The sequence below is a fragment of the Argiope bruennichi genome, chromosome X2 (assembly GCF_947563725.1).
Source record: "Argiope bruennichi chromosome X2, qqArgBrue1.1, whole genome shotgun sequence".
In the NCBI taxonomy this organism is placed as follows: Eukaryota; Metazoa; Arthropoda; class Arachnida; order Araneae; family Araneidae; genus Argiope; species Argiope bruennichi.
This window is the reverse complement of record NC_079163.1, coordinates 26,467,657-26,611,835: the sequence shown is the minus strand read 5'-3', so window position 1 is coordinate 26,611,835 and position 144,179 is coordinate 26,467,657. Positions and strand designations below refer to the sequence as shown.

At 29.0% G+C, this 144,179-nt stretch overlaps 4 protein-coding genes across 7 annotated transcripts; all 4 read right to left on the bottom strand.

Moving 5' to 3' along the window:
- Positions 1–35,801: 35,801 nt before the first annotated feature.
- LOC129959664 (uncharacterized) lies at positions 35,802–36,395 on the bottom strand. Its single transcript, XM_056072553.1, has one exon. The coding sequence runs from the start codon at positions 36,393–36,395 to the stop codon at positions 35,802–35,804; it is 594 nt and encodes a 197-aa protein (XP_055928528.1).
- A 369-nt stretch (positions 36,396–36,764) lies between these two features.
- Positions 36,765–37,445, bottom strand: LOC129959663 (uncharacterized). Its single transcript, XM_056072552.1, has one exon. It carries the CDS (start codon positions 37,443–37,445, stop codon positions 36,765–36,767), a length of 681 nt encoding a protein of 226 aa, XP_055928527.1.
- A 12,194-nt stretch (positions 37,446–49,639) lies between these two features.
- LOC129960881 (MYND-type zinc finger-containing chromatin reader ZMYND8-like) lies at positions 49,640–65,369 on the bottom strand. The gene is made up of 3 exons (XM_056074592.1): positions 65,228–65,369; positions 54,380–54,442; positions 49,640–53,897 (listed from the first exon to the last, which is right to left on the bottom strand). The coding sequence occupies exon 3, from the start codon at positions 53,866–53,868 to the stop codon at positions 49,765–49,767; it is 4,104 nt and encodes a 1,367-aa protein (XP_055930567.1). The 5' UTR covers positions 53,869–53,897; positions 54,380–54,442; positions 65,228–65,369; the 3' UTR covers positions 49,640–49,764.
- Positions 65,370–93,857: 28,488 nt separating this feature from the next.
- On the bottom strand, positions 93,858–143,603 carry LOC129961054 (uncharacterized). Of its 4 annotated transcripts, XM_056074860.1 has the most exons (5): positions 143,470–143,603; positions 129,875–129,988; positions 115,218–115,398; positions 105,976–106,839; positions 93,858–103,859 (listed from the first exon to the last, which is right to left on the bottom strand). In XM_056074860.1, the coding sequence occupies exons 4-5, from the start codon at positions 106,815–106,817 to the stop codon at positions 103,364–103,366; spliced, it is 1,338 nt and encodes a 445-aa protein (XP_055930835.1). In that variant the 5' UTR covers positions 106,818–106,839; positions 115,218–115,398; positions 129,875–129,988; positions 143,470–143,603; the 3' UTR covers positions 93,858–103,363. The 4 variants fall into 4 exon arrangements, with proteins under 4 accessions (XP_055930835.1, XP_055930832.1, XP_055930833.1 ...); XM_056074857.1 differs by lacking the exon at positions 115,218–115,398; XM_056074858.1 differs by lacking the exons at positions 115,218–115,398; positions 143,470–143,603 and adding an exon at positions 140,157–140,311.
- Positions 143,604–144,179: the final 576 nt, after the last annotated feature.

Sequence of the window (144,179 nt, the reverse complement as noted above, 5' to 3'; positions counted from 1 at the left end):
TACTTTGAGTGTTCAAGGTCGGATAATTTATTACATTTTGCTTTCGCGTTTTGTCTAAGTTTATGGAAATGGAAGCACTAGTTCAGAGTCGAAAACCTATTAGAGCATCTTGTACGAGAATATGTAATGGAATTAAACTTGAAATAGATAAAGAAAACCCGGACGAAGAATTTGTAAGATCAAAATAGACAACTTTAGAATGTTTGTCGGAAGAACTTCGTTCTTATGATATTCAAATTTCAGATTCAGAATATTCTTCTGAAGAGCAGTTTAATAGTGAGACGGAAAGCGTTGAAGAATACAAAGAAAAATTAGATTTAATTAAAGTTAAAGTTGAAATGTTCTTTTCCAGCCAAATTGCACATTCCGTCGCCAGTGTGTTTCCAAACTTACACAAAAGAAAACTCAAGCTGCCTGAAATAGTATTAAAACAATTCGGTGGGGACATTAAGGATTTGTTGCCTTTTGGGGGCAATTCCAACGAATTCATGACGATAAAGTAATTCAGAACGAAGATAAATTTCACTACTTGATCTAAGCTACCATACCTGGTACTAGACCACGTGGCATTGTAAATAACTTCCCGGCACCCGCAGAAAATTATCACAAAGTAATAGAAAGCTTGAAAAATAGATTCGGACGGGAAGAGTTTTTAATGGAATTTTATATCCGAGAATTTTTAAGTCTGATTATTAAAAATGTAACTGAGCAAAGGAAGAAGTGCAGTGTGTCCGAGCTTTACGACAAATTAGAATCCTATTTGCGTTCGTTGGAATTAATTGGAATGACAAGCAACAAATACTCTGCTATGTTATTTCCACTCGTTGAATCGTGTATTCCTGAGGAGTTATTAAGAGTTTGACTGAGAAATCAGGCATCAATTACAGAAGAAAATACTTATTCCGAAAGATTAAAACAATTATTGTTATTTTTGAGAAATAAAGTTGAGGGAGAGCAGAGAATTTCTCTGTCAAAAGCTGAGTTTAAATTTCCTTTTGGTGCACGAAATGAAGTTAGAAGGGATAAAATATTCCAAAATGAAGATCCCGTGCCTACTGCGAATGAATTATTCTCAGGCCATAAGAAAACCTTTAACCATGGGGAAAAGAACTCTTGCATTTTTTGTGAGAAACAAGATGAAAGCCAAAATTGTTTTGTGGCTCAAAAAATGACGTTAAGTCAAAAAATGATGAAATTAAGAAGAGAAATGGATTTTTCATCTACCTAAAAATTGCACATAGGGCGAAGCAATGTATGTCAACTGTTCGATGCTTGATATGCTTAAGAAGACATTGGGCTGTAATGTGTCCAGACTTAAAAACATGTAAGAAGGAAGATGATGATAAAATTAAGGAGGAGGATGCACAAAAAGTATCTTTAGCAAGTACCAGTTTTAGTTATCAACATGAAGTGTATCTTTAAACTTTATTAGTGAATATCGAATTTAATAAAAGGCAGAAAACGGTAAGGGCACTCATTGACACTGAGTCAAAGTGTTCATATATATTAAAAGGAACGGCTGAAGAAATTGGGTGCCATTCAAATGGAACAGAAATTTGATTCATGATCTTTTTGGAGGAACCACAACAAAAGAGAAAAACCCACAAATGTTATAAAGTGTCTCTTAGTAGCCTATATGGCAATTATTGTAGAAGATTGAAGCTTTTGGAACATTTGAAGATTTGTGGACCAGTGACCAGTTTGCAGTCTCGACCATTTATAGAAGAAATGAAACAAAAAGGTGTCACTGTCTCTGATGTTGGAAGAAAAGATTTGAAAATAAAAGTCCTTATTGGAGCAGACGTCGCAGGTGCATTGTTGACGGGAAAAGTTACAAATTAGAAAACGGATTGGTTGCTGTGGAATCTTTGTTCGAATGGACAATTATGGGTAGAATAAATTATTATACTTCAGAAAGTAACGTGTCTATGTCCTCCCTGATAACGTCCATGTTGGTTCACAGTAGCGACATAGAAAACATGTGGAAATTAGAGGCATTGGGAATTACAGATTCCAAAGAAAACAGAAGTGATGCCGAATTACAAGAAGCAGTATGGGATCATTTTCATAAGACCCTAAAAAGGACAGAGGAAACATATGAAGTCTCTTTACCTTGGATTGATGAGAAAGACAAATTACCCTGTAATAGAGAAGTAGCGAAAAAAAAAGACTAATTTCCACGACAAAGAAACTCGTGTTTAAAGATAAAACAGAAGCTTACAATGCAGTGTTCGAAGAATGGGTTAAATGCGGAATAATCGAAGAAGTACCATAAGAGGAGAAAAGTGTGCACAACTATTACCTTCCACCCAGGCCGATATTCAAAGAGAACTCTTCAACATCCATAAGACCAGCTTTTGTGGATTCGTGTAAGCAGAAGGACGTTCTTTCCCTTAACGACTGTCTCGCAAAAGGCGAAAATTTAATTGAATTAATACCAAGGTTGCTGCTTGATTTTAGGCGAGAAAAAATAGGAATGGGGTCAATTCATGTGACGTAAAAGTCACATGTTATGTACTTCTTGCGCATGGCATTTAAGTTTAATCCGCACCGCTTTCGTCGATCAGTCTGCCATTAACGTTCTCCGCCAAGTATGAAGCGGATTTTTTGTTTACATTTGAAATTATAATTATTGAGGCATTTTCTTTCCTCTTATTACGTGTTAACAGAGGAAATACTGGTGTGCTGATGGATGCATTCTTTAATGTGAAACACAAGAGTGACTGTCATGATAAAATGTTTCCTTATTTTCCTTTCAACAATCCTGACTTGGGTTGATAGCTTTGGTATAGATTTTTTCAAGCCTTCGAAGTCGGTGATATGCTCCGATCATTTTGAAGAATTCATTCAGTGTGTTTCCATTTAATAAATATAGCTGTTCCAGTCATTTGTTAGAAAAACTCTTCGAAAAAAAAAGAAATCGGTAAGCGATTTGCCGTCAAAAACAATCAAACAAAATCGTGAGTGCATTTCTAATTTTACTTTATTCACATTTGATGAAATTTCTGATAATTTTGAATATGCTTAGAAGGTTTTAAAATGTTTACATGAATATTACATTGCATTTTTTTACAAAATCTTATTTTAATTTAATTAATGTAAGTAAACAAACTCCTGTTACAAAAATAACAACTGCTATAATGCTAAACTTAGGTGGAAATGAGTATTACTAGTTTTCTAATTATATTTGCAGATTTGTGATGGATTCAAAGTGAATTTATATCAAGCAACTTTTCTATTATTAAAAATGAAATGTCAATTGTTTATTGTATTTAAACTGAAATTGACTGTTATCATAATATCCTGTTATAACACTGTGCACCTAAGTGATTTCTGTTTTAATAAATAAAAGTCTATTCATGGAAAATCAATTTCCATATCAGCATTTATTATATAATTTTTATTCCCAACTTCATTGCTACATGCATGTTTCACTTTTTTTTTCTTTTTTCTTTTTCTATTTCTTCAACATATCAATTTTGAATTATAAAACTCTGTGAAAACATACAAGTGTTTCTTTCAACTTCTCTTTATATCCTATTTATATTCTCTCTCTCTCTCTGTATACAGGGTGTCTCATAAATATTGGGACAAACTTTAAGGGAGGTAGGGACATCACAAGGGTTCAGATTTGCATAGCAACCCGTGGTCCGAAACACCTTCATTCGGCGCTAGGTGGCGTTGTTCACAGTAACATATAAGGAAGCAGACCTGCAATTCCTCAGTCATTTGAGCTGCGATCGCCCTCAGATGTGTATTCTCGCCAGCCCATAAATGCACATTGTGGTAGTTGAACATCCCATCTCGCTTAAGTACGCTTCATATATCATTTAAACGTAGGATGGGAAATTCGCATCTTACAACATTGATCGAGATACCACCGTGCAAAACGTTCACGAGGTGGGTAATCTGCGGGGAGTAGTAACTGTACGCTTTGCAGATGGTATGGGTGTAAGCCTTCACGTTGCAAAACTCGATGAACACTATTCAGAGTTCATCGAAATGTCTTGGAGGAACGGCAGTAGCGACGGCTAGTACGCTGGCACTCGGATTCCTTCTAACTTTATTGAACACATTTTCTTCCATCCTGGGAGTTAAAGTCCCTTGTCGCCTGCCCTTACTATTTCTATTACCTCATAACGACCCATATTCACACAAAATGTGATACAAATTACTAAACATCTCTGCATCTCTCTGTGGGTACCTTTCCCGATACAACTTTTCAGCTGCTCTTGCAGCTCCTTCTGCCAATCCATAAATCAGGTGGATATCTAAAAGCTACGTGTTCGTAAAACGTTCCATACTCCTCTGAGGGCGATCGCAGCTCAAATGACTGAGGGATTGCAGGTCTGATTCCTTATATGCTACTGTGAAAAACGTCGCCAAGCGCCGAATGAAGGCGTTTAGGACCACGGGTTGCTATGCAAATCTGAATCCTTGTGATGTCCCCTACCTCCCCTTAAAGTTTGTCCCAATATTTATGGGACACCCTGTATATATATATATATATATATATATATATATATATATATATATATATATATATATATCATGAACTTATTCTTGTTTATTAAATTAACTGTATTGTATGTTTTTGTTTTATTTTATGATATTCATTCAATGTAATTTCAGCATTTAAAAAAATTTCATAAATTTTCTGCTTTAAAAGTATATTGCTCAACATTATGTTTTTTTTAGTGATAAAAAAAACTGTTCTTTAGTAGCTAGGATGTTTCTGTTGAATAAAATTGATTTCATCATTTACATTGACATTCTTGTCATACTCTGTTTATATTATTTTTAAGTGTCTAGAAAAATAAATGTTGATAAATAGTAAATAGTTTTTTTAGCTTTTTGAATTAGTGAGTACATTGAAACATACATTTGATCATATTTTTTCAAATAATTATCCCATATATTTTATCTCTCACTCTCTCTCTATATATATATATTTGTAATGTGTAAATAAAAATTATGAAAGCGTGATTTAGTTTGTTTTCCTTTAATGATTTCTACAAATTAAAATGAAATTATTTATTCATAAGTTGCATAGATTTAAAAAAGGTATCCATACCTTTCGCATTTCATAATTTGAAATTCTAGCATAATTTATTCAATATAGTATACTAATTTGAGTTCCATGTTCTTTCCTCTGAGCAAACTGAAAACATCAAAGTCTCAATATTTATAAAAGTAATTACATAAGAAAAAATATATAATAATTTTATTAGTAAGCTTTAAAATATTAACTTATCTATGAGTAATAATTATTTTTAAAAAGAACTAACTGGGGGAACTATATTCAAAAGATTCAACATTCAATAATATTTAAATAATATGAAAAAAAGAACATATGTAATTTTTCAAAAACAATGCCATAGTCATTTGCCAAAATGTATCCTTTGGATAAAAAGGGGGGGGGAGGATATGAGAAAGGAAAGGAAAAAGCGGCACCAAACGAATTTAAAAGCGATATTAATTAATCATGCAAAAATAATAATTCCATTGAAAATGCTAATTAAAATTTTAATATAAGGAATAAAATTATATAACTAAAAAAATTTGGAGAAAATAATTCAAAATAATATCTTTAAAAAAATCAGAAGTTTTTAATAATTGATCGGCTAGCGAAATATTGACTAAACAATGGAAGAAAGAAAACAACTATACCAAGATTTGAATTGCTTGCTTGTCTTATTGGAGCGAGATTGGCTTCATTCATTAAGAAGAACCTCAAGGTCGTAATTTCAAAAGAGTATTACTGGACCGACTCTTCGACAACACTCCTCTGGATAAAGAATGTAGAAGCTTGGGGAACTTTTGTGAATAACAGAGTTTCAGAAATTAGGAACCTGACCGACTTTAGAAATTGGCACCATATACCTGGTACAGAAAATCCAGCCGACATGCCATCAAGAGGATGCTCAGTGAATAAACTTATTGAATCCAGATGGTGGGAGGGGCCTCATTGGCTGGCATTGTCGGAAGAAGAATGACCTCATTCTGCGCCAATCGATGACAAAGTGGAGGCTAACAAAGAAAAACGTAGAGAAGTGATTACGTCATTAAACCATGTGATGATTTTTCTTTACGAGTCTTGAACTACTTTTCAAAATACACGAAAATAATAAGCATGATGGGTTGGATACACAGATTTATAGGAAATTGCCAGAAGACAAAAGAAGAAAGAGAAGACGGTGAGTTAAAGCTCAATGAGCTAAAAATAGCAGAGAAATCTATCGTAAAGATTATTCAACATGATTTATTTTCTTCAGAAGATATAAAGAAGCTGAAGTCACTTAGTGTGTTCAAAGATGAGGAAGACATTTTACGTGTTAAGACCAGATTAACTGAAAGAAAGGACCATCACAATTTTATTTTCCCCATATTGCTTTCGAAGAAGCATGCAGTTGTGGAGAAGTTGATACTTCATAAACATCTAGGTGCCTGTCTGTCTCTTTTCCGCTCCGAGGACCGTAGTGATACGACATTGACCTCGTTCCCACCAGCCGAGTGTAATTTATTTGGGCTTTTTTTCCATGAATAATAATTTGGTTTTCTCGGAATGAAAAGCTTAGATTATTTAATACGTCCATGCCGATGATTATTACGTTCCGCATTATTTCTAACACATACACATTAGTTGATATTACATATTCATCAATTAATATATCACAATAAAAAAAAACTGGAGGAGTAATGCTATCTCCACTTATACCAGTTAATTTCACATTATCAGTCGTTAAATTAGGTTTACCAATTTTCAAATAAAAATCATAATTAATGGTAATATCACTTCCAATATTAATTAATGCATCACAATTTACACCATTTATTTCAACATTTTTACTAAGCTTATTTACAGTTTTTGGAGAGTTACGAATATACACTTTATTAGAGAGAGACACTTTAAAATCTCTTTGCGGCCAGATACTGGCTTTGTGGCCAAAGCTACCACATTGGAAACATTTCAGTCCTTTGTTTTTAAACTTGCAATTAATTGATTTATGGCCAGCCTCATTGCAACGAAAACATTTATTATTACTCGTGTTATAGTAATTATCATCAACATAATTCTTTTGAGCACGAACGAACGGCAATAGTGAATTTCTTTCGTGATATCAAATTTACTTCTGTTTTCGGAAACACGCCAATTTCTGCTTGTTTCCGTTTTAAGGTGACTTCGTGCAGCTTCACATTCGTCCAGTTTATTAACCAAATCTTCTACTTTCTTTATTTTGGGCAAATCGTCGAGAAAATGATCGCGTACGTCATTTAGTATTTTAGTCATTAGCTGTCATTAGTCATTAGCTGATGGATCAGATTCGCGAGCAATTAAATTGACTATATCCAATGGTAATAACCCGAGTAAATAAGAAATCCAATTTTCTTTTCCAATGTTAGCCCTACTTATTTTTTTCTCAAATAACGAAAGGTAAACACTTATGTCTCCGCTATTATCATAATTCTTTAGCAATTTTAATATATCAGTCTTAGGCATATCTGATACAGTTAAAGTATTTTCTCTACTTTTTAATTCAAGATCTAACTTTTTCAAAGTATATTCACGCTCATTCTTTTCGGCTTCGGCTTTTTCAGCATCTAACTTTTCAGGCTCCTGAGTGATAGTTAAAAGTAAGTTTTTTACGAACTCTTCGTCATAGTCTTTCGACTCTGTTATCATTGTAACTAACTGTCGCACTTTGGCATCCTGTGATGCCGTTAGTTCTAATTCGTCTACTAAAGTTAGTAAGTCGCTCTTTCGTGCTCGTGTAAGAAATGCCATACTTGAGAATAAATAAAAATTGTACTCTCAATTTCTTCAACGTTGATCCACAGTGCGTCAGTCCACAAGGAGTTGGTATCCAAAAGGTTTATTGTAGCACGTCAAATTGCTCTACGTCAAATTTCACTCCTGTTTGGCTCTTCTTCCGTCTATGTACCGGTCTTCGTACAGATCACGGCAGAACCCCCATATTTGCAGGACTCAGGAATCACTACTATTTTAGAATCACGCACATTTAATTACATTTAGGACGGATAATTACATTAATATAAATGAAATGAACATTAAACAGATTTTGTCGAATACGTCGCAGGTTTAATTCACATGTTAATATCGCAGTCATTGCATGGCAATATTCGTCGTTTCGTCAGCTACATTCATCATCTCACAGCACTCGTCCAGACTTACGTCGCGTCTTACGTTCAGAGCAGAGGTGGCGGCAGCAATTTGCCGACGAGGGGGGGGGGCAAGTTATGTCCAACGGGGGGGGGGAGCAAGCAACTTTTCTCAAATTTAGCTTCCAGATATCACATAATAATCAATTTTACATTTTAAAAGTAATTAGCTTATATGATTAATAAAAACTAATTATAATAAGTAATTATTTGAACTGTTTATCAAATAATTGTATATATGCTTACAAATAATTTTGATATAGAGACAGTAATATTTTTTAACGGAAAGAAAGCAATAACGGAAATGTAGAATCTTGTGCATATATAGCACAACAAATAAGATATACCGTTTTGATAATGTATATAAATTTGCACATTATTATTAAAATCTCATGACAAAATAAAATAATTGCTGGAACAATAGAAAATAATTGATTTATTATTACACGTATATACATATACTATATTAATCATTAAAATATTTATCATTTTCATACTTTAATGCAATTGTATCCTACTGTTAGGATATAATTCATCAAAAATTTTGATTATCTTATTCAAATCAAGGTTTTGGGATCTTTTTTTATGAACTCCTAATATCATTAGGCCTTTTAGAGTTTTTTCTGCCATTGCAGTTCTCATGTAGTTTTTGACTATACGCATAGTACTGAAACTAATTTCGCACGTGCATGTTGAAATAGGAATAGTACAGGCAATTTTTAATAAGCGACTGAGTTCAAAGAAGGCTTCGGCAACGGTCGAAACGTATATTTGGAATTCCAGCAAACTAGCAGGTTTGTTGGAATTCTTTCGCTTCATAACCTTTTCCATATTTTTCAATTCAATCGACAAATCATCAATATTTGCTCCATACAGCTGAGCGAAAGCAAGGATGTCCTCCTCCTCTAGGAAATTAGGAGATCCAGGAACGAGAGCCCTCAAGCCTAATATGATAGACTTGTTGTCGTTGCTGAATCTGCGGTCTATTTCAGCCAAAATCTTATCTATAACAGTTATAATTGTCCTGTAAAAAATTATTAATATGTAATTGTGCATCTATTTACAAATCAGCATGTGAGCATATTTACAAAAGGAAAATACTAGCTGTCGAGTTTACAATCAATTTTTCACTGTATATTTTTTAATTTAATGTCATTTTTTAAAAAATTTAATGCATAACATAAAAGCAAAGCTAAACTTACCTGCAATATACATCATAATTGTTGACTTCTTTCTCTGCGGGGGATTCTACTAGGTAGTTTTTTAAATACGAGGGCAGTTTTTTATGTCTTTTTTCCTCTTCCTCAAGCTCCATTTCTTGGCAAACTAGTGTTGCTTGGTCCCACATTTTTTTTTAATGATGATTTTTCTCTCATTTTAATTAAATCATTTTTTAAAGTGTCCAAAAGAATTAAGGCTTCAGAATAATCTTGCTTAGGATCTTGAAGTAAATCAGAGGTCGTTTTTGATAGTTGAAATATTGTCCTCAATGCGAAGATCAATTTAATGAAGGATGGTTTAAATTGATATATTAACCCTCGTGCCTCCACTTTTCTATCCGAATTGTTAGAGCAACTATTACTTATTTTGTAAAGAAGTGCATAAATGCACTTAATTCTTTTGGAAACTATATTCAGCATAGAGGCTTGACATGCCCATCTTGTTTCTGAAATGGACTTTAGTTCCATTATTTTCATTTTATTAATATTTTGAATTTCTATCCATTGTGGATGAATGGTGCTACAACTTATAAAAGAATATAATTTTTGTAATATTGATATGCAGTCTGAAACACACTGGATTGATTGCACTACATCTACTATCACTAAATTTAATTTGTGGTTAAAGCAATGAATATAATTTGCTAAAGGAGCAAAATCTCTTTTTATCAGTGCATTCACTCCAGCATGTTTCCCAGAAACCACTGAAGTACCGTCATATGCTTGACCAACGCATTTTTGTAAGTTAATGTTGTTCATTTTAAAGACTTTAATTATTTTATTAGTTAAAGAATCGGCATTTAAGGAGCTTAATTCCTCCACAGGAAGAAATTCTTCGTAAATGCTATCGTTATATAAATAACGCACAGCAACGGATAACTGTTCTCTTTTCCCCAAATCTTTACATTCGTCTGCAAGAATTGAAAAATATTCTCCTTTTTTTACTTCATTTGAAATTTCCTTTTGCACCTCCTCTGCCATAATGCCCAACAGTGCTTTTTGTATTGAATGGTGAGTATACTTGCAATTGGATGGCCCATTCCTGATTTTTCGTGCAATGATATCGTCATGTTTTGCAACTAAAGCTAGCATACTTAAAAAATTTCCACCATGTGGCCCATAATCAATGACATCCTTTTTTATTGTTACGTCTGAGTGACGAAATTCATTAGATTCTCTAATGTCAATTTTTTGCTGTGCAATTAAAAGGAGAATTTCGCATAAAGTGCGCATATAATGCCTGTTTTCATTTACTATTGTTGCTTTCTCCTTACTTAATTGCATCAGTATATTCCCTTTATTTTGGGATTCCTTAAATAAGTTGCAGTTAACCACGGCTGTGCAATGGGAAGAACTTAATTGATGCTTGAGCAACCGGTTTTCTTTATTGTCCTTCTCGTAACATTTCTTCCAATGTCTAAAGCCATTGACTCGAAACGCATCATTGAATGGGTCATCAGCATTATCATGGAGAAAGCGCCTTCAATAATAGCAAAATACTGCATCCTTGGATACAGAATATTCGAGCCATTCATATTTATAAAATTTTTTTGTAAAATGACCGGAAGAATTTTCCATCCTTGTGCATGGGATATGATTCTAAATCTGGTCTTGTAGGCATGCCATTTCTAGTCCTTGAAATGTCACTCGGCCCAGGTGGTAAATATTTATTTTCTAGAACAGAAATTGAGTTCTGTTTGGCTCCAAGAATCTCTGTATCTTCACATTTAGAATCATTTGCTTGGCTATTTTCTTCATCGTCACTAGCCATTGAATCAGTATCGACATCTTTTACATCATGATCATTGGATAGATTTGAATTTCCATCAAAATCTTAAAAAAAAAGAAAAAAAAAACCTTTCATCAAAAAGTTTTTTAAAGTAAGTCACGTTGCATGTTCGTTAAAATAATATCTTTCGCTGTAAAAAAAAAAAAAAAAAAAAAAAAAAAAAAAAAAAAAAAAAGTGAAAAAAACTCTCATAGTTAGAAACTGCAATCACTAATTATTTGAATCCATCAGAATCTAGAGCATTAATTCGATCATGGTTCGATTTTAGAAAGTTTTTCATACATTTTTTTCTTTTATATTTTTTAGAAATTTTTTCGAATTTGTATTTGAGTTTTGAATAAAAGAATCTCGAAAGTTTTCAACAACATTTTTCAAATCAAACTAATTTTTAAACATAGAGATTTTCTGCACTTCTTTTGGAATGTTTCATCTGAATAGAAAATAGAACGGCAAATTCTTAGACATGAATAAATGTCTAATATATTCTTTAGGCGTGAATGGTGTCTAAATATAGTAAAATAGCTATATGTAATCTGATGAGACCGCTTACAGCGGTGCTTATCTCTAAATCTAGAAACATACAAGTTTTCTGAACTTGTTTTTTTATTGCCTCGAAAATATATGAATATATCAAAAAGTATCTAACATACAATAATTTGTCATGTCTAAAATTTTCTATAAATAATTCAAAAAGTATAAATTTCACAAAGAGTTTTCACAAAATAATAAAATGTTATAAATAATTACTTTGGTATTCAGAATCATTTTCGTTTTCATTTTTCTTTGTTGGGTTGTTTTCTCGAGTTTCACTGGTCGTTGAATCCGAAATAATTTCTTCTGATTCATAATTTTCAATTGCCATTTTTAAATTTTCATCAATATCTAGATGAAGAATAATATTTTAAGTTAAGAAAATCTAATAAGATAGAAAACGTCCAAAGGAACTCTCATGAAATAAAGAAAATATATATAAAATTATTCGCCTGTTTCATATTAAATATTCCTAAAAAGTGTCATAAATAAATTGTGGAAATAAAGTTCATATTTAGTTCAAAATTATGACATCTCGATATTTGATGTATGATTCATCATAGTCTTTAATAAAGTAGTTCAACTATTAAAGTTAAGAGCTTTTTTATATTTCATTTTTAGACGCTCCATGGAGTTTCATTTAAAATTTCGAAAAGTAAAAATCAAATTGATTAATATTAAATGAAGTTTATTTCTTCCCCCTTTTACTCAATAAAATTCTTCATCCTCTTATTTTTGATTTTTAATCAGATATCGATACTAATTTTTATCTCATTGTTAAAAATTTGCTGTTTTGGGATGTTTGTAAAAATTTTTGGAAGGGTGGTTTCAATTTCTTCTATTACCCATCAGAAAATTATCAATATTTGAGTCTATCCTTTATGGAATGCTTAAAATTTAATTACGCTGAGATCTAATTCTAGAAAAAATATGGTTATATTTCATTAGAGATTTTAATAATATATCGATCAATACACAAAATGTGGAAATAAATTTCCTTTAATTGCTTAATATGATCATGGAAATATTGATCGGACTTTAAGGAATACATATTTAACTTTTTTGAATTCAATACTAATTTGACAAAATTTTTTAATCATCTGGGTTTCTTTTTCATTTTATAAACTATCTCATTATCAAGAAAATTAAATGAATCAAAAAGTGCTTTAATAATTTATAAATATCTATTGTTGGATAATAATAGAATATCTAAAATAGTATTTAATGAAATGAAATAATTCAATCTAAAAATACATAAAATATTTCGCGAAAAGATTTTTAGAATACATGATTTATGAATTTTCTTTTCTTTTTCAAAATATAATTATACGAAAAGAATTAATGACTAAGAACAGATGTAGCAAGAGGAAACATAGAAAACGATAAATAATTTATCTACCTTTGACGGCGGCACCTTGAAGAGCATTGGAGCTTTTATCGTCTTCAAGCCGAGAAACTTTTGAGGATATAATTTCCCATGGATTTTTCCTTTTCTTCATTCCCACTTCTAAGACTGGAGCTATCCGATTTTGTTGCTCTAGTTCAGGATGTTTCACACTCGTGTGTCTTTTGGTGTAATCATTGTCAAAGCGTTTTTTACACAGAACGCATTCAACTTTGTATCGATTGCGCATGGCTAACATTTCTCGTTAAATGAATGAAATATATGCTGTTGTAATGCCAGCTGGCTATATAAAATGAACATGGAAACTAAATTCAAACAGCATTGTAATAAAAAAAAAACTTTAAGAAATCCAGAATATTTAATATAAAAATATTAGATATTTTCGGCAAAAATCAATACATTCAGCCAATACCGGATTAAGTCCTTTTGTGGACCCAAAAGTAAATAAAAAAATTATTTAAATAAATAATAAATAAAAATCATTTTAAATTATTAAATTCATTGCTATTAGGTTAAAATTATTCAATTAATATAATTACTTAATTATTGACTTACATATTCTTCAATAGGGTTTTTTTTAAGTTAAAAAATATAACAAACCGAAATGTCGAAAATATTTTATTTTAAATTCAATAGGTAAATGATGTCAAAAATAATTTCTTTAATTACAAAACACATTCTTTAATTACAAAAAAGCCTTATTTTGAAAAATTATAAAACAATTCATATTTTGCATTTCAATTTATGAACTATTACATGCAATTTCATTATGTAACTTTCTTTAATTTTTTGGTGCAAATTCTGTTAAAATTGTTTGGAAGTTTACTGGCCATAATAGCTAGAGAGTTCAGGTGATCTTGATTTCTTGATGGAAAGCTTTACAGTTATCAATTCAGGAAAGATTAAAAATTAAGTATTTAGTTAAAATCAACTACCCAAATTACCAAAGAGAAACTAATAAAAAAGCGTCAACATATTTTTGATTATATGTTTAATACTGAAAAATTTGTTAGATATATTTATAAATAAAGTAAAAGGCAGATATTTCAATACAAGGAATTTAAAGTAAGAAATTAAAGCTATTTCATGCAAAATTTTAAATAATATAACTGAAAAACATAGCATTTCATTTCAGTTTATAATTATTATTTGCATATTAACGTTCTATTCTGTTTTGTTAACTAAGCTATCTTTTTTAAAATAATCATTTTTAAAAGATTCACTGGAATTTAATATATTAGAAAAAGGAAGAACTGACATAAATCAAATACATAATGTTAAAATTATATACATATATAAATTCAACCCAATTATTTTTAAGACATTCAAATACAACAAATATTCTTTTCTTTTTTTATATGAACATCCACAAGGATTTATATTTGCAGAACTTTTTAGATATATTTAAAAGATAACATGTTTCTATGAATTAATAATTAATACAAGATTAAAGTAAAATAATAAGCAGGATTTTACTTACCTCCCACAACCCAGGTTTAGTTCTTCTATACAAGTTGTAGTATTTTCCGCGCAGTACTGTAACTTCTTCGATTGAAAGTAACTGTTTTGAAGAACGTTGTCTCGAGTCGAACCCTTGGTAACAGCTTGAGATATTTAGCCAATCGGAACTGAGGGGATCGAGTGATTTTACAACTGAATTTCCCTCGGCCATAAATTTATGAGGGTCAGGCTATTTTAGCCCCCTTTTTAACTGTGGAATGTCATCAAGCTACAAGAGCCTTGTAAATGTACCCAGTATACAAAAAAGAAATTGTTCTATTTGCCTTACAGTAGTGTACACAAGAAGAGGAAGCAGAAGAATTATCTTAAGAATTTATTCTAGAAAGGCGCACATTTTACTGAGGAGGAAGAAAACTCAGTAAACTATATTTTTGATGTTTATATTTTTCTATCGTTAAATATATACATTAAAGAGTATGAACATATCTGAATTGCAGAAGTATATATGTTTTTCCAACTTTGGAATAAATACCAAAGAAGCATAAAAGTTTGTCAGGGAATGATTAAAAAATATATGTAGTTTTTCAAAAAGATATCTTGCCTTCTTTTTTAAAGAAACATTTCTTATGAATCATGCAGAAGGCTATTTAAAATTCTGATGCTCACAAGAATCAAATTTGCATTTTTTTTAAAAAGAAAAAATGAAAAGGAACAACCGATTTTTTCCCCCAGAAACAAATAATTCGTATTCTTGCTATAGGAATATGACATTTCTTAAATTTCATGAAAGAACTTATGATCTGAATAATGTAATTATTGAAATGTTTATATAACATGTATCGATATAAAACGCGTATCTATATTTAAAAGAGCTAATACTTTAAGAATGAAAATATTTCTTTGTTTAAATGTAATTCACCAAACTAAATTGCTCGACAAGTTCCTTTATGAAGCTACATATCTCTTACAGGAAAAAGAAATTTAATAATTGAGATGAAAAGAATGAAAGAATCTAATTCTTTTTTTTTTAACCAAGCAGAACAAAAGGTTAAAATGTGCAAGTGTTAGGCTCCAATAATTTGTTTTTATATCTGTTCGTATTTGCTATTAAACTCATTCTTCAATTATTTACTTCTTAATTCTTTTTGTTAGAATTATGTTACATTTTTTTTTAAAAAGTTCTTGTAATATATAGAGAAAATTAATGAATTAATTCCCTTTAAGTCATTCAAAAATGACAATTTTAAAAAAGTACATTCTTAATTTTTAAATTTTATTTATGTGTTCTCTACTCGTCAAACGAAACTTGAAAACTGGCTATCTTCAAAAACTCGGTAAAACAATTACCCAGTATCTTGAGAGGATTAAAAATATAATCTTAATGTAAATACAGGTCACTGTAACGGTGTATATATGTTATAGATCTAAAGAACTGGCCCGAAATCAATCAAATCTTATATATGTATTATTTGAGAAAAGGAGAGAATACCTGTTAACTTTTATAAGCATGAAAGTTAATTAAATATTCAATTAATTAGAATACACCGAAATATTATCGCTTGTCTACAGTAACTTCGGAGCAAATTATTCTACAAGAAATGTATTTATACTATCTTAAAATTCAAACTTTTTCCTTTTCAATGATTCAATTTCATTTCCCTGTAATTTTTCTTTAATTTTTGCCAATTTTTTTTTTTTTTTTCAAATTTCAGAAACAATTAAGTAAATGCGGACGATTGTGAAATAAAGAATTTTATCGGCATTTTAAAAAAATAGTCTGGTTTAATTGACATTAAGATTTTAATTAAAAACATGAAACGCTAAAAGTATTATGTATATTATAATATTTTATAAAGAAAGAATTTTTTAAACTATTACTAACGAAGTATTTTGATTGCGAGCAATGTCGAATGTGTAAACTAGTAGTTTAATAAATGAATACAGACAGAAAACGAGAATAAACAGAAATCTACAAAACATTCTCAACCCCTCTACGTAAGTTCAAGGAAGTATATGTCTCTCCCTATTGTCCTTGAAAGAAGTTTCGGAAACGAACATCCTCTTCAATGAGACAAGTGGAACTGTTCTTCGAATTACTGTTGCAATTTCCCCACCCGCTTCTTTTATGATCACAGGGTACGTTCTTTATAGAAGGAAAATGTTGTGTGTGAGCTAACTAAACACGAACAAGATCTCACTGACCTGCAAGCACTCAAATCTGGGCACATAAAATAGGTTTTAATATTCTAAACGAATGTTGATTTTATTTAGAATATGTTCAAGAAGAAAGTCTCAAATGCACTACAAAAAAGACAAATAAAAAAATTCTTGCATACCCCTGAAATTGTAAGGGGCCTTAGGCAGTAGCCTACTCTACCTGTTCAATAATCTGGCCATGTAATCACCAACCTAAAAGAATTTTTAAATAAGGATTGTAACCAAACTATCGGCATTAAAATATCTTCCGAGCACGCGCACAGGAACCATATAAAATGTGGAATATATAATGGGATGCGATTTTTCTTTTAAGATGGGCAGAAAAAACTTTATAACTTTAATATCTTGTAAATATTAAAGTTCCTTCGTTTATAAATGTCACAAGATATATAAATTGTATGTGAAAAAAATGAACTATTTAACATGTAATTTATACATACGTGCATATTTAGATTAAAAAATGGCTACATTTTATTCAAAGGCAGTAAGATATTGAATTTGTGCTCCCTTATTTTTATTTTTAAGTAATCTTATCGCATATACAGTCAAATGTGCAAACGTCATCGGTGTCCGACAAAAAAAAAAAAAAAAAAACTTGCAAATGCGTTATCTTATACACTTTTTCGTTTTGTCGGCTTTTCTGCTGAATGTGATGCAAATTATAGGCTGAATATCCGACAATGAAATTAAATATCCGATTACCTATTTTAACATTCGCCGCTGATTTTTTAGTCGACCGACAAAGAATAGTCGGCAAAATGCGATGCTTTTCACCTCTTTGGTTATTATGCCAGATGTTGAACAAACTATGGGTTGAATATACGACAGTTCTATCTTATATTCGACAATCAGTCGACCTAACTTAGCATTGATTTCTTAATCGACTCACGGAGAATTGTCGGAAAATGCATTCACCAGTCGCCTTGTCGGCTATTTGTCGAACGTTGTCATTCTGCCAACTTAAATCATTTCTCGGATACTTCGATTGTTTATAATACACCAATTCTAAGTTGGGTTTTAAATTATTATATTCCTTAATTACAAACTCGCTACTCTTACGTTCCGAAGTAATAAAGACTTTTGCCGACGAAATTCTCAACTCTTGCCGACGGGGTCGCCCCCCCCCCACTGTCGCCGCCTCTGGTTCAGAGACCCGTCTGATCGGTAGTGGGACAGATGCGTACAGCTCATAAAAAAGCCAATAAATCACGCGTAGCTCTTTGAAAAAAGGGGTAGGGAGTAATTAGTCTGGGTTTGCTAAAACATATGTTATCTGTTGGCAAGAGTATTTGGCGAGAAAATGTATTGGTATTTTAACTAAATTTTGATGCTTAAGCACAGGGAAAAAACTTTTGTCTCTATGTGTATATGCTGGCTCTGTACACACCAGGCCGTCTGCCTATCAAATTTGGCAAATATATATTTTGGAGGGTAGGAAAGTGATTTTTTGAATTTTTAATTAGAATTTTAATTTATCAAAAAATAAGAGAAATATTTGATAACTTTGATAACTTTCTAAAAATTTACAGTAAAAAATAGTTTTTACTTCCAAATCACATAAATTCTCTGCATTATTCATTCAAAATCAAAGTATGCTAAATATAGTTCTCATGAAATGAAAATCAATAAACTTTAAAAAAATCCGAAATAGAAATTCCATTCTAAAAAAAAATACACCTGAACTTAACTATTACCATCACAAACGATTCCCATTGTTTTAAAATAAGTGGATCATTTAAATGCGCATTTCAGCTAATTAATAGCACATAAATCAATAACAGAATTTAACAGTGATAAATTTACTACTATTTGAAATTAAATCTGTTCAAAGCTTTTGAATTTCTGGAACTCAAATAAATAATTCAAATACACATGAAATAAATAATTTAAGAAGCCTGATATAATAAAAATACATCTTATCTTATATTTAAAAATCTAGTATTCTCTTTTATGTGAAAACTTTATCTTTTCGTACGTAAATATAAACGGAAGATCTTGACTATAAAACATACATGCTATCTAAGATCTGTATTCTTTTTACAGAATAAAATTAAGCAAAGACTGATAAACCAATAAAGTTAATGAATTTTTTAAAATTTTTAAGATAATTTACGTAAGACATAACAATATTTTTTGTATTAATATTTTTAAATGCACTGAATTGCATATTTTTTTCTTCCAAATATACGTGTGTTAAATTTAGTATGTCTACGTACAATGGTCTATATTTTAAATATAATGATAGACGCATATATATACATTCACTTTTATTCTTGGAAGAAAATCTTATTTTGTTAATTAAAACTTTTAGATTAAAGTCTGGATATTCCACACTTTAATTTTTGAATAATTTTAAACGAAAAATTTGGAGATATCTGTGAAATTTAAAATACATGCTTCTGTGTTAAAAGCCAATTTTTTCCACCCCCCATCCTTTGTGTGTGTGTGCGTATGTTATTAGGTAATTTGTTATTTAAGTTCCTAAAACAGTCCTTATTTTATTTTATGAATTAAAAATAAAAGTCAGGATATTTTAATGGAACATTACAACTGGAAATGGAATAATACTACGTAAGAAAGCATTTTTCACAATTTTTAAACTTACCCCGCATTTACTATTTATTTGATTTTTATAATATTGCAGTGTATTGAATACTATGATCTAAGAAATAATTTAAATTATTTTTTAGTACATAGTAGCATTAAAGAATTAATGCTCTGTGAAATATTCCTTCAAATCCAATACAAACTCACCAAACTTTTAGCCTATATTGAGAAAAAAAAATTATAACTGTTACATAAGTATTATAATGCAGTCTTTTTATTTAGCAATATACTAATAGGAAATTATTCATTTTATTTTAATTACAAGATTGCAAATTTCTATAATGGAAATACTATAATGGAATACTGAAGATTTAATCAAAGTTTCATGTATTATGAATGAAAGTAAATTACAGAAATAGAAGTGAATGTTCACTTAAATAGTTATGAAGAAATAAAACATCTCTTTAAAAACTTCTTTAATGTTACAGCAAGAGTTTCTTCTGCAATGCAGTAAAAGAAGTCTGACTTTATTTTTTTAAATAAAGAAACTAATGTTCTAAATTCATTTGCTCTTAAAATCTTATATGGATCTCGACTGGACTTCTGAAAACTATGGGCGCATTGTGAGATAACCAGACATTTGCCATAGCAAAATATCTGCAAATTGTGCATTGTTTTCACGAAAAAAAATCGCTTAAGAACGTCCGAATCAATGGGAAAATCGAAACATGCCCTTGAAGCCATTTCTATTAAATATAATTAAATTCCCATGAGATTTGAATCTACTATACAGGAGCTGTTATGTCAACAGTCCAAAAAAATTATTTAAATAATTCTAATCTCGAGGGAGGAGGGGACAAGATTTTTAAATAGGTAAAGTTGGCAATTGTCAAGGAACTCCTCAGCTCTTGATAATTTTTAATAGTTGTAGAAAGGTAAATAGTTTTATACTTTCATTTAATGAAAGTGGGCCGTGCAGTCAAATTTATTCAAGTTATAATCAAAATTATAAATTAATTTTGAGACTTTATTCTAGTAATATTCCTAATTATCATTTACTCGTTATGCTATTTTATAATTCTAAAAAATTTGAAGCTTTATAGTTTAAAGAAATATATTCCCTCCTTTTACAATATTGTTTAGAGTGTTATAGAAAGTTTTCTTTTGTTTTCGATATTTTGCTTAAAATTAATTTTACGTCTTGACAGTGCACTTTTTTTATTTGTTCAATACTGAAATGGACTTTTTAGAAAAGGACTTGCGACTTCAGTTTTCAAAATTTACTACTTAAAATTGCTGAATAAAAATTAAATTAAAACCAATAAAAAATTTGGAGGGGAAAAGGGGCTTCGAGATTTGCATTATCTCAGGGCCCCAGGAAGGTTTAAAACGGCCATGAATTCTTTTGAAATTAGAAATAATTACATTGTTTAAAATATGGACAAAAACGCATAGCTAATCAGTAAACATTTCAATAAAGGGGTAGATGTATATTGTTGAAGAGTATTTTACCAGAACTTCATTCAACACTATTTTTAATGACTTTTTGTATATATAAGAACGATCTTTAATGAAATTAAAGTTTCTGAAGAACATATACTACATTTATTAATGTAAAAATCCTTTTTCTTAATTTTGTTTTATATTTAACAGTAGATTTCGTTTATAGTTTAATGAATAGTGCAACTAGAAGAAAGTTAAATTTGAATTCAGCTAATATTTCCTATAAATTTTCGCAGGTACAAATGATCAGTTAGCAAAATATTAATATACTTCTGATTTAGTAAGCTGCTTACGCACCTTATACTTAAAATACTTTACGCACCTTATACTTAAAATATTTCATACATAAAATGCAAAGTCGTATAATGAACAAATAATTTTTCTGTATCAGAGTACAGATTTTTGAAAAAAATGTAACATTTAAATTAAATCTACGATGATAAACAGAAAAATTTAAATTTGAATGGCGTTCTACTCTGGAAACTGATTTTTTTAAAACAAATACAATTCCCTCCTTACAAATCCTTCCAATTCCACTAACCTCATTTAATTGTACTTTAAATTTAGGAAATAATTTTTAATTGCCTATATTTAAATAACGAACTTATTGAATTAAATAAACGAATCAAGAAGAAATAAATCAAAAATTAATGAAACGCAAACTCTTTCGTTTAATGCAAAACGTTATATTTATGTAAAGTAATGCATTTATATCTGAAATCTAGAAAAAATGATTATTATTTCGAAGTGGGTACACTATTTATATGAGCAGAAATATCATTCCCCAATGTTTTTATCTTACATTTTTAAATATATACATTGAAAAGCAATCCATCTTTCATAAAAAGCAAAGTGGAAATTACTCCTATAGTATTAAAGCGCATGAAATTATATTAATGAACGTATCGTTAAGTATTCGAAATTGTGTCAAACATCAGGCTAACTCTCGCCAAATATGACACTTTTAGATAACGTTTAAGATGTTGTAACCTCTTCTAGAACTGACCCTTATCAGTAACACAAACTCTCTGTAAACGAGACAACTGATTGACAGTTTTATGATTCGTACGCAAAGTGTATTGTACGCAAAAGTCATACAACCCAGACGATCTGTACTCCGTCTAACAAGCATCAACACCTGTTAGCAAGCAGATGGCGCTCGTCATCATGCGTTCGTCACTATATATATATATACACTGTTTTAATTTTTTTGGAAAATTTCGAAATTTTTGCATTAAATCTCTCAATCTTTTTAAAATACTCTCAATCAATAACAAATTCTCAGAACGAAATAGCTTTGTCTGTAATAGTTAAAGATTTGATAATAGTTAAAGTCTAGAATCAATAATGATTACAGAATTGACTTGGGATCAAACAAAGTCATTACTTTTACTTTTTTTTAGAGTAGCAGTGTCCATTATTATTAATTTCGTATTGAGAAGATATTAGTAAATTTCCAGACGAATTCCCCTTCCCCCTCCTCCGTTCCTTTTTTTTTTTTTTTTTTTTTTTTTTTTTTAGAAACGCAATTCTCAATAAAACATATTCAGAAAATTTAATATTTGGCTCATTAATTATGTTTCAGGTATACTGTTTTTTAAATCGCATTTGTATCATTTTAAATCATTACATCATACATTTTATTTTCGTTATGAAATATTTTTAAGACATTTTTATCACCTTTAAGTTTAGAATATATATATAAAACATTCCATTTGCACAAAATAATTTCCAAATATCTGATGAATCTATCGTATCATAAAAGAATGTCCAAGCCATTGTTTTGTTTTTAATCTCTCAAAATTTTTATTAAATAATATGTAAAACCTATTGCAACCTTTTTTTCCGTGCATTGTTGTATGAAAGAAATTTAATTTTTTCCCCTTCATTTCATTCATTTTGAATTTCTTTGTGAACATTACGAAGTAATAGAAATAATTCTTATGTTTAAAAATTTTTTTTTATCTCTGTTTAAACATATAAAAGGATCCAAAAATGAGAGAACGAGTAAATTTTATTGGTACAACAGCGCCTTTACATATATCATTGGTCGGAGGCGATTTCAGGTTTTAACAGATGTTCTTTGTGAGATTCTAAATCTCTTGAATGTGATTAATTAGCAATCATTGACATGTCGTTTCTTCATCTATCGGAACTCAGAAGGATTCCACATGAAGGATTGAACGGTCACGATTGAACTCGTTGGAAAACATTCAGCCAATGAGATAAACATTTGCCAGTAATAAATAAATAAATAATCCAATATTTACGCTTTTTATGATAGCCATCAAGAATGATTTAATTTATTTTGTGCTTAAGATATATATAAAAAAAATTAGCTTTTCTTAGTTAAAAAAAAATCTCTTTTTCCCTATCAATTTTTCTTATGAATCGTTTATTGATTATTACAATCTTTAAAACCTTTATATGTATAATATTTATATTACCGAAATAGTGTATTAATTTTACTGTTATATTTTTTTAATTCCTAAAAGTATATAGTATTGCGAGACACAAACACCGCATTTAGCTATGACTTTTACGATACCTATTTTTTATATGTTTTCTATGAAACCGGACTAAATATTTTACATTTTAAAACATGCAGAATTTATTCTAATATAAAAGAATGTTAATTTGAAGGTATTTTAGTTTTAATGATAAATATTTTATAACCAATGATTTTTATGATTTTTTAATATAGTTTACGTATTTTTCTTTTATTAAAATTTTCTCTGAAAAATAAAATACAATTACAATAAAAATAATGTGTAGATAATACAATCTAGAATATATATGATTGACTAATAAACGAGGCATTTTTTTTCTTTGCCAACCATGATATTGATGATACGTAAACAAAAGTATTGATATATACGTGATGCCAGAATTTAGATTTTCTGTTATACATTAAAAAGATTGACATTTGGATGAATTTCTGTGCATCATCCAAAATGTTTTTAAAATTCCATAAAGAGAAATTTATTATTAGGAATTTATTTAAAATATCCCTTTTATTTTTAAAAAATCTTTAAAAAAAAGCTATAAATCTGTTTTTAAAAACTTGGACAATCTTTCAGAGCAGCGGAATTCTCATGCTAACCAGTCACAGAAAATTTAATTATGCTAATATCAAATCGTTTCAATCATGGAAAAATAGTAATTATGGTGTTTATATCTATTTAGGGATATCGCATATGAAATTTATTTGAATATCTGCAGAAATTTGTTTTCTGTGGAGACTTGAGTGCGAAAGAAATCTTGTTTTCGTACAATGAGACAAGCCGCGCATTGCTTCCAGCAAAAGTCATTATCTTGCGATAGGATCGGAAGAGCTCGGATTATCACTCTTCGTGAAATAGAAAACTCTCCGCATGTGATCAATAGGCTCCACCGCCCGCCACAACTATTTGTCGAAGGTCTGTTCCAGGAACGTGCATCAACGTGTAAGGGACTTTGATTATGCATGATTGAATTCTTGTTTGAGAGCTTCCATTGGACAGATCGTATCGATTGTTACTTTCTATGATGATCCAAGACATGTAATCCAGTAATAATCTAATATCACCAGTAAGATCATGTCAAGGAATTGAATCACACCCCTCTTTGAAAAGTATTGATCACTGGTATTTGTGACTTCTTGATATTGGTTACGTAATAACCGCTCGTAAAATATTCGTCATCCCTACTGAAATCTTTTTTATCTTAATTATTTGTGTGAGCAGTTTTATGTAGCAAATTTCCATAATCTGACAAAACATTTTATTACTGATAATTAATATAATAATGATATTTAAGCTGATAATCAATAAAAGAGTTTGCTAAAATATTAATGAAAGACAATATTATTATATTTTGATCGAAATTATTTTCATAAGTTCGAATTAAATTTTGAAAACATAAAAATGAATAAATAATTTAAAATTCCCTCTTTGTTAAATAAATTTTAAATTACTTAAGGCGATAAAGGTTTCAATCAGCTCCAATAATGAATATTATCTTGTACTAAGTGTTCCATTCTTCTTTCTAGGCAGGTGATAGTTATAGGCATTTACCATGATCTTTCGTGGCGGAGCAAGAAAAGATTTTATTTCATTTTTTACACAGAAATCAATGAAAGGAGTTGCTTAAAGGGAAAAAAAAAAAAAAAAAAAGAAATGAGGCCCAAGTCAAAATATTCATATTACTTTCGTCTTTAGATAATATTAAAGAGTTATTTAGACCGTACGATATAATTTTCGATATTAATAAGTTCTGTATGGAGTGCGGTGTTCCTCAGGTATCGTTATAATCATTTAATTACGGTTCAAAATTCCTAGGTCCATATAAAAACAGACATAGGATAAATTCTAAACGGGATATCATTTTTACTAAATGAATATGAATCCCTTTTTGAATCGCGAAATTTTAATAATCCTGTTCTGGTGAAATCGATAATAGTAATCTCTGTGTCTTATCTTTCTTTGGAGAATTTCTGATTAAAAATTTATTGAAATTTTAAGAGGTTGATTCATCACTTACGGCAACATATATTTAAATTATTCAGTCTAAAATTTGGGATGCCAAGACACCTGGTTTAAACGTTGAGACCATTGTGAAACTGGGAAATTATTTCACATTTTCATATACTATTTAGTACCATTGGATTCAGGTTTGATTTTGTTGTATGAAATTAAATTAGTTTTGGCGAAAAAGAAACTAGAAAATTTTGCTATCCTTCTTGGGATTTGTACTTATAATTGAACATTCCCACATCTAATGAGTTAAATATCAGTTTGAATTGAAATCAATCAAAAATGCAATCATTATGAAATTGAATTAAAAATAATTTTTTTTCTGAACCAAACTATAGTCTGTGTAATTTCTGTAGGTGTTTCAAGGACATTCGTTTTCCCTAATATTCTCACTTTCTCCTTCTCCTTTGCCATGGTTTCGACAAAGCTTAATTATTAAGATTAATTATTAAGTTCATAAGAGTGAAAGCAGGTTTCATTCTGCACTGACATTAATATGTAACCGAGATTTCAAATATAATTAAAATTCAAATGTTATAACAACTGAGCATACTTTTCTTGATATACCAAATTAATAAACTTTACATTTACAAATAAGGTATATCCTAAAAAAGCAATACTTTCAGTCTTTAATTTTATAAAAAGGCTGAGAAAAGAATATACTGGAATGAGAAACATAATCAGTCTTAATAACACACAGAAATATTCGAATATTTGTTGCAAATATCTAATATTCTGTTGCAGCAGCAACAACCATAAAGAATGAAAAATACATATAGAAAGTGGCATAAAGCAAAAAACATTGATTTTATACGATAAATTCATGATTTGTTGTATCAAGATACATTTCTCGAATTCAAGAACAAAGGTCCAATTTATAATTCATGTTACTTTTTTCTGATCCTTTACATTAGAACAAATTTAAATATAAACACAAAGTGGTAATCAAATAAAAAAACTAGAAAATATGAAAGACCAACAAAGACAGAATACAAAAAACAGAAACGTTAAGTCAACGCACGTACTCTAATTTAAAATTAATGTTAATTATTTCTCATTGCTTACATAAGAAAACATTTAAAATTAACAAAGTTGTGATTAAACAAAAGATATCATAAAAAAGCCTAAGAGAACCAAAAATATATGGGCCGCATAAATGTGACCAGCAAATGAAATTGAAAAAGAAATATTAATGAAGTACCATTAACTAATATTGATGCCTATAAAGAGAAATAGTAACTATATATAAATAGTTGCTACAGTATTTGAAAAGAAATATTTCAGAAAAAAAACTTTTGCAGATAAATAAATTTTTAAAATTCAGTCAAAGCTTAGAAATATATACACATATATACATAAAAAAATTAATGGGATATTCAGAGGGTAACAGAACTAGCAAAAATAAAATAAAATAAAGAATAAAGTAAAAAAAAAAAAAAAGCTGGATATGGTACAAAATCAAAAGTAAATATCTTGTATCTTCGACACATTTTAACAGTTACTGAAATTTTTGAAAGTAAACAAAAATAATTGAAAAGAGAGAATGCATGGAATAATAACTTTTAACTTTAAAAAAAAGATGGGGGAAAGTATGACCGAATCAAGATTTTAAAATAAGAAAATTCAAGGCAGATACGATAGGGAAAACAAGCAGTCAGATTTAAAATCATTTAGCATTTTTACTGATAATTGTTTTAAGATCATAATTTTGACATTAAAAAGAAAACATTATTCAAGAATTACAATTTTTTCAAAAGAATTCCAAACATTATCATTACTTTTCTAAGAAGTTATTTTCCTTTGTATTTGACTCCTTGAAAGGCTCGTAATCTACATGAAATAAATTAATAACTATTTACAAATCATGTTTACTTTATTTTAGCAAAAATTAATATATATATATATATATATATATTGGTGAGCATTTAAAACTAACGTCGGAAATGAAATGAAAAAGTAGGGAAAATATGCATGCGTTCATATGGCATTCTGCAATCAAACAATTCCGTATTTCGATGACGCTTACGAAAGCGATTGGTCCTTCGCTACGTTAATCAAAATTCAGTCCAATATCGAAGAACTCATCTTTAAGTCCCCAACCTTAATGGCAAACGATTGCAACAATTTTGGCGAACGTACTCTATTTTGAAAGAAATATTAAGCAAATCCAATCTTAATATCACTGAGATATTACTAAGATAAAATATATAACTGTCATAAAGGCAACTGGAAATCTTAGCTAGAAATAAAAATAATTTGAAAATGTATACAAGTAATATTTTATTTTTTCATTTCGCTATCTTCAAATGAATATATTTTACCACTAATGTCTTACATTTTTTTTAAATCATCGCTTTGTACCATGTACATATGTTTAAATTTACTCATTATTTTTTTTATCTTCTTTTCTTTACGGGAAGAGTATGATGATACCGAGTAAGTTTGTGAATCCGATATTTTATATGGGAATCATTCTTTATATTCGATATTTCTTGTTCGTTCATTTTAGCATTTCTTGCGAAGACAAACTTCACAATAAATTGTTAGTGTTTATAAGAACTTTACATCTATGAAGAGTGATAACGACTTTTGTAGCCTTTTCCCATATTTCCCCATTTTAGACAAACCAGTAAGAATATGAGTGTATTCAGGTGTGTCTCCTTAGGTCTCGATTAAACATTTACAGGCCCTTAAGGTAATGTAAGTTTCTTTTGCTTTTTTTTTTTTTTTTTTTTTTTTTCAAATTTGAAATACCTGAAAAGTTAAGACCTTCCATATGAAATCGGGTAATTTTTATTATCTTTATTATTTTTGTGAACAGTTTTATGTAACAAATTATCATAATCTGACAAAACATTTTATTATGGGCCCTTTAAAGAGATGTTTTTAATATCTCTCATAAAAAATATTTTGTGAATGGTCCGAACAGAAAATTAGATATCATTTTTCTGTATTTAATAGTTTCCTTCTGATTGTACCATTCACATAAAGTGTCTCTCTGAGAGAAAATATTACTAAGACAGTTGGACTATCGGTTTTCCTTTAAAATTTTGGATAGTTCCTCTGTTATATTAAGAAAGACTGTGTTTCTCATATCTATAAATTCTTTTCTGAGCTTTTCCTTTATAAAACATTGAAAATTTTGCCACTTTATGATACTCATCAAATACTTTCAAACGGAAATTGTTTGAATGTCAAACCAAGAAATACATGATCATTTGTTATTGCACTCCTGTTTTAATTATATCTGATATCTCTGTTTCGTACTGATATTAATGCATTGTAAATGTGCTTTTACTATGAAGATTGCAAGTAGTTTACCTGACTTTAGAAAATCTCAGATTGGGATCTAATGTGTTTATTTTGAATGTTTGAATACTTTTTTATAATTATACATAAAAGTGTTTATGTTTTACATTTCTTTAACAATAATCAATGAGTATTTATACATTTTTTGCTATTTCTTTTTAAGGGCATTAAAAATTTGCAATGGCACTTTGTTGAGATGCAAAAAAAAAAAAAAAGTTAAAATAATCTTGTCACATGAATTAGGTCTGTATATTTTTTATTTATCTTTCTGTTTAGGAAGATTTTTTATTTGATTACAATATTAAGTTAATATTTAAATGAGTTCTAATGTAAGGAATTAGAAAACATTAAATGTATTTTAAATTAAATCTCTATTGATAAATTAAAGTAATCTGTATTGAAATCTCATGTGATGAACTTAATCGTATGTACGATAGTATTGTTAGAGGATTTTAACTTTTTATACTTGCAAAAGTGTTCATTCTTAACAAGTTACTTTTAGTTTGTTTCTTTCAGAAGGTTCATTCAGTTCCGTTGCCAATTTTGTAATGGTGGCGCGAAGCGTTGTTTATTTATGTTTATGTATATCAAGCTTTTCTTTAACAGTTGACATTATAATTCAGGTTCGTGTCGAAAGTTTAAATTAACAAATTTAGTATGACTTGCCCTGGTAATTTTTCTGCACCAAATGTTAATTTGTAGGTATTAACTTAGACTGAAAGTTATCAACCTATATCTTACTTATCTAACTGAAGAATTATGTACTCAATGTCATTTAAAATAATGTAGTTTTTGGATTTTGTTCATCAATTTCGAGTCGGGTTGCATTTCCGAAGTCTAGAGAATGTCGGCTATAACTCAGAAAATCTTTATTATTGGCTACTTCCCGTACTTCGAACTATTTGGTGGTGTGAAAATTTGGAGATGATGCACAGCTCAGGTGTTTCCCTCGGCATTTGACCATGCTAAAAAATCAAGAATTCGCCCGATCAATATTATGGAATTGGAAATCATTTTTTTTTTCTCAAATTCGCAAACAATTGTTTTTCTCGTATGGAATTCAAATATAATTAAATCTAATGATCAATTAATAATTAAATCCTGGAAATATTTGAGTATACTATCATTAAGAGCATACAAGTGTTCAAAATTTGAACATCCCAATACATTCGGAATTGAATGAAAAATCAGTTACAAAATTCAGTTTTGAAAATGAAACAAGATAATAAAAGTCTGCGAAATAAATAAAACAAAGAATAAAAGTAAAGTTAAAGTAAATAAAAGTCAAGCTAAATAAAAATGTGTGAAATCACTGCCAATTTGCTTTAGCTCTTTTAAAGATTCAGTTTTTTTGTTCTGTCTAATTAGAGGATGAGTTTTGCTGTAGAACTGTGTTTCGTCGTTCAATTAATTAAAACATTTGAGAAATTTACATATTCCGCTGAATGTTTGTACCTTATTTCATCACCAACTTAATTTCTATTTATACATTTAAAAATAAGATAATTAGACGCATAAGTGGACTGTTTCGTTCCCTCTTGTCTGAAGTAGAATTGTAAATGTTTAATTCACTTCTACAGTTATAATATTTTTTTCTTAAGAAATAAGCTTGTCTAGTAAATAACTGAAGAGTTCTGTCGCATTAAACATTGTCGTATTTCTTTGTCCCTTCCCCCACCCCTTTCTGGTTCAAAAGAGGTTGTAATTATTATTTTTTTACAAGGCAGTATTGGTTTAAATTGGTTGATTATGAGATCCAGGCACGGAGTCTGGAAGTTGAATTTATATAATGAAATTCACTATGTCTGTTTCTTTTTAGAAATATATCTATTATGCATGTATGAAGGGATTCTGCTATTAGCAATCATTGAATAATCCCTTGCAGTTAATTAGCAACAGGATAAGACTTAGCAAATAATGAATAATATAGTGTCTTAACTTGAAAATAACTTACAATACATTAATATATCTTAAATTATAATAAATAAATACACTTGCTATGAAAGACGCATTTTTTTTTCGTAAGTTTTCACCAGCACGAAGGTGTAAAGATATTGTAATTTCAAAAGAAGGTTCTTAACTAAATGCAAGAACGAGCTCACAAATAAGCAAGATACCTGCAAATGCTTTTATTATATGTCATAGCATTTTACTTAGAGTCCTACCAATTAGAGCAACTGAGAAATTCAATCCAAAAAGCAATAATCGACTTAAACCAGCAAATTAATTTTTCAGATAGTGAATTCGACTTAATATCCAGAACAGGTTGTTATAACTCAATATAAATTTAATATTAAAACTGGCTGTTGAGGCATTATGTCGGAGAGATTCTAATTTATTAACAGCTAATGCAACAATAAATTTCATGTTACAGTCACTGAAAGAACAGCACACATCACTATCTGAAGAATTATATATCACATTGAAAAATCGCACAGAAGAAAGGCATACCGAAATAGAAAATGTCTTATAGTATTTACATAATTATAATGATTTTAAAAATGAAAATGAAAAAGAAGAAAATAAAATAACCAATTCAAATCTGATTTACAATTTTTTTCCCCACAAACCTATCCACATTCAGAAGAATTCGGTTCAATTATCGAAGATTATGATGTCACTACTGTCGATAGCGAAAAGGAATTGTCTCTTGAACAAAAATTAGAATTAGCGATAAATAAAAAAAATTTCAACGAACCAAAATACAATGCAGAAATCAGCTATATCCAAAACCATCCCAAGATAAATCGATTTATTTGAAGATGAGGGATTTAGAGGTAAATACTTGGAAAAAGTATATCGCGTATTGCTAACAGTACCACCAACTAGCGTAGATGCCGAAAGAGCTGTTTCCGACATCTGGTAATTTTTGCACAAAATTACTTTTCAGGCTTAATGACAGTGCAATTGATGCATTATGTTTTTTAAGATCACATTTCAAAAATTTTTAATACTACCACAGACTGAATAATGATATTTACACTTTTTTGCTATTTAAATAAATAAGATGTTCCTTTACTTGTTTGTGATTCTTTATATACTATTATAATTTATAAGTTACAATTTTTTTTGTGTGATATTTACACTCTCTAATAAAACTGGCTAATAAAACAAAGAAACACCTGTGTTTTCTTTCCTTTTCTAAAATTTCTACTACCGGTATTGAACTTTTGGTCCGATATTGCAATCCCTACATGCAACGATGTTAAAATTCTGTTGTTTCTTATCCCCCTTGAATTGAACGCCAATTCAAATCAAGTCAAAGATATCGGGGAAGGAGGGGTGCAGTAGCTTGTGAGGGTAAAGACCCCTGAATACCCGAGGGCAAAAGTCTGACTTTAGTTCATATGAAGATGACACTGACACGCTCGTGTGCACAACCCCTTTTTACAGGGGGGGGGGGGGGGTCTTTCACTCACGTCACGGATAGAACACAGGAACTATGCTCGAACTCGGGACGCCCTAGCAAAGACGCGCTATTCCTAGGCTAGGACGCTCGCTCTGTTAAAATTCTGTTACCGGTTTGCATTCCAGCCTCCGTCTCGTTTCTTTTGGAACGCTCCTTATACATTGTTTTTTCACAGACATAAACAAAATAAATGTTTTGAATTTCTTTCTTTTTAAATATATATTGATAATCATTACCATTGAAGTTTTAAAAGTTTGTTGCTTTTTAATGTGAAATGCTTAATATACACTAATGATTATTGAAGGGTTTTTTTTCATGTTTTTATTTCTTCCTTAGATAAGATTTATGAAATTAATAGAAAATAAACTATAGAAGTTGCTCTTTTTACACACATAGACATTATAATTTTTTTAAAAATACAATAGTTGTCAAAATGAGAAATTGTTAAAAATTTTATTTGTATAAACAGGGATTTTTTTCTGCATATTTTGCTACTCAGCTATTTATTAAAAATGTAACGATTTATATATAAGCAGACATTTAATTTAGTTTTTTTTATTTGTTCCAGTTGAATTGGTCACAGGGAGGTATTCTATTGTTATTCTAATTCCTGATATGAAAATAAGGAATTAGAATATATAAATATAAATTCCTTATAATTAAAATTGTTAAATTTTTTATATTTATCATTAATTTTCTACCTAATTTTTTAGTACAGTGTATATACATATATAATATATATTGTTATCCATCAAAACATGCTCTTCTTGGTTGTTCAACAACTATTTAATATCTCTAAATTTATATATTATGTGTCGATAGATTTTTGTATATTGAGTAGCTTAGTCTTTATGAAATCATTTTTGTGTTTTCTTGTCTTTTCTGATAATTGTATTTTTTTATTACACGAATAATATTCCATTAAGGGCCGTACTGAAATGGTCCTATGCTCTTGGCAGAACTGCCGGATCTACACTTCTTCCAATTATGTGCTGCATTTTTGTTACTTTTTCACCTACTTTGTAACTCCACCCCTCTCCTCCTTTTAGAAAGAAAGCTGCCTCCTGCAATTTTTTACTGTATATATTTAGCAAATTTTATAAGTTGGTTGAATAAAAATTATGTAACTTTAAAAAATATTAAATACTTTAATTAGCTGTATTATTTAAAAAATACTATTCAAAGGAAATAAATTTACTGCAAATAAAATGTCATTATTTTCCAAAAGACTGAAAATAAAACAAAATCATTATCTTACTGTTTGTAACAGCTACTGAACTCTGATATTTGTGTGATGTATAATAAATATCTCTTCTTCTACCTTACCAATTTTTTTTAGTTGTCTTATTATTGATAATAGGTTGAACATTTTTAAAAATACAATGGATAATTAGATTAATATGTAAAGATCTTACTTTATTCACCTATTAAATAGCTAGGATCCACTTGAATTGAGGACGCTATATGCATTTGAAGTAATGATAAGTTTAATGCTTGATAAGTAACAATAGATTACGAGACAATATATATATCTTTAATTTATTTATCATAAATATAATGAACAAACATCAATCAGTTAATATAATCAATTCCTGATCATAAATTCTGTAATATATTTTACGAATTATTATAGGTATATCATTGGAAGAGTAATAATAAGATAAATAAAAAAAATTTCCACGAACCAAAATACAATGCAGAAATCAGCTATATCCAAAATTATCCCACGATAAATCGATTTATTTGAAGATGAGGGATTTAGAGGTAATACTTGAAAAAAAAAATATATCGCGCATTGCTTACAGTACCACCAGCTAGTGTAGATGCCGAAAGAGCGTTTTCGACAGCTGGTCATTTTTACACAAAATTACTTTTCAGGCTTAATGAAAGTACAATTGATGCATTATGTTTTTTTAAGATCACATTTCAAAAATTTGTAATAGTACAACAGACTGAATAGTGATATTTACACTTTTTTTGTGATTTAAATAAATAAGATGTTCCTTTACTTTTTTGTGATTATATACTGTTATAATTTATAAGTTACACATTATTTTTTATGATATTTACACTGTCTAACAAAACTGGAAAATAAAACAAAGAAACGCTGCTGTTTTCTTCCTTTTTCTAAAATTTCTAATACCGGTATTAAAACCTGTATCCTGGTATTAAGATTTAAAAAATACCGAATACCGGTATAGAAATTTTGGTCCGGTATTGCAATCCCTAAACATTTAGAATTTGTAATTCCAATTAAGACAATTGAAGTTCAGATAAAGTAGTGTAAAGACAAATCGACATTCCAATTTCGGAAACAATCGTGCATTTTACACACACACACACACACACAAAAAAAAAAAAAAAAAAAAAAAAAAAAAAAAAAAAAACTGATATAACGCCACAGTAAAAAGTGTTGCCAAATGAATTGATTCGTTTATTTTTACTTTCTCATATACGAAGTATAGAGAAAGCACTGTAATCGCCAAGAAATTCAAACTTGAGATTTCGGCAAATTCTCATGTTTGAGCCCTCAATAGATTAGAAAAACGCATTTTTGGTATAATGTCTATCTGTCTGAGAACACCATAACTAAAAATCGTTTACGGTATTTGGATTTAAGACTAAATTTTTAGAACTTTATAAAATTTTGGATGAAATAAATTCAGATGGGGGTTTGTCTGTCCGGGTATATTCAATATAAATTAACAAGATAACTATAAAGCGTGGAGATCTAGATTGGTAAAATCTTATACACAGGCTTAGCATCTAAACTGTTGGTGCTTATCAAATTTTGAATAAAATCTCTCAAAGGATTGACTGTCTGTCGGGCAGTATTTTCACATACAAGTAAACGCGATAACTGAAAAGCGCATTTCCTTACATATATATGAACATTAGAAAGTGATTTTGTGACTATAATTGTAGTTCTATGCCCAATTTTGGTTTTAATCAGTTGTAAAAAAATGCTTTCAAAATACATACTCAATTATATAGTACTTGTAGATTAACAACATCTCAACGCTTAATCGCCAAAGATCGCACTTAAACAGGCTCTTTCTTTCCTATTTATCGCAAGTGGCATACAGTTAATAATACACAAGTATATTGATTAGAGAGTAAGTAAGAAAGTTTCGAGAGACCAAGCCCACTGGTTAAGAAATAAAACATTTATAGTTAGCTGGTCACACGTTACTGGTTTAGCTTTAAAACAAGTTTCACATTCGTGGACTATCTTTCTACAATCAGCTTTGCCATTAATCGGCCAAAATCTTTGCCTTATAATAAACAATAATGTTTGTGATCCTATATGCAAATGCTTAATGTGATAACTAGTAATTATTAATCTCGTTAAACGATGGTAACAATATCGGAAACTTTTTGTCAAAGCTCGAATTACTGTAGGACAATCATCCACCAACTCTTAAAATACCTGCTTTATCAATAAAAGGATGTAAATTTTTTACCTGGCTTTGCCTTGAGACTTCACCTGAACATCTTAAAACTTTCATCTCTTTGGCAAACTCCCTTTGTTGGACTAAACTTACCAATGAAAGCTCGGCTTGTCTGAGCTCATAAGGGGATAAAAAACCTCTTGAACTGTCATCTTTCTTTCTATAATTATCGATGAACCTATGAGCATAATTCAAAATACGAATAAGTTTACTATAACTATTACTAATTTTTAGAAAATTATGAAGAAAATTATTGTTATCACTTATAAACAATTAGAGTCACTAGATGATTTAAACTCTTTCGAAAACTCATCTGCAATAACTCTGATTAAGGTGTCTGTATTTGGGTATTCACTGCTACGCAAAAATGACGGTCCTTTTAACCACAGTTTGCAATGATGAAGTTTATCAGGATCGAGTCCTCTGGAGATGAGGTCAGCAGGATTGTCATTAGAAAGGACATATCTCCAATCTTCAATGCAAGTGAGGTCCTGAATTTGGGTTACCCGATTGGCAACAAATGTCTTAAGAAGAAATGGTTCTTTGCGAATCCATGAAAGAACAATCATGCTGTCACTCCATAGATAGGTGCGGGATATTGGTAATTTGAGAGCATGTATCACCTTTTTCACTATCTTTGCTAGAAGCACTGAAGCGCAAAGTTCCCATCTTGGGATGGTAACTCTTTTTAATGGAGACACTCTCGATTTACTGGCAATCAATTTAATTGATGCATGGCCATATTTAATACACTTACAGTAGATAACTGCACCATAAGCGGCTTCTGATGCGTCAGCGAACCCATGGATTTCTATCACTTCAGCTCCCCCAGTAAGTATACATATTTCAAATTTCATGCTACTAACACTATGTAATGATTCGACGAAATTTTACCACTTTTTAATTTGTTTCTCAGGCAGTACCTCATGCCAATCCAGGTTTAAAGACCATAATTTCTGTAAAAAATATTTTTGCCTTCGTGACTACAGGTCCTAGTAATCCAAGAGGATCGAAAAGTCTTGCTATAGTGGTTTTGTGACTCGGCAGTCTTTCCCTTGAGACGGCTTGAAATCGACTTTAAAGTAAAGGCTGTCCTTTTTGGTATTCCAAAAAACTCCTAAAACTTGCGTTTCCTCGGAGTGTGTAAAATTATAGATATCTTCACTACTTGATAATAAGTCTTCACAATTACTATGCCATTTGTGCAGTTGCACGCTAGAATTTTCCTAGAAATCAATTAACTGCCTTTGAAGTTCTTTGGCGGTAACTAAATTATCAGAACCGATTAACACGTCATCCATATAAAAGTCATCTTCAATGACGGATGCAGCTAAAGGATAATTTTCTCCCTCTTCAATCGCTATTTGTTTCAACGTGCGAGTTGCTAAAACTGGTGCACTCACCGTTCCATACGTCACAGCATTTAGTTCGAAAGTTTTGACTGGTTCCTTCTCATTTTCTTTCCATAGAATGCGCTGTAACTTTCTCTGGCTTGGATGAATCAAGATCATTCGGTACATTTTCTTTATGTCGGCTGTGAAGGCATAGACATATTTATGAATCCTAACCATGATGGAAAATAAATCGCCTTGCACTATCCCTCCGTTATATTGTAAGAAATTTAGGGAATTTCCGTTTGAAGTTGGATAACTTGCATTAAAAACAACTATGAGCATTGTTGACTGCCTGTCAGGTGGATAAACTCCTAAATGAGGAATAAAATAAGTTGCTTCTTCCTCCTCATCCTGAATTTCTGACATGTGCCCTAACTCTAAATATTCACGTAAAAAATCTCTGTATAGGGACAAATAATTTGGATCCTTAATTAGACGTCGCCACAAGATTAATTTTTTCAGTGCAAACTCTTTAGATTTTCCTAAACACTTAGGATCTTCCTTTAAGGGCATTTTTACAACATATTGTCATTCCGAATTTCTCGAAAAGTTATTTTTGAAATGTTCTTCACAAATTATTTTTTCTTTACTCTCAATTAATTCCGTTTCATCATTTTCAATTTCCCCAAAACTTCTTGAAGTCTACTCTTACTAATGTGTCTATACTCTTTACTAATGTGTCTAAGGAATCATTAGGCTCAAATGATTCTGGATAATTTTCTTTTGCCTCGGCACGAATTCGCGCTATTTCAAGCTCAGTTTTTGCTCTTTCTAATTTTAACTTCTCAAATGCTAATTCTTTTTCATCTTATGCCTTGCGCTCCTCATCAATTAAATTTGAAAGGTCACTTACAATTTCAGGTTCAGTTTTAAATTTGTCGCTTTTTTTAATCATATCAATTAGTTCTAAAACTGTCATTTCATCACTTGTGTTCAAACCAAGTTCTTTGGCAATAAGCCTTAAATCAGCCTTTCTACAAGTCTTAAACATTTTGAAATAAAGTACAGTCAATAAAGAAAACAAAACAATCCTACCCCATATGAAGAATTTTTATCCACAAGATATCTCAGTAACTCCAGAAACGAAACTTGATGGTGAATCGAAACTGTTTCCCAATAATAATAATTAAACTGTTTCACTCCGTACGAGCGGACCACATGTCGTCGTTGCTCATGAAAAGAACTCAAACTCAATAACTAAATTAATGCTCATTTAGCGGACTGTAATTCACTTTTAATCCACACTCAATAATTTGACAAGAGCCGATGGTACACACATCTCTTCCCGGCTGCTCGCCACTCAACTCACTGTTTTACACAAAAACTCTTTTTTTCATACAGATGGCACGACGGTAGTATGCGCAGATACATTGATAATCAAAACACAATTATATAAAATTTGTTAGAGTTATTGACATTTGAGTTAATCAGTGAACTGCGATAAAAATTAGACCATACTGTCTGAATTTAAAAACATAAAAAAAAATCCTAAAAATAGTGTTCTGAAATTTAAATAGTTTTTGATTTTAATTTGATTAAGATCAAGTATTTGACTCTTATTAATCAAACGAAAAACAAGGCATAAAATTAGATTATCCTGCAAAAATACCTCAAAATTTCGAGGCGAGAGAGAATCGTAGGCAATGCCTACTTCGCTTCTTAGATATTCCATCCCTAGAGACGATTATTTATTGGTATCTATCGAATCCGATACCGAATACTTGATACTTTTGGTCTTTATCAGTTGTGTGCACTTGATATTTTTGGCGATTAGTCCCTCTAAAATTAAAAATGAGCATATCTCTGCAAATTTTGCATATAAAACTTGAAAATGTGCATGGATACATGAATGAAAGAAACGTAATTTTCTCCTAGAGTAAGTATTTAGGGAAATACAGTACGCTCCCGATTATCCGCGGAATTGGGTGGCGCGGCCGCCGCGGATAACAAAAATCGCGGATAATCCGAAAAAAGCTAAAAACGGGTATAGCAAAAGAGAAAACAATCATTCCAACTTTGAAAAATCGTTTTATGTACAATAAAACGTAAAATAAACAGCAGGAAATGTTTAACTAACGCTTGATATTTTATTATATCACTCAAAACTAACCTAAAATGCATGTTATTAATGAAAAAAAAAGTGCTTTGTATTTACAAGAGGCGTCAAGGATGCACAGAAAAATTAATACATATGTACTGTTTTAATACTGTAATGTATTATGTAATTACAAAAGCATAAGTGTAAAACTACACCTTTTTGAAGAAATCAGTCATTTGTGTTTGCTTCTTGCTTTGGAAGCATTTTCTCTTTGCTTGGAAGCAAAAAAAAAAAAAAAAAAAAAAAAAACGCAGTGCGGCAGGCGCGGATAATCGGGAGACTACTGTAAAACTCATTTCACTTTTCGTGGGTCATCATTGAATATATATACATATATATATATATATATATATTCATTGGTCTTCCATGAAATTGAATTTGTTTGTGCGAATTATGTACACGCAAATTCGTCATTTAGAGGAATAAAAAAAAATAGTTTATCAATTCTAATTCTTAAGTTCATCTCGATAAATAAATAATAATAATAATAAAAGGACTGGGTTGTTTGTAATTTTCAGTTCACAAACTCGATTAATGGATCTGAGCTGCCGAGACTGCTTAATCGTATTACGCAATTTCAGCTTTAAAGAGACTTAAGGATTAAAATTATTGAAGTTAAAAGTAAAGAATTATTTTAAAATGCTCTGTTTAGAGGAAGGAAATTAAATATTTTGCGGATTCTTTGTCTGCATATGTTGCTGAATGAGTCAAGACAGCATTCAAAGTGTGCAGAATGTAATATATTCCTGCCTGTAAATGATAATTTTTTTTTTCTAAAATCATAAGAAATCTGCTTTCTGATCACAAGATAAAGTAACAAATAAAATATATTGAAATTTGTTTCTATATTTTGCGCAAAATTGTTTAATACATTTATTGTTTAATTTTTTATATTTTGCAAATTACCATTGAAATTTCAAATATTACTCTAATATTTGATATCTTAATGGTAATAATACAATATTTACAATACATCGGTCTTCATCGCGAATTCGTTTAAAATGCTGAAAAAGCAATTTATACTTAGTCAATGTTGATCTAATTTCTCATCAGAATGTTTGCTTCTATTTTACGTTGCTCTCTTGCTGCTAACTGACGCATGTCACTTTGTTCTAATTCTGCAATGGATCACGATGAATAACTTTAACAAAGACAAGATGCCGAGATATAATTTTAGACAAAGAACAACAACAGCAGCAAAAGAAAAACAAAAAATCAAGAAAATTAAAAATTCCGGACATTGCTTTTTAAAGTGAAAATTATAATTCACTTGAAGAAGCAGTCCGAATTTCTTAATTAACTTGCCCTCCCCTTTTTTTTTTTTTTTTTTTTTCTTCTTCTTCTTTCTCTTAAATCATAATCAAATCACTTATTTGATCAAATACCTCGTGTAATATTGCTTATATATTTTAAGAAACATGTACAGTGTTACTTTGTGTAATAAGCGTAATTCGTTCCAGAATCTTATTCAAAAGAAGGCTACATCCTCGTAGCGAGCGCAAAAAAAAAAAAAAAAAAAAACTATTTGGAGAAACCCATCTAAAATAGGACAATCTGTTTGATTCCAGAAGAAAAAAAAATTATTATAATACAAATTACTATTTTTAATGCATGTTTTTCATTTAAAAGAAAACTGTCTAAAGACATTTGTCTTAGGATACGCTTTGAAATTTGGCGAAAATGAAGCACAGCAGTATTCGTAAATTAATTAGGAGTGTGTATAGCTACTACGTTATCAAGGTGATAACACAGTAGCTTTCAGCATCTCCCTTATTTCACTGGAAGGCTGCTGCTGTGTTGAAGCTATTATTTTCTTCTTTCCAGATCAAATCTCAGCTGCAACTTCTTGCTGCAGTACAGAATACACTTCCATACATTTTTCCGGAGTTCTTTCTATATTCTTCCGTAAGCTCACTGATGTCTTTGCTATCCATCCTTGGACACATAATCTTGACTTTTATTTTTCAGGGGGAAAAAATTAAATGCGTATGCGTAAAATATAGTATATTTCTTCTTCCGTAATTCAAGATCAGATGTATAGGAAATACATAAAAATTCCACCTGAATACCATTACGATTCAGAAGAATATCGGCATTGAACTAAGTTGAATTTCAGTACTTCTGTAAAAGAAGCTAAAAGACGAGAGGTTTCCTATAAAAATCTGTTTAGTTTTGATTAGGAATATTTCTTTTTTCCACTATAATCCTGTTTCTTTGTTACATTTTGTCGAACCACAAAACATACTTAATTATTATATCACACATAACAACTAAATCTTTTATTTAATGTTCATTTGGTGTCAAATCATGCCTGGTTTTTAATTTAACTAAAATTCAGCTTTATTTTATTGCGACAAAAATATATTTCTCTACAAAGATTACATATTCATTTGAATTTAAAATAAAAACTCATGTTCAATACACATTTTCATTTTTCAATTATAAACAAAAATTACATTCTGCATCATATTTACACAACTGTTTAATAATTGTGTGAATATTTAAGAAATTATTTACAAACTACTATCATTTCATTTTATTTATAGCATGAGTCTAATTTTTATTATTGGGCAGGATTTTTTTCCCCCTAATTTCATAGGTGTTTGCTTTTATTTTCTTTTGTTAAATGCTTAGAATGAATTGCTCTCTTATTTTAATGGAGTTGATTATTTGTCATATTTTATATGATACCAAGTATCATAAATGATTTACATGAATATTAAATTGGACTTTATGCCACTGATAACTTAAACAATCTGATTGACATTGCTCCTAGGTCAACAGATTGGTCTAATCTTTTAAATATCTGTTTAGTTTTGATTTACTAAGAATTCGAAAAAATTAATTCTTTGCAGAAAAAGCTTGTTTCTATGGTACATTTCGACAGAAACCACATGTCAAAGATAATTTACTTAATTAATATATAACACATTTTCAGTGAATGCCTCGTTAATTGTCCGTTTGGTGTCAAATCATGTTAAGTTTTTAATTCCACTAAAATTCAACTTCATTCCATTGCAATATAAAATTTCTCTCCATGCCGATTACATAATCATTTGATCTTGGAATAAAAATTAATTTTCAACACACATTTTCATTTTCCAATTATTGATTTGAATTACATACAGACATTTTATTCACACAAGTGATAAATAATTGTAAAAATATTTAAGTAATCATATGCAAATGATTATCATTTCCTTTTGTTTATAGCATAAAACTTCTGGGTAGTTTTAGACTGAGGAAAATGTTTTCCATAAAAGTTAAGGTTTGTATATTTTTCTACTAAAAATATTCTAAATTTTCATACTTGATTTTCTGTTATTACTTGTAATTAGAAACCAAGGAAAATAAATAATTTACAAGAATATTAAAATGGAATTCATATCATTGGGAGCTTAATAATTTGATTGATTTTGCTCCTAGGCCAACCAATTGAACTAATATTATAAAAATATGTATAGTTTTGATTCAATAAATATTTGATTTTTTTTTTATTTTGTTTGTGCACAATAAGCTTGTGTTTTTTTTGCTACATTTTCAATAATACAACATAACAAAACTAACTTGCATAGTTATTATTTCGCACATCCTTGATTACCTCATTTATTGTTCATATGGTGCCTTAACTTCATTCAGTTTTTAATTTCAGCTTTTAAAACTCAGCTTTATTCAATTGCAATATAAAGTTTTCTCACCTTGTAATTTACATATTCATTTGATCTTGGAATAGAAACTGATGTTCAACACAAATTTTCGTTTTCAACACAAAAGGATAATTTTCTCCCTCTTCAATCGCTATTTGTTTCAACGTGCGAGTTGCTAAAACTGGTGCACTCACCGTTCCATACGTCACAGCATTTAGTTCGAAAGTTTTGACTGGTTCCTTCTCATTTTCTTTCCATAGAATGCGCTGTAACTTTCTCTGGCTTGGATGAATCAAGATCATTCGGTACATTTTCTTTATGTCGGCTGTGAAGGCATAGACATATTTATGAATCCTAACCATGATGGAAAATAAATCGCCTTGCACTATCCCTCCGTTATATTGTAAGAAATTTAGGGAATTTCCGTTTGAAGTTGGATAACTTGCATTAAAAACAACTATGAGCATTGTTGACTGCCTGTCAGGTGGATAAACTCCTAAATGAGGAATAAAATAAGTTGCTTCTTCCTCCTCATCCTGAATTTCTGACATGTGCCCTAACTCGAAATATTCACGTAAAAAATCTCTGTATAGGGACAAATAATTTGGATCCTTAATTAGACGTCGCCACAAGATTAATTTTTTCAGTGCAAACTCTTTAGATTTTCCTAAACACTTAGGATCTTCCTTTAAGGGCATTTTTACAACATATTGTCATTCCGAATTTCTCGAAAAGTTATTTTTGAAATGTTCTTCACAAATTATTTTTTCTTTACTCTCAATTAATTCCGTTTCATCATTTTCAATTTCCCCAAAACTTCTTGAAGTCTACTCTTACTAATGTGTCTATACTCTTTACTAATGTGTCTAAGGAATCATTAGGCTCAAATGATTCTGGATAATTTTCTTTTGCCTCGGCACGAATTCGCGCTATTTCAAGCTCAGTTTTTGCTCTTTCTAATTTTAACTTCTCAAATGCTAATTCTTTTTCATCTTATGCCTTGCGCTCCTCATCAATTAAATTTGAAAGGTCACTTACAATTTCAGGTTCAGTTTTAAATTTGTCGCTTTTTTTAATCATATCAATTAGTTCTAAAACTGTCATTTCATCACTTGTGTTCAAACCAAGTTCTTTGGCAATAAGCCTTAAATCAGCCTTTCTACAAGTCTTAAACATTTTGAAATAAAGTACAGTCAATAAAGAAAACAAAACAATCCTACCCCATATGAAGAATTTTTATCCACAAGATATCTCAGTAACTCCAGAAACGAAACTTGATGGTGAATCGAAACTGTTTCCCAATAATAATAATTAAACTGTTTCACTCCGTACGAGCGGACCACATGTCGTCGTTGCTCATGAAAAGAACTCAAACTCAATAACTAAATTAATGCTCATTTAGCGGACTGTAATTCACTTTTAATCCACACTCAATAATTTGACAAGAGCCGATGGTACACACATCTCTTCCCGGCTGCTCGCCACTCAACTCACTGTTTTACACAAAAACTCTTTTTTTCATACAGATGGCACGACGGTAGTATGCGCAGATACATTGATAATCAAAACACAATTATATAAAATTTGTTAGAGTTATTGACATTTGAGTTAATCAGTGAACTGCGATAAAAATTAGACCATACTGTCTGAATTTAAAAAAATAAAAAAAAATCCTAAAAATAGTGTTCTGAAATTTAAATAGTTTTTGATTTTAATTTGATTAAGATCAAGTATTTGACTCTTATTAATCAAACGAAAAACAAGGCATAAAATTAGATTATCCTGCAAAAATACCTCAAAATTTCGAGGCGAGAGAGAATCGTAGGCAATGCCTACTTCGCTTCTTAGATATTCCATCCCTAGAGACGATTATTTATTGGTATCTATCGAATCCGATACCGAATACTTGATACTTTTGGTCTTTATCAGTTGTGTGCACTTGATATTTTTGGCGATTAGTCCCTCTAAAATTAAAAATGAGCATATCTCTGCAAATTTTGCATATAAAACTTGAAAATGTGCATGGATACATGAATGAAAGAAACGTAATTTTCTCCTAGAGTAAGTATTTAGGGAAATACAGTACGCTCCCGATTATCCGCGGAATTGGGTGGCGCGGCCGCCGCGGATAACAAAAATCGCGGATAATCCGAAAAAAGCTAAAAACGGGTATAGCAAAAGAGAAAACAATCATTCCAACTTTGAAAAATCGTTTTATGTACAATAAAACGTAAAATAAACAGCAGGAAATGTTTAACTAACGCTTGATATTTTATTATATCACTCAAAACTAACCTAAAATGCATGTTATTAATGAAAAAAAAAGTGCTTTGTATTTACAAGAGGCGTCAAGGATGCACAGAAAAATTAATACATATGTACTGTTTTAATACTGTAATGTATTATGTAATTACAAAAGCATAAGTGTAAAACTACACCTTTTTGAAGAAATCAGTCATTTGTGTTTGCTTCTTGCTTTGGAAGCATTTTCTCTTTGCTTGGAAGCAAAAAAAAAAAAAAAAAAAAACGCAGTGCGGCAGGCGCGGATAATCGGGAGACTACTGTAAAACTCATTTCACTTTTCGTGGGTCATCATTGAATATATATACATATATATATATATATATATATATTCATTGGTCTTCCATGAAATTGAATTTGTTTGTGCGAATTATGTACACGCAAATTCGTCATTTAGAGGAATAAAAAAAAATAGTTTATCAATTCTAATTCTTAAGTTCATCTCGATAAATAAATAATAATAATAATAAAAGGACTGGGTTGTTTGTAATTTTCAGTTCACAAACTCGATTAATGGATCTGAGCTGCCGAGACTGCTTAATCGTATTACGCAATTTCAGCTTTAAAGAGACTTAAGGATTAAAATTATTGAAGTTAAAAGTAAAGAATTATTTTAAAATGCTCTGTTTAGAGGAAGGAAATTAAATATTTTGCGGATTCTTTGTCTGCATATGTTGCTGAATGAGTCAAGACAGCATTCAAAGTGTGCAGAATGTAATATATTCCTGCCTGTAAATGATAATTTTTTTTTTTCTAAAATCATAAGAAATCTGCTTTCTGATCACAAGATAAAGTAACAAATAAAATATATTGAAATTTGTTTCTATATTTTGCGCAAAATTGTTTAATACATTTATTGTTTAATTTTTTATATTTTGCAAATTACCATTGAAATTTCAAATATTACTCTAATATTTGATATCTTAATGGTAATAATACAATATTTACAATACATCGGTCTTCATCGCGAATTCGTTTAAAATGCTGAAAAAGCAATTTATACTTAGTCAATGTTGATCTAATTTCTCATCAGAATGTTTGCTTCTATTTTACGTTGCTCTCTTGCTGCTAACTGACGCATGTCACTTTGTTCTAATTCTGCAATGGATCACGATGAATAACTTTAACAAAGACAAGATGCCGAGATATAATTTTAGACAAAGAACAACAACAGCAGCAAAAGAAAAACAAAAAATCAAGAAAATTAAAAATTCCGGACATTGCTTTTTAAAGTGAAAATTATAATTCACTTGAAGAAGCAGTCCGAATTTCTTAATTAACTTGCCCTCCCCTTTTTTTTTTTTTTTTTTTTTTCTTCTTCTTTCTCTTAAATCATAATCAAATCACTTATTTGATCAAATACCTCGTGTAATATTGCTTATATATTTTAAGAAACATGTACAGTGCTACTTTGCGTAATAAGCGTAATTCGTTCCAGAATCTTATTCAAAAGAAGGCTACATCCTCGTAGCGAGCGCAAAAAAAAAAAAAAAAAAAAAAACTATTTGGAGAAACCCATCTAAAATAGGACAATCTGTTTGATTCCAGAAGAAAAAAAAATTATTATAATACAAATTACTATTTTTAATGCATGTTTTTCATTTAAAAGAAAACTGTCTAAAGACATTTGTCTTAGGATACGCTTTGAAATTTGGCGAAAATGAAGCACAGCAGTATTCGTAAATTAATTAGGAGTGTGTATAGCTACTACGTTATCAAGGTGATAACACAGTAGCTTTCAGCATCTCCCTTATTTCACTGGAAGGCTGCTGCTGTGTTGAAGCTATTATTTTCTTCTTTCCAGATCAAATCTCAGCTGCAACTTCTTGCTGCAGTACAGAATACACTTCCATACATTTTTCCGGAGTTCTTTCTATATTCTTCCGTAAGCTCACTGATGTCTTTGCTATCCATCCTTGGACACATAATCTTGACTTTTATTTTTCAGGGGGAAAAAATTAAATGCGTATGCGTAAAATATAGTATATTTCTTCTTCCGTAATTCAAGATCAGATGTATAGGAAATACATAAAAATTCCACCTGAATACCATTACGATTCAGAAGAATATCGGCATTGAACTAAGTTGAATTTCAGTACTTCTGTAAAAGAAGCTAAAAGACGAGAGGTTTCCTATAAAAATCTGTTTAGTTTTGATTAGGAATATTTCTTTTTTCCACTATAATCCTGTTTCTTTGTTACATTTTGTCGAACCACAAAACATACTTAATTATTATATCACACATAACAACTAAATCTTTTATTTAATGTTCATTTGGTGTCAAATCATGCCTGGTTTTTAATTTAACTAAAATTCAGCTTTATTTTATTGCGACAAAAATATATTTCTCTACAAAGATTACATATTCATTTGAATTTAAAATAAAAACTCATGTTCAATACACATTTTCATTTTTCAATTATAAACAAAAATTACATTCTGCATCATATTTACACAACTGTTTAATAATTGTGTGAATATTTAAGAAATTATTTACAAACTACTATCATTTCATTTTATTTATAGCATGAGTCTAATTTTTATTATTGGGCAGGATTTTTTTCCCCCTAATTTCATAGGTGTTTGCTTTTATTTTCTTTTGTTAAATGCTTAGAATGAATTGCTCTCTTATTTTAATGGAGTTGATTATTTGTCATATTTTATATGATACCAAGTATCATAAATGATTTACATGAATATTAAATTGGACTTTATGCCACTGATAACTTAAACAATCTGATTGACATTGCTCCTAGGTCAACAGATTGGTCTAATCTTTTAAATATCTGTTTAGTTTTGATTTACTAAGAATTCGAAAAAATTAATTCTTTGCAGAAAAAGCTTGTTTCTATGGTACATTTCGACAGAAACCACATGTCAAAGATAATTTACTTAATTAATATATAACACATTTTCAGTGAATGCCTCGTTAATTGTCCGTTTGGTGTCAAATCATGTTAAGTTTTTAATTCCACTAAAATTCAACTTCATTCCATTGCAATATAAAATTTCTCTCCATGCCGATTACATAATCATTTGATCTTGGAATAAAAATTAATTTTCAACACACATTTTCATTTTCCAATTATTGATTTGAATTACATACAGACATTTTATTCACACAAGTGATAAATAATTGTAAAAATATTTAAGTAATCATATGCAAATGATTATCATTTCCTTTTGTTTATAGCATAAAACTTCTGGGTAGTTTTAGACTGAGGAAAATGTTTTCCATGAAAGTTAAGGTTTGTATATTTTTCTACTAAAAATATTCTAAATTTTCATACTTGATTTTCTGTTATTACTTGTAATTAGAAACCAAGGAAAATAAATAATTTACAAGAATATTAAAATGGAATTCATATCATTGGGAGCTTAATAATTTGATTGATTTTGCTCCTAGGCCAACCAATTGAACTAATATTATAAAAATATGTATAGTTTTGATTCAATAAATATTTGATTTTTTTTTATTTTGTTTGTGCACAATAAGCTTGTGTTTTTTTTGCTACATTTTCAATAATACAACATAACAAAACTAACTTGCATAGTTATTATTTCGCACATCCTTGATTACCTCATTTATTGTTCATATGGTGCCTTAACTTCATTCAGTTTTTAATTTCAGCTTTTAAAACTCAGCTTTATTCAATTGCAATATAAAGTTTTCTCACCTTGTAATTTACATATTCATTTGATCTTGGAATAGAAACTGATGTTCAACACAAATTTTCGTTTTCCAATTATTGATATAAATAGCATACTCCCACTGTATTCAAACAACTGTTTTATAGTAGGTGCATCAAAATTTAAGAATTTATGTGTAAATTATTTTGATTTCATCTTATTTACAGCACAGATGAGTCAACATTTCATTATTTGGAGGCAAAATTTCTCTTGAAATTATTCATGTGTTTTATTTCATTTCGTTTTATTAAATATTTGGAAAAAAATTCTTCTCTCTTTTAATGGATTTGACTACTTGTTATATTTTATTTCAAACCAGGGATCATAAATGATTTACACCAATATCAAATTGGACTTTCTATCATTGATATCTAAATAATTTGATTGACTTTGCATTTAGGTCAATAGATTGAACTAATATTTTAAAAATATATTTAGTTTGATTTACTAAGTATTTAGAATATTGATTTTCTTTTGCAGCAGCAACAAGCATAAAGAATGGAAAATACAAATAGAAAGTGGCAAGAAGCAAAAAACATTGATTTTATACCACAAGTTTATGATTTGTTGTATCCAAAACTTCCATAATTCATTAATAGCAATAGTTTATGAATTATATAAGCACATTTTATACTACAATTTTATTCTTTCTGTACCTGCATCCAAGGTGGGGGGGGGGGGGTTCATATATATGCAATAAAATAATTTATAAGTGAGAATTAAAGGTCTTTTCTTCAGCTCAGAACAATGCATGCACTAATTTTGCAAACCATGTATGTATAAATTCTTAATCAAAATTGAATAAACATTAAAAATCAAATTTTAAGAAATAAGGTGCTTTATTATTATTCAATATATTTAATAATTAAGCTGTTCTGGTTTCAGAATATAAAATGAGCAATGATGATAAAATGAAAATATAAAAGTTTTAAACTAAATAATAAAAAGACACAATTAAATTGAAAATAAAATTGTATGAATGATATCTTTAATGGATTATGAAATCTTTTATAACATTTTACAATGAATTGGGATAAAAAAAAACATATTTGTCCTTCAGGAATGTAACATAGTATAGCAAAACAATGAACTGACACTAATACTTAGTTCCCATGTAAACAGCAGATACATCATGGTCAGAATAATTTCGAAGTTTAGCACGTTGGAACACTTCATTTGCTGCTGTCGTGACTGACATTGGCTGTCCACGGTCATTATCCAGTGTAAGAGCCAAAGTTATATCTTTTTGTTGATACTTAAGAGAAGTATTAGTTTTAAAGATACGTGATATTATGGCTAGCCCTTTTTCTATAAGAAGAGGTGAACATATTGGTCCAAGTTCCATAATTTCTAAGAAGTCGAGCTGAGAAAGATTGCAACGCTCAACAAGTGCCATGGCTTCTGCCAAGGCAACAGATGATACTCCCACTAATGTACTATAAATCAGATTCATCTTAGAAGCTGTGCCAACATCAGAGCCAAGATAAGATACCTTTTTTGAAAAGGTAACAAAGCAACTGTAACAAGAGACAAAAACTTTCTTTTCCCCTGCACACAAAATTATTAGACTTCCATCTTCTACGGTTTCTCTAGATCCACTAAATGGAGCTTCAAGATATCTTCCACCTGCACTATTTATAGCTTCTGCAATGTTTATTGATGTAGTTGGATCCAATGCAGTCATTTCAACATAACTTTTTGATCCAGGTGGCGACTTTTCAAGACCTGACAGAATGCCACATTTTCCAAAAACCACGCTTTTTGAGGCCTCAGGACCAGAAACACAGCAAAAAATTATGTCACAATTTTCAGCCACATCACTTGGAGTCTGTGCAAGCTCAGCTCCAACTTTAGCAAATTCTACACATTTCTCAGGGGTTTGATTCCAAACTGTGACCTTGTGATTGGAAGTAAGCAGATTTTTAACAAGCCTTTGACCCATCATTCCGAGACCAATAAATCCTATCTTCTTATGCGATGGTATGACATTTTTTGCTTTTATGGCTTCATTAGGTTCATGTAAATCAAAAGTAGGAAATGGCTGAAATTCACTGCTGGTAATTCCTGAAGGAGAATACTTATCTAATGGTCTGATAACAGCTATACGCTTATAGTTTAAATTAGGAGGTGTATTATTAATTAATTCAGAGAAATCGACAGTAGGCCCTTCAGTTAACTTCTGAGGAGATGTTCTTTCATATTCTGGTCTATCCGTACAGAGTCGTTTAGGTAAAACCCTCTTTGGAACATCCTGGTTTTCAGTTTTCACTTTCTTTCTTTGTACTTTAGCAATTTTCTTTTGAGTACCACTCGTCAATATTTCAGGAGATTCATTTTCTTTGACTAGTGATTTAGCTTGTTTGGGTGCTTCTTTAGTTATTTGTTTCTGTCTGTCAGTTTTCACTTTCTTTCTTTGTACTTTAGCAATTTTCTTTTTAGTACCACTTGTCAATACTTTAGGAGATTCATTGACTAGTGATTTAGCTTGTTTGGGTGCTTCGTCAGTGATTCGCTCTTGGCTTTCAGTCTTCACTTTCTTTCTTTGTACTTTAGCAATTTTCTTTTCAGTACCACTTGTCAATACTTCAGGAGATTTATTTCTTTTGACTAGTGATTTAGCTTGTTTGGGTACTTCTTCTGTGATTTCTTCCTGGTTTTCAATTTTCACTTTCTTTCTTTGAACTATAGCAATTTTCTTTTCAGTACCACTTGTCAATACTTCAGGTGATTCATTTTCTTTGACCAGTGATTTAACTTGTTTGGGGGCATCTTCAGTGATTTGCTCTAGGCTTTCAGTTTTCACTTTCTTTCTTTGTACATTAGCAGTTTCCTTTTCAGTACCACTTGTCAATACTTCAGGAGATTCATTTTCTTTGACTAGTGATTTAACTTGTTTGGGGGCATCTTCAGTGATTTGCTCTAGGCTTTCAGTTTTCACTTTCTTTCTTTGTACTTTAGCAATTTTCTTTTCAGTACCACTTGTCAATACTTCAGGAGATTTATTTCTTTTGACTAGTGATTTAGCTTGTTTGGGTACTTCTTCTGTGATTTCTTCCTGGTTTTCAATTTTCACTTTCTTTCTTTGAACTATAGCAATTTTCTTTTCAGTACCACTTGTCAATACTTCAGGTGATTCATTTTCTTTGACCAGTGATTTAACTTGTTTGGGGGCATCTTCAGTGATTTGCTCTAGGCTTTCAGTTTTCACTTTCTTTCTTTGTACTTTAGCAATTTTCTTTTCAGTACCACTTGTCAATACTTCAGGAGATTTATTTCTTTTGACTAGTGATTTAGCTTGTTTGGGTACTTCTTCTGTGATTTCTTCCTGGTTTTCAATTTTCACTTTCTTTCTTTGAACTATAGCAATTTTCTTTTCAGTACCACTTGTCAATACTTCAGGTGATTCATTTTCTTTGACCAGTGATTTAACTTGTTTGGGGGCATCTTCAGTGATTTGCTCTAGGCTTTCAGTTTTCACTTTCTTTCTTTGTACATTAGCAGTTTCCTTTTCAGTACCACTTGTCAATACTTCAGGAGATTCATTTTCTTTGATTAGTGATTTAACTTGTTTGGGGGCATCTTCAGTGATTTGCTCTAGGCTTTCAGTTTTCACTTTCTTTCTTTGTACTTTAGCAATTTCCTTTTCAGTACCACTTGTCAATACTTCAGGAGATTCATTTTCTTTGACTAGTGATTTAACTTGTTTGGGGGCATCTTCAGTGATTTGCTCTAGGCTTTCAGTTTTCACTTTCTTTCTTTGTACTTTAACAATTTTCTTTTCAGTACCACTTGTCAATACTTCAGGAGATTTATTTCCTTTGACTAGTGATTTAGCTTGTTTGGGTACTTCTTCTGTGATTTCTTCCTGGTCTTCAATTTTCACTTTCTTTCTTTGACCTATAGCAATTTTCTTTTCAGTACCACTTGTCAATACTTCAGGTGATTCATTTTCTTTGACCAGTGATTTAACTTGTTTGGGGGCATCTTCAGTGATTTGCTCTAGGCTTTCAGTTTTCACTTTCTTTCTTTGTACATTAGCAGTTTCCTTTTCATTACCACTTGTCAATACTTCAGGAGATTCATTTTCTTTGACTAGTGATTTAACTTGTTTGGGGGCATCTTCAGTGATTTGCTCTAGGCTTTCAGTTTTCACTTTCTTTCTTTGTACTTTAGCAATTTTCTTTTCAGTACCACTTGTCAATACTTCAGGAGATTTATTTCCTTTGACTAGTGATTTAGCTTGTTTGGGTACTTCTTCTGTGATTTCTTCCTGGTTTTCAATTTTCACTTTCTTTCTTTGAACTATAGCAATTTTCTTTTCAGTACCACTTGTCAATACTTCAGGTGATTCATTTTCTTTGACCAGTGATTTAACTTGTTTGGGGGCATCTTCAGTGATTTGCTCTAGGCTTTCAGTTTTCACTTTCTTTCTTTGTACATTAGCAGTTTCCTTTTCAGTACCACTTGTCAATACTTCAGGAGATTCATTTTCTTTGACTAGTGATTTAATTTGTTTGGGGGCATCTTCAGTGATTTGCTCTAGGCTTTCAGTTTTCACTTTCTTTCTTTGTACTTTAGCAATTTTCTTTTCAGTACCACTTGTCAATACTTCAGGTGATTCATTTTCTTTGACCAGTGATTTAACTTGTTTGGGGGCATCTTCAGTGATTTGCTCTAGGCTTTCAGTTTTCACTCTCTTTCTTTGTACATTAGCAGTTTCCTTTTCAGTACCACTTGTCAATACTTCAGGAGATTCATTTTCTTTGACTAGTGATTTAACTTGTTTGGGGGCATCTTCAGTGATTTGCTCTAGGCTTTCAGTTTTCACTTTCTTTCTTTCTACTTTAGCAGTTTCCTTTTCAGTACCACTTGTCAATACTTCAGGAGATTCATTTCCTTTGACTAGTGATTTAGGTTGTTTGGGTGCTTCTTCAATTATTTGTTTTATTGCAATTTTTAAAAGGGCAGATTTTTTCTTACTGGAAGTAGACTGTAGCATTTCTTCAGAATGACGTACAATATTTTCATCTTGTATCCATCCATAATTTAGACTTCCAAAAAAGAATACATAATGACGTGCCTTTTTAGGAATAGATTTTTGATGTGTGGGATGTTCTACTATCTTGGCTGGCCAAAAAGGAAAACCCTTCATCTTTGCCCAAACCAAATCTCCAATATTCCAATCTTTTTTGGAAGCCATCTTCAGTTAGAAGCCTGCTGTCTTTAAATCTATGATTAAACAAACAAAACAAGAGAAGTCAGTAATTTTTTACATCATTAAGTGAATAAGTTTAAGGCATACTTCCAGTTTAAGAAACTGACGTGTCATTCTTCTTCTAAACATACTTTATAAACAGAACTTTTGCATGTGTAAATTTATTTATGTTAAAATTTAAATAGAGAGCATTTGGAAAATATGAGAATATGGCATTTATGTAAGCAAATTCGAACAAGAAGGCATAAATTTGAAATTAGCGATCCTATAAATTATACTTATTCCTTTTAGAATAAAATATAAACTTCTACTAAATAAAATCAAACAATGTACATAAAAAAAAACTGAGATGCATTCCACATCTACCTATTATAAGTTTAACTGTATAAGTAGATTATACAGTTGCAAAATAACACCCTCCCCCCAACTTACATGAAAACAAAAACTAGGCTCAGTCCTATTCACTGAAAGTATGCCAAATGAAAAATCAGTTTACCTTTTGTAAATATCAGTCTATATCTTCTATTTCTTAATTTTCTTTTCAAGGCAATAGGCTTCCCTGGAAAGAGAAATTTGTTCAGTACATAGAAATTTTCAATGTTTATGAAAAACTATTAACAAAGCAACTAATAAAGATGATATACTTTTAAAAAGCTTATTGTTTTTAAGGATTTGTTAGACACTATAATTTCAGTAAAATTAAAATATTTACTATGCATTTTCATTTTATAAAATGCCAGAATTTATACAAATTGTGACATAATAAAAAATAGACGAATTCAGTTTGATATATTTGCAGTAACAGGAGGCAACAACACATAAATACTGAAAACTATTTAATTTGATAATTTAAACTTATAAAATTCAATTATAGGTTAATACGTACATAGATAAATAGTTAACATATGTATCAGTAAACTCTGAAATCAAGAACTCTAAAACAACAGCAAAAGAAAAATCATGCAATTTTTAAAGCTTGCTTTCAATTTGCACTCTGAATACTGCAGCTACTCTCACTACTGTCATTTTCAAAGCAATTCAGAACCTTTAAAGACAAAATTAGCAAGCCATTATTCTGACAGAAATTAAATATTTTGATATGAGAAATAAGAAAGAAATGGAAGAATGTCTGAATGAAGAATTTCTTAATCAAAGAAATGATTCTGAAAAATTAAAATTCAGTTTATGATGTCATGAATCATATAAATTCAGATGCAAAAGATTAATGAAAAATATTACAGAAACTAAATTTAACAAGAAAAGTTTGATAATATTCTAAACTAAAAATAAACCACGAAGAACAATCTCATGAACCTGATAATACATTTAAGCAATACAAATATAAAAAATTGTAAGAAAAATTCCTATTAATTTATTTAATATGAATGGAGTATATTTTTCATTTTTATTTTAAAAGAATATGTAATGAAACTCTTATTTAGTTCCAAACCTTTTAGATTCTTCCATATTGTATCATTGAAAGGTTTGGTAAAACATAAAGATGGCAAAGAGGAGGAAAAAATTCAAGCAAAACACTGTGATTGGACTAATAGAAATATTACTGCATATAATATAAATAAATCAAGAATGAACAAAAAAAAAGTTACTAGCAATTCGTGTTTAAACATAGCTATTCATTTTACTTCAGTATTTATCAATTAAAAAGATGAACAAATGCTGTAAGTACAGAAATGGCCATGAAATAACTATAATTTTCAAATAATAAAACCAAGACAAAGAAAATAAAAAGATGTAACAACATTATTTATTATCACATTATTTTTATATAGTATAATACATATCCTCACATCATCAGGAAAACAATTACTACAACAGCATTTCACAGAATCGTGAGTGATTAGTCATCATTTTCCATTTATATGGTTTCTTTGTGCACTGGATTTCACACCGTGCAACTTTTGGTTGTTAAGTTTCCTAAAAGACCATGGTGGACAAAAACATGTTGGTCCGTGAAAAGCAGCATCTGTGCTAGATCTGATGGACAATATTTGGCACTGTGTTCTTGAAAATCTATCAGATTTATTCCAGTCAGATGTGGCAAATATGGTTCTGTGATTAGAGCACATTGTTGAACATGAAGAAGAACATCTTGTTTAGTTTTAATGCTACATTTTGTGTGTGTGTGTTATTTAACATTTAGAAAGCATATTAAATGTTTTAAAGTGTATTTACATTGCCATTTATTGGTGGATTTTCATGTAAAAATTTTTTGTTTAGTAAATGTTAAGCACATCATTTCAATAATCTGTAGCTCAAATTTCATCTCATTTGGACTAATGGCCTTCATTCTAAAGCCCTCCGAAGTGGGAAAATTATTTCATGTTCAGTATATAAGAGAATAAGTATTAGGAAAAGTCAGTAAATTAAAATAAATATACAATTTAAGCAAATATTTCTACAATATTAATGGAATTTTGTGGCTATTTCAGACACATTGTTAACAGGTCTTTCATTGGTATGATTATTGACATTTCTTAGTCTGCTTTTGAATGTAGCTACAACAAACATGTTCATTTTCTGCTGAGAGTCAGACAGGGAAGAAATTTGGGACCTGGGCCCTTATTTTCTTTCTATGAAATATTTACCTGCCATTTAACAATTTTGCCAGATAAAGTGGGCAAACATGTTATTGCAAAGATAAAGTGGGCAAGGAAGAACTACTTTCTTTCCACAATGGAAAATTCCCACCATAAGATAAATTACAAAAAATCTTATTTTTCAAGCTAGTTATTTCCATACTTCATAAATTTTAAAATACAGCTATTATTTCATTTATATCTTTTCCTCTAAAAATTAGCATATAGTTGAAAAAAGTTAACTTTTTATACTTTAAACATGCAGAATATATCTAATTTCAAAAAATTCAATACACAAATTTTGTACAAATAACTAAGGCAAATATTTCACTGATTAAAAATACAATAGCAGATATCACCTTTTCAAAAAGATTTAAAATTACAATATTAGTACAAATTAATTCAACCCTTCTTTGGATTTTAATGACCATCCCTCAAATAACATTTTTATTTCCATATTTACAGTACATTTTGTATTATATTAATTTCTAAAAAATAAAACAACTTTTATTACTTCAAATTTTAACACATCCATTTAATCAAACAATGAAATGTTTATATATGTTTTGTTCACGGTCCGTTCCGTTTTCTTCAAATTTAAGAGTAGAAAATCATTAAAAAAATTATAGTAAGTTCAGCAATATTCTTTAATTGTTCATACCTAAATATACTGATTACATCAATAGTCCTATTAATATTGAAAAGAAATTACAAGTTCAAAACAAATGAAAAATATAAGGAGCAAAATGGGTATTTCAGTTTGGTATGTATTTATTAAAAACTAAAAATTATTAGGTACATTTTCAAACATTTATGAATTTTCCCATCCATTAAGACAGGAAGCAAACCAATAAATAAAGTTTGGTTAATGAAGAAATTCAGTGAAAAAGGTTAAAATAAAAATTAAATGATCTTGTTTGATATTTCTTAAAAGCATACAAAATCTAAAATAATTACATCCACCAGTGGAATGTTAAATTAATCCTATAATTTGTAACAGAGAAATTACTGCAAAAATTAAGTATATTTGTATATGCAATAAATAAGATTCAGCATAGCTGGGATGGAAAGTATAATTTCCTCCTGCAGTAACTCACTCTATTTAGTAATTTTATTTGCAGTCTTAAATGGGTTGCATAGACTAATCTTATCTTAAAAAATTAAGAACTAACCATTCATAATGTATATTTTTCAACAATATATGTAACTATGAATTCGATGAAATTCATTAAGTTAGCCATTGACTAAGTAAATGCATAATTTTATAGAAATACAAACAAAGAATATTACCAGTAAATATCAAATATATATATTTTTTTACATACATTGAAACTCAGCTATTTAAAGCATTTTTTAATGCAAATTTCATTTGTAAAATTTTATTAAATGACTTTCACCGCGTCTTAAATTATACAATTAACAGTTGTGTAATTCCATAAGTATAAAAAAATTATACAATTAACAGTTGTGTAATTCCATAAGTAAAAAAAAAGTTATATTCCTACCTCATTAATATTCCAATTCCTCAAAAAAAAGGTTAAGAATATAAGCAAACAAAACTAGAATATAAAATTCAAGCACATTTTATTAAAGTCAATTTTCTTTAAAAAAAAAAAAAAAAAAAAAAACCTTTTCCAACTCATTAGAATTTATTAGTAGTAAAAGTTTTCTAGCTTGCCAAACAAGTGAATTAGTTTTATATTCAATTTCAGCATTTTCCTTTTGTAAGAGAAATTTCTTTCATCATGAAGAGATCAGGAAATCAGATTCTAACTTTATGCCACTGACTATTTCTTTTACCATCCACAAAAATAGGCAATATTTTAAATGAGCTTAATTCTAAACTTCTCAACTTTTTTTATTAATGACTACTGAGTGGATTCTGCCAGACTGCTTTATGTAGTCATAAGATTGATTGTTGCGAAATATTTTTCATTTAAATTTTCCAAATCAATGCAGTTATTAATGCTGAATTTTCGTTCAACAGATGATTTTTCATGAGAAAGAATGAAATTAATTTTTAAAACTCTGTAGTTTTTTATTATTATTTATGATTATTCAATTAATGGATAAAAACAGCTAGTTCATTCTCATTTTCCAGACATTAAAATCAAAACTGTGTAAAGAAAATTTGACCAAGAAATCAATGAACTTTATGAAGTCTGGATTTTTCTAAAAATCCTTTCTGATGAAAGTGCAATACAGAAACTGGCATTTCCCCCCCCCCCCCACCTTTACTTGTTCTCAGTAAAACATAATTTCTTGGCAATGTAAAATTTATTGGAGATGAATTCATTTTGCATTCCAAGGGATTTTTAAATAAGCTAAAGACAAACACGCTAGAAAAGCATAAAACTATTGGATATTTCTTTTGTGAAATATAAGACTTACAATAATTTGTTCCCTCTTATTCCTGTATTACCTTCTCTATTCCGCAGTAATTGAAAAATTATATTGACATTAGCAATTACAGAAAAAAATTTTAACACATAAAACTTTCTTTTAAAGAATACAATAATTTATAAATATAAGGACCTTCAGCTATTTAGGCCAGAAAAAGCCAGGATCATTCTAGGGTTGAAATCACTCAGACACATTTGAAAAATTGATTTAATACGCTCTGCAACACATGTAAACCAGCTGAAAATGTCCATTTCTTCATTGTATACTCTCTAAGAAAGATATTATCACATCTCCTTCTAGCATAAAAAGAAAAAACCTTCAGCAAGGCTATGAATGTCAAGAGTACAAACATATTTTATTTTCAGAAGTCTAGTATAGAATTAAAAAAAGGGGGGGGGGAGTGCAACAAATATGCTCCATAATATTTGGGTCGGACAATGAAAATAAATTTTCTTCTTAAACTTTCTTTTAAAGTATACAATAACAGTTTTATTAATTTATAAATATAACATGCATCAAAGACAATTTCCTTCTGGGTGTGTAATCACTCAGACACATTTAAAAAAAAATGGTTTAATACGCTCTGCAGCACATATAAACCAGCTGAAAATGTCCAATACTTCATTGCATATATTCTAAGAAAGATATCATTACCTCTCCTTCCACAATAAAAAGTGGGAACCTTGGGCAAAGCTATGAAAGTCAAGAGTACAAACATATTTTATTTTCATAGGTCTAGTATAGTATTAAAAAAAAAAAAACAAGAGGGAGAGCAACAAATATGCTTCATAACATTTTCGTCGGCCAATTGAACTCAAAATTTACGATAGCGCTACAATTTTTAAAAACAAGATTACTTATCAAATTTCATTTATCTAAATTATTGTGTTTCTCTGTTTTGATATTTACATGCATGCAAGCAGAAAGACTGATAAATGTTCAACAAGATGCTAAAATTGTGCATTAAATATTACCAGTGTTGTTAGTGCTTTGAAGTTGTATTCACCTGTACTTGGATAAATAAATAAACAATGGAAATTGATTTCTTTCAAAATTTGATAGAAATCTGCAAATTTGGTGTTTCAAAGAAAGAAAATTCAATTAAAAGTTTTTTTTGTGTTTTAGCGTTCACAGACATTTCCAAAAATGTTTTATTCGGAGATTTCAATCAGGAAGATTGGACGAAAAAGAAAGTTTCCATTTTCTGGCAATTACATTTCTTTTTCTCTTATACTTACATACTAGTAACAAATGTTCTACAAAGAAGTAATCATATGAAGAGAAACACCGATTCACTGTTAAAAATCAAAACTAGTGCTTTAACGTGAATACATAAAATCATCTCTCAGAGAAAAGCATTTTTCTCCCTGTCTAAACAAGCAAAAGGTGGGGAGCCTAGTAAATGAAACGGATATATGTTCCTTATTCAATCAGTATTTCTCTAACTTGAGATAAAACCTTTCCCACTAACGTCCAGATTCGTGGAAAGATCCATTATAGCAAAGAAAAACAGTCTGTAAACAGGTAAATCTAGCATAAGGGATTCCCCCACACAACAGAAGGAAAATATAAGTACTTGAATAAAAAATAAGCACTTTTAAGAACTCTTAATAATAATATGCGTCTTTTTATAAACAGGGTTGCCATTCAAATGTGGAAAAAAAATTTCCCGGTATGTATATTCAACATATGAGGATATTCATGTACTAGTTAAAATGCAATATGATTTTAAAGAGTGTAAAAAGCAAAGAAAAGAAGTAACAATTTAACATTATTTGAAATAATAGCATTTTTAAAAAAAGAGTTTGTACTTACATAGAAAAAAAATTTCTCTTTATTTATGATCTAGAATTTAGCAGAACAAAATTTATATATTAAGGGAAAGGGGATTTACTACCTCTCATGTTCTTTAACTGTAAGACACACAAAATTAAGAATTCCAGTGAAATAAAATACGAAACTTTATTGTTGTGATACAAATCATTCCATGATTAACCTTAACAAAAAAAATGTTACAAAGCAAGATTAATTTTTTTATTGATTCATTTTTGAAATTTCACACGTTTGGGCATCAATTTGATGAGGTTTCTGCCAATACAGAATGCCCAGTTTTTTAAACAGATGTATGACTTATTTTTCAGTCATTCAGGGGTGTTTGTGGGACCCCAAAAAATCCCCGGAAACTTTTACGGACTTACTACCGACATTTTGCAGTTTCGAGAAGGGGGGGGGGGAGAGAAATGAAAAATTACGATTATTAAGTATTGAATGACCTAATTATAAAAGTTCAATGAATTACTTTTTTTGCAAAATTAATAACCATTAATTTTGCAAAATTAAGACCTTTGAACCCAGGTCACGTGATCGCACATCTGGTCGAACGAAGTCTCTCCCTTTTTTTTCTGCCGCGCCTACTTGCCGAAAAGAATCCAGAAGAGAATGTCCGAGAACCGGGGGAATGAGTCATAACTCGCAATAAGGAAAGAACAAAAAAGAAGTTTTTCCCCCCTTTTCACGCATTATCACTGCCTTTGGAGAAAGAAAGGAAAAATTTTCACCACACACACTGACCTTGCGCTTTCTGCTTTCAAAGCAAACAAAATTACCCAGATCAAAATAAATAATTCATTATTATTCCTACTTCCTTTTGAACGACGATCCCCGGAATTTCCGGGTATCGAAGTTCAAAATCCCCGGAATTCCGGGGTTTCCCCGGAGCACAAACACCCCTGGTCATTTAAAAATAAAACTCATATTTTAAATAAAATGCCACTGATAAATTTCCCTTAATATATATTTAAATACATCTTGACTGATGCACAGAAATTTATCCATATATGAATACTTTCTTTTTAAAATGTAACAGAAAATTTAAATCCATCAATGATTTTTATACATCATTAGTAATATATTTGGCACTGTTGTATAAAAAAATAGTCTTGTTTCTTAAAATTTGGTAAATTTTTATTATAGTACTAATTTTATTTTCAGTGCAATGTTAGATTTCTCCTTAGCGGGAGAAATTATATGGCTTGCATTAAAATTATTTATTTTAACTAATTCTTAACATTTATGTAGAAAGGTACTCCAGAAAAGTTAAAGGAAATTATACTTTCAAAATAGCTTAAAAAATATGTAATTATCGGGTGCCATATCAGCCGGATGTTATAATAAATTGCATTTATTATATATATATTTTTATGGGAAAATTTTCTGTAGTTTTTAGACTGAAGTTTGACGAAAACTAATCAAATCTGGCAAAAAAGTCACTCAGATCTGCAAAGATTAGCACCATCAATGTAAGAACTATGGTAATGAAACAATATAACTTTAAACAAGAGCAAGTCTCAAATGTAATTTTTCTTAGAATACATCAATAACAATAATTAATAACTTTGTTTTAATATAACTATCAAAGTAAGGTGCCTTAAAATCAAATGATTAAAAAGGTTAGCAAGTTTTCTGACCAGTATTATAAAAAGAAGGCAAGCATTGTTGCATGCCTAAACATTTAGAAATGGGAATGTGAAGTAAATAACATACAAAGGAAATTCTGCTTTGTACCATGGCCATCCTTGAGATGGTCATGACACAAGGGCTACTTGTATCCCCCTTATTATGATTATATGCTCTCCACATCTATACAGTGAAATAGCTATAATATGAAAAAAGAGTGTGCAAAACACTACTATAAAAATTGCTTATGATCTGATTTACTTTAAAAAATAGAACAGTTGATAGAATTTCTTTATTATCTCTTAAGTGTATTTTCTAAAAAAAAAAAATGGAAAAAACAACAAATAGCATATATTCTAGAAATTATTATAATTAATTGTATTAGAATAATAAGTATCCAAGAACATAAATAAATTCAAGTGTAGTACGTATTCCTTCACTGGATATGAATAGAAATTGAGAATATGAAGTAAGTAAAATATGACGAAATTGCTACTTTTTAAATGTCTGCTTATAAATAAAAAATATATAATCCTATATGTTTAAAAGATCTAATTTCATCAAGAATTAAGAAACCAAATTAAACTAACTGAACATGACTGCAAATAAATAATTTAAATACAAAATTTTAGTTTCGCCAGAACGGAAAATAATGTGTATATACCTCTTCATGCCTGTCAAGGAAATTTAAACCCACCTAAATTAATTAACCAATTCCTTCCAATTTAGAAGAAGGAATGAGAAAATTTTCTTTTCAAAATTCTAAAAGACCAATATAGAACAGATCTATTTTCGCAAGCATTTACTTCCTGAAGTGGATAAAATTATCATGAGTAAATCCTGCATCATCTCTACAATCCAAAGAAAATAAATAAAGCATAAATACTTTTCTTTACACTGAAAAACATAGCTAACATTGATGAAGCAGAAATAAACTCTTTATTCATCAAACATAAGATGAAAATCATATACAGTGTCTCACAAAAGTGATGGGACACTTGTGCTTTACAAAAGGAAACTGTAATAAAATAAATTAAAAAACATGTACAAATTTTTTGTGGCTGTGTTTTATACTTAAATTTAGTAACAATTATTACATAACATACATTTTGTCAAAATATTAATTTAATAAAAATACAGTTGTTTAGAACGGAGCAAAAAATAGCTCACATAAGTGATGGGACACCATTAGATATGCAACAAAAATCGTCTGAAATAAGCAATAAAAATATTTTTGGTGGTTTTATTTTTACTCAAAAACAATTGGCAATAATTTATAAAATCGTCTGCAGTATTTCTTTCCAGTTTGTTTTGGAATTTTTGTATGTTTTAGCTCTGTGCAGCCATGAATGCTAAACGAAAAGAAACTTCGCCTGAAATTCGAAAATTAGTTATTAATTTGAATATTGAACGTGGAAAATATATAAGAAAAACTCCTGAAATAGTTAACTTGAGTCATTCAACAGTTTTCAGTATCATTAAACGATATAAAAAAAAATCACATTATTCAAGATAAAAGAAGACCTGGCCGACCATCAAAGCTATCCAATGGAATAAAGCGAATTATCATTCGAAATATTAAAAAAAAATCCAAGAAATAGTGCTCCTAAATTTGCTGCTGATTTACAAGCATTATATATGGAATAATTGTTAATCCTGAGACTATTAGAAGGGTAATTCGATCTGCTGGATATCATGGTAGAGTAGCCAGGAAAAAATTCTTCGTAAGTGAAAAGAATAGAAAACTCAGACTAGCTTTCGCAAAATCCAACATAAATAAGAATTCTCATTACTGGAATAAAGTTATATTTGCTGATGAGAGTAAATTTAATATATTTGGTTCTGACAGTAAAATCTTGGTGTGGAGAAAACCCAGGGAAGAATTTCGCAAACAGAACTTGGTGCCAACAGTAAAACATGGTGGAGGAGGAGTTATGGTATGGGGGTGTATGTCGTCCAATGGAGTTAGTAATCTTGTTTTTATTGACAGTATAATGGATCAGTACAAGTATATTGACATTTTAAAACAAAATTTGAAATCTTCAGCATGAAAATTGAACCTTCATAAGGATTTTAAATTCTATCAGGACGATGACCCCAAGCACACTGCTTTGAAAGTTAGATTCTGGCTGCTGTATAACTGTCCTAAAATAATAAAAACACCACCACAATCTCCAAACTTAAATCCCATAGAGAATATTTGGCAAGAATTGGAATCAAGAGTTCGCAAACACACCATTTCTTCAAAACAACAATTAAAATCGGTGCTTCAAGAAGAATGGGGTAAAATCACTCCAGAAATCACAAAAAAATTATTCAAATCCATCCCAAGAAGATTAAATCATGTTTTAAAAGTAAAAAGAAATCAACAAAATATTAAAACCTTTTAGAAAGTAAAATTTTTGGATAAATATTTGATGGAAAAGTAAGTATCCCATGACTTATGTGAGCTATTTTTTGCTCCATTCTAAGCAATTGTATTTTTATTAAATTAATATTTTGACAAAATGTATATTATGTAATAATTGTTACTAACTTTAAATATGAAACACACCCAAAAAAATTTTGTACATGTTTATTTATTTATTTTATCACAGTTTCCTATTGTAAAGCACAAGTGTCCCATCACTTTTGTGAGACACTGTATATACGATTTCTGGCAAAAAAAAAATCCCATGCAAAATGCAGCCATCATAATTAAATAAAATTAATTAATGTGTCTAAATTAGAGATGAAAAAAATTAAAATAAGTAACTAATTCTACAAAATGCATGATAAATTAATTCTTAAAATGAGGAAATATGCTATCATACAAAAAATGTTTCGACACATAAAATGGAAGTCATTGTAATGGAACAATTCTTTAGTTAATAAAAAAGAGCTCATACCGATTAAATTGATATGTAAGCTAGCTTCTTTCTCAAAAAGGGTTTAATATTGAAGTTAAGTGTTAAATATTTGATGTAACATGTTTAACGAACTAAAATTTTGCTGAACGAGAATTTGAAAAAAGTCAACAGCTGATGAAGATTGGCTCCCGCCTTTTTAATGCCGGAAGGTTAAGGTTACAGTTAATGTACCAAACGGGAGGTGTTTAATATATATGTGACAATTTTAAAAATAAAAAATTAATCTAAGGGTTTTGCTTGAAATGTAAAAGAAAAGAAAGCCTGGAGATGTAAAATATTATTAGGTAAATAATAAAAAAATCCAATTCTTATGGAACAAACCAATCTTCGGAAATTATGTCAATACATATATGAGTAATGTCATGGTACTTGTGATTGGTTGATTTGCAAACATGAGCCGCTATGTCTATTTACAACTAGAGATGCATAATCCACGATTTTTTGAATAACAAATAATTTTTATATTGTTATTTTTAAATATTCGTTCCAAATATCTGTTATTTCGATCATATTATTAATCAAAATTTATTAATTATTATTAAATATAAAATTTATTAATTGTAATTAATGCTTAATTTACTGTTTTAAGTAACGTATGATTGAGTTAATTTATCTATTTGAGCTTACTTTTTAATTCTAATTTTTTCTCAAAACTATTAATTTAATTTATTTATTAAAATAAACTATTTTCTGAAAAGCTGAATTAAAAAAAAGGTTATTTCTTTAAAATGTTATTTTTAGTTCTATATTCTACGAATAGATGGCACCTGCAGAATGAATAGACTATATGCCATTAGAGAGTCATGTCACCGGCAATTAGAAATGATCATCATGGGATAACGCATTTCAAATGCGAATATCAGAAAGTCAAGTAGAGCGGTTATCATTAAGGTGACTTCACAATTATGAACACTTCTCTGTGATAGCTCCACTTTCAGTGATATGTGATTCAATGACACGATAATTCTAAGAATTACCGGTCCGTTCACTTTTCAACCGATTCACAGATTTCTGCTTTTCTCTTTAAGATTTTAGTTAAGAGAATGTGTCATCACCTGAAAACACAAGAGAAGAATGTTTTGTATTTCTGGCGTTCCCTCTCCTCCGCCGGGAGAGCGGAGACCCCTTCTTTTCTTTGAGAAGTGTCGACTGACGGTCGTAATGTCAATACGACGAGTTGTTCCTTTGCAGTTTCAGGTGGAAGGAAGTCTGTGACTCTTTTTATTCCTTTTAGACTTTCAACATATTTGCCTATTACACACTATAAGATTTTACATTAAGATCGCGCATAAAATTGTAATCGACTGATTCCTTCGATGTCTTTTTAGTACATCCACCCAAGAATGATCGATCGTATATTAAATTTTAAGTACTATGAATAAAATATTTTTATTTTTCAGTGCCCAGGGTAAAAATATCAATAGTGAGGAACTAGGGATTAATTTTACTTGAAGTTGCAGTTTTTCATATTTCTATCTCATTTCTGCTGTTTTTGATAGTGAAGCATTGTCCAGTGTCTATCATGAGGTTTCATGGTACATTAACAAGTAAATGATCAATTTTATATTATTAAAATGAAAAGAAAATTCATTTTTTTTAAAGTTCATTATTTTAATAGACAAAGAAGTATTCTTTTTTTAAAAATATATTTTGAAAATAAGTTAAAAAATGATATTGTGTAAAGATTTCTCATACAAAGTACAAACTTTTATGGGTGTGATTTCATAGATCGTTGTAAAAGAAACCATTCATTTCTTCTATACAATTAGAAACAATCAATAGATGAATAGATTATTTTAAGCTTAACTAATTTTATATTACTTTTATAGGCTTTTTGTATTCTTAAAAAATATTTTGAAAGAATATAGCTTTTTTAAATCTAAAACGTATGTTTTAAACCGAATTTATAAGGTTCGATAACGTAATATATTTATGCATTACCCTGAAATGTGACTCTTTTACAACTGGATTTCTCTATTTCCTACATTGTTTACTACTTTTAAGTGTTACAAATTGGGCAAAGATATTGCTTTCCCCTTCTGCCCAGTAGGAATTTTAATTAATTCCTAGCCACCCGAAAGCAGTGTTAGGACACCGGTTGCTTATCGCGTCAAATTTTCGCTTTCTGAGATGAAAAGGTTTTTCTTTTTTTTCGATTTCTGAGAAAAATTGAAATTGCCTTTTAGTTCCAAAACGTAACAAATCTGTGTGGAAACTTGTAGTCGTGTTTCAGTTGTATCATACAACACTGCATAAAACTTACGTAAAAAGAAAATGTTTAAAATTTTTGACTTGATAAGAGTCTAGTTGTTACAAATTAAATGTGTCCGATCCTTTGAATTTTTTTAAAAAAATTTTAAATTATGAAAACATTTTTATAATATTAAATTGTAAAATTATTTCTGGAAATTAGGGAGAAAGATTTAATTCTTGAGACAAAAAAAAAGCATATATTTGTATATTTTTTATATGGGGTGAATTTATTTCTTGTTCCGCTATTAAAATATATGTATCCGTGTTTTGTGTGTGTGCATTTTTAAGAACAAGTATAATTGATTTGATTTCATACTATCCAAACAAATAGTATTGTTTGAATATTTTCTAACCATTAATGAATTAAAATTTTACTTATTGTCCCTGTTTTTTTATCAATTTTTATTATACCACATTTCTTCATGGTATTCACTTTTAGTGTGCGAATACTATGTTTGCTTCTGCATAAAAATAAAATGTTTAGCTTATTAAAAATTTCAATTATTTTTCACTAATAGTCTTATTCTACTACAATATTCTGTAAGTTTAAGGTAGAAGGACTTAGGGAACTTGAACTTTTTTCACTATTTTTCTCTGGGTTAAATTTATTGTTGCATTGCCATTAAATGTGTTAAAAGAGATTGAACTGGTAAAAGCAGGCCTGAAACATTGTCTTACTTTCTTGTAGTACTTTCACTTTTTGAAATTTGGCAACATGTAAAAATCATTGTCAAAATAAAGGCATTGGCAAAATAAAGGAACGAAGTTGCTCGCAATTTAGATGTCTGATCATTTTTACTTTTTAAAAGCTTTATTAGGCGAAAGGGAAACAGTTTGTTTCTGAAAATCTCAAAATTTGGTGACCTCGGTACGTGATTTTATGAAAATAAACAAGAAAAATACAGGTCAGACAATTTATTTATCTTTTAGTAACGGATACTTTGAGTGTTCAAGGTCGGATAATTTTTTTACATTTTGCTTTCGCGTTTTGTCTAAGTTTATGGAAATGGAAGCACTAGTTCAGAGTCGAAAACCTATTAGAGCATCTTGTACGAGAATATGTAATGGAATTAAACTTGAAATAGATAAAGAAAACCCGGACGAAGAATTTGTAAGATCAAAATTGACAACTTTAGAATGTTTGTCGGAAGAACTTCGTTCTTATGATATTCAAATTTCAGATTCAGAATATTCTTCTGAAGAGCAGTTTAATAGTGAGACGGAAAGCGTTGAAGAATACATAGAAAAATTAGATTTAATTAAATTTAAAGTTGAAATGCTCTTTTCCTTCCAGATTGCGCAATCCGTCGCCAGTGTGTTTTCAAACTTAAACAAACGAAAACTCAAGCTGCTTGAAATAGTATTAAAACAATTCGGTGGGGACATTAAGGATTGGTTGCCATTTTGGCGGCAATTCCAACGAATTCATGACGATAAAGTAATTCAGAACGAAGATAAATTTCACTACTTCATCCAAGGTATCATACCTGGTACTAGACCACGTGACATTGTAAATAGCTTTCCGGCAACCGCGTAAAATTTTCACGAAGTAATAGAAAGCTTGAAAAATATATTCGGACGGGAAGAGCTATTAGTGGAATTTTATATCCGAGAATTGTTAAGTCTAATTATTAAAAATGTAACTCAGCAAAGAAAAAAGTGCAGTAAGTCCGAGATTTAAGACAAATTAGAATCCTATTTGCGTTCGTTGGAATCAATTGGAATGACAAGCGACAAATACTCTGCCATGTTATTTCCACTCGTTGAATCGTGTATTCATGAGGAGTTGTTAATAGTTTGGCTGAGAAATCATGCATCATTAATTACAGAAGAAAATACTTATTCCGAAAAATTAAAACAATTATTGTTATTTTTGAGAAATGAAGTTGAGGGAGAGCAGAGAATTTCACTGGCAAAGGCTGAGTTTAAATTGGATTTTGGTGCACGAAACGAAGTTAGAAGGGATAAAAGATTCCAAAATGAAGATCCCGTGCCTACTGCGAATGAATTATTCTCAGGCCATAAGAAAACCTTTAACCATGGGGAAAAGAACTCTTGCTTTTTTTGTGAGAAACAACATGAAAGCCAAAATTGCTTTGTGGCTCAAAAAATGACTTTAACTCAAAAGAATGAGGAAATTAAGAAGAGAAATGGATGTTTCGTCTGCCTTAAAATTGGACATAGGGCGAAGCAATGTAAGTCAACTGTTCGATGCTTGATATGCTTAAGAAGACATTGGGCTGTAATGTGTCCAAACTTACAAACATGTAAAAAGAAAGACGATGATAAAATTAAGTAGGAGGTTGCTCAAAAGGTATCTTTAGCAAGTACCAGTTTTAGTTATCCAGATGAAGTGTATCTTCAAACTTTATTAGTGAATATCGAATCTAATAAAAGGCAGAAAACGGTAAGGGCACTCATTGACACTGGGTCACAGCGTTCATATATATTAAAAGGAATGGCTGAAGAAATTGGGGGCCCTTCAAATTGAACAGAAACTTTGATTCATGCTCTTTTTGGAGGAACCACAACAAAAGAGAGAAACCCACAAACGTTATGAAGTGTCTCTTAGTAGCCTATATGGCAATTGTTGTAGAAGATTAAACCTTTTGGAACCATTGAAAATTTGTGGACCAGTGACCAGTTTGCAGCCTGGACCATAGATATAAGAAATGAAACAAAAAGGTATCACTGTCTCTGATGTTGGAAGAAAAGATTTGAAAATAGAAATCCTTATTGCAGCAGACGTCGTAGGTGCATTGTTGAAGGGAAAATTTCACAAATTAGAAAACGGATAAGTTGCTCTGGAATCTTTGCTAGAATGGACAGTTATGGGTAGAATAAATTATTTTAGTTCAGAAAGGAATGTGTCTATGTCCTCCTTGATAACGTCCATGCTGGTACACAGTAGCGACATAGAAAACTTGTGGAAACTAAAGGCATTAGGAATTACAGATTCCAAAGAAAATAGAAGTGATGTCGAATTACAAGAAGCAGTATGGGATCATTTTCACAAGACTCTAAATAGGACAGAGGATAGATATGAAGTCTCTTTATCTTGGATTAATGAGAAAGACAAATTACCCAGTAATAGAGAAGTAGCGAAAAAAAGACTAATTTCCACGACAAAGAAACTCTTTTTGAAAGATAAAACAGAAGCTTACAATGCAGTGTTCGAAGTATGGTTTAATTGCGGAATAATCGAAGAAGTACCAGAAGAGGAGAAAAGTGTGCACAGCATGGGCCGATATTCAAAGAGAACTAGGCCGATATTCCACACAGGCCGATATTCAAAGAGAACTCTACAACATCCATAAGACTAGCTTTTGACGCTTCGTGTAAGCAGAAGGAGTTTCTTTCCCTTAACGACTGTTTCTCAAAAGGTGAAAATTTAATTGAATTAATACCAAGGTTGCTGCTTGATTTTAGAAGAGAAAAAATAGGAATTATTTAAGATATCAAAAAAGCTTTTCTTCAGATGTCTATTCTAAAAAATGATCGTGATTTTCTGAGATTCCTGTGGTGGAAAGACTCTGAACAAAACGAAATAAGAGGATTTCGACACTGCAGAGTAGTTTTTGGTCTAAAATGCAGCCCATTTTTATTAATTGCAGTGATTAATTCGCATTTGGATCAATGTGATATTTCTCTAAAAGAAACAGCTTCAAAATTGAAATCTTCATTTTACGCTGATAACTGTGTCACCTCAGTCAATTCGAATGAAGAAGCAGCAGATTTTATTACAAAGTCAACTCGATTGATGCCAAGTTACTTCGACTTGAGACGGTGGGAGCAGACAGAGAAGAGCAATTCGAAATAGACAATAAGTGAACCACTAAAGGTTATAAGTCTAATGTGGGATAAGTTTGAAGATTCACTGTTTTGTGACATACCTAATGTCGACTTGGATGACATCATATTGACAAGAGGAAACATGTTATCAATTGCACAGAGAATCTTCGATCCAATCGGTTTTAGCTGACCTTTCACGCTTCGACCAAAGGTATACTTGCAAAATAGTTGGGAAACTAAATTGAGCTGGGATGCAGAGCTGCCTGAGGAAATCAAAAGAAAATTCTTGAAATGGGTTAAGGAATTGCCCTTGTTAGCTTCAGTAAAGATTCATAGGCAAGTTACTCAGAACGATGGGTATTCTTTTAACCTCCATACATTTTCCGATGCGAGTTTAGTATTTTTAAGAAGCCAAAAATCAGATAAACTCAAAGTGACATTATTGCAAGCTAAAGCCAGAGTAGCTCCGTTAAAGAAAGCAACTATACCAAGATTCAGCGGTGAATTGAGAAGAAGTCGGAAGCGGCAGAGTAGAGCAGAGTAGAGTAGAGTGAACCAGAGTCGTAGTGGTGAATTGGTCGTCGTGGACCAGTGGAAATCGACGGTGAAGATCTGGTCTTCCAGGGACTAGCGGAGCAGCGACGGAGTTGAGCTGCTGTTGTTGCTGCACGTCTCGGCTGAAGATAATCGTCTTCTGTGCTGTATATAGTGTCGTCTTTGTGCTGTCCTGTGTGTCTTCGTGTAAATAAACGTCATTGTTTATTTTCTACTGCCGCCTGGTGATTGAGCGTTCTCCACACCATATAACTCCCACTATCCAAATGAACCCCGGAAATTTCGTAACAATATATATATATATATATATATATATATATATATAATTGGCTTTTCTTAGTTTAAAAAAAAAGCCTTTTTTCCTTATTAATTTTTCTTATGAATCATTTATTGACACTGACTAAATTGGATATTTGAAGAGTAACAATACTTCAGATGATACTCTTTTTCTGTTGTTAAGTCAAATTAAATTAAATTATTGACTGATTTATTATTTTTGCTTGAATAGCTTTGAATTTTTAACAATCTGCATAGGAACAATAAATATAGACAATATCAACATATTTAACTCATCGGAATTTTTTAGTTTTCTTAATACTCTACAAGAACCAAATCTGGAAAATACTTAATTATTGAAATTATATTTTAAATTAGGGTAATTTTTATGTGCTATGCGAAGCATATAAGAGTGTCTTATAGGCTCAGCCAGATTTTTACACTCTCAATGAAAAAGATAAGCTATAGATAGTATCATTTTTACGAATACCGCTATAAAATTAAGTTTGAAACAAGGGAAAAAAATCCCGCAAAGACGTTTTTTTTTTTTTTTTTTTTTTTTGAAAATTATGTAGATGCACTGATATTCATGGGGATCTCAATTGGATTACCTTCTTAAAGAGTAAAATACACAAAGATAAGAAAAGACTTTTATATATTACAATCTTTAAAACCTTTATAATTATAATAATTATTTTAGCGAAATAGTGTATTAATTTTACTGTTATTATTTTTTTTTTAATTCCTCAAAGTATATAGTATTGCGAGACACAAACACCGCATTTAGCTATATCTTTTACGATACCGATTTTTTAAATGTTTTCTATGAAACTTGACTAAAACTTTTACAAAAGACATTTTAAAAAATGCAGAATTTATTTTAATATAAAAGAATGTTAATTTGAAGGTATTTTAGTTTTAATAATAAATATTTTATAATTAATAAAGTTTTATGATTTTTTAATATAGTTTACGTGTGTTTCTTTTATTAAAACGTTCTCTGAAAAATAAAATACAATTGCAATAAAAATAATGTGTAGATAATACAATCTAGAATATACATGACTGACTAATAAGCGAAGCATTTTTTTCTTTGCCAACCATAATATTGATGATAAGTAAACAAAAGTATTGATATATACGTGATGCCTGAATTTAGATTTTCTGTTATACATAAAAAAGATTTACATTTGGATGAATTTCTGTGCATCACCCAAAATGTTTTTAAAATTCCATAAGGAGAAATTTATCATTAGGAATTTATTTAAAATACCCCTTTTATTTTTAAAAAAACTTAAAAAAAAAGCGATAGGATCGGAAGAGCTCGGATTATGACTTTTCGTGAAATGGAAAGCTCTCTGCATGTGATCAGCAGGTTCCACCGCCCGCCACAACTATTTGTCGAAGGTGTGTTTCAGGAACGTGTACAAACGTGCAAGCGACTTTCCCTATGCATGATTGAATTCTTGTTTGAGAGCTTCCATTGGACAGATCGTATCGATTGTTACTTTCTATCATGATCCAAGACCTGTAATCGAAATATCACCAGTAAGAACATGTCAAAGAATTGAATCACACCCCTCTTTGAAAAGTATTGATCACTGGTATTTGTGACTTTTTGATATTTGTTACATAATATCCGCTAGTAAAATATTCGTCATCCCTACTGAAATCTTCTTTTATCTTAATTATTTGTGTGAGCAGTTTTATGTAGCAAATTCCCATAATCTGACAAAACATTTTATTATTGATAATTAATATAATAATGATGTTTAAGTTGATAATCAATAAAAGAGTTTGCTAAAATATTATTAAAAGCCAATATTATTATATTTTGATCGAAATTATTTTCATAAGTTCGAATTAAATTTTCAAAACCTTAAAACGTAAAATAATTTAAAATGCCCTCTTTGTTAAATAAATTTTAAATTATTGAAGGTGATTAAGGTTTCAATCAGCTCCAATAATCAATATTATCATGTACTAAGTGTTCCATTCTTCTTTCTAGTCAGGTGATAGTTACCGCATTTACCATGATCTTTCGTTGCGGAGCAAGAAAAGATTTTATTTCGTTTTTTTACACAGAAAACAATTAAAGGAGTTGCTTAGAGGGAAAAAAAAGGGGGGGGGGCAAGTCACAAATATTCATATTACTTTCGTTTTTAGATAACATTAAATAGTTATTTAGACCGTACGATATAATTTTCAATATTAATAAGTTCTGTATGGAGTGCGGTGTTCCTCAGGTATCATTATGATTATTTAATTATGGTTCAAAATTCCTAGGTCAATATAAAAAAAGACATAGGATAAGTTCTAAACGGGATGTCATTTTTACTAAATGAAGATGAATCCCTTTTTGAATCGCGAAATTTTAATAATCCTGTTCTGGTGAAATCGATAATAGTAATTTCTGTGTCTTATCCTTCTTTGGAGAATTTCTGATTAAAAATTTATTGAAATTTCAAGAGGATGATCCATCACTTACGGCAACATATATTTAAATTATTTAGTCTAAAATTTGGGATGCCAAGACACCTGGTTTAAAGTTTGAGACCATTGTGAAACTGGGAAATAATTATTTCGCATTTTCATATACTATTTAGTACCATTGGTTTCAGGTTTGCTATTGTTGTTTGAATTAAATCAGTTTTGACGAAAAAGAAATTAGAACATTTTGCGATCCTTCTTGGTATTTGTACTTATAATTGAACATTCCCACATCTAATGAGTTAAATATCGGTTTGAATTGAAATCAATGAAAAATACAATCATTATGAAATTCAATTAAAAATTAATTTTTTTCTGAACCAAACTATAGTCTGTGTAATTTCTGTAGGTGTTTCAAGGACATTCGTTTTCCCTAATATTCTCACTTTCTCCTTCTCAGTTGCCATGTTTTCGACAAAGCTTTTTTTTCCCCACGCTAGTATGTTTCAGTAAGGATGTTAAGCTGGCAGTACCTTAACAGTTGTGTAAAAAAAAAAAAAAAAAAAAAAAAAAATAGTGACACTGTTATTTGCCTCAGCGTTGCGACGCAGACAACTAGTAACGAGATAGAAAACGTGACCTTGAATCGCCTACAGAAAATACATAGACTATAATAAAAGTTGCATTGTATATAGAGAGCGCTAATGCCTGAGAGTGACCCTTGAGAAAGTCCTCAGGCCGGATTCATCATTTCTTTCTTTTTGAATTAAACGTAATATTTATTTCTAATCGGTTTGAATTGAGTGTTCATAAAATGCGGAGTCATTGAATTCAATGTGTATTTTTTACTAAGATTATATTAACTTATACATAGAAATAGTTAAAACCTTGCAGTTTTGTGTAATGTGGAATTTTTGGAATAATTTTTTTTTTTTTTTTTGCAGTTGAAAGGAATGCTACTCGAGAAAAGAAAATGTTCATAGATTACATTTGTTTCCTTCATTATTTATAATATTAATAATTATTAACAAATATTCTGTTATTTGGCTATATTTCTTTTCATCATTGTAATATTGAATTACTTTAAATTGAAAATGTTTGATTTTTTTCACTATATTCAGATAATGAAGGATTTTAATTTTACCTAATATTGGGCCCACTTGCAAAAATCCATGGACTGTGTGTTTTCTTCATTGTCTTAAATCATTATCAAATCACTTATTTGATCAAATAATTTGTGTAATATTGTTTATATATTTAAAGAAACATGTTGAGTGCTACCTTGCGTAATAAGCGTAATTCGTTCCAGAATCTTACTTGAAAGAATCCGACATTTGTCTTAGGATACGCTTTGAAATTTGGCGAAAATGAAGCACAGCAGTATTCGTAAATTAATTAGGAGTGTGTATAGCTATTAACTTATCAGGGTGATAACACAGTAGCTTTCAGCATCTCCCTCATTTCACTGGAAGGTTGCTGCTCTGTTGAAGCTATTATTTTCTTCTTTCCAGATCAAATATCCTCTGCAACTTCTTGCTGCAGTACAGAATACACTTCCCTAAGTTTTCCAGGAGTTCTTTCTATATTCTTCCGTAAGCTCAATAATGTCATTGCTATCCATCTTTGACCACATAATTTTAACTTTTATTTTTCAGAAAAAAAAAGAAAAAAAAATTAAATGGGGATGCATAAAATATAGTATATTTCTTCTTCCATAATTCAAAGTCAGATGTATAGGAAAATACATAAATTCCATCTGAATACCATTAAGATTCAGAAGAATAACGGCATTGAAGTAAGTAGAATTTCAGTACTTCTCTAAAAGAAGCTAAAAGACGAGAGGTTTCCTATAAAAATCTGTTTAGTTTTGATTTACTAAGAATTAGGATTTTTTTTTTTTTTTTTTTTCATTTTGCACTATAATCCTGTTTCTTTGTTACATTTTGTCGATACCACAAAACATACTTAATTATTATATCACACATCATAACTAAATCTTTCATTTATTGTTCATTTGATGTCAAATCGTGCTTGATTTTTAATTTCGCTAAAATTCAGCTTTATTTTATTACAACATAAAGATATCTCTCTACATAGATTACATATTCATTTGAACTTGAAATAAAAACTGATGTTCAATACACATTTTCGTTTTTCAATTATTGACAAAAATTACATTCTGCATTATATTTACACAACTGTTTAATAATTGTGTTAACTTTTAAGAAATTATTTGCAAAGTACTATCATTTCATTTTATTTATAGCATGATGAGTCGAATTTTTATTATTTGGCGGTATTTTTTTTCTCTTCTTTTTTTTACATTTCATAGGTGTTTACTTTTATTTTGTTTTGTTAAATGCTTAGAATGAATTAATGGAGTTGATTATTTGTCATATTTTATATGATACCAGGTATCATAAATGATTTACATGAATATTAAATTGAACTTTATGCCACTGATAACTTAAACAATCTGATTGATTTTGCTTCTAGGTCAATATTTGGTCTAATATTTTAAACATCTGTTTAGTTTTGATTTACTAAAAATTTGAAATAATAAATTTTTTGCACAATAAGCTTGTTTCTTTGGTACATTTCAACAGATACCACATATCAAAGATAATTTACTTAATTAATATATAACACATTTTCAGTGAATGTCCCGTTAATTGTCCATTTAGTGTCAAATCAAGTTTAGTTTTTAATTCCACTAAAATTCAACTTCATTCCATTGCAATATAAAATTTCTCTCTATGCAGATTACATAATCATTTGATCTTGGAATAAAAATTCATGTTCAAAACACATTTTCATTTTCCAATTATTGATTTAAATTACATACAGCCATTTTATTCACACAAGTGATAAATAATTGTATAAATATTTAAATAATCATTTACAAATGATTATCATTTCTTTTTGTTTATAGCATGAAAATTCTGGGTAGTTTCAGACTGAGGAAAATGTTTTCCATAAAAGTTAAGGTTTGTATATTTTTCTACTAAAAATAATCTCCATTTATATATTTGATTTTCTGCTATTACTTATAATTAGATACCAAGGATAATAAATGATTTACAAGAATATTAAAATGGAATTCATACCATTGGGAGCTTAATAATTTGTTTGATTTTGCTCCTAGGCCAACAAATTGAACTAATATTATAAAAAATATATATAGTTTTGATTCAATAAGTATTTGATTTTTTTTGCACAATAAGCTTGTTTTTTTGCTACATTTTGAATAACGCAACATAACAAAACTAAATTGCACAATTATTATTTTGCACATCTTTGATTACCTCACTTATTGTTCATATGTTGCTTAAACTTCATTCAGTTTTTAATTTCTGCTTGAAAATTCAGCTTGCAATTCAGCAATTGCAATATAAAGTTTTCTCACCATGTAGTTTACATATTCATTTGTTCTTGGAATAAAAACTGACATTCAACACACATTTTCGTTTTCCAATTATTGATATAAAAAGCATACTCCCACTGTATTCAAACAACTGTTTTTTAGTAGTTGTATCAATATTTCAGAATTTATGTGGAAATTACTTTGATTTCCTCGTATTTACAGCACAGACGAGTGAACATTTCATTAAATGGAAGCAAAATTTCTCTTAAAATGATTCATGTGTTTTATTTTATTTCGTTTGTTAAATATTTAGAAAAAAATTCTTCTCTCTTTTAATGGTTTTGACTACTTGTTATATTTTATTTCATACCAAGGATCATAAATGATTTACACCAATATCAAAGTGGACTTTATATCATTGATATCTAAATAATTTGATTGACTTTGCATTTAGGTCAATAGATTGAACTAATATTTTAAAAATATATTTAGTTTTGACTTACTAAGTATTTAGAATATTGATTTTTTTGCACAATAAGCTTGTTTCTTTATTAAATTTTGATTGCAAACTTTATTAAATTTTGATTGCATAACAAAACTAACTTGCATAATTATTAAAGCGAACATCCTTAAAGACCTCATTTATTCTTCATATGGTGTCAAAACTTCATTAGTTTAGTTTTTAATTTCTGTTTTGAAAATTCAGTTTTATTCAATTGCAATATAAAGTTTTCTCTCTATGTAGATTACATATTCATTTGAAAATGTGTCAAATAAAACAAGTTCAAGCAAAATTCACTTACTTGTTGGAATAAAAAACTGATATTCAAGATACATTTCATTTTTTAATTATTGACGTAAATTACATTCTGTCTTTTTATTTCAACATTTGTTTAAAAGTTCTATTAATATTTAAGAAATTATTTGAAAATAATTATTATTTCCTTTTATTTTAGCATGATGAGTGATTTTAATACTTGGAAACTAAATATTCTTAAAATACTGCAAATATGGCTTTATTTAAATATTGCTTTGTGAAATATTTAAATTTGTATATCCTCTTTTTTAATGGATTTATCTGCTATATTTTATATGAAACCAAGAAACATAAATAATTTAAATGAATATTAAATATTAATATCAGAATGTAAATGATATTATATCAATAATTAAAATTCAAATCGTAATAACAATTTGTCATGTTTTTCTTAATCTCCTAATAACACTTTACATTCTTTATACTTTGTACTCTAAGAAGAAATATTTTCACAGTTTTTAATTTTAAAAAACCTGAGAAAAAAAAGGTACTCAAAGGAGAAACATAATTTGTCTTAATATTGCATAGGAATGATTGAAAATTTGAAATAAAAACAAATAGATTTAGAAGTATTTTCTTTAATGCCAACATTTTAAGGGAATGGTGCAATTAGAAGTAAACTATTAAAATGAGAATAATGAGATCTAATATTCTGTTGCAGCAGCAACAAGCATAAAGAATGAAAAATACAAATAGAAAGTGGCAAAAAGCAAAAAACGTTGATTTTATACCATAAGTTCATTACTTGTATCAAAACACATTTCTCGAATTCATGAACAAAGCTCCAATTTATAATTCATGTTACTATTTTCTGATCCCTTACATTATAACACATTTAAATATGAACATAAACTGGTAATTAAATTTTAAAAAACTTGAAAATAGGAAAGATAAACAAAAATATACATACCTGATTAATCTTAAGATTAGTTAGCTCCTTTTTGCATGTCAACTAAGTTCCTTTCATAACTTTTCATACCTATAAAAGGAAATGCAAAAAATGTTTAAATTCAACATGCGGTGTTGTTAAAGAAATGTAAAACACAAACGCATTAGGCCATAAATAATTATTTTAAAAAGTTCATACAATTAAAAATTTACACATCAAATCCAAATCTCAGTTTTTCGAAATACAGATTAATTATTAAGTTCATCAGAGAGAAAGCAGATTTCATTCTGCATTGACATTAGTATGCAACAGAGATTTCAAATATAATTAAAATTCAACTGTAATAATAACCGAGCACACTTTTCGTGATATGCCATAAAAATAAACTTTACATTTTCAAATACCGTATATCCTAAAAAAGCAATATTTTCCATTTTAATTTCATAAAAAGGCCCAGGAAAGAATATACTGGGATGAGAAACATAATTAGTCTTAATAACACACAGAAATATTCGAATATTTGAAATAAAAAAAATAGTCTTAGAAGTATTTTCTAAAATACAAACATTTTAAGTGAACGGTACAATTAGAAGTAAAATATCAAAATGAGAATAATAAGATCGAATATTCTGTTGCAGCAGCAACAAGCATAAAGAATGAGAAATGCAAATAGAAAGTGGCAAGAAGCAAAAAACATTGATTTTATACCATAAGTTCATGATTTGTATCAAGACACATTTCTGGAATTCATGAACAAAGGTCCAAAGGAATTTAAATAAGAATATTTTCTCCTAATAGTTACTGAATAGAGCTGTCATTTTATCCTTTTAGATTAACAAATTTTATATATAAAAAAGGTGCAACTTTTTTCATCTATTTGATATATACATATAATGTAGGAATTGCTTAAAAGTAAGCGCAAAATTAAAATTAAAAGCTAAAATTAATTCATTATTTAATTCATATTACTTTCTTGTTATAATAGAATTTACCCTGAAAGGGGTCTTAAAATAAGTTAGCGCCAGTGGCTTCATTTATCAAAATCCGCCACTGCTCTATACAATTCATAATATCTACATCAAGCTCACTTAATCTTTCCAATGGAGTTTTTGCTAGTCTTCTTCAGTTACTTCAATAAACCCTATAAATGACTCATTATAGTTATCCTTTTCTCTTCAAAATTTACATACCTAATAATGATTGAAGTTTGTTCCTTATGGGAAATATCAGGAGTAGAATCCATTTGAATACTTTAGTACATGGCTGCTTTTATATTGTGTTTAATTTTGTTAAAGACTTCATTTTCTAACACAGAAATAATTTGCTCTTGTTACCTATGTGCTAAACTATACACAATTCTATTTTTAGAATTTATTATTTTGTTTATATGATCCATTAGCTCAGAGTAGTATTTACTAAATAATTAGATAAAAAAAATTCCATTATTAGGCGCACCTATTATTTCGTGGGTTCCTCAAAGTGCAAGATTATTATAAATATAGATTCACATCTACAATTCTTTGGAATAGTAATTTGAGTCGTGCCATTTCCTTACTTATATTAAATTGATTTTTTTTATCAATAATCGAACATAAATTTAATCCTTTCTATTCCTTCCAAGCAATAAACGAATTAAAAAGCCAACTAGAACGCTCATGATCTTGGATTACAGCTGACAGCTTTCTCCAGTAATTATACCCACTGGTGTGGCGTGGTGTGGAGAGCGGGTTGCCAGCTCAGGTGTCGTCCTCGTCATCTGACCGCGGTTCAAAATTGTCTCAAAATAGCCCCAGTGTTGCTTAAAAAACGGGACGTTAATATAACTAACTAACTAACTCCAGTAATTATAACTAGCGGTTATATTGCAACACAGTTGTGGATTGGATGGGCAAATCTATTTTATTCGTAGGTAAGTCTGGTTGTCATACGCAACCGTGTTGCTGATTTCTCACGCAGCTATGTTGTTGGATAAGCGTTAAAGCCTAATTGAGGGTTGAAGGTATCTTACTGCATTGAAAAGGCAGATTGGGTTTTTTTAAAGATTGGGTTTTTTATTGTTTTGTTTTAAAGCCTATTTATTTGGATCTCCACATCTGTGTTTGCTTTTCCTTTTTTTTTTTTTTACGAATAGTAGAATTCAAGCTGTGTAATTTTTTTTTACAGAAATGCTGCATCCGAAAACGAAACCGGATATTTTCCATCACTTTATCAAATAAACGCTACTCAAAATTATAAATTAATTTACAATTTGCTCTACCAGTTCATTTTTATCTGTATCAGAATACTTTAGTGAATGTTTACAACACAATTTTAAAATAAAAAATGAATTAATATTTAATCAGTGAATTAAATTTTATATTATTAAAATTATACAATTCAAAAAACATGAATAATACAAATACTTATTATAATGAAATTTTCTGCAATTAAAAATATCTGTAGCTAGACAGATACAAATATGTCTCTTGCCACATGCAAATAAACTTTAAATCTGACCTTGTTATTATCTAAATAATAAAATAAAAAGTGTCTAAAATCACACATGTAATGCATTTGAAGGAATAAAATATAAAATATTAATTATTACTTGTCGCGCACTGTGCTTGCATATTAAGTCACATTTATAAACATTAAGTCGCCCAGTTGATTTGTGTATTCTCTGAGCACGCCTACAGGCCTCTGAACTGTTTCTGATTTTTGTACATATTCTTTAATCCATTCCTAAAATATGTGTTACAAAAATGCAAGAAATAAGTATTCAAAGGAGATGTTTACACTATTTATATATTTATGAATCATGATATTAAGTTAATAAGTAAACAGAGTTCTTATGTTTTATTCTCTGTTATGTTAATTCTCTGTTTTCTGAAAATTCCAGTTTATTGAAAAAGAACTTCCTAAAAGTTTAGAACTCAAAGAAAAGCCAGAAATCTCTGGGCAATCCTTAAAAAATGAAACCATTGGGAATATTGTTTCTTCATTGCAAGATAAGTCAGAAATATTATGATTTTTATCCATAACAGAGTTGAAATATTCGAGGAGCAACTAGCGCTCACCACTTTACAACATTTATCTGCTATCTGTTTCTTGATACACACCATCAACGTTTCATATTTTAGAATTCAATTTATAAGTGAAGAAATTTTTTTTATTGCCAAAAGTAAGAATTTAATCAAAATTTAAACTCTTTTTTTTATAAATTTATATATATATATATATATATTTTCAGATAAACATAGATAAATTTTAATATCATATTCAGAAAATCAGCAAAAGAAATAGTTTGATTTTTAATTCATTTATTTTGAATCTCTCGTGATTCAATATGTCTCCCCTTGTGATATTTTACATGCATATTCAGTGTGAATTGAAATGATTTCTATACCATTTAATTTCATCAAAATATCTTAATAAATATAATACATTTGCAGATAGACATCTAACGGTAATAATTTTAATGTAAAATTAAAAAATAAATCTCTCCTTGTGTAATTTTATACTACATGAATATTCAATAAGAATTATAATGATTTCTATACCGTTTAATGTCATCGAATTCTCTTAATAAATATAGTATATTTGCATATAGATATTTTATGGTAATAATTTTAATGTGAAAATTGAGTTAAAAATTGGCCGCACATTTTCCTTAAAATAAAAGCTTGGTTTTCAAGTCTTATTTTAATAATTCTTCACTAGAAAAACTGCTACTTGTGCTAATTCTTTATTTATAATATCAGAAATACGGAAAACAGCTAAACTCTCATCAATCTCAATTACTTTTTACTTATATTTCTCTGGAAGATAAAATTTCTCCATTTTGAAAAAGTGCAAACGAAAAAGTACGCATAAACCAAACAAATCAACACGTAGGGTTGCAGCAAATACAGCACAGAAAATTCTGTGAGAAAGAAATCTACCAAGTAGAGCACGTCGGTATTCTTTGCCTGTACAATTTGCAGACTCCTGTAGTTTTGTAAACATAAACTAGTCTCTTCTTAAACCTAGTCGCTACGAAAAAATTCGTATTTCGATGGACTCGTCCGTCTCATACACAGCTTGTTGTGATTTAGCCGCTAGTGTTATTATAGGTACCTATAAATCGTGTAGTTTGGTCATTTCTTTTTCTTTTGGAAAACATTATACAACAAAAACGAAATACGGAGTCTTCCGTTTTTGAATAAATTAATCAGCTGCGAAGTTGGGTTTCGCCAGTTGGCAATTATTTTAAAGTAGTACGTAGTGGAAAATGAATCTACCTGCAGCATTTTTAGCAAAAAATCATTTGTGTCGTACTGGTCCGATTTAAACACAAAACATTCTAAATTTATCAGTTATAATACTTTGTCATAAACCAAGATCATTTATTCTCTCTTGATCATTTGTTATTGGCATTTTCGTCATTATTTTCTGATCGGTCATATTTGTATAAACATGCAGTTCTTCAATAGATTTCACCGTTTCAACATTTTCATTGCAAGACTGTGTACTTTCCGTGGAATTTTCTTCCCTAATTAAAGTTTGAATTGTAACTTCTGAAATCGGAGAAATTTCTTTTCCAGAATTACTTCGTAACCAAGAAAACAGATCTACTTGTGACTTCTTGAAATTTAGCTTTTTTTTTTTTCTGATAATTTTCTCTAAAATTAATTTAAGTATTTTTATCTAAAATTAATTATAAGTATTATAATTATAAGTATTACTAAGTATTTTTATCTAAAATTAATTATAAGTATTATAATTATAATTATTAATTATAAGTATTACTAAGTATTTTTATCTAAAATTAATTATAAGTATTATAATTATAAGTATTAATTATAAGTATTACTAAGTATTTTTATCTAAAATTAATTTAATAGTCCATACAAGAATTATTTTTGATTTGTTCAAAACAAACATCTTTTAGATAATACATTGTTATTTTATTTGTAAACCATTTTATTTAATGCTTTGAAATGGTCAACTCTTTTTTTTTTCATGTTGTTAATTATAAAATATTGCCAGGGCTCGAATTCGGGCTCTGAGAATTCTTTTTCATATTAAAATATTTTATCGTTATTCTCAGAATTAGGGTTCTGAGGAAGTTTTATAATGTCCTAAATCTAGAGTATGAATTCCATCTTCTAAAATTCTTCTTTGACTGATGAAGCTTTCTTATTCACTTGTATCGAATGCATTTCATGATTCTTACTTCTAATGAGATTCAATGCTCCAAAATGATCCTTTTTATTAAATAAACAATCTTTATAGTCTTCAAACGTAATTCTATTTTTTAGCTACACATTTCTTAACTCCTTTCGATTTCGTAATTATTTTATCTTCAGTTTATTAGCATACATTTTAATCTTAATCCTACAAATTCAATCAATACTTTACCAGTTTTTTTTTTTTTTTTTTCGTCTTTTACTTTATTCAATAATTTTTGATTTATTCTTGTCATATTATACCTGTTTTCTTCAGGATAAACTGAGGTATCAAAATAGTCAATCATACCTTTCATATCTTCATAAAAGTCTTCTGTTTTAATATCATATATTAAACTATTCGCATCCATGTAAAGTAATGCAAGATTTTTATATTTAGGTTCCATTATATTATTATGAAAATCATACATTAAAGGTTTTGATAAATCTAAAATGCACAAATGCATGCTATTTAAATCGATTTATTTCATTCTATTGATGTTTTATTCATATGAATAGCTACTAGTTTTTCATCAAATATTGACCTGCCTTTAAAATTTGGCTTAGCAATCAATTTTTTTAACTTGATAGTAATTGGTGCATAATCTTATATTCATTCTCTTTCTAACATTTTCGATAGTTTTTCCAAATAGAGCGTTATTTATTATTTAAAAATTTTTTTTCACAAAATCATTAGTAGCTTGTTTCCTCATTTCAGTATTTAAACTTATATTTATTTTGTTAACCAATCAGATTGAGTTAATTCTGTAGCTCTATGTACTTTTTTGTTTTTTTACTCCATTTCTAAATACTGTTTTAAACTTCTATAATGTATGACATAATTAGTTTTATCGTACAAAGTTGTTAATAATTTTTTTTGCTTAGATCCTTCGAGTATTTTCTTTTATGGAACTAGAGGTAATTCTGTTGGATCTAAATCAACTTCTAATATATGATCTTTTCTTAAATTATCCTAATAATTAATTTTTTTAATAATTTTTCTCAGATATATCACATTCATTCAATCTATTATTGAAATCTTTTTTAAGGGTTATTTTAGTCTCTTTACGCATTTCTTCAGAATCCATTTAATCGTAAGGATAAAACCCTTTTTATTAAATCTAATTTCTTTTTAAGAAAATGTTTCGTAGTCTCTTTAAAAGCAGATTTCAAATAATGATTGTATTTTAATTGTTTTATTTCAGGTGAATAATTTTCAAATTTTTTTCTTTTAAATTATCTATTGATAGATTATATTGATTAAGATATTATTAATTATTGTTTATTTATATTATTCTTTTTTATTATATATTTGTAATTCTCTTTTTTTGATAAGTTATCTATACTACTTGGCAAAATCAAACCGAATCAATAAATCGTAATTTCAAATATTTTTCAAAATTTTTGGTAAATATATATTTTTTTCGGTATTGGAAACAATATTTAATTTAAAATCATCAAATCCATTTATAAACAAATGAGCTTCATATCCAGACAAATTATGTGTATTGGTAGGTATCAATTTTGGAATTTTATAATTCAAATTACAATTTTCATGAGGTTGTCCTCTATATTTTCCAGTTAAATGACATTGACCTTTTATCTTCTGATAAAATTTCGTTTTCACATATACGACATACATTAGTTTAGTTAAAAGGGTTTTTATTGAAACCTATCATAGATTTAATATCTTTATTTTTTCATCAATAAATTTATCATTTATTTAGTGTCTTTAAACATGGACAGAAACTTTTCCACTGCATCACTCCCATGATAATAAACTGAAAGATTAAAATATTCATTATTATATTAAATATATATAATAAGTCAATTCCATCGCATTATGTTTTTGATATCAAAATGTGTAAGACATTTTAGAATTTGGTTGACAGGTGCTTTTTTTTTTTTTTCAAGGAATATTCGAAATATGCGTAAATAACAAATGGCAGTCACATAGATGGATTATATTTCTTAAATTTTATAAATTCATCTTCCTTAGGCATTTTAATTTTTACAAGGTTCATTTCATTTACAATCTTGTTTAGGATCTTTTAATTTTTCGATCGAATGTAAATCTACTAAACATCTATCACAATAATATACTTTATTTTTATTCATTTAAGTTCTTAATAATCTACCCATATTTTTAATCCAACAATAATGATCATTTATATAAAACAAGTTTACATGTTTTTGTTTTTTTCACAGTAAACTGATGCAATAATTTTCTCTCCTTCATAACTATGCACGTTAACATATATATTATTCAGTTTGAATTACTCAATAATATCAAGCTTTTTAAATTTTATCTAAAGAAACAGGAAAATAAATTCTTTTGAAATTTAATTCATTTTCATATTTTTTATAATTTGAGACTCTTTCCCAATTTCTGTTTACTGGATGAATTTCAGATAAAATAAACCACATAAAACATTTATTAACTTTATTTTTTACACTGACAATTGCTTTTTATTTTTAAGTTCTTCAGTTAAATCTGTATAACTAGATCCTTTTAAAGGATCATATTTTTTGATTGCCAATTTGAATACTTTAATTTTATTTAGACTCCATCCTGAACCTTTTGCTTCAAATTCATCTGTTTCTTTTAATAATTTTTGAGCAGTATTATCATAAAATTCATCTAAATCTGCATACTTTACTATAATACGTTTTTTGTTTTAAATTCATGTTCTTAAATTTCATTATCTTTTTTCACATAATAGCAAATTAATTTTATATTTACTTTTAATTGTTTTTTATATCTGAAATTTATTTTATTAAATCTGTAATAATTCTACTTTTTTTTCATATAAAAATTCAGAGAGATCCATGAAATCATCAATATTTATAATCCAAATGTTTTCAATCTACTCTTAAAACCTGAATTTACTTCTATAACTTCTTCACTAGTCACTAAAATTGTATTTCTGTGTTTTAAACTTCGGAGAACTTGATTTTTATAAAATCTTTTAATTTCCATATTTATCACATTTAATCTTAGGTATTCTAGATTCTTTTCTTTCAAAAATAGATCATTATTGGAAGGAAACAAGTTCAAAAATTGCTTTAGAGCTTGATCTGTGATAGATTAAATAACATCAAATTTTTTCAGATTCTCAAGTACTTAAAAATTATGATTTTTACTATTTAATAATTCTTTTTTTGTCTTCAATTTCAAATATTTCTCTTCAATATTTTCTTCATTAAATAAAGTAATTTTATGCTTTAATGATCTTAAAGGATTTTTTTAAATATAATATGGTTTATAATATTCACCACAAATTTTACATTTAATTTTATGTAGATTTGCTAAAATAATTATTTTTAAAATTAAATGCTGCATTAAATTCTTTTCTTTTCATCTGATCTATCACAAAATTTATAAGATCATTTTTTTCTTAATCTCTAATATTATGCGCTTTACAATACTCACGTAGTTGCTTGACGGTCTTAGACTTTAGAGCTGACTCTATTTATTGGGGGGGGGGGGAATTAAGGTGAATGCATTTTCCCAGATGTACGCTTGATAGATATTTAATATTTAAATGTCTTTTTTATGAGTGTAAGTTTTTCCACATTCATTGCTAATTTTTTTTATATTTGATTTTAGAATCATAATCTTTACGATGAGAATGATAATAAATTTTAGAGCAGTCATTTTTCTTTCTGTGAAAAGTATAGAAATCGTTAATAGTTTTAGAAAGTAAACAAAAGAGAGAAGAAGAAGTAGCTCCAAGAACTTAGTAGCTAGAACTCCAAGTAGCTTTTAGAAGGTAGCTCCACTTATTACAATATATTTTTTTACGATGTTTGTCTTTAGGGAAATCTATTTCTCCATATCTCTTCAGGATAGTCAAAATAACATATTTTAGGTCCTATTACAGCACAAACACCATTATCATTTATTAAAGAATTCAAATGATTTAAAAACTTTTCCCACTAGATTCATATTTTTATTGATTATAATATGTATTATTAGGAATAGAGTAATATTCACATATTTTCTTAACAAAATAACTATAATTTATATATATTTTCCATCGCTGTAAGAATCAATCAGATGATAAAACATGAATTGTACTTTTAAGAATTTTTTTTAATAGTTTTTACTTTTCTTGAAAATACTTTAAAGTTTCACTGCCAGCAGATGATATAGAATGCACTCAATTTGTTTTGCTTTTTTTTTAAGAAATCAGCATTCATTTACTTTTAGAACTCACAGCTATCAACTATAAGCTTTGATCTTCAATTTTAATCATTTATTTAATTATGCTCTAATTTAAAACTCACAGATATCATAGCTTGAAACTTTAGCTACAGCTTTAACTTTCAATTTGAATCATTTATTTGTGTTCTTCTAATTTAGAACTCACAGCTTTCACTATGCCTTATTCATTAAATCCATTGGCATCCAGGTAGCTCTGACCAGTTTTATTTATATAATTAACATGAGAATTATTTAAGGTGACTGACGGCTATCATTATCGTTTTAAACTCCTAGATGATTTCTATTTTCAGAACTCACGAATATCACTATGACTTTATAAAATGCCTTCACGGCTATCGAGGTTGCTTTGACAGTTTTAATTGCATAATTAACGTGAGAATCAGTTAACTAAACTCATTCTGCACTCCTGATTTCTATTTTTAGAACTCACGGCTATCACGATGACTCTAACCCTCTTGATGATTTTCAGAAATGATCTGTATACGAATCCTCCACCTTTTAGTCTGACATCTTTACTACAAGATGCTTCGGATGTAAGACTTGAGCGAAACTGTATAAGTTTTTCAAAAAGTAATAATAAAAGTTAATTTGGATTTATATATCTACTCAGATATTTTAATATGAAAAATTTTTAATATGATTACTAAGAATATGATATGATTTAATTGTTAAGAATAACTTAATAAAAAGTTGAGTTGATTAATGATTTACAAATAATGCTTATAATATAATAACTTTTTTCAAAAAATTATAAATAAACTTTAAAAAAAGTTTTTATAGTAGTTATAACTTTTTCAAAATTAATTGAAATATATTAATATGAAAAATGATATTTTATGTGAATGTTTTAATTATTAAGAGTCGCTAGCTTCTTTTGATAAAAAGTTGAGTTGATTAGGGACACCATCAAGTAAGGAAAGTATTTATAAAACTGTTTCTAAATAAATGGGCGTTGTAAATAAGCTCAACTTCTTAGGTTCTCTGGAATCTACTCCTTTCAGAAAATTCAAAGAATTTGAAATTAATAGAGATTATAATGTAATTGAAATAAAAAAAATAACCACGAACAATGGTAAAAAAAATTGTAGAATTAATAGATGAAAATATGGAGAATTTTATTATTTTTCTACCAGACCGGCGCATTAAGAAATTAAATGAAGAAAAAATACGAGAACTCAATACACTTCCCGGCTTGAAATTTACTTATAAAGGAAAATAAGATGGCAGAAAAGGAGATGAGGCACATTTGTTTGAAATTTTTGTTAGAGATCCTTGGTGTTGATATTTTTTTTTATTAATATTATCTTTTAATCTTCAATATTATTTTTTATCAATAATTTATTTTTCAATATTATTTTTATCAATCAAACCAAATTAAAATCCTTTTACTTTTCAGTCTTATTTTTCTTTTATCAATCACTTTTATTTTTCAATATTATTTTCAATCTTCAGTATTATTTTTTATCAATAATTTATTTTTCAATATTATTTTCAATCTTCAATATTATTTTTTATCAATAATTTATTTTTCAATATTATTTTTTATCAATCAAACCAAATTAAAATCCTTTTACTTTTCAGTCTTATTTTTCTTTTATCAATGACTTTTACTTTTCAATATTATTTTCAATCTTCAGTATTATTTTTTTTATCAATTAGGCCAAATTTATTATTTGTCTTATAAAATTGGAGTATTTGGGTGTTTACACTCAAATTATTAGTTTTACACTAAATAATCTGTCCACCCTTCTAAAATATTGTCCCACAAAAGTGATTTTTACATCAAAAAATAATTTTATTTGCGATATCAATTTGTCATACGAAAAATATATTAACAAATATTTTTTAATGATTGGCAACAGTACTTTTCATTGTCATAATGAAAATCAAATTAATTTCATTACTTTGTCAAATTCTTTAATAATATAAGCTTTTTCCATTTTTCTGATTACGATTAACACATTTTTCTTATTTAATATGTTTATATAAATTAGTTCAAAATCAGATTTTCACTTGCCCACCCTTCTTATATTATACATTTTTTAAAATGTTTTTCAACTCAAACTATTTTTATTTGATGAATTGTGTATAGTGAAATACTTTTTTTCTTTGCACCAATTTCAAATCGATATTTTTAGTAATGACATAATGGATTTCGCCTTTTAATTATGCATTTTCAGTTTCATTTTAATTTTACAATTTAGCATTCTTTTCTTTTACAAAACTGAGGTGCTTTGCACAATTTAGTTAAGAAGGAAAAAAAAAAAAAAAAAAATGAAATGAAATTTTTACTTTTCCCAAATGTATTATTTGAAAAAATATGGTAGATAGCTGTTTTAAATGATATTTTAAATATTTTTCGTGTTATTGTTTTTGAAAATTTAATTTCTATTTCACATTATTTCGTTTTTCAAAGAATCATATTACGCTATATGTTTCTAATAGGATCCAATAGGATAAAATAATTGATAGAATTGATGTACTTTTTTTTTTTTTTGCTGCTTAATTCAGTTAGACGCAGATATTGAGTTCAAAATACTTAATTTTTAAATACTTTATTTCGGAAGCAAACGAAGAAACAAGTCAATAAATATTCTTTAAACTTCATTTGTTATTTAATTTACATTTCCCAGTCTTATCAAACACCAAAGGAAAAATGCATTTCTTATTAATTGCTTAACATACCGACAAACAATATTTCGAGGGAACAAACATCTCCAAAGGCGGGTAGATAGTAAAATATCTCTAATAATAATAAAGATGACGAATGTGTGTAATAAATCATTAGACCTAGAGCTAACAAATTTGACAATAATATATCTTGGAAGGTAGAAATATGCACTTCAGAGTGATCTTTTTGAAATTTTAATTAAAGAAAAATTAAGCAAAGTTTTGGTGTTAATTCACAATAACTCCCGAATATATATATATATATAAATGTAAAACGCACATATATTTTTGAGCAGTTTCGTGACCGAAAAGATAATAGTTTTTTTTCTAGTTTTAAAATTTCGCTTTATTTCATCTCGGGAGGCAGAATTTATGTACAACCAAGTAGCGACGAGATACGTCAATCTACATCACAACACAAGAGTGACAGAAATATTTTCCCGATGATTATATATCATGAGATTCTGATAGGAATTTCTTTATATGTGTAAATTTAGGTAAAAGGAAAAATATGCATATTTTAAAAGAATTTGCGCAGTTTGACAAATTTTTATTTAATATCCTTTCACTCGGAGTGTGGGAATCGCTGACAAAAGCATTTTCACAGAACTTTTGTTGCATTAATTAAACAGAAAAAGTGGAATGGGATCAGGAAATAAGAGAATATTTAAGATTGAAGTTTATATGTGCTGAATTGAACTAAGAATCGGGAAATTAAGTTTAAATTAGATTTTAAAATATCATTACATATATATGATATTTTTTTAATAATCGTGTAATTTCTTCTTAATCGGCAATTTATAAAAAAATATTTTTTGCCTAATTTTCTTCAACAATAAATTACTTTGTTGTACTGAAATTCAAATAATCATAGAATTAATTACGTAATTTTTTTCTACCTTTATTGAAAATTAAGGAAGAAAGATTATGGTTAAAACCTATTTAGTTTACATGACGAATATGAAAGCGATTTTACAGTATTGCGAACTTTAAAGACTGACAGGCCCAGAAACTTACGTTTTAAGCTCTATGATGCCATAGACTTGACTCTGTTAATATGGTTCATATATACAATAAACAGAACAAGTGTAAGCTTATCAAACTGACAAGGTTTTAATTTCTATCACAATCGGCTGTTTAAAATAACTGCATGAGAGAAATGTGAATACTAGGTTATACATAAGAGACTTAATTGATTGCAGATATAACCAATATTCCGGTGAACTAGCTAGTCGCCAAAAGAGGCTAATTAAAAATACAAATAGAAGCGACTATAGACATTATAGCAGTTCATAGCCACAAATTTACAACTCCCGCCCCTCTCAAAGGTATACAGAAAAAAAAAATGATCTGAAAGCTGTAGTAGCATTGGTGTGAACTATGGTTGTTATTGCAACCGTTGTGTTCTACGGGCCATCACCCGGCAAGATACAACTCCTCCCATATAAGGCACGCCCCGTCATCAGAGATAGCCAACCCTAACAGGGCAGCTAGAATCAACTAGCAAAGATTCTCTGCCTATACCTGAAACCCTCAGAGGGGGGGGGGGGTAATGACGGTTCTTAAAATAAACTCGCAGATATAACAAGAGCGTTAGTATGTTCTTAAACGTCTTATACTTTTGTCTTGAATTCAGCGTAAACTGAATTAGCAAAATAATGTGTAGCTGTAGTTTTTATTTATTTTTATACAGCGATTTTTGCGAAACCCTTATCTTCAGTGTTTAAAATTTCTCAAAATAAATGAATAGTTTCAAAATGACAGTACACTGGTTACACATTACCAAAATATTATTCAGTCATAAATTTATATTTTTATCTTACTCTTCCAATGATATACCTATAATAATTCGTAAAATATATTACAGTATTTATGATCAGGTATTGATTATATTAACTGACTGATGTTTGTTCATTATATTTATGATAAATAAATTCAAAAATATATATATTGTCTCGTAATCTATTGTTACTTATCAAGCATTAAACTTATCATTACTACAAATGCATATAGCGTCCTCAATTCAAGTGGATCCTAGCTATTTAATAGGTGAATAAAGTAAGATCTTTACATATTAATCTAATTATCCATTGTATTTTTAAAATGTTCAACCTATTATCAATAATAAGACAACTAAAAAAAAAATTGGTAAGGTAGAAGAAGAGATCTTTATTATACATCACACAAATATCAGAGTTCAGTAGCTGTTACAAACAGTAAGATAATGATTTTGTTTTATTTTCAGTCTTTTGGAAAATAATGACATTTTATTTGCAGTAAATTTATTTCCTTTGAATAGTATTTTTTAAATAATACAGCTAATTAAAGTATTTAATATTTTTTAAAGTTACATAATTTTTATTCAACCAACTTATAAAATTTGCTAAATATATACAGCAAAAAATTGCAGGAGGCAGCTTTCTTTCTAAAAGGAGGAGAGGGGTGGAGTTACAAAGTAGGTGAAAAAGTAACAAAAATGCAGCACATAATTGGAAGAAGTGTAGATCCAGCAGTTCTGCCAAGAGCATAGGACCATTTCAGTACGGCCCTTAATGGAATATTATTCGTGTAATAAAAAAATACAATTATCAGAAAAGACAAGAAAACACAAAAATGATTTCATAAAGACTAAGCTACTCAATATACAAAAATCTATCGACACATAATATATAAATTTAGAGATATTAAATAGTTGTTGAACAACCAAGAAGAGCATGTTTTGATGGATAACAATATATATTATATATGTATATACACTGTACTAAAAAATTAGGTAGAAAATTAATGATAAATATAAAAAAATTAACAACTTTAATTATAAGGAATTTATATTTATATATTCTAATTCCTTATTTTCATATAAGGAATTAGAATAAGAATAGAATGCCTCCCTGTGACCAATTCAACTGGAACAAATAAAAAAACTAAATTAAATGTCTGCTCATATATAAATCGTTATTACATTTTTAATAAATAGCTGAGTAGCAAAATATGCAGAAAAAAATCCCAATTTATACAAATAAAACTTTTAACAATTTCTCATTTTGACAACTATTGTATTTTTAAAAAATTATAATGTCTATGTGTGTAAAAAGAGCAACTTCTACAGTTTATTTTCTATTAATTTCATAAATCTTATCTAAGGAAGAAATAAAAACATGAAAAAAAAACTTCAATAATCATTAGTGTATATTAAGCATTTTACATTAAAAAGCAACAAACTTTTAAAACTTCAATGGTAATGATTATCAATATATATTTAAAAAGAAAGAAATTCAAAACATTTATTTTGTTTATATCTGTGAAAAAACAATGTATAAGGAGCGTTCCAAAAGAAACGAGACGGAGGCTGGAATGCAAACCGGTAACAGAATTTTAACAGAGCGGGCGTCCTAGCCTAGGAATAGCGCGTCTTTGCTAGGGCGTCCCGAGTTCGAGCATGGTTCCTGTGTTCTATCCGTGACGTGAGTGAAAGAACCCCCCCCCCCCTGTAAAAAGGGGTTGTGCACACGAGCGTGTCAGTGTCATCTTCATATGAACTACAGTCAGACTTTTGCCCTCGGGTATTCAGGGGTCTTTACCCTCACAAGCTACTGTACCCCTCCTTCCCCGATATCTTTGATTTGATTTGAATTGGAGTTCAATCCAAGGGGGATAAGCAACAACAGAATTTTAACATCGTTGCATGTAGGGATTGCAATATCGGACCAAAAGTTCAATTCCGGTAGTAGAAATTTTAGAAAAAGAAAGGTTTTGGGTGTTTCTTTGTTTTATTTGCCAGTTTTATTAGAGAGTGTAAATATCACAAAAAAATAATTTGTAACTTTTAAAAACAGTATATAAAAAAATCACAAAAAAGTGAAGGAACATCTTATTTATTTATATCACAAAAAAAGTATAAATATCAGTATTCAATATGTGGTACTATTACAAATTTTTCAAATGTGATCTTAAAAAAACATAATTTATAACTGTACTGTCATTAAGCTGCAACGTAATTTTATTCAAAAACTAGCCGCCTTTGGCGACCAGCCGGTTCGCCAATCTTAATGTTCGTTAAAATTTTCATAATTAAATATTTTATGCAATTCCTACTTTAATAGCTTCTTCATCAAAATATTTTAAAACTTCAAATTTTGATAGGCATATAATTCACTCATAATATTAAAAACGCCTTCAGTCATAACGTAATATGTATCTCTCTCATTTTCTGTTGGCTCCCATAGAATTTATACTTTAAATTAAAGTGGAAAGAATTAATCTGCAATTAATATAATAATATTTTTTACTGAAACAAAGTATTTTTTTTTGTAATATGATTATTGAAAACAGTCACTGAGTGTTTAAACTTTATGGGCACTAAAGAATATCTTTCTTAATTTATGTAATATTTCAAAAATTTGTCAACAAAATTTTCTCAAATTCATCATGACCAGATTGATTAATTAACAATGTTTAATTTTAAATGCATCTAACACTAAAAAAAATAAAAATAAAACGAATCGTTTAAAATAATCGGTTGAAAACAGGTTAAAAAAAACTACTTAAAAGACGATGGTCTTAAAACTATAAGCATACACAAAAAATATATAACTAACATAAATACACTTTAATTACAAATGCATGCAACTAATCTAAAAATAATTTAAATCGTCCGTTGATATTGGTTGTCATGTCAACAATCAGAACACAATGCGCATGCGTGAATTTACAACGTTAGTTATGGTAACGGAAATGCGTGAGTTTTTCTAAGCCAGTTGGGGTAACGCTATGCAGATTAGACATTTTTATTTCCTTTATTCTGTATTATTTTTATTTCCTTTATTTTATTTTAATTCAAAAGTATTTCAGAATTAATCTGAAAGATCGATTAATTAACAATGTTTAATTTTAAATGCATCAAACATTACGAAAATAAACAGAATCCTTTGAAATAATCAGCCGAAAAATCTTAAGCCTAGCCTCATTACTGTTGGGGAAAAAAAACTGAACTCTTACTCATTTGGTGGTAGAGAAAACGAATAATTTTTTGTCGAGAAAGTTAGCTTTTAATTAATAATTAAAATTCTAATTAAAAATTCAAAAAAAGGGACCCCAGGTGCACATTCCCGACCTCTAAGGTAAACATGTACCAAATTTGGTAGCTATAGGTCAAATGGTCTTTTCTGTGGAGCGCCAACACATACACACACATTGAACTTTATATATAAGTATAGATGTTTTTTTTAAAGCAAGCGAATAGGGGAAAAAAACTATTCTAAAAAATTGGGTAAGGCAGGTGTTCTTATTAAATAAGTAATTTTTTAAAAAAATGAAACGAAAAAGGGGAAAAGTTATTCTATAAAATTGTGTAAAGCAGATGTTCTGCTTAGAAACTTCTTTTCCCTTTCCAGCTGTGTTGCCATAGAAACCGGCGCACAGCTGTTTACACGTTTATGTTTATCTATTCAGATTTTATAACATCTAATCAGAGTAACGGTGAATATCAGTGTGTTCGTGTTCGTCAATAAATGTTAATTTTTTTAATAACATGATTAATGAAAACAGAGTCACTGAGCATTTAAACCTTCTGGGAACTAAAAAATATCTTTCTTAATTTATGTAATATCTCAAGAATTTGTCGACCAGCCGGTTCGCCAATCTTAATGTTCGTTAAAATTTTTATATTTAAATATTTTATGCAATTCCTACTTTAATAGCTTCTTCATCAAAATATTTTAAAACTTCAAATTTTGATAGTCATATAATTCACTCATAATATTATAAAGGCCTTCAGTCATAACGTAATATGTATCTCTCTAATTTTCTGTTACCACCCGTAGAATTTATGCTTTAAATTAAAGTGGAAAGAATTAATCTGCAATTAATATAATAATATTTTTTACTGAAACAAAGAATTTTTTTATAATCTGATTATTGAAAATAGAGTCACTCAGCGTTTAAACTTTATGGGCACTAAAGAATATCTTTTTCAATTTACGTATTATCTCAAGAATTTGTCAACAAAATTTTCTTAGATTCATCATGAGCAGATCGATTCATTAACAATGTTTACTTTTAAATGCATCAAACACTAAGAAAATGAAACGAATCGTTTAAAATAGACGGTTTAAAATAGGTTTTAAATAACTACTTAAAAAACGATGCACTTAAAACTATAAGCATATACAAAAAATATATAAATAACATAAATACATTTTAATTACAAAAGCACGCAACGAACCTAAAACAAATTTAAATCCAGTCCGCATCCGTTGATAATAATTCGTCAACACAAAGCTCATGCTTGAATTTTCAACGCCAGTTACGTAACGCAAATACGTGATTTTTTTTCTACGCCAGTCGGCGGATTAGAAATTTTTAATTTCCTTTATTCTGTTTTATTTTAATTCAAAAGTACTTCAGAATCAATCTGAAGGATCGATTAATTAACAATGTTTAATTTTAAATGCATCAAACATTAAGAAAATAAACAGAATCGTTTGAAATAATCCGCCGAAAAATACTAACCCTAGCCTCATTACTGTTGGGAGAAAAAAAAAACGGAATCCTTACTCATTTGGCGGTGGCGAAAACGGAAGATTTTTTTGGCGGAAAAGTTGGCGGTGGGGAAAACGGAAGATTCTTTTGGCGGGAAAGTTAGTTTTTAATTAATAATTAAAATTTCAAAAAAAGGGACCCCAGGTGCACATTCCCTACCTCTAAGGTATACATGTACCAAATTTGATAGCTGTATGTCAAATGACCTGGCCTGTAGAGCGCCAACACACACACACACACACACACACACACACACACACATTGAGCTTTATTATAAGTATAGATTACCAGCTATCGAAAACGCTCTTTCGGCATCTACGCTAATTGATGGTACTGTTAGCAATGCGCGATGTACTTTTTCCAAGTATTTACCTCTAAATCCCTCATCTTCAAATAAATCGATTTATCGTGGGATGGTTTTGGATATAGCTGATTTCTGCATTGTATTTTGGTTTGTTGAAATTTTTTTTATTTATCGCTAATTCTAATTTTTGTTCAAGCGTCAATTCCTTTTCACTATTGACATTAGTGTCATGATAATCTTCGATAACTGTACCGAATTCCTCTGAATGTGGATAGATTTGTGTGTAAAAAGTTTAAGAAAATTTACTATAAACTTGATCAGAATTGAATTGGTTAATCTCTTTTCTTCTTTTTCATTTTTATGTGCGATTTTTCAATGTAATATATAATCCTTCATATAGTGATGTGTGGTGTTCTTTCAATGACTGCAACATGAAATTTATTGTTGCATTAGCTGTTAATAAATTAGAATCTCTCTGACACAATGCCTCAATAGTCAGTTTGATTGGAAGTAGAGCTGATACAGTTCTGGATATTAAGTCGAATTCACTATCTGAAAAATTAATTTGCAGGTTTAAGTCGATTATTGCTTTTTGGATTGGATTTCTCAGTTTCAAAAATCGTTCCAACATTAGAAGTAAACAAAGTTTAAGAACAGAAATTTTTCATTTATTCTTCATAATTTAATGTTTATGTCCCTTTTTATTAAATAACGATAGTTCTGAAATATTTTACTGTGCATTAATACCTTTTTCCTTTTGTATTACTAATTATCTGTAATGTTGACGTCTCATAAAACCGCGAGTCTTCACTGTTAAATGTAAACATCTCCTTTCATCTTACCTCTCAGCCCTATTTTGTCGAATTAAACCCATCCTAACGCATTCGCAAAAGCGCGAAGGGTTTTACAATCCATTGTCAAACAGCATTTTATCACTTCTCTTGATTGTACAATGCAATTTTGTACTAACAGTCTAATTAATTTCCTCCGTTAGGGAGACATAAAAAAAAAAACGTATACTATTTTCCTATGTTGGCGATTACTGAACGTATTGTGGAGACAATTTAAAAAATTTCTAGTAAATACCGAAAAAACGGTATTTAAACTTGTAAATACCGTTATTAGAAAATTATACAAATGGCTCAAAATACCGCTATTCGGTATCCCTAGTTGTATGTGTAACAAACGTGGTTCTAACAAGAGCGCGGAAGTTGACAGCTCGCCGCTAGAGAATCATAGGTGCATGCCATGTGACTACAAAAGCTAGCAGAAGCACACGTCAATCGTCAAATTCACGTTGTAAGCAGTGATATAGAGGCGTCAAAAGAAGAGTATAGAGGTGTGGTTCGTTTTCTGATAACGGAAGTGGTAGGGGAATGGGATTCATGCAGAAATTCAAGTAGCAGGTCCTTGCAGAGCCGGCCTTTTCTATGAAGGGGTCCGACTACAAAATACTATTTAGGGCCCTATATTTTTTACAAAGTAAAAAAAAGCTACAAATACGAACACATATTACTATTATATGTTTATTTAATGCGTGATTTTGTTTTTATTATTAATTACTTCAGAGAAATTACAATTTTTTGCAATTTCTTTTTCGACTCTTAGTACAGCAAATTCATTTACAAATTATGCACACATGCTTGACCAAAGACAATTCTTTATTAATTTTAATTTGCTGAAAGAGCGCATAGTACTTATTATTCTAGTAACTGGCAATTATTATTATTATAGTAACTGGTAAAGAAAAATTTTAACACAGTTAATACATTTAGAAATAAATCATTATAATTATTAATTAATAAGGCCGGGATAGCCTGGTTGGTAGGGCGTTGGAATCGCGTTCCTTGGGTTGCGAGTTCGAACCCCGCTTCCGCTTCAAAGGAGCTAGAAGTCAGACTTCCGCCCTCGGATACTCAGGGGTCCTTACTCTCAGAAGCTACTACCTTCTTTCACCGCTCTCTTACTCGGTTTGAATTGGAGTTCAATCCAAGGGGGATAACCAACAACAAACAACAAGTTTATTCAAACTGTATATATATTGCTTTAATCGAATCTATTCTGGCTTCACAACGAGTGTCATATAATGGTTCAAGAGTGATGTTTAAATGTGTTGGTAGAATTTCCCATCTTTTTGTAGATGCAGAAAATAAGCAATATAAACGTTGTAAAATAATAATAAAAAAAAAAAGCAATATATACTGCTGGAAACGGCATCAGAAATTAATAAATTGAAAGAGTGCCATAGGCCCTCAATCTCAGGGCCCCCGTGCATAGCATCCGCCGCACCCCCCGGATGGCCGGCCCTGAGTACTTCATCACCCTCTATACAATCCAGACCCCTTTCTCTGCGATTGCCTCTTTTTTTTCTTTTTTTCTTTGTTCCCTAAAAATGTGTCTGAAGAGCAAACGATTGATTTACCCCGGAGGATGACAAAGCAGACGTTCGGTTTCCTAGGCCTCCGGTTCGTTTCTGTTTGAATGCTCCTTATAAGAGGAAAGAAAAATAAAGCTTCTTAATATAAAAATTTGGCAAATGGCAGAAATAAAGATGAAATAATTATTTTTGTAACATCAGAATAAAAAGAGAATCATAATGAAACATGAATAAATTTTAGTAAACATGGTATAAATTTCATTTACATTATTTTGCATCCATTAATTCCAGAAATTTAACATAAATCAACAAATACAATATCCATGAAATAATTCGTAAAAAGCTTACACTCATTAGACTTTTTAATCTCGGATTAAGCAGATCTCTGATTTCAGTTTAGTAAATTCGGGAAAAAAAAGTAAACTTAGTGTGAATTTTTTTTTATTTTTTATGTAACAGATAATTAATGATGAGCTCCAATAACAGATTAATAAATTTTCCACTATTAAATATAGAAGTATCTATCAATTAATTTAAAATACATCATAATATGCTTAATAAATTTCTCTTTTAGATTAAAAAAAAGCACAGAACAGCAGATTACATGCATATATTCCTTTGTAAAGGATGAATGATTCCACTGAATTTTAAATTAAGAACAAAAACACTTACCTATATTAACATATATGCTACAAATACAGAATGTTCCAGAAATGTTGAACATTCTCCATTTCACACCAGAAACACTTACAAAGAATGCAATATATTAATAAATTACAGCAATATCATATATGTAATAATATGCAATATTATATAGTTCTATAGCGCTCTAAATCATTTTCAATCAATCCAGTGATTACTATATTTCACACCTGAAAGGCAAAGTGATACTAGATTTATTTTCCAAATACCCTTTTTCTCCAAACAGAAAAAAAAAAAAAAAAAAAAAAAAAAAAAAAAAAAAAAAAACAATTTAGAATAACGTCATGAGTGGAAAAATAACAATAAAATTCCTACAATACAATTCATTCAAACTCCAGACCGAAATTTAAATAAATCTTTAACTCTGAAATGATATTCAATTTCAAAATTCCATCTGGAATCCACTGTTTTCCGTTATACAATTGCTTGTATACGGTCGCTCTACATAGTGTATGAAGAGTCGGGGTTCAACAAGTTCATGGAATTCTCTAAAAACTTTTTGGTAAAATCAATGTATAATAAATATTTCATCTGGTTCATATAGTTAACAGATTTTTTTTTTTTTAGAGATTATAAACTAGGAGCAGCCTCAGAGCTCCACAATAAGTGAAAAAGCACACAGAATTGATACATTACATTCAAATTCCAGTCCGAGAATTACATAATTCTTCAAGGAAGATCTAATTGCAAAACTGCATCTGGAATCCACTGTTTTCCGATATACATTGCTTGCGTACGGCCGTTTTATATAAATGTTTGAAGGATTGCGGCTCAATAAGCCCCGTGTGATACTTTGTGGTGCACGGGAGTTTTATAAATGTTCAATAAAAAAAAAAGTTCATGGAATTCTCTAAAAACTTTTTGGTAAAATCAATGTATAATAAATATTTCATCTGGTTCATATAGTTGACAGATTTTTTTTTTTTTTTTTTTTAGAGATTATAAACTAGGAGCAGCCTCAGAGCTCCACAATAAGTGAAAAAGCACACAGAATTGATACATTACATTCAAATTCCAGTCCAAGAATTACATAATTCTTCAAGGAAGATCTAATTGCAAAACTGCATCTGGAATCCACTGTTTTCCGATATACATTGCTTGCGTACAACTGTTTTACATAAATGTTTGAGGGATAGTGGCCCAACAAGTTCATGGAATTCTCAAACAACTGTATGGTAATACCACTGTATGAGATAAATGTCGTCCGGTTCAAATAGTCCACTGAAAAACAAATTTATTTCTAAAGATGCTAAATAAGAAGCAGTCATAGAACATCTCAATAGGTAAAAATCAGCACACAATATTATGGTAAACCATATACAGGCCGAGTATTAATGAAGTTTTGAGGCTCGAAGGAATACCTAACTTAGTCCAGACCGATATTTAAATAAGTCTTCAACTCTGAAGGAACATCCAATTGCAAAACTGCATCTGGAATCCATTGTTTTCCGACATACATTGCTTGCGTACGGCCGTTTTATATAAATGTTTGAAGGATTGCGGCTCAATAAGCCCCGTGTGATACTTTGTGGTGCACGGAGGTTTTATAAATGTTCAATTAAAAAAAAAATAATAAGTTCATTGAATTCTCAAACAACTTTATGGTAAAACCATTGTATAAGAAATATTTCGTCCAGTTCAAGCAGTTCACTGTAAAACGAAATTAATTCTTAAGATGATAAATAAGGAGCAGCCACAGAACTCCTCAATAGGTGAAAAACAGCATCCAATTTTATTGAACGACGTAATGAAAATTACGTACAGGCCGAGTATTAATGAAGTTTTGAGGTTTGAATTTATATTTAATGAAGCCCAGGTGCAGATTTAAGTAAGTTTTCAATTCTCTAGGAATATTTAATCGCAAAACTGCCACTGGAATCCACCGTCTTGCAGTATATAATTGCTTGCGTACGGCCACTCTACTTAAGTGTTTGAGGGATCGCGGCTCAATACGTTCATGGTATTCGCCAACAATTTTATGGTAAAACCATTGTATAACACGTATTTCTTCCGGTTCAAATAGTTCCCTGAAAAAGAAATTCATTTCTTGTGCTGATAAAAATGGAGCTGGCACAGTATTCCACAATATGTTTAAAATAGCACACAAAGTCATAATACAGCTGCCCTTGGAGATCTTCACAGCAATTATCAGCACTTGTAGCATCAAACACCTTCTTTCTTCGCTCATCCCGGTTCCTGCTCTCCGTAAAACTTCATCGGGCAAGTGACTTAAAAAAAAAAAAAAAAATAAGTACACCCGAATTTTGACTCTAATAAAAGATATCAACATAATAATGATTTCACTTGACTCACTTTTTTTTTTTAAACATTATTTTTTAAAAAGTGTACTGAGGATTATACCAAACGCGCAGACACAAAAAGACATTATTTTGTTTTAAAAAAATGAATAAATGAACTTCGAACCTGTTGGTGAAAATTTAAATTTGCTCCATTATAAGACAACTTTTTCAATAACCATAATCTAAACAAAATAGTTTGACGCCGTATTTCTAAATAATTAAATTATTTTCATTGACGAATTCCTACATAATAATAAGAGAAATAATTATTTAAAAGAAACATCCTTTCATTAGTTTATAAAAATGTAGAAAATAATATTTTATCAAAGATGGACATCAAAACAAAATTGTAAAAGAATGAGATACACATCAAAATTTTTAGTAAATGGAATTTTTATCATATTGTAACCATAAACAAAACTAGTTACCGTTGGGAGCCAAAAACTATTCCTGCTAGCGAAAAACAAAACCCTTAAGGAAAGAAGCTCAAATGATTTAAATCTTTTTAATGAAACATCAAAGGACATGACACAGAAAAGCAATAATAGGACAAACAATTAATACAAATATTTAAGGAAAAGTACAATTCTCAGGGGTAAACATCATGCTTAATCTATGACTAAAGAGCACAGACTGAAATTTTATCGAGCGGCCGCTAGGTGGCAAGCTGGAAAAGTTGTCCGGTTACAATATTTATTATGTATTAATTTCAGTTTTTTAAAAAAACATTTTGAAATTTTCTTTCTAATTATATTTATATTAGTTAATTTCTTTTAGAATAATATTTTGAACGTCACACACTTTTATTTTAATAAAAAATTTCTTCTTTTCAGTACTCTTATTATACGCATGTTTAAAAACTTGTTTATCATGTTCCCATTTCTTAATCTTTAACTTTCTTTATACTTTATTATCATATTTTCTTTATATTTTAATCATGGACCAGCAAAATAATTTCTAAATTGTTACGAATAAGCATATTGTGACAGTTGGAAAAATATGATGATGATTATATTTTATTTGAATCAATATATATGCTATAATTTTGAACTTCATAACGAATCTTTCATTTGCTGCTTATCATACAATGGTTATTACTTTACTAATTCGAAATAAATGGAAATAACACATATTCCGTTTATTCAAAAATTCAAATGAAGAAAGATTGAGTTTAGAAATGAATATAACAAAAGAATATGGCAATACCAAAACTAAAAACAACAGTAAAAAGTTGGTGTTTCAATATTTAATTATTTTAATAAATAATTTATATTAAATAATTCAACAACAATTTTGCTGAGTGAAATTATAATAATTACAGTAAAAAGATTTAATAATTTTAGAATAAACAATTTTAATACAAAAGCACGGAGATCACATAAATTAAGAGTACCAGGATTTATCAAATGTGCGACAAAATTTAGAAATAAGTGCAATTCACATTTAAAGTAATCATTTAGAAATAAGAAGAGCAATTCACATTTAAAGTAATCAAAATTAATTTTTCATTACTTCATTTGATTAAATCCTTGGCCTTCATGTAAACCAGACAATTGTACATATTTTATTAATAAGAATATATACAAATAAAAACATTTTTTTTACCACCTTCAATTTTGTGAACAAAATAAAATTGATATCCAGTCGATATTTTAAAATAATTACATTATAAAACTCAAAAGGGTAAAAAAAAAAAAAAAAATAATAATAATAATAATCATGAGGTCAAAACAACCGAGTTGGCGAGAATATGCCGAAAACAGCAAATTGTTAAATAATGTGACACATGCATATTTGTTTCTGTCAGGGTACTGAAATGTAACAGGAATCGATTATACACTTTCAACAATTTACTGTTCTATCGTATATTATTACGTTATCAAAATTTTGATAAATTTTATCTGTTATTCTTTCATTTTTCAAAAGCGATGAAATCTCAGAAAATTTAATATTAAGAAGATTAGAATAATGGAATGGAATGGAATAAAATATAAAAATGAACACAATAAAAATAGAATAAAATAGAAAATTTACTTTTACTTACATCACTCTCTTAAGCTGGGAAATGTATGCCTTATGTGAAGAAAACAGCCTTGGAGAATCTATACACTTCAAAATAGCAACAATATTTAGAAAGGTGTTATTAAAACAAAAATCTATAATATCCTGTCCACGAGTGCGAGCCTGTAGAGAAGGACGATCTGCTTCGAAATTTCTTCGACTGAGCACTGCATTGTAAAGAAAATATTCCAAATATCTCAGATTTTCATACCTGGATAAGCAATACTTAAACTTGAATTTTCTGAAAAAATTCCTGCACGATCGAAAATCAAAATTGTGCGTAAAGATGTGCTTTAGGAAAGAACCTACTACACGAGTATGTAGTCGATGAAAATCAGATTCTTTTACAATCTTAAATTTAAACAACCACTCGAAAAGTTTAGGTCCTAGATCGAGGTTACTTGCACCATAGAAGATAAACTCAGATATTAACATATAATAAAGTTCCTTATACACGTATATTTCTCCTATATGACGGAGACTACTGTCATCCTCAAACACGGTATTACTTCGCCGTTTTAAACGTCTTCCTTCATTTAGCGGTAATTCTCTTCCTCTAGGCAAGTCAAGATTCAGAGTATAGAGGAGACTTCTGCTTGGAGCAAGAAGTGTTCTGCATTTTTCTTCTGTATTTACAAATTGTAAAGTGCTCAACAAGGGATTATAAATATCATCATCATCAAGAACATGATTTGTAGGGGGTAACTGCAAGTCTAAATACGAAATTGATTTTTTGACAATAAAGCTGAACATTACAATATCTCTACCACTGAGTAATGGCACAGTTCTGTATACTAACTCTTCATCAAACTCAATCTCCTCCATCTTGGATGATGATTCAGAATATCTACAAAATAAAATTCAATGTAAATACAACAAAGAAAAATATATATATATATAAGTAACCAAAAATATAAGCATTAGGTAATTAAAACCTATTATTGAAACAATCTAAAATTAAAATTATTTTGGAAACGAAACTAAATTATTTCGATATCGCAACTAAAAAAATATTTCTGATTCAAATTTTTAAAAAAGAACAGAAAAAGCACCATTGTATTCAGAGAGCGCAAATGCAGCTACTACTAAAACACAGATGAATCAAGACAATAGTAATAAAAACCAAATTAATAGAGAAAAAAAAATTAAACCAAATAAAATAAGAATTTTCTTCCTATTAACTTGGTTTTCATTACTATATATCTGAGTACTACTTTTACCGATTTACCATAATAATCCAACACAGTGGAGTATTATTTACAATAAAATGACTTTTCTTTCTACAATAAAATGTCACATATGATTTGGTTTTCTTAAATGTAAAGCTCATAAAAAATATTTTCAAATCAATGTTTATGAATTTTTATTACTAATGAACCACAGTGTAAAAATAATAGAAATTTAATTTTTTTTTTTTTTTTTTTTTTTTTTATGAAGAATTAAAACAGGAGTGATAGCTTAGAACTGAGTGTAAAAGATTTGCTTGATACTAAATCTTTAGTAAAATTCCGTCAAAAAAGTTATTCATTATATATTTGATATTTGCAGAAATGAAAGAAAGAAAAAGCTTCCCTTTCATGAAAGGTAATACGCAGAATTAAATTTAGAAATGCTGCGTTAAACAATTTTTTTCTTTAATTCGTATTATTTTTGTTGAAATATTCTTTTTTTAACATAACATTTTTTGCTAATCTATATATTTTTGTTGCTTTGTTTCTTTCACTAAAGTGAAAGAATGGTCTAGGAATAGTTTAAAATTAAACTATTCCTAGAACAGGGATGGCAAACCAGTGGCACGCGACACAATATTTTGGGCACGCCGCCGATCAAAACGGTTCGCATTTTAGTTCAAAATAACAAAGTTCACTATAAAGTATTACGAACAAACGCGAGTGTTCTCATTCCATTTTTTAAAAAACACATATATGTACATATGTACTGTTAAAAATTCGCTTGCAGAGAAAGAAATTGATTTGAAAAGAATCGTTTCAGTAATTGATGGTACTTCAAATATGGTGGAGAAAAAAAAAAAAAAAAATCGTTTCATTAGTTTATTTCAAACAGACGTAGGGCATTCGATTCTTGAATTCCACTGAATTATTCACCAACAAGCCTTGTATCCTAAGAGCTGTTTAACATTTCTAGATAATATAAAGGCGTTAATCACAAAAATAGTCAACCTTATATCGTCGTAGGCTTTAAATAAGCGAAAGCAATAATAATGAAGTAAGCGAAAAGACTTTAATTGAGGCTTTGTGGATGAAGTCAACTCAGCGTATAATGGCTTACTGATGTATAATAATGTTCGCTGGTTGAGCCGCGGGAAAGTAATTCAAAGATTTGTTGACTGCATGGAAGAAATCAGACTGTTTGCAAAATGAGGGGGAAATTGAAGTTGTTGGATATTATGTGGTTCTCAAAATGGATGTTTTTACAGATACATGCCAACATTTCAATGAATTGAAAGTAAACCTTCAAGGCACAAATAAAGCAATTATCGTCATGATGGATCTCATTCGCGTTTTTGACGCTGCGCTGCATGTTTTCAGGAACGATATTATTACAAGAAACTACAAGTACTTCCTAAATTTGAAATATATATCAAATATTTAGATGTACATGAGAAACCAGACGAAGAAAAAGTTATTGAAGAATTTATTTCCATAATTGTTTCTTCAGTCAAGGAATTTTCAGCGATATGTTCTCAGTTCAAAGAATTATCGGAAAAGCTCTAGTTTATTATGTACCCTGATGTGACTTCATTTGATAAATTGAATTATCCCAATTCTATTAGTTGGAAATTAAAGAATTTAAAATGCAACTGATTGATTTCCAGTCCATATAGATTCAAAAATTTATTGAAACAAGGAAAAAGTTGAAACAAGCAATATACGTAAAAATGCCAGTAATGAAATTTTGGAAACATGGAATTCGGTTCCAGACACATTTAACTGTTTTGAGAAGCTGGCTCATGCTATTTTAACCATATTTTCATCCCCTATGCCTTCAAATCATTATTGTCAGAGATGAGTAGCATTAAAGACTCTCTCGGAACCGTTTGGGAGATGACACCAATTCAGCATGCATTTTACTAAAAGTAAAATCTTACAATCCTAATATATAGATTATTTGTCATCTAATTTGCAACCACAGAAGTCACACTAACGTTACTTTAATTTGAATTACTCGTATAACTAAAACTTTTACTACTATACAGTGCAGAAAATATTTTTTCGTAGTAAATAAAGAGTTTTGAGTTGTTAGTATTTAGTTTTATTATTATAACAATAATCACGAATCAAAATCATTCGATGGCGTCTATACCTCATTAAACATTTCATTAGAAAAAATGGCACGTTGATCCATAAAGGTTCACCACCTCTGTCCTAGACCATTTTAGAAAATTTAATGATACAAATATCACTGCTGTTTTATAATAAAAGTTCTTAAACTGGATAAATTTTTGAAATATTGATTTATAAAAATGCTTCATTAATTCCTTATAATTTTATAAAATTAGTAATTTGTAATTAAATAAGGATTGAGCTTAATTTTTTTTCTCTTTGTTTCTTGTAACGAAATGCATCCCGAATGCGATATTTCTGACCAATTCTAGAAAATTAATGATGTAAATATTTTGATTTAAAAAAGTAGAGCAACAAATACATAGTAGAAATTTTTAAGTAGAAATAAATTTGATATAAATGCAATTTTGTCTCTAAATTAAAAGAAAAATGCATACATCAAAACTGCCTTTTATATCGCGATTCTACTAATGCATTTTAATATTTTGACAGCAAGTTGTTCAATATTATTTTGAATAAATACCAAAGATAGCTGTTTATTTGACATTAACTAATTAGTGATTCGACCACATTTAAGATTAATTAACTGATTATATGAAAATTAAGATTATACTTAAGATTATTAAGACGTTGTACATAGAGGAAAGGAAAAACTGAGTGCCGAAACGTATTTGTCTCTGTTTGATGAGCTAAGTTCAAAACTTTCAAGGTATTAGAGCAAAATTAATTCCATATTTAAATTTTTGGTTAATTTTCCAAAAAGAAGCAACACTGAAATTAAGAAAGCTTCAAAACTTTAAGCATAGGATATCGAATCTAAATATAGTAATGAAAAGGTATATTTTAAATATTTCAAGACACAACTTCTCGAAACAAATGAAAAACAATAATACTTGCACCGAATTCTTACAAATTAAGATATATCAATACGGTCCAGTTCGTCAAATTATCCGGACACTGCTCTTTATTTCGAAACTAATTCCCGTGTAGTAAAACTGTAAAAATATATTCCCTATAGAAATATATTCTCCATAAATGATTGAAATATTTTTAATTATATGGGTTTGTCTCTTTATTTAAATTAACTCAAACTCATTTTTTTTTTTTTTCAAATAGCAATACTTGTTTCCATATACATATCCGGGACAATTGGAAGTCATTTACAGTTGAAGAAATAAATAGTGAGGTCTTTAGTTAATAATAATAAACACAGAAGTAAAATTCTGTATTACATACAATATTTATGTTGTATGAAATGTATGAATAAATAAAATATTATTGATTAAACCCATTATTAAGCAACCCATGCATAGTAAATGTAATGCAACTAAATATCTTTTTTTTATTTTATTTAAAGTTAGCAATGCTTCGGTAACTATTTTCATTATTTAATACGCTTTCTGGTAATAAGATATTAAGTATTAAAAAATTCTTAATTATTTAAAGTGTCCTTTAGTGGAAATTTAAACATGCAAATCAATAACATAATGTTTTATTTTTTTGTTGTTTTATTTATAAAGGAATGTTTCAGGAAATAAGCATATAATTTTTATTTTCCAGCTGCTATAAAAAATTTTAATTTAAACTGGTTTCATCAATAAAAAACTTATCCAAAATTTTTGATTAAATAATATGGCTCAAAAATACTATTTATCTTCTATTCATTTGTAATTAAGTACACACATTAAAGTATGGATTTCAAATTTTCAATGAAACAAAATTATTTAATTTTGTTTCATTGTTAACAACCTTATGCATTAAACAAAAACATTCGTTTTTATAACAACAAAGTTACTGCATTGATGACTGAAATGAAAACCTGAATAAAGGAGAGCATTACATGAATGACCTATTTGCTAAGTTTGAATACATTGAAACAGCCCTTAAATCTTTTTTCAAATATATTTCTGGTAATTTTGAACTGTTTGCCTAAAATTTTACATCCAAGGATTTCTCATTATGCAGAATCAGTTTAAAGACGAAAAATCAGGGATCGCGATCAGAAAATTTGAAGAAATATGTAGATGGCCCCTAATGAGAAATCAAATTACATATTTTTTAAGAGAACAGTTTTCCAAAACGAATGATATTATTACCTAGAATTTAATTTTTATAGATTAAAAGCAATGGCATGTGTTGGGATACTTTTTTGACGGACAGTACAATCAACTTTTTTGAATGTAATAACAGTGCTGAAAGTCTGCAGATTCCTGATGTAAAAAATGATAGTGTTTACGAAATTGAACTATTGAAAAACTCATATTCAAAATGATTTCTCACGAATCAAAATTTCTTGAACTCTCTGGCTACTATGATCAGCGAATATGATGTATTAGAAAAAATTAGTTCCAAAGATATTTTCAAATTGAGGAAAGTTGCAATTCGAAATTGTACAAAGTATAATAATAGACATACAGAAAAAATATGATTTCTTTTATAATTTTATAAAATAATACTATTTTCAATTTAAAAAATCCCCAATTCGATTAATAAAAAAAGAGAATTTAAATTGCATAAAAAAATTTGGCAACTTTTTTATTATTTTGTTTAAAATAAAATATTTGTTATTTCAATCTGTTCTGACATTTTTTATTTAAAAACTTTTCTACTGAAATATATTTAAGAAAGTCGTCAATTTTTAAGTAGTTCATTCAGTTAATCAAATATTTAAAATTATTAATTTTAATAATAATAAATTAAATTAATTTAAAATAAATTAGCATACAAATATGAAACTGAATAGAAAATACTAATGAGTCTTTCGGACAAAGGACTGAACAATATTTTTTTAAGTAAAGGAATTAATATTGGCTATTCCAATTCAAAGTTTGGAAAATATATATAGAGAAAAAATTTTCCTTAATAGTTACTAGTTTATATATATATATATATATATATATATATATATATATATATATATATATATATATATATATATATATATATATATATATATAACATTATTTGTTGTGAAGCATGATGCAGTTTGAAGACAGTGAAGATACTTTTAATTTTTGTGACGTCGTTTTATTTCATTTTGAAGAAGCAAGCATATGTACACGCGATGAGCACACAGAACGACACAGAAAAGGAATGAGGGAAAAGCCCTTGGACATTTTATCCCTGGTCTTATATAACCAGAGAAATTGATAGGGAAAATATTTCTTCATAGTACTACTATATTACGAGATTTCGATAGGGATTTTCGTTACATGCGCGGAGAAGGTAGGGGAAACACAGGGAGATTTTAAAAAAGAATTTGCCTGATCAGCGGTATTTTATCTCTTCACGCGTAGTGTGGGAAAGTTAGTTTTAGCTGATTCAGCAGTTTAACAAAGCTTCTCTTGAATTAATTAAGTAGAGACAGTGGAATTGGATCACGAAATAAGAGAATATTTTAGAATGAAGTTAATATGTGCTAAATTAAGATAAAATCTTGAAAATTAATTAAATTGAAATTAAAAGTTTAAAATATCATTACACACACACACACATATATATATATTAAAAAAAGTCATTTCAGTTTGTAAACCAGCGAGAGAGGTCTTTTTCCAAAACTTTCTTGCATCCTCTCTAATAAAAAAGTTATTGCCCCAACCCCCACAAAAAATTGTGGTCCTTGGGTATGGAAGAGAACGCCCTGCATGGCATTGCCATACAGCAGAAATATTAGTCTTTGGTGTAAATTTAGCACTTTTACTAAATCTATCGTGTGATCCTTGAGGAGTTTTTTTTTTTTTTTTTTTTTTTTTGTCGATGAATCTCTGACATGCAGTTAATAGTATCAGAAAATAGAATCTGTGTTTTGAATACTTTTTTCCCAACCAATTGAAACCAAACTTTGATAAAGAATTACAACTGCTACCACAAAATCAGGTTCAAAATTTGATATAAATGCATTGCATTTTTGAGCTATAACGTTTACATGCTTCTGAAGATACATATCGTCAGACGGTCAACCTCTCGTTGGGTTGTTAGTAGGGATTGCAATACCGGTATACCGAATACCGGTATTTTAAGCCATTTGTACAGTTTTGTAATACCGGTATTCACAAGTTTAAATACCGGTTTTTCGGTATTTGCTGGAAATTTTTAAAATTGTCTCCATTATATGTTCAGGTATAGCGAACATAGCAAAATAGTATACGTTTTTGTTTTTATGTCTCCCTAACGGGAGAAATTAATTAGCTAATTAATTGCTTAAATCTAAATTAGCGAAACATGGATTATCCCTGAAAGAAAATATTGTATCCATAACAACTGATGGAGCAACAATTATGAAAAAAGTTGGAAAGTTGATTGGTGCAAATCAGCAGTTGTGCTATGCACATGGAATTCAATTAGGAGTATTATACCAACAAAATAAAGAACATTCAAATACTGTGGATATAGAAACTTCGGATTACAACTTTGAAAAGAGAGTGAGAGTGATATTGACACTGAAGACTATGACAATGTAATTGTCGAAGAAGATATTGCTAATGAGGATGAAATATTAACCTATCAAGAATTGCTTCCTATAATTTATAAAGTTTGAAAAATTGTTAAGATATTTAAACGTTCCACATGGAATTCAATTAGGAGTAATTAGGAGTATTATACCAACAAAATAAAGAACATTCAAATACTGTGGATATAGAAACTTCGGATTCCAACTTTGAAAAGAGAGTGAGAGTGATATTGACACTGAAGACTATGACAATGTAATTGTTGAAGAAGATATTGCTAATGAGGATGAAATATTAACCTATCAAGAATTGCTTCCTATAATTTATAAAGTTCGAAAAATTGTTAAGATATTTAAACGTTCCTCTATAAAAAGGATATATTACTTAAATATATACTAACTGAAAATAAGACAGAATATATGTTAATATTAGATTCTAAAACACGTTGGAACAGTTTACGTCTAATGATGGAACGGTTTTTGAAACTGAGAAATCCAATCCAAAAAGCAATAATCGACTTAAACCTGTAAATTAATTTTTCAAATAGTGAATCCGATTTAATATCCAGAACTGTATGAGCTCTACTTCCAATAAAACTGACTATTGAGGCATTATGTGGGAGAGATTCTAATTTATTAACAGCTAATGCAACAATAAATTTCATGTTGCAGTCACTGAAAGAACAGCACACATCACTATCTGAAGAATTATATATTACATTGAAATATCGCACAGAAGAAAGGCATACCGAAATAGAAAATGTCTTATGGTATTTACATAATTATAGTGATTTTAAAAATGAAAATGAAAAAGAAGAAAAGAACCAATTCAAATCTGATTAAGTTTAGATTAAATTTTCTTAAAATTTTTTAACCCACAAACCTATTCACATTCAGAAGAATTCGGTTCAATTATCGAAGATTATGATGTCACTACTTTCGATAGTGAAAAGGAATTGGCTCTTCAACAAAAATTAGAATTAGCGATAAATAAAATAAATTATAAGTTAAGAATAAAATAAGTTATAAGTTTGTAAGTTACAAATTATTTTTTGTGATATTTACACTCTCTAACATAACTGCCAGAAAAAAACAAAGAAACACCTGTGTTTTCATTCTTTTTCTAAAATTTCTAATACCGGTATCCCGGTATTAAGATTTCAAAAATACCGAATACCGGTATTGAAATTTTGGTCCGGTATTGCAATCCCTAGTTGTTAGGCTACGACACAGATGTTAAATTTGAGTAACGAATTTGTTCCATTTAACTCTCTTTGTTTCGCAGTTATCGTGTTAACTTATATTCGAAAAACCGGTCAGACAGATTTGTTCTAAATAAGTTTTGCTCAAAATTTTGTAGAAATCTACAAATTTGGTGAATAGACAATATAATAAATTTCATCAATCCAGCTCACAGAATTTTTGAGTTATCTTTGTCACAAACGGACAGATAAAGCTGAAAAATATACTTACATTTTCTAAAAATGTGATTTTCGAATTCAGGGAGATCTAAATCTTGGAGATTTGTCAAAATTTCGAGTTCAAATTTCTTGACGATTAAAATACTTCTGCACTTCGTAAACGAAAAAGCAAAATGTTGTTGAGTTATTAAATCGAGCCAATTTTTAAAATAGCACAAGCTTCCTTTTCAAAACTGAAATAAAATAAAGAAAAAACAAAAATAATGCATTTTTGAAGAATGATTTTTCAATTTTTATTCATGTTTAAATTCAAAATTTGAATGCTTGGGCACTGCAATGATCATTCCATCTAGAAAATGGCAAAGACAGAAAGAAATCACTGTCACTTTTGTCCTTTTATTTTATCAAAAAAATATCAGTGTAAAAAATAAAGATAAAAGGCAGCAATTTTATTAATTTTACATTTATATAGGAATAGCCTTTAACTTAAATAGCAAATATTAGAAAATAAGCATAAAAGTAAATTTAACAGTGCAAACGAGTTTAATGTACTTTCTTTTCATCAATACAATTTACGTAGGAAAAGGTATCAGAACAATTCAGCTTTTGTGATCTCAAGTTGTCAAAACCCATCACTAGAGCAACTCGTTAACTACAATCATAAAAGCAATGAACATGATGAACTATATTGGTAACAATAAGGTAGTATAAAATATTTCCAGATTAACTCCTTTTTCCCTCTGGCCTCTAAGGAAAATGCCGTGCAAAGGATTGCTAATGCAAAAATATCGTGCAATCCTTTTTTTGTAGTGAGAAGAATGTATGATCTAGCCAACGACTTACAACACCACTAATACCTTCACCAATATTTAGTAACTTGACTTGTCAGACAAAAGCAAACGTTTCCTCTGAACTTTAAATTCGTTCATAATAACTATGTCGAAATCTAATTAAAGTAATCTGTTAATCTATATACTTATAATAAAGCTCAATGTGTGTGTGTGTGTTGGCGCTCTACAGGCCAGACCGTTTGACCTACAGCTACCAAATTTGGTACATGTATACCTTGGAGGTTGGGAATGTGCACCTGGGGTTTCTTTTTTCGAATTTTTAATTAGAATTTTAATTATTAATTAAAAACTAACTTTCCCGCCAAAAAAATCTTCCATTATCCCCAGCGCTAAATGAGAAAGGCTTCAGTTTTTTTTTTCTCCCAACAGTAATGAGGCTAGGGTTAGAATTTTTCGGCGGATTATTTCAATCGATTCTGTTTATTTTCTTAATGTTTGATGCATTTAAAATTAAACATTGTTAATGAATCAATCTTTCAGATTCATTCTGAAGTACTTTTGAATTAAAATAAAACAGAATAAAGGAAATTAAAAATTTCTAATCCGCATAGCGTTACCCCAACTGGCGTAGAAAAAAAATCACGTATTTGCGTTACGTAACTGGCGTTGAAAATTCACGCATGCGCTTTGTGTTCTGAATTCCGCATTGTGTTGACGAATTATTATCAACAGATGCGGACTGGATTTAAATTTTTTTTAGGTTCGTTGCATGCTTTTGTAATTAAAATGTATTTATGTTATTTATATATTTTTTGTATATGCTTATAGTTTTAAGTGCATCGTTTTTTAAGTAGTTTTTTTAAAACCTGTTTTAAACCGTCTATTTTAAACGATTCGTTTCATTTTCTTAGTGTTTGATGCATTTAAAAGTAAACATTGTTAATGAATCGATCTGCTCATGATGAATCTAAGAAAATTTTGTTGACAAATTCTTGAGATAATACGTAAATTGAAAAAGATATTCTTTAGTGCCCATAAAGTTTAAACGCTGAGTGACTCTATTTTCAATAATCAGATTATAAAAAAATTCTTTGTTTCAGTAAAAAATATTATTATATTAATTGAAGATAAATTCTTTCCACTTTAATTTAAAGCATAAATTCTACGGGTGCTAACAGAAAATGAGAGAGATACATATTACGTTATGACTGAAGGCCTTTATAATATTATGAATGAATTATGATAATCAAAATTTGAAGTTTTAAAATATTTTGATGAAGAAGCTATTAAAGTAGAAATTGCATAAAATATTTAATTATTAAAATTTTAACGAACATTAAGATTGGCGAACCGGCTGGTCGCCAAAGGCGGCTAGTAAACAATAAAGCTAATATAAGGTAACTTACTACCAATGAAAAATTTTAGTGTGCATTTCTTTTGAAGCAACTTTATAAATGGCATGCTTCCTTTTATTTTAAAATAAAACTATAATCCGTGAATTTGTATTTTTATATCACTTTGATTGTTTATTTCCCTTTGAATGTCTTTATTTGCGACTTTCTTCAATTGCAGATTCGACGGTATGATGCAAAAGTTTGGAGAGGGAGTGCTAGCTCAGGTGTTGTCATCATCTGATCATGATTCAAAATTACGATCCTGTCCAAAACAGCTCTAGTGTTGCTTCAAAACGAAATCAATATAATTAAATTAAATAAACTAACTTCTTAGTGAAGAGTTCACATCTGATAAATAATCAAGTCTTGAGTTTATAATTTTAATAATAATAAGTGTGACAGATTCCAGTAATTATCATAATATTGATATTGAAACCTGAGTAACCCGCTATTGACAACAAAACAGATTGCAAGAAACACATGATATAAAAGTCATGCCAATTATTCTAATAAAACATCTGAATTATTATAAATAGAGATTTGCGTTTTTACTAAACGAAATTTATGAATTTAAATAAAAATTAAAAAATTTGTACGGAGAGTATCTAAATACTTTCATTAAAAACTGATGAAATAAAATAATGCTAAAAATACTACTATTAACAAAGTTTCAAATCAAGAATAATTCTTAATTTTTAATATGGAATTTTCTATTACAGAAATATAAAACTCTAGAATGATTCATTTTTTTTTAATTTTTAAAATGCTTAAGTAATTAATTTTTTTAAATATTCTGAAACTTTCAACCTCCACCCACTCAAAAAACTTATTTAGTTCTGAGATTATATATCCTAATGGTTTTGAAACAATCAAATTTATTATCAAAGTAATAGTCAGTTCATTCACATTAAATATTCGGTTCATTAACCAGTCAATTCGTATTAAATATTGAGCTGTTTACTTTTAGTTAAATTTTATTTGCTGAAAATTCAGGTATTAAGTATTTTTTTAAAATAATTAAAAGAAGTAATTATTTGAGTCATATTTTAATATAAATCATATTTTATCTCAGTAATTTTTATATTTCCTTACCTCCTTTTATAAAAATGCATTAATTAATGCTTAGAAACAAAAGTGTGTTTGAAAAACTGAGGATAATTCGATCAGTTGAAGCGAGTTCGATCAACCATATTTTTTCACATTTTAAAAAATGCTTTACATCTTTATTAAATAAATTACAATGTGGAGAGCTCATTATTAACGCCAATGACATCAATGATGCCATTATTGACAAAAATAAACAAAAATATGTAAAAAGAAGCTATAGTATTAGTAGTTAAATAGTGAATAATAGTAAACAATGAAATATAGTAACCAGGCAGATATCAGAATAGAGGACTGTCAGTTTAGTACAAGTTAATTTAAAAACGTGTTTTAATAATAAAACATTTTACTGCACAAAATAATACAAAACGTACCAACAACAAATAAAACAAAATTTATAAAGCATTTATATGCTATATATAATATATTATAAAATAGAGTTTTACATTTAAAATTCTCAACCTTTAGATTTACTCAAATCAAATTACTTTACATTGCAGCTAATATTCAATTTCTGATCTGGAGTTGTTTTCGATATACAACTAAATTTATCAAAATATACTGTTGACATAGTCTCAAAATCTATTTTTTTAAAAATCTTGGGATTTATCATGTGCGAAATTAAAGAATTTTCAACCTAACTGGCTTTGAGGGTTCTGTATATCGGTGTTGTCCAATCTAATCTTGAATACTGCAATTCCATTTGAAATCCTTACTATAAGTTTATCATGTACTTAGAAAAAGCACAAGGTAAATTTATGCGCTATTTCTACAATAACAATAACCATCCTATTCACATGATATATCTTATCTTCGTAATGTGTTTGATGTTCCTAGTTTAAAATCTCAGCGTGACGCTTCTGTTTTTCTGTGTCCACCCCACCCCCCTTTTAAATATAGACACCTCAACTTATAATAAAGATTAATGTGTTTTTCTGTGTGTGTAGTGGCGTTTTGCAGGCCAAACCGTTTGACCTACAGCAAATAAACTTGACACATATATATGCGTTGAAGGGTAAAAACATGAATATCGAAGTTATTTTTTAAAAATTTTAATGAATTAAAAATTAAGTAAAATGTCAGAGTTTTTCTCCCATATTTTTCGAAAATATTCCAGTACAAAATTGATTTTTACATGATTTTAAAATACGAATCATCATCTGTCCAATGATATCAATTTTAGCCATTGAATTTTTCCAATTTAAATTAAATTAAAAAATATTTTACGTCTATTTTAAAGCAATATATTTTACGTAATATTTCTTTGTATGAGCACATAATGATTTTACTTGCATGAGCACATAATATGCGCATGAGGGGAAAAAATTTTTATTAAGGTTGCTACCACGGTGACAAAAATTCAAATTAAAAAATTGATTTAAATCTCATCAAGCTAAACCTGGAACCTATGCCAATATGAAATGAAATAAATATGAAACATATTTTCTAATAAAATGTACTGCAGTCATCAAAAAAAATTCGAACTCGAAATTTTGATTATTCTCCCCATTTTAGACCTCACATGTATTTGTCTGATTGTGACAAAGATAATTAGTAACTTTCTACAAATTTTAAAAAAAAACCCATTCAAAAATCTGTCGGTCCGACTGTTCGATTATAAGTTAACACAATAACTACAAAATGAAGAATCTAAATGGATACTATTCGGTACAAGGATTTAACATCTATAGTGTAGACATTATCAAATTTTGAGCCAAATCCAACAAGGGGTTGATCATCAATCGGTCTGTACTTTCAAAAGAATGGAAAAGCGATAACTCAAAACTACAATGACTTATAGTCTGTGTATTTTCTGTAGGCGGTTCAAGGTCACATTTTCTACCGCGTTACTGGTACCAAGACAACCAATAACGATGTAGAAAATGTGACCTTGAACCGCCTACAGAAAATACACAGACTATAGCATATCAAATTTGGTGTGCGATTTTGTTACTACAATTGTAGTTCTGGGTCAAATTTTGGTTTCAACCGGTAGGGAAAAAGCTAAAATAGAAATTCGATTTTCAGATACTGAGAGATTCATTGCTATAAAAGTCACCAAGAATCACACGACAGAATTAATAAAAATGCTAAATTCAGGCCAAAGGTTAATATATCGTATTTATCGTACGGCAATGCCATGCAAGGCATTCTTTCCCAAGGTTCACATTTTTTAGCGGAGGGTGAGAGAGAGAGAGAAAAAAAAAAGAAAACCTTTATTAATGAGTGTCCGAGAAAGTTCCGAGAAGACCACTAACGCTGGTTTTTTAAGACAAACCAAACCATTCGTAATAGACGCGTTTTTATACGATAGTAATATTCGGCTTTTCATAACTCACTCAGTTTTAGTCGCAAGAGAGGTCTTTCTTTTTATTTTAAATGTTAATATTTTAGTAAATATGATACTTAGGAGCGAAGGTCTGTTGAAATACAGACTTTACTGATTGTACTGAGTTATTGATTGTGTATTGAGACAGATTGTATATAAAATTCGTAATTCGTGAGAACATTTATTGTCTCAAACTGCATAAAATATTATTCTATACTTCTTGATTAGAGTGAGGTCGTGTGTATGCGATAAGTGCTCATTAATAAGTGTTGTATGCGTCCAAGCCTTAAAATGGTTACCATATTATAAACTTTATCTCTATTATTAGGCGCATTGACTATTTATTTGGTAATGAATCAATTTCAAAATCAGAATGATGCTCCGAATTACTGATAACGAAATGAATCTTCCGTTGAAAAGTGTTGATGGCCTAATTATTGCTCTTTCTAAATCAGCGACTAATAGTGCGTGTCAGAAGAGTGTTGAAAATAAAATGAGAGAAATTTGCTTCGAAACTTTATTAAAAGGGACACATCTATAAATTTTGTCATCTAAGACATTTATAAAAATTATAATTTTGATGTGCATAATACAAATTCAATCTAATTATGGCATAATTTAGTTTCAGTTTCTTTCTATGTTGCTGTTTAAATTTATTTCTTTACTTTTTCTTTATTTAACAGAATAAAATAAAATACACAAGAAGTATTTTTAATTCAAATTCAAATGGATATCAATAATATTTAGTTCTTTTACTTGTTTTCAAAATCTTTAACAGTACAATTTTCTTCAAGTATATCTACTAAGTGACTATGAAGAACTTTACACCAATTTTTATTAGAAAGACTGTTTCATTTCATCATCGCAGATAATACATATTAATGAATAAATAAAACAATACGGATGGTTTTTACATTCTTGAAATGACTTCTGGTCAATATGGTTTTGAGTATTTATATTTAAATATAAATCAAATGCTATATATTTCTTATTTCCTTTTTCTATCATTTTAATAAATTGAAAGTGCTATTCTGTCATCTATCATTATCTAAATTGTGTTGAAAATTTCTACAGGAGGATCAATTTCCCAGTTCCAAGTATTTAAAAAATTGTAAGCAATTGTGTATGTATTAAAAAAAAAATGAATCATTTACAGTTCTCAGAAAATAATAAATTCTTGCAAAATAATAATCAACAGCACTTAAGACTTCAAATTTTGAAGGATCCGAAACTATATAAGTAAGAGTTCTCATGTAGATCTGTTTCAAATGTTTTCAACGTTAATTTTTTTAATTTCTGCAAACTGTTCTAGAAATTTTGAATATATACATGTCTTTTAATTACTTAAATATAGACATTTTAATCTATTAGGACAAAAAATTAAGCTAAAATTTGCTTTGAAATAAAAATTAAACTAACGATAATTTAGATTTCACTTGAAAATATTTTTTTCTTGATAAACCAAAAGCGAAAGCAGTGACTATGTTGTTAAAGGAATAGTTTCCCATGCTCATGACGCTATATGCACATTAGGGCGGAACATAAAAATCAACTTTTGATTTTTAATTCGTAATAGTGCGTAAAAGTTGCCTTTTGGTGTAGACAAGATTAAAAATATGAAAAATATTGGAGTACGTTTTGAGGTGCCGCTAGGACGTTAAAGTTTAATAAAAACACACTTTTTGGAACTTTTTCAAAGATTTTTGCGTGTCTCGATTAAGAAATTAAAAAAGAAAATTAAATACGCGTTATAATATGATTTGAAATATAAAAATAGTTTTACTATTGCATTGGTATGACATCCAGGACACTGAGTCACCGTTTGAGCGGATGATATTGAGAGGAGGCAGAGATTTGTCTGCGTGTGATGGCAAGCTCAGAGCTGGTGTCAGATCAGCAACTTTGCCGAGTTCAATTGAGTAGACGCCTCCTCTCTGTCTATTGTGCAACTGATTTGTTAGTTTGTGTACTTGTGTCCTTTGTTGTGAGTAAAAATGGCTCAAACTAAATCAGTGAAGACAAGACAAATGTTGGAATGCCTATTTTTGTGAAATTTATTGATTTGCTTGGAGTTGAACTGCTTACTTACGAATCTGATATGAAGTGCTACTGTTATATTAGGCGTAACCTCAATATTGCTTCAGAGAAGGATCCTTCTGTAAGTGAAATATGTAACACTCTGAGAGTCTTTGGAAACGAGTTTTAATAAAAGATGGCGGGAGGAGGGGTTCAGTTACGTCATTTCTAAGCTATGCGATCATGTAGATGTAATCCTTTGCATCGAAGTTTAACTTTGGAACTTTAAACTTCCTGACTCCGCCTCTACATTCTGTTCTTGCTTTTAAAACACGTCGTAAATCAAGTTCCCTTTGAATTTTACGTTCACAGGGGTGTTTGTGGGACCCCAAAAAATCCCCTGAAACTTTTACGGACTTACTACCGACATTTTGGAGTTTCGAGAAGGGGGGGGGGAGAAATGAAAAATTACAATTATGAAGTATTGAATGACCTAATTATAAAAGTTCAATGAATTACTTTTTTTGCAAAATTAAGACCGTTGAACCCAGGTCACGTGATCGCACATCTGGTCGAACGAAGTCTCTCCCTTTTTTTTCTGCCGCGCCTACTTGCCGAAAAGAATCCAGAAGAGAATGTCCGAGAACCTCGGAAATGAGTCATAACTCGCAATAAGGAAAGAACAAAAAAAGTTTTTTCCCCCTTTTCACGCATTATCACTGCCTTTGGAGAAAGAAAGGAAAAGTTTTCACCACACACACTGACCTTGCGTTTTCTGCTTTCAAAGCAAACAAAATTACCCAGATCAAAATAAATAATTCATTATCATTCCTACTTCCTTTTGAACGACGATCCCCGGAATTTCCGGGTATCGAAGTTCAAAATCCCCGGAATTCCGGGGTTTCCCCGGAGCACAAACACCCCTGCGTTCATCACTTAGCATGAACAAAAGGATATTTTCAGGAAAAACAAAATAGTCATTTCTTTGAATAATCGGATCTATAACGCTCTTGAGATCCTCATAGAGTTACCTTGAATATGAGAAGGTTAAACAGATGTTTGGAATCATAAGCATATGAAGGTTTTAACTTAATATTAAACCATACAAGCACATACCTTTTCACAATGTACTCAGCCAGAGTCTTAAGATATATTTGAAGGATCTGGTTGGTTTGCCTTTTTTTGCAAATAACACGGTTTTTCTTCAGGGTTGTAATTGTCGCCAGTAACCGCTTGTGGTAGCTAACTAGGTAACAAGATTAGCTATAACCATTTAGGTAATATTGATATTATATTTAAATGGTAATATTATATTTATACGCAAGGCATCTGAAGCTGAGTCAATAGTATAATGGACCCGGTTATCCACTTTTCCCGGCTTCCTTGTCACACGCAAACAGTGGAAAAAGCTGTGATACTGGAGACCGAATCGGCTCAAAATGTCTATGGTTTAATAGCAAGATAAGGATGCATTAATGCAAAAATTGATTCACCTGCGAATATGCCAAAAGTTAATAGGAAAAAAGACAGTTGAATGTGGCAATGAAGTAGAAGCAAACATTTGCAGGTGTAATATTGTAATATTTGTAATCATTAAGGATACAGAAGCAAGAAACACAAAATTTGACATTAAAAAATATTTTATTACTATTATTGCATTTTGTAATTAATAATTTATTCTAACTGTAAAGCTTATATATGTTTTTGAAACCATCTTTTGAAGCATTATACGTACAAAAAATTCATAGAAAAAATATTTCCTCGAAATTTATAATTTTTCATTTTTTTTACAAACTTTCAGCTTTTTACGGCACTTCCAAGATGCTGTAGTTTTTCAACGAAATTTTAAAACATTCTTTTTGAATCTAACAGGCAACTTCTCCCCACCATTACCAAACTAAAATCTAAACAAATTTTTTAAAGGGCCCTTTTAAAATTTGTCAATTTTTTCCGAACTTTAAGCTTGATGCGGCACCTCAAGATGTTGTATTGCAACCAACTTTTTAAAACTTCTTTTTTAACTTAAAAGTTAGACTTTCCCCACTATTACCAAACTAAAAAAAAAAAAAAAAAAAAAAAAAAAAAGGCTATTTTTGTATTTTTCTTCCACTCGGATGCACATTATCTTTCTTGAAACGTAGTTTTTTAAAGCACTTAAAAGTCATTCAGTAGTGATAAGAACAATGATTGCGTCTTTTGAAAGAGTTTACAATATATATACATATGTAATGAAATTTTAAAATCTAATTTAAATCTTGGTTAATTTTATAATCTTCATTTGAAATCAGCCCATATAAACTTCATTCTAAAATGTTCTCTTATTTCACGATCCCATTCCCACTTTTTATATAATTAATTCTACATGCGCTCAAGAAAACTGATGGTCTCAGCATTTTCGCACGCACCGAGGGAAAGGATAAAAATCCCTAATACTTACAACATTCTTTTAAAGATACTTAACTTTCCCTTTCGTAAGACTACATGTGTCAAAGAAAATTCCTATCAAAATCTCATTGTAAAATCACTGAAAGGAAACATTTTGGTCTCTTTTGCACCTGTATTGCATTGTAAACGGACTTCTGTTTTATCATTGCTTCTTGTACATAAAATGTTAAAATATGTGCGTGCATACACCACTAGCCAATACTTGAAACATGATAATTAATATCTTTTTAAGGCAAAGTTATTCAGACAAGCCTAATAATTTCAATATTTTTTGCAAAATAATAAGCACTCAGTCTAAAATAAATAAGACAGGTACTATATTAATAATTTAAAAAAAGTCTATTGGTTCAGAAAATGTTAACCATCACAGAAAGCCGTTCAAATCTAAAATATAATATCTAATTTTATTCTAAGCAGGAAAAGATATCTGGCCTACATTTTATTTGGTGCTAGTTCATTTACTTTTATATTAAAAAACGTCATCTCATGTATGCAATCAGTGTGTAAATGCAATATCTATACATGTTACATCAAAACGCTTAATTCTCAGATACAAGGAGCTAAGGTTTAATTCTCATGTAATGTACTAGCAAATTATTATCTATAATAATTTTCTTCAAAGTGTTCCCAATAATCTTATAGTAATTTTCAATTTCTTCTAAATTTATGCACAGTCAAACTAGAAAAAAAGCATACAATTTTATAATTATTTTATATTTTTCCTCTCAGTTTCTTGTTGAAAATAGATTCAAATAAATTGGAACATTATTGTAATCTCAATTCCATCAAATATTTAAGTTATAAAATATGACTTATTTCACAGCTATATCAATGTGGTTTCTGAAATCATTTTTTCAAGGAAGTACAACATTGTTGCATTCTAGAATAATTGTTCAGATATCATTTTCATGTCTTAACAAAAGAATGATATGTCTTTACGCTGCTTGAAAGCAAGTAGCCAAATATGTTATATCCTCAGAGAGGAAATTTATTAATTTCATTCAAATGCCTTAAACACAAGGTTGTGCAATATTTTTTTTTAAAGATTTTGTTTCAAAGTTCATCAGATTGGACCTCAAATAATTGCTTGAAATTTGATGGTCAAATCAAGAGGACTAATATATCTCCTAAAAAGCAGTTATAATAATTACGAGTCATCATGAATTGGAATAAGCTAAAGCAAAAACATAATAAAGGGATATTAATGGCATCAAAATCTTGGTTGAAACAGAACAAAAACTGTGTTTTTGTATCATCAAAAACAAGAGCGAAAAAAAAAAAAACTATACAGTTCATAAAATTTCAAATGCATTCAAACTTTACATGCTGACATAAATATGAAAATCGGACAATATTTTGCATTATCAAGTTTTAAAAAAATTGGTGATATAATTTAAGGGACAACTTTCTTTAATTAGACTGATGACATAATTTTTATAGGTTCTAATTTATTCTACTTGAAAGAGCATTTCTGGAAAAGTTTATTCCATTTTAAAAACAAATAAATTTAAAATAAATCTATTGCTTTTGCTTTACTGAAATTAGTTTTTAGCTACTTTCCAATTAAAATAATGGTTAGGTGATTGAAATACAGAAAGCTTCCCTTATTTCTACTCTTTTAAAAATATTCTTTTTAAAGGAAATGACAACAAACTATTTTTCTTCTTAAGGTAACCAATAGAATTGTAAAGGGCATGAAACCTTATCAAATGATAATTGTGTGGAATGTTCTTATATTCGATGTGCTCATCACTCTATTTTTCAACCAATTAAATTAGATTTTTGTCAGTTTATATAGCTTTCAAATGAAACCTGGATTTAAAACAAAATCTTATGCTATTCTATCTCAAAAATTCAGTATTCAATCTAACACATTGTCTTCGAATTCTATAAGTGAAAATGTCTTCTTTAGACATCCATTTTCTTTCATTCTTTGTGACTTTTTCATAAAATCTACATTACTTATCAGATATAATACGATATCTTATGGTATAACAGCAGTATTGATTACGTGAATAGAATTTATAAGATTTAAAAAATATTTTTTTTAAATATTAATTATAAATTAGTGTTAAAAAAAAAAATTTCGGTCTAAGTAATGCATTGTGTAAAAAATGCAGAATAATGCCAGAAATCTAATACTAGCTGCTTAAAATACATATAACATCAATAATACATGGTTCTTCATAATATAAGGAATTATATTTAAAAAAAAAAAAAAAATTGAGTTTATTTTGCCTCATAATGCTATCAATTTAAATATCGAAATGTAAGACATTCTACATAATTGATGTTCTGGCTGTCAATTGCTTTTTTTATTTATTTATTTTGAACTAATGCGGAGGGGATGAAATCTTCATTAATTTAAAAGTAATATTTATCCGAACTCCATATTTGAAGTAATCCACTTATACAAAATATTTTTAGTTCAATTTTCTTTTGCATTATCAATTTGTTTAATTAAGATTATTTAATTCCTTCTAAGAAGATGCATTGGAAGTTATTGGGATTAATATTTCATCAACATTTACCACATTTCTCTAAAATATGATGAAAATAAAATATAATAAAATGCGTAAATTGTGAAACATTGATAAAAAAATAGACAAAAAAGTAATCTTGTAATTCCTAATTTATTTTGTTTTTCATTAAACAAAAAATACATAATTTGACTATCATACATTTATAATGATAATACAATATTATATATATATATATATATATATATATATATGAGCTAAAACATTTTTAAAAAATCTAAATAATCTATATCAATAAAAAAATAAAGAGGAAAAATATATTTAAAAACTTTTTCCCTAAAGAAATTTGAAATTTTTTATATTTTGAAATTTTTTATATCTTATGCATAAAAATACTTTTTTTAAAAAGCTGGCTTTTGGCAATCATAATACAATGCAAAAGAAAATTGCAATTTTTGTTTGAATTTAGAGTTTTCTTTTACTGATAACTATTTCATGTCCATAGTCTTCCACCGTCTCTGTTCTTGGTTCCAATAGAATGACATAAAAACTGCACATCAATCACTGTTGTGGGCATTGGCACCCTAAAGAGAACATAATCATGGGTGGTGAGAAATTCTCATCACCCTTACATTTGAGTCATGTGCGTAAAAGCACCTGAATGAGGCCTCTATTGATTGAGGTGTTTTAGGACAAATCTGGGCTCATAGGGTTAATGAGTTGGCAGCCCATCAGCGAGACCTTCAAGAACGAGTTGTGTATTAAGCCTAACTGTCCACTACAATTTAATTTTTTATGAAAATAATTGACTAAATTTCATTTTCTGAATCACTTTTTTTTTTTGTGAAAAATCAATAAAGCTTACTATATTGGGCTGAATAAAATGTTCATTGAGTTCAGAGCAAAGATAATCAAAATTATTAATGCCTAAACAACAGTTTATATAATGAGTTAATGTTGACCATTTTAGAAAATTGACGATATTTTTAATTTCCCCAAAATCAGATCTCTACAAATTTTATCAAAGCATTCCTACCATAAGTCCATTTCCATCCCATTTTCGAGAGAAAAAAGAATTATGGAGGTTTATCTCTGTACTTGGAGTGTGGGCATTGGTAAACTATCAAAAATTTTTTAGTGTGTGTTAGAAATAATTACTTTTTTAAAAAGTAAGATTTGGTAAGGAAATAAGAGAAAATTTTAGATTAAAGAAATATGAAACTAATTTAAAATAAAAAAACCCAGGAAATTAAGATTAAAATTAAATTAAGAGTATCATTACACACATATACATTTTAGCACAGTAATATAAAAATATTTAAGAGGAAAAAAATGTAATTCCTGAAACGCACAGAAGCATTTTTTTTAAATGTCACATTTGAATATATTTTGGAAGTACTAGTGAAATAGTGATTAGTGTTTTCAGTGTCTCACAACTCATGAAAAACAAAATTATGACATTTTATTCTTTTATTTTAAATAAAATGCACTACATTTTCTCAGAATGTTAGAATGCTTCTTTTGAAACTTTATCCCTTATATTTATAAAAATTTCCTAGTTAAGTGAAGCAATAAATTAACCTTATGTTTGCATTAGATTCTTCTACTTTAATACAGTTTTGATAGAATTTTCCCTTCTTTTAATTTTAAAATATAACTATCGAGTTTTGCAATTTTCATAATATATGTATTAATTTCTGAAAAATCTATTTTTCTAGTTATTTTATTATATACGAATATCAATATTTTATCGTATGGTAGGGGAACTGCATAAGGGTGAATCAGTATTGTAAAGAATCCTAGAGATTTTAGTAAAATAAATTTTTTATGCTGTCAACTGCTGTCTAAAATTGTTTCCCATATTAATTTAAGCTTATCAGTTAATTTCTAAATTTTATTCAAGATTTCAAATGCTGTGTTTATTTGTATCTCAATTCTGATCAAACATTAAATTTTCCACTGTACCATCTTCTCAAATCATTCTATCAAAGTAACTCATAAAAGAAATATATCATTTGATGTTTGAATTGTTTACTTTTGTATAATAGAAAAGCAGTCTTAAAATGAATAACAGCTGAACAAATTGTAAAATTGAATTACAGCACAAACTACATGTAAATTAAAAAAATCTTAAAATCAATAATGCTTACTCTTCTTGTGTACAGCAGATCACTCCGCCACCACTAAACGTAGCAGTATCGACAGGAAATAATGCTTACTCTCATGGGAAGTGAAAAGTACTTAACTGGGCACCCATACTGCACCTAAAAAGTTTAAAAATTTGTTTAATCAGGCCTTTCTCAAAATATATAATGTCATACTGACAGTAGAATTTCTCTAAATTGCAACTACTTTAAAAATTTTATGGTTAATAAAAATTATTTACTTTTACAAAAAAAGACATAAAAAAATAAATCATCTTTAACTTAAAAGAATTGAATGTCACAAATAATATTTTAGACAGGGGTTTGAACTGGTATACAAAGAAAAATTCTTTCCATACATATATCCTCATATGTTTTAGTAAATGTCATTTTATTTATTCCTGCTGAAGTGCAGTTTAGTAATATGTTGTACATAAATGCATAATATATGTATAAATTGATATTTTGAGAAAGTTGCATGCCCTTGAATTATTGTGTATCAAAATAAAAGTTTTCTGCCCAGGAATTTCAATTTTTACAAGGAAGAGTGGGTAATCCATACTAAAGAATAATTCTAATTATTACGGTAGTACAGCTTCGGGAAAAAAATTGAAATTTGGCGACGTACCTTAAACATTACTTAACCCACAATTTTTTTAAATTCCATTATTAAAAGTATGTATCTGGGTATTTACATCGTTTTCATGCTCATCAGTTATGCAACACCATATGTTTTGAAACAACTAAAATTTATTAATTTTAACTTAGGAATTAAGTAATATTTACCCATTTAATCTTACTTAATTTTGAGGTTAAGAAACAACTGAATGAAGTTATTTAGAGATGAAGAAAGTTTTTACAAATAAACAAATATGAAATTCAATTCAAATAAAATATTCTACAAGAAAAACAAATCCTTAATCAGCAAAAATATACTACTTCAAACAGTTTTATTATAGAAAATTTCGATAATAGATCATAAAAATATGATTCTGCCAATTGTTTCCAATTGTATTTTTTAGAAATATACAACTAATTGCAATAATATATAAATGCCCTCATACTTGTAATGAAATAATCAAAATTCTATCTGAATCTCTCTGTAATCGTTAAAACTAACAATAAGAGAAATCCAAAAAAATCAATTTTATAAAAGCATAACGATTTTTTCCGGCAACTTAAGAATTCAACATATTGCAGCCGGGAGATTGTAATCACAAAACAAACGCCGAAAGATTGAAACTGTAATCTTATTTAGAGGTAAATTTTAATAAATAAATTCATATTATAATAAAAACTAAAATTATATAAAACTAACCAATCTTCAACATTGGTGTAATATCAAATTGACGAGCACGCGAAAAAACGGAATTTTATGGCTGCATATTCAAAAACGGGAAAAATGGCTCCCGCATGGGAATCATTAAAAAAAAGAGAAATGATTTTTAGTTAACGAATAGTGAAATTAAAAACAAAACAATGTACATGATTTCAAATGCCTTAGGCTAAACATAGCATTTGAAATATAATGAAAATAACTTTCTTTTATTATTTTTAAAGACTTCTAGTAAGTCTTCTCTCAATCATATACGCGATAATATTAAATAATTTAATCTGTTACGAATTACTACAATATTATAAGAGAAACGTCTACTGATACTCACTTATAGAACCAAAGGGAGCAATTTGAAAGATTTTCAATTTATATTCCGAATTTCTAAGCGCTTCTCTCGGTAAATTCCTTTAATTACCTCTAAACTTTGTAGTAATTTATTAACTATTATTATAAATATATTTTATACTTACATTTATTTCTAAGTAGAAGTTAGTCAAATCCTAGCAATAACGGTCATCACATATGGAAGACGCTGTAAACTGCAGGTTTGCCATTATCACACGAAACGAGAAAATATGACAGAGGATTCTCGAATGTATGGGTTGCTACATTGGCATGGTTTATCTATTTCTGGATTGTGAACAATTTTAAAAATTCAAAGAAAAACTCTTTGGCTGGAAAATTGACGAGAAAGACGTGGAAATCATTTTGTTTTGCAAACAATAAATTAATGATATAGTCCACCTCAGTATTGTTGGCGCTCGACGGTTGAGTCGAAAACATCGAATTACTAGGAAATGGGGAGGGCCATAAAAGGAAGCCGCAAATAAAGGTTTCCATAGTTGGCGCATTAGCGGGGGGATTTGTCTCAAGCATTCAGTTAATTTTTTTTTCAGCTTCTATGATACGATATTTGTGAAAATAAAAAGTCGTGGCGAATGAAATAATACTACAGTTATATGGCTGAATCAATCATTTATCTTATGATTTAATTAATTAATTATCATATGATTAAGTTAATTCAGCATTACTATAATCAATCAAGATAGCTGGTATTTGCATATGCAGTTTCAGACTTTATATAGATTCCCAGGAACTTAGTGACAGAAGGGGATGAGGGGTGACACCCCCCCCCTAGATTTGGCTTCAATATTTGGTAATATTTGAAAGGAACTCGAACGTGATATTTTATTCTGCAATATCGATGACATCTAGATAAATACGATTACATTGTTAAGAGAAAACAGTAAAATACTCGAGTATTCCGTGAAATACTCAACTAATTCCTCCCGAAAAGTAATTCAAAGTTTAAAAAAAATGTGTTGCAACTTTATTGAAATAATTTAATCGAAAGAAAAAGCTGCTGCTTCTCTGATTTTTAGAAAAATCTTTATTGCCTTATATAATAAAATTCAATATTATTTAATCAAGTTTTACATTAGCCAGATGAAATTTCATGTTATTATGCATTAGCTTTCAAACCAAATCATTTTTTCAGAGATATTTTTGTCTTAATTCTATCAAAAACAAAGAATTTCTAATTTGAATATTAACAATCTATAATATTTAAGCATCATAAGAACCGTCAATAGAGAAAGTTATATATACTGAAAAACCAGGATGCAAATCATGCAAAAAAAAAAAAAGCTGATGAATGTTCAATTTTACGGTACGGTGTTCTAGTCGAAACACCGGTCGCTTCTGCAGCTCTTTTGATCCGTTGACAAAGTGGGATACTTAATTCGTTTTATATAAAAATACCTCAAAAATACCTTTCAAAATACCTCAAAACATTCATCATTATTTTTCTTTCTTTGGAAACAATGCCATTCCCAGGCATTATGGCACTGATATTTAGATGGATTTAGATTAGAAATATAAGAAGTCGGAAAAGCACCAATAAACGCAAGGCACTCGCAAAGCCAATCGTAAACAAATAATGACGCTTCACGAAGGAAACTTCTTTCGCCAACGCATGATTATAGCAACCTTGGCTCGTCTTGTTTCCAACCCGTTTTGAAGTGGACTCGTCTGAAGTCGAACGCCAACAATCGTGAGGTGAACTATACTAGGCTTAATACGAAATTATCAGAAATTTCAGTCCTAACTTTTTCAATGTCAAAGAGATAGAGAGAGAGAGGGGAAAAAAAAAAGGGCAAAATTCAAGAACAGAATTATATTTTTGTAAGTAAATAATAAAATTAAAAAAACCTTTATGCTGACTTACTATTTCAAATTCTTGTGTAATTAGACATTCATGTCATCTGGGAAATTATTTTACATTAGTGCTTCTGTTTCAAAGAATTCATCATGTTTTGAAGATATGTGAAATTTTAATCCTATCTAAAAATTATTGAGAATACATTTCCAAATTAAAAATATTTGATTATATGAGAATAATCAAAAAATTATAATAATTTTTAAAGTATTATAGCATAAATAAGTATGTTAATTAGCTAACTTAAAAATACATAGACATAAAATGTTTTTTCTTGTTGTTCTTGTTTCAACAAGAAAATCTTTATTATTTCTTTAAATTTACTTTTGATGAAAAGAATGCTTGAGACATATGCTTACTCTTTTGTCTCTTAAAAGTTTATTTACATACATATTATGAACTAAAAAATAATGTTTGCATAAAAGTTCTCCATTCAGAAGAAAAATGAAAATAAATACAAAAATTAGTAATAAATTTCCTTTGGGTTTACAGTGGTGCAAAATGTTGGGCACTTTAAAAATTTTTTATGCTTTCTACCTTTGTGTGCTTTTAGAAAATGTTTTGTTTTATAAAATGCAAAGTCTTGTATATCATATTAAAGAGAATTTATTACCGATTTAAATACAAAAACAAATATTTGCAATGCAAAAAAGTTGAGCACCAATAATTATCGAGATGCATTAAATGCTAATGACTGCATTGAGTTACCAATATTCAGTAGGGTAGCTTTTCCTTTTTATTACAGCTTCTTATCGATCATTCATTGACCTGACAAGAGTTTTAAGCTCATCCTTCGTTATTACATGATGCTAGGAAACAATTATGGTCTCAATTAACTCTCTTGTATTCAACAGACGCCTCATTTGTACAAGAGTTTTCAAATGGTGCCATAAGTTCTCAATAGGATTGAGGTCAGGACTGTTTCCTGGTCAATTAAATGCTATTTGAATTCCAACAGTTCACTGCTCTTTGTACTAAACCACTCTCGATATTTTTGCTATGTGCCAAAGAGCTGATTCCTGCTAAAAACTAAATGATGCGTTACTGGGAAAGCGATGACTGATAGAAGGTATAAGTTTTCGCTCTAGAATAGTGTCAATGTATTTTCTTAAATTTAGTGTCCCCCCAATAACATGAAAGCAAACTATACTGTCTGCTGCTGTGCATTACCACATCAGAACACTAACCAAGTTGTTCATAATTGCCTGAATGCAGTCAGGATGTAGCTATTTGCCTATTCTACGTCTTGCATATTTTCGCTTATCACTAACTAATAAGAATATCTTTGTTTATTTACTCCATATATCTTGTGACCACTGATCATTTTTCCAATTAATATGTTCCTTTAACCACTGTAATCTTTTTATGCGCTGTTGTAAATTGAAGCAAGGCATTTTTCGAGGAATTCTACCTCTTAGTCCAACAACAAATAATCTTCTCCTGATTATTCTTGAACTGACAGAAATGCCAGCATCATTTAATTGACTTCTGAAGTCACTTATGACATTCTTCTATCTTGGAGACAATTTTTTATTCTTCTGTCATCGACAGATGTTTTTCGACTCCTGATATTGTAAACAAAATTTTCGGACTCCAGATGTAGTCACTGAATCACCCATCTCTCTTGCAATTTCAAAGTAGAAAAGACCACATTGTTGTAACACAATAATTTTAATTCTCTGTATAGGTGTCCAATCTATTCTTTTATTTGCTTTCATTGATTTTTAACTAAATATTAGAAATATTTACAAAAATTCCTATTAAATATTAAAAATTTTAAGAAAATTTCTTACTTGTAAATTCATTACATAAAAACAGTCTTCCTTATACAGAACAAAGCACAATAATGACTTGTTCCAACTTTAAACATGATGTCAGCTTCTGCTGTCAGTTATTAAAATTTGATTGGTTCCCAGAACAAGAACAAAGATTGGCCAGGAAAGTTAGAAATTACAATCCACTTCATCACTGTGTTTGTTTTTCAGATTAAAATAAGTGTAACTTTTTTGTATTACAAATATTTCAATTTTGCTTTTTGTACTGAAATCAGCAATAAATTATCTTAAATATGACATGTAAAAGTTTGCATTTTGTGAAACATAACATTTTCTATAAGCATACAAAGTTAGAAAATCTTTTGATTTTCAAAATTGACCAAAATTTTGGCATCCACTGTATATATTTGACTTAAAGTAACTTTCAACATTATTTTTCCTTCCTAAAAAATATAAAAACGTGCCATTAAATTTCCACTTGGGTTCAAAGCTCAATGTTAAAAATTTCTTTGGAATAAAAATGAGTATATATTTAGTCAAAATATTTTGCTACATATGAATCTGATTTCAAAACATCCCTTTCATTTAAAAACACCTTATAAATGATGAGGCATTTAAGCAACAAAATTTTATGTTACTTCAGAAATTATTTTTTTATTCTTCTAGTAACCATATATGTGTTATTGTGTTTCTCAGCAAATTTTTCTAATTCAGACCAAACTGATGCTTGTGGATTGAAGGAAAAAGCTATTCCATTTCACAATTGCATAATAGCATCAACTTTATATATTTTGGATTACTGTCTTGGTGAAAAATAAAATTTGTTATTTTGACTACAAGGGCATAACAGCCTGTGATGTTACATATTCCATTTTTACACTTCACAATTGTATAATTTCATCTTTATATATTTTGGTTTGCTGCCTAGTTGAAAAATGAAATTTGATATTTTGACTTCCAGGGTATAACTATCTGTAATGTTCTATATTACATTTTTTTGATGATTCAAGTCAATAAAATTTAATCTTAAACTCATCTTGTGTTGCATTCCATTTCACATTTTTCTTTAGTAATGTAAAAATGTCATTTTATCCAATATGCCATTAATGAAAATTAAACTAACCTCTCAATTTGTAGACATACATGGACTAAGGCTCTAAGTGTTTGAGAACTAAATTAATCTTCCATACAAAGCTTAAAATATTACTTCTAACAAAATTAATTTTTCTTTCCTCACTGATTATGATTTTATACTAGTGGTTTAAAAATATGTTTTTTTATATAAAAAAAGCAATTATTTTTTATCTCAATTAATTTAAAAAATGAAGGTGATTTTTGTAGGGGCAGCTAACATAATATTATAATTAGCTTCTCTAATCATCCTTCTAATTGTGTCTGTAAAAACACTCCTTGTTGCTTCAGATGTTGATGTAGCAATTCCAGAAGAACTAATTTTAGGATTTTTTTTTTAATGTTTAATACTGAACTCTGCAATCGTTGAACTGAAAAATTCCTTTTCTTCCTGCCACTGATTTAGTTAATAATCCAACATTTCCATAGTTTTGAATGATATTTTAAATGCATTTATGACTGACTACATTAAATTTCCTTACAATTCTACTACTTTCTTCAGACATTGAAATTAAACTTCCCGAGTACCAGCACTTGTTTCAGAACTAGAGCTCAATTTGAAACTTATACGAAAAAAAAAAAAAAAAAAAAACTTATTTCCAATGCATATCAAATAATAGTGCATTAAGCATCAAATTTATCATACTGGTTCATTTAAAAAATACTTGTGAGCAAATTGAAGTTCTCATATTTACATCAAGTATATAATTTTATAACTTCAACATAAAAATTTAGCCAATTAAATCATCACTGTTTTTCAGAATTTTGTTTCCTTGCTCAATGCATTCTTTAATGATTATTTTCAAATTTCAAAGAATATTGAAAGTAAAATTAATACATTTTATGTCACTTTAGATGCTTAATGAAGAATATGAATTGTTTGCTCTCAATTCTGATAACTATTAAATATAAATCTGCTTCTTTGAAGAACAGCAAAATCTTACAAACAATATTTTTCTTTTTGTCCACTCATAATTTTTCCATAACTGTTTTTACTTTTTTTTTAAATCATGCAAACTTATCTAAATAATATTGCAAGAAGCATTTTGTTGTTTTAATTAGTATGCTTTATTGAATGCTTCTGTTATAGATGAATACAATTCTGTAGAATGAAAAGGAATAATTTAAAATGTTTTGCAACCTACCGTTGTGCAAAAATTTATAATTAGTTCAGCTTTATTTAATTATTATTTTATTATTGCTTAATATTAGACAATAAATATTTCACTAAGCACCTCTCCAATAATTACATAAGCTGGGCTGTTAAACAAATTTTACAAAAATCTGAAGAAATTTCATAAATTAAATGCAGTGTTGCTGCATTTAGCTTTATTAAAAAATGTCTTGTACTTTTAAAATGTTATTCTCAAATTTCATTAAAATTAATTTTTTTAATTTCTGCATTATTAAACAAAAAAAAAGTTTATTAAAGTATTATTCTGTTATTATTTTTGCTATCACAATAGTTCCTGATAGCTGAGTCATTTTCATACATTTAATTCTAGAAAAATTAGGTGTCGAAACCATATCCTTCTTCCTTCTAAACAGTAATTGTAAAATCCTGAAGAAAATGCATCCTATAGTTAGTATCCTTAATACAATTTTAAAATTTAAAAAAAATTATATACATTTACAATAGTTAACTATAGAGTGATGGAAATATATTTTTTATTTTAGAAATAAATTTTTTTTATCATTTTTTTTCCAGTTTCTTATGTTTTTGTTTTTAGAACTATAATCAAAGCATAAAATCTTCCATTTGACTGAAAATAAATTCCACAAATTCACATATACAAAATACAATTTAAATTTCCTGTTCTATTCAGTATTTTACAGCACTTTTGCTCACAAATTTATCTTATTAACATGTATAGTGGTTATATACTTTCGATTTGGCAAGAATCTGGGAATGAAGAAACTGAAAACAAACTGCATTTTATCCCCGACAGTTGGAATGTGGCCTGCTGCTTCGGTTTGATGGACTGACGTAAAATTAACTAGACTACGAATTGGTCACACCCGCCTAACTCGCAAACATCTTTTGTTTGGCGAGAAGATACCAATGTGCTCGGATTGTAATGTTAATCTTACAGTTTTACATATTTTAATTGAATGCCCCAAATTTAATCTTTATCGTATGCATTTCTTTAATTCATCATCATTGGATTTGCATGAACTGATTGGAGAACAGCTTCACTGTAATATTTTTGACTTTTTAAGAGCTACTAACTTTATTCGTTTTATATAAATATCATTGTTTATTAAAAAAAACATTTGTTTTAACCATAGACTTTTCTTATTTAAGGTTTCGTACCTTTTTATAAATGCTTTTAACAAAATGTTTTTATCAATTTTTAGCCTGGAGGAAACATAATTTTTAATCATATGGTAATATATTCATACCATGTGTCTTGGCGCAGCATAGCCAATTCTGGCTCTTGTGCCATAAAAATATAAACCTCCACCTCCACCCGTTCTATTCAGAAAAGCCACAAATTGATATTTTGAGAAAAGTTGTAAGTGCTTCAATTAATATTTATCAGTAGTCATAATTTTTCATTATTATGAAAAGGCAAAGTGAGTCAACCAAACTAAAGAATAATTCTAATTATGAAAACCATGCAACTATGGAAAGAAATTAATTTCATGCAACAGAATTCATATTATTGAATACCATTCAAAATTAATAAAAGATTTTTAATTTCATGATTAAAAGTAAGTATTTGGTTATTTACATCCTTTTCATGCTCATCTGTTATGGGACACCATATGTTTTGAAATAACTAAAATTTATTAATTTCAACTTAGGGATTAAGTAACATTTATTCATTTAATCTTAATTTTGAGGTTAAGAAACACAACTGAATGAAGTTATTTAGAGATGAAGAAAGTGTTTAAAAATAAACAAAAATGAAATTCAATTCAAATAAAATATTCATCAAGGAAAAAAAAAATCCTTAATCAGCAAAAATATACTATTTCAAATATATATATTTTTTATAGAAAATCTCGATAATAGATCATAAAAATATGATTCTGCCAATTGTTTCTTATTGTATTTTTTAGAAATATACAACAAATTGCATAATATATAAATGCCCTCATGCTTGCAATGGGATAATCATAATTCTATCCGAATCTCTCTGTAATCGTTAAAACTGACAATAAGAGAAATCCATAAAAATCAATTTTATAAATGCCTAACGCTTTTTTCCGGCAACTTAAGAAGAATTCAACCTATAGCAGCCGGGAGATTGTAATCACAAAACAAACGCCGAAAGCGGGAAACTGTAATCTTATTTGGTGGTAAATTTTATTAATTAAATTCGTAATATAATAAAAACTAATATTAATAATAAAATTATATAAAACTAACCAATCTTAAACATTCGTGTAATATCAAATTGACGAGCACGCGAAAAAACTGAATTTGACGGCTGCATGTTCAAAAACGGGAAAAATGGCTCCCGCAAGGGAATCATTAAAAGAGGGAGAAATGATATTTAGTTAACGAATTGTGAAATTAAAAACAAAACAATGTACATGATTTCAAATGCCTTAGGCTAAACATAGCATTTGAAATATAATGAAAATAATCTTAAATTATATTAAATAATTATAATAATAAATAATTTAATCTGTTACGAATTACTATAATATTATAAGAGAAGCTCCTATTGATACTCACTCTTACAGAACCGAAGTGAGCAATTTGAAAGATTTTCAATTTATATTCCGAATTTCTAAGCGCTTCTCTCGCTAAATCACTTTAATTACCTCTAAACTTTGTGCTAATTTACTATTATAGCAAATATATTTTATACTTACATTTATTTCAAAGTAGTAGTTAGACAAACCTAGCATCACATATGGAGGACGCTATAAACTCCAGGTTTGCCATTATCGCACGAATCGAACCAATATGACAGAAGACCATCCAATTTATGGGGTGCTACATTGGCATGGTTTATCTATTTCTGGATTGTGAACAACTTTAAAAATTCAAAGAAAAACTCTTTGGCTGGGAAATTGACGAGAAAGACGTGGAAATCTTTTTGTTTTGCAAACAATAAATTAACGTTACTAGGCTTAATACGAAATCATCAGAAATTGCAGTCCTAACTTTTTCAATGTCAAAGAGATAGAGAGAGAGAGGGGGGAAAAAAAAGGGCAAAATTCAAGAACAGAATTATATTTTTGCAAGTAAATAATAAAATAAAATAAATACCTTTATGCTGACTTACTATTTCAAATTCTTGTGTAATTAGACATTCATGTCATCTGGGAAATTATTTTACATTAGTGCTTCTGTTTCAAAGAATTCATCATGTTTTGAAAATATGAGAAATTTTAATCCTATCTAAAAATTATTGAAAATACATTTCCAAATTAAAAATATTTGTTCATCTGAGAGTTTTTTTAAAGCAGTAATTTAATTAAGCTGTAATTTTTAAAGCATTATAGCATAAATAAGTATGTTAATTAGCTAACTTAAAAATACATAGACATAAAATGTTTTTTCTTGTTGTTCTTGTTTCAACAAGAAAATCTTTATTATTTCTTTAAATTTACTTTTGATGAAAAGAATGCTTCAGATGTATACTCACTCTTTTGTTCCTTAAAATTTTAGTTACATACATATTATGAACTAAGAAATAATATTTGTATTAAAGTTCTCCATTTAGAAGAAGAAAAAAAATGAGAAAAAATATTATCATTATTATTTCCTGTGGATTTATCTGTTTGACTTAAAGTGGCTTTCAATATTATTTTTAGTTCCTTAAAAATATAAAAATGTGATATTAAATTCCTACTTGGGTTCAAATTGCTTATTCATTCCTACTTGGGCTTATGCTTAAAAATTTCTTTGGAATAAAACTAAGTACACATTTAGTCAAAATATTTTGCTCCAAATGCTTCTGATTTTAACATCCCTTTCATTTTAGAACAGCTTCTAAATGATGAGGCTTTTAAACAATAAAAGTGTATGTGACTCCTGAAGTTTTTTTTTTTTTTTTTTTTTTTTTTACCCTATTCTTCTTATAACTGTATATGTGTTAATGTGTTTCTTTGCAAATTTTTCTAATTCAGATCAAACTGATGCTTGTGGAATGAAGGAAAATGCTATTACATTTTACAATTGTATAATAGTATCTACTTTATATATTTTGGATTATTGTCTTGGTGAAAAATAAAATTTGTTATTTTGATTTCCAAGGCATAACAGCCTGTGATGTTATATTATCCATTTTTACATTTCACAATTGTATAATTTCATCTTCTTTATATATTTTGGTTTGCTGTCTAGTTGAAAAATGAAATTTGATATTTTGACTTCCAGGTCATAAAAACGTGTGATGTTTTATGTTACCATTTTTTTTTTTTTTTTTTTTGATGATTCAAGTCAATAAAATTTAATCTTAAACTCATCTTGTGTTGCATTCCATTTCACATTTTTCTTTAGTACACTCAAAAATGTCATTCTATCCATTATGCCATGAAGAAAAATTATATAAGGCTAGTAATCATCTGTTTGGCCTTTTTTTCCGTTTTCTTACTTCTGTGTGTGCAGCGCTGCGTTTTCTTGTATATAATCGTGCCTGCCACTCGGAATAGAATAAAACGAAATTAAAAATACCAAGTCTCTTCACTGTTTTGAACCTGCATTCTACTTCAATCAAAATATGTTACATATATATATTCATTCTTTGAAAACTAAGCCAACTGGTTTCGAAAATAATGTTTTCTTTTTTACATCAGTAGCCGAGTGTAATGATTTAAATTATGTTTACTTTTTTATTTTGTTTTTGAGCATTAATTAAAAGTGAGTATTTTTCTTCTTTAAGTAAACATTTTATTTCTTTTCTTTACCCCAAAACATCTTTTAATTTTACATTACATGTTCAAATACTTTTATCATTATCTCATGCAGATAAAAAAAAAATCTTTTTATAATAAAAGCAGATTATAAAAGTGACCCAGGTCTTTTTTTTTTTCCTTGAATATTCTTAATATTTATTTTTGCATAAAAAATGAAAAAGATATTGATTAAAACTGTTAAATTATTTTGAAATAATTTAGAAAGAAAAAAAAACAACGCTAGCTCAGAATCGAACCCAGGTTTCCTGAATGCTACGCCAGTGCCCTAACCACGACACCACTGGAGCGCCCGTTCGGGTAACCCATTATTAGTATATAAGCTAATTTGAAGGTTTTAAGGTTGACTATTGAGTCTTAATATTTTCATTAATAAACATTCTAAATGTATACTATCATCATACAAAATCTCATTCCGAACTCAATTTTAAACCTCGTGCCTTCTCCTTGTTAATATCAGTTTTAAATATTTCGCTTCTGGTTTATAGTGTTGGCGGTAACTTTGCTTCTAACTACCGCAGAAACAAAATTAAATCATTTTTGGAATCTTAAATGTGTTGATTTAATACAAAATAATAAGGAAATTCGAAATTTTTACGAAAACTGTGATTTTAGGGTATGTGCATATCGCAAGTTATTAATAAAGTTAATATTCAGACAAAATTTTTATCTGTAAAGATAGCATTTCTTTCTTTAATAATTTATCTTTAGAAACTAGAATTAAAATTTATAAAAACATGCAATTACTGCTAGCACATTTATGAAATTTTACTATATAACATTTTTAATAAAACGTTTTAGTTTCACGATTTCATTCACAATGATGATTTAATATCTTTTACGATATAATACGATTCGAGTATTTATGATAAAAAAAACATATTGGAAATAATAAGGAACTTTATTTGCACTAAAATAAATACACAATTATTAATCGTTCAATAGTGTTTTTTTACCATTACCGATACCAATTACCAATAGTGTTTTTATGTAAACACTTGTATTGGCGAGAAAAAATCACGCCAAGCTTGCATCCAAGCACTTGCAACACATTCGAGATTAAAATAAAGCAAGTAACAAAATATAATGCAGTTACATCAGTTTAAATGAAGCTTAATAACAAATTATATAAATTTAATACAATAACTAAACCAAACTATGAAATATTATTTAGTTTTAACACCAAAATCACTGAGTGATGGAGGTTACGAAATTTTAAATTGACTTAAAATAGATACAAACAGAATATGTTTATTGTACATACCTGTGAAATGATACAGAACTATCCTTAGAAGATTTTTCTTTGCATCCAATTGCACAGCAATAGTTAACCATGGTTTAAATAAGTTTTAAAAACCTACAGTTAAAAGCGAGAAAAAAATCTGCCATTGAAATATAATGGGGAATGGAGAATGCGGTTACAGTGAACACAAATTCTGTCCCGAAGTCACGTGATTTTATCTTGTCCTACACCAAAGTAAGATTGCACTCCCTCTTTTAGTATCTCAGCTCTATGGACAAAACGCTCTTTATTGCTTCAGATGCTAATTTCTATCAGAACTCATTTTAGGATTTTTTAAATATTTAATACTGTTCTCTGTAATCGTTGAACTGAGTTATTAAACCAGAACTTCTATAATTTTGATTGATATTTTGTATGCATTTGTGACTACATTGAATTTCTTTACAATTCTACTACTTTCTTCAGACATTCAAATTAAACTTCCTGAGTGCTAGCACTTCTTTCAGACCTAGAGCTCAATTTAAAACTTATACAAAAAAAAGGGAGGGGGAACTTATTCCTAATCCATATCAAATAATAGTGCATTACAGCATCAAATTTATCATACTGGTTCATTTAAAAAATACTTGTGGCCAAATTGAAGTTCTCATCAAGCATAAAATTTTCTGACTTCAACATAAAAAAGTAGCCAATTAAATTATTATTGTTTTCCATGATTTTGTTTCCTTGCT

Coding starts and splice junctions, on each gene's coding strand:
- LOC129959663 (XM_056072552.1), bottom strand. CDS start 37,445: ATGCCCTTAAAGGAAGATCCTAAGTGTTTAGGAAAATCTAAAGAGTTT.
- LOC129961054 (XM_056074860.1), bottom strand. CDS start 106,817: ATGGAGGAGATTGAGTTTGATGAAGAGTTAGTATACAGAACTGTGCCA. Junction 103,860..105,975: donor TCCCAGCTTAAGAGAGTGAT/GTAAGTAAAAGT, acceptor TTTTTTTTTAAG/TCACTTGCCCGATGAAGTTT.
- LOC129959664 (XM_056072553.1), bottom strand. CDS start 36,395: ATGAAATTTGAAATATGTATACTTACTGGGGGAGCTGAAGTGATAGAA.
- LOC129960881 (XM_056074592.1), bottom strand. CDS start 53,868: ATGGCTTCCAAAAAAGATTGGAATATTGGAGATTTGGTTTGGGCAAAG.